Consider the following 132,001-nt stretch of genomic DNA (forward strand, 5'->3'; position numbering starts at 1 on the left):
CCACAGAGCCCAGGTCTTCAGCGCTCCAGAGGGAAGGAGAGTGTGAGACTCCCTGGTGGGTTGGGGCAGAGTCAGGCCTGGCCAGGTGCCCATCTTGAGAAAAGCCAAGATGGGGGATGAGCTGGAGTGGCAGGGCCTGGAGGATGAGAAGGTGACAGGGATGCATTGGGGCTACGAGGAAACCAAGATTTTCCTGGGAATTCGCAGTGAGTCCTGGATTCATGAGAAGCTCTGTACGTGCCATTGGAACCACCAGGTGTACCGGATTGTGGCTGAGCGGCTGCAGGAACGGGGCTTCCTGCGGACCCTGGAGCAGTGTCGCTACCGGTTCAAAAACCTTCAGACCAACTACCGCAAAGCCAGGAGCACCCACACTCCAGGCACCTGCCCCTTATACGATGAGATGGATGCCCTGATGAGTCCCTGGACCCTGGCCAACACCTTTGATGCCTTTGAGGTGGCAGGAGGTGTTCTGTGGACTAGAGGGGACTCCAATGAGAACCAGAAGGCAGTGACGGGATGGTAATAAGGTGACAGAGGAGCCCCAAGAGGAGCCCGGGAGCCTCGGCCCCCAGGCTTTGAGGGGGTATCCCAATGGTAAGCTCTCTTCCCCGAAGTGCACTTCAGAACAGTGGGAGAGAGGAAGCCCCGCGGGAAGATTAGGGACCGTGAATCAGGAGACATGCTTATGTCTGTCATTCTGCTATCACTAGTCTGTATCTGAATGGGCTTGTCAGGATTTCTATAGAGGAATACTATTTACAGCCTATCTTTAAGTACTGATAGAAACCAATAGTCCAGGGTGACTCAGGAAGATGATTTTGAGGATTTTGCTCTGCTCGCCAGCAAAGGGATCTCCCTGCCTGCTTTTAGTAACAATATTAGAGAAACAGGAGAGTTACTTAAAGTTTCAGTTGTTTGTTTCCACCTAAAGTGCCCCATAGATGTGAACTCTGCATATATTATATATAACAGTCTGCCACTTTAAAGACTTGTCTTTTCCCGGGTACATTGGTTAAACACCCTGAGCCCCCATTTTCTTATCTGCAAAATGGACACACTGATGGTAACTACCTCCCTGTGTTGTTACATTGTTTGCATTCAGCAAATGTTAGTTCTCATTGTCATCATTGTTATAATTATTGTTAAAATACATAAGCACATTGCCCTGTATGCTGAACTGAAGGGGGAAAATTTCCTAAGTCATTAACTTTTTCTTCTGAAAACTAGACCTTTCTGAGACGTGCTTCCATTCTTATCCCACCTACCACTTCCACATATGAGAACAGAAGGCAAATTACGTAAGAACTCCATGTCCCTTCTTGCTTTTCCTTGGGCAGGACCTCCAGTTCCCCTATCAGATGGGGTCTCAAGTCTGGAGGGAAGTGAAGAACTTTGGAAGGACAGTCTCCAGGATTTCAAGGAAATTCGGAAAACTTCCTGTGCAGGTGGGAAATGAGTGAAAGCTAGTATCTCACCAACAAAGAAGTCAGACCTGGAATTCTGAACATGAATGAGCCAGCACTGGGCAAGGGCGGGAGAGGAACCCAGGCACTTGATCTTCCCGGGTTATTGTTCTGTGGTGCTGAAACCACAGGAGTTGTGAGAAGAGCGGAAAAAGAAAGCCTGGTCTCTTTAGTTACCTTGGAATATGTAGCTATAAACAAAGTATTAGTGTTTATGATTTCTCTCTTAAATTTCTATCTGAATTATAATTTTAATTAACTATCACCTAACCAGGTTAGTAGAAAAAGGGAACATGGATAACCCCAAATTAAAACTACAGTCAACCTTAGATTATTGGAGGGGTGAATTTCTCATGATTAAGATGAGCTCCCTTCCGTGGTGGGGCTCAGTCATTTTGTTGGAATTTCAGGCGATCTGGTAAATAGAACCGCTCTCCTACTCAGGTTCTAGACCGACTGAGAGAGACATGAGTAAGACACTGAGATCAGAATGGCAGCTTTCTAAATGGTGGCGCTCTTGAGGGTGTGGCTTAGCTGTGGGGTCACACAGAGCCCCAGAACTGAGCCACAGGCAGCACTGGACAACCACCACCTCGCCCTGCAGGGACAGAGCCTTCACTGCTGATCTGAGCCACATACACCAGCTGCTTGTTAACCAAGGAAGTCATTCCTCCCACCTGTAAGGAAGGGGATGGAGAATGGCCAGGAGGATTATTCTAAGGCACGTCTCTCTACCCAGAAGGCAGTATCAGGAAGAGAAAGGTGGCTTTTTAGTACCGATTGCCAGTTCGTAGGTGATGGGAGGAGAGGGGGAGCTGAGCTTGGCGACAGAGCCTCTGAGGAGGGGGTACAGCTCTGACTGAAGAGGAAGAAGTGCGCCTGGACCTGCCTCCAGCCTTTCTCCACATGACCTTCCTGCTTAGAAGCTGGGGGAGTGAGTGAGGCCTGGATGTCTGCTGGTCTTGACAATGGTTCAGCCATATTCCAGCTTATTTGTTCCTGGTTAATGGAAAATTGATTAAGGTCTGTCACCACCAATAACTTGTTTTTAAGTGACCAGTAAGGACCTCTTTCACATTGTTTCCATTCTTCTGAATCAGAAAATAGGTAACCTTTGCAGTTTCATTTCATTCTTTCAGATCTTGAAACAAGGACAGAGAATGAGGAGGATTCAAGCCAGGACATTTCAGAGGCAGTAAAACTACCTGGGGTGTTATTAGGAAGATCCAGCATGGATGTTTCCCAATACCTCAACTGGAGGAAAGACTGGGAAAGTGAATATGGGGCAGAGAAGCAGTGGGAAATATCCTTAGAAGATGGACAAGAGTTGCTCTCTCCTCCAGAAAGAGACTTAGGTAAATTCATAGGTCCTCAGGGAACCTATTTGGCGAAAAACCCAATATATGCTGTGAATGTGGAAAACATTTCAGCCTGAGCTCACACTTAGCTGTCCACGGATTAGCCCACACTGGAGAAAAGAAACCCTATAAATGTGGCCAGTGTGGGAAAAGCTTTGGCCAAAGCTCATATCTGGTTTGCCACCAGAGAATCCACACGGTGGGGGAGCGCTACAAATGCCCCAAATGTGGGAGAGGCTTCAGTGATCATTCTGACCTCATCACACACCAGAGAATCCACACAGGAGAAAAGCCCTATAAATGTGGGGAGTGTCGCACAGGCTTCACGCAGAGCACAGGCCTTATTATGCACCAGAGAATCCACACAGGAGAGAAACCCCGTAAGTGTAGTGAGTGTGCAAAGAGTTTCACCAACGGCTCGCACTTGGGGACACACTGCTGAACGAACACTGGCGAAAAGCCCTACCAGTGCCCCGAGTGTGGGAAAACGGTCAGTAAGAGTTCCACTCTCACCAGCCATCAGAGGAGAGAAACCCTATGAGTGTCTGGAATGTGGGAAACGTTTCAGTGACTGCTCAAACGTCATTACCCACCAGCGAATCCACACTGGAGAGAGACCTATAAATGCGGGGAACCTGGGGAGAGCTTCAATCAGAGCTCAGGTCTTATTACTCACCAGAGAATCCACACGGGAGAAAAACCCTATGGATGTGCTGAGTGTGGGAGCCAATTCAACAATAGCTCACGTATTAGTGCACGTCAGAGAGCCCACGCCGGGGAGAGACTCTAGGTGTAGGGGACCTATCTGGAAACACTGCAGAATCTACCCCAAACATGGGTTTGTATGGCCCTTGATTCTATACCACGACACCCACAGAAGGAGAGAGAGCTCAAATCCCAGTCCAACAGACCGTATTTTGTTTCTCTCACTCAGTACCCACTGGGCTTATGAAATACCACTCAAGGCTTTCCTGTCCATGCTGTTAAAATGGAAGCTGATTTCCAGAGGCTTCAGAGACTAGTTCTGAATCTGACTGTATCACCATCTCAGTGTGTCTTCACTGTGATTCTGTGCCTTAATTTTCACAGCATGGTAATGTGAGGGTGAGATCCATATCCTCCTTTCAGGACGGAGGCGGCTCTGCCCTCCCGTGGTGATGGCATTAAAGATGTAGAACCAGCAGTGGCTGAGCAGTTTCCTCCCAGCACTGGGCAGCTAAACAAGGATTTGTTTATGAACTAAATACATTTCTAAAGGTCTTCCCCTGTTCTCCCTCTGGGAGGACTGGAGCCTCGGAACTGTCTGTGTTTCCCTACATCCCCTGTCTTAGATTTACATGGAGTTACTTGAGAGGAAAGCATTCTATTGGGTTATTTGGAGGAGGGAAGAGGAGGAAAGATCAATGCTAAAGGCTGACTTTCTAAACCATACCCTACTCTTCCTCCAACATATTAGGTTGAACCATGGGAGATTGCCATTTTTGGTCTATAAAACTAGCGATTTCATGATTCAACTGAAGTAGAATTTTTGCGTGGTTGAATTACTCCAAACTGTCAGCAGGGCTGCTGCAGAGCTTTAAAGCTCATACCGTATCCTACAAATGTGAGACCGGGTCTAGAAGATCGTGAACCAGGGTAATAAAGTGGGTAAAGTCTTTTCTGTTTGTAAATATGTCCAGAGCAATAACTAGGAACCATGGCGTTGATTAAGAAGACTCCTGGTTGGAGGAGTTACCGCTATATCACCTGCCTCTGACAAGCTCACTAGTTCCTGTCTGTGCTCAGGTGTCCAGGTCCTACGGGGGAGGCCAAGTGCAGGTCAACAGGTTCTGGAGATTTGGGCATCTCTCTGGGAGCAGAGTCCCTGGAGGGCCTCTGACATACACAGCAAATGGTGCTTGGAAATAAATGGAACACAGTTTCTCCCTCTTAAAATAATTTCCTTGTGTGTTTGATTTTAAAGGATTTTCCCACAACTTTCCAGAAACCCATCAATTATAAAACAAAGCACAATCTACACATAGTACAATTTTATCTAAGTAGATTTATAAAGTATGATTATGAAGTAATTAGTCTTTCTTTAAAAAAAAACATAAAAGAACTTATCTAAATAAGTATCTGTCAAAAGTAGTCATTTTGATGCACTGTGGACTTTATATGTTGTTGCCACTGTTAAAGACATCCTTTGGGTTTTCCTTTAAGAACTGTCTTCAAGCCACCTTAGAAAGCCTCGTGTCCGTGTATCTCCAGCACACAGAGATACACGTGGGGAAGGCTTGATAAACACTGAGAAAAGACAGTTTGCTTATTGTCTAGCCTGATCACCTCCCTTATCCACGAGAGGTGACTCTGCCCAGTATCTCCTTTCCAAAAAGGGATTGACATCCCTTCAAAGCATGCTGCCATCGAGGAGACTTTTCAAAGAGCCTATTTTGGAAGATGGATTTTCCAGGTATCCCTGGGAGTTCCCTGGTGGTCCAGTGGTTAGGACTCCACGCTTCCACTGCAGGGGGCACGGGTTCGATCCCTGGTTGGGGAACTAAGATCCTGCAAGCTGTGCAGCATGGCTAAACAAACAACAACAAAGGTATCCCAGAAATCTGAGCTTAGAGTTTTTTGTATAGCCAGGAAATAAATCTGATATGGAATATTTTCAATAATTTCACTCTTTCCAATGAGAAAGTCTTCACTTAGGTGGAAATTCATCATACTAAAACCTAGTGTAGCTCTGCATTATAAAAATACTTTGGAAATAACCAGATTTCCTTTTAGAAAGTTTGCCATCATACTTTGGAATGATCCAGAAGATTCAAATATAATATCCATACAATTTCATCTTACATGTGTTTTTCCCCTTAGCAAAATAAGGGAAAGTTGAGCTGGAGATTGTAGATATTTCATATGTATTTTACCATCCTTAGAGCAATGTGACATGTTAGTTGCTTTAAGTAACGTTTGCTGTTGGTACTCCTACATGGAGTACTTACAACAGTGAGTTAAGTGTGGGTTAGTAGCCGCATGGAGATGTTTCCCAGTGAACCAAATGTAATGTGATGATTTTTACAGTGTCCTAATTTTTTATTTGAAACTGTAGCCATCCATTCTCTTGCTCAAAAGTGTTTTGATTTACCTTTTTGCCTGCCGTTGTGCTCAGCATGAGCTAAGCTCTGGAGGCTTTTATTTTTAACTCAATTCAAACTCATAATTATGGCTTTAAAGTATCTGAACCAGACAAGCAGGGTGGCTTTTGGAAGCTATTTACTTACTTGAAAATACTTTTATGCATCCCCAGTTATAAAAGTTATAACTGGGGATGCATAAAATTCACTTATTATAGAAGTTGCAATAGGTGACACAAATTATGCATTGCCAAATTTTTATCGAAGAAACTCATAGCAAAAATACCTGTCCTTATTCTCATTTACAGATAGCAAGAGACACCGGATTTGGGTCTCAGGGCACTGATCCTGCTTAGCCAAAGCTGGTGCAAAATATTAACCCATCAAGTAAATGAATTCTAAGTGAATCCTGTGAGTGGAATGGTCAAAGGGAGAGACATTTTAATCAAATGTATTATGAGACTCTAAGCCCCAGGGTGGGGACTTGTGTGAGACTGATGTCTCCAAAGAGTATAAATAAGCCACATGGGACTTGCAGACACCACTGTCTGGTGAGCGTGACCCAGGCCTCCCAGCTGACTCAGCCCAGGGCAGGGGGCTCCCACTCGCCTGCTTGGATAACTTTGCACCACCCTCAGAGAACATGACCTTCTCCCTTCACTTCTCTTCAACACAGCTATAATCAGTCCTCCAGTCAAGAATGCAGAGTGAATATTCTAGTAGGAGCCAAGTTTTCTGACATTTCTTGTGTGTCAGGCCTCTAATCACGTTATTGCAGGGGCTCATTTACCCATTTCAGCCACTTCATGAGGTGCTACTATGATTAGGCCCATTTTACAGAGGGGGAAACTGAACACAGAGCTGGGACTTGGGCCCTGAGCTGTCTGACTCCCAACCGTGCAAAGTGTTGGTAGCTACAGCGTATGTGGGGTCGGGCTGTGAAGTCAGTACATAAGGGAATGATTGTGTATGGTCAAAGTTAGTCTGTGGGGCTTCCCTGGTGGCGCAGTGGTTGAGAGTCCGCCTGCCGATGCAGGGGACACGGGTTCGTGCCCCGGTCCGGGAAGATCCCACATGCTGCGGAGCGGCTGGGCCCGTGAGCCATGGCCGCTGAGCCTGTGCGTCCGGAGCCTGTGCTCCGCAACGGGAGAGGCCACAACATTGAGAGGCCCGCGTACCGCCAAAAACAAAAAAAACAAAGTTAGTCTGTGGACTCCCTTCCATAGCCCATTAGGGAAGGGCAGCCTCTCTCAGACCTGTGAGGTGTTTGAATGCTGAAAGCCCGTAGGACAAGGGCGCAGCCAGAGGAGGGCTGGAGCGGGGCCGGGCCTTCTAAAGCACGGAGCCCTGGCATCCACTTTTTAAAAACTGTGGTAAAATAAACATAACGTAAAATTTACCCTTTTAACCATTTTTAAGTTTGCAATTCAGGGGCATTAAGTACATTTGCACTTTTGTGCAACTATCACCATTATCCAACTCCAGAACTTTCTTATCATCCCAACTGAAACTCTGTACCCATTAAACAGGAACTCCCCATGCCCGCCTCCCCCAGCCCCTGGCAACCACCATTCTGTTTTCTGTCTCTATGAACTGGCCTATTTTAGGTTCCCCATGTAAGTGGAATCATATATTTGTCTTTTTGGGTCTGGCTTAGTTCACGGCATCCATTTTGCCCAAGTCTAAGGGTGGCACTGGGCAGAGAAGATCTAAACCACTCGTTGGCTGGCTACACTGAAACGAATCCAGAAAAGCAGGTGAGCTATACAGGCAGGCTGCCACAGGTGTGAGCGCTGTATCACGTGCCCTCACTCTTCCTGCCTGGAGGAGGCCTCCACCCCCTCTTCTAGGCCATGGCCGCGGCCACCCGCCCTCTCACTCCGAACCCTTGAGGGACTCCCAACTCAGCGCCTGGGCACAGCACACAGGGCCAGTGCTGACCAGCTACGGCCCATTTTCTCAGCTGCAGTTCCAACTTCCTGGGGCTATGCCTTTTTCCACTTGTCCTTCCCTTTGCTGTTTCCTCTGCCTGGAACACCCTACCATCTCCTTGGCCTGAAGGAAACATGCAACCCAAATATCACCTTTCCTGATCACACCTGGTCTCTAGCCAAGCGGAGGGGCATACTCAGCCCTCTCTGCTCCTAGAACACACGACCCCTTCCCTCTATGGGTGTTACCCCCAAATCCCCCACCAGTGGAGCTATATTTCTATATCTCTGTATCTCCTATCCCAGCATGGTTCTCGGCGCACAGCAATGCTCAGTAAATGCTAGTTGAGAGAATCAGAACCTATAGCATCACCTCCTTCTCCCACGGCTGTGGGAACACCTGCTTCCCTCCCTAACCTCCAGTGACTCGACTCGTTCACAATAACCAATCACGGAGATCATGTGTGGGAGGGGCGATTCATTTATCCTTCATTCATTCAACCTGTGCTGTGCTCTCTCTGTCTCACTGTCTCAGCCTGCCAGTTTCTTTCTCACCTCTGCTTTTCTCCACAGGTGTCTCAGTCTCTGAGGCATGGCCTCTTCCACAGACCCTTGTTCCTGCTCCCCAGAAACCCAGCCCCACCCACGCGGAGCCGACCCTGGCCCTGACTCCATTCTCCCTGGTGGACTGGAGTTCTGTGTTATGTAGTTCAAATTCTCTGAGAGAAGTTCAGATTGGCTCATCCTAGTGAAAGGATTTGGGTCCCTGGGTCACACGTCCCTCCCTGGGCCAAGCCGCTGTGGCCGGGCGGGGGTGGCTGACTCACACTTTCAGAGGACCTGGAAGAGTGGGAGGCAGTTCCAGAGAAGGTCCTGGGCTGAGGCCCTAAAGACACAGCCTTTAAAAGTATCCCTTGTTCCCCTGGACATGCCTCAACATGCCTCCTCCTCTGGCCTGGTGACACCCTTCTCACCTTGACACATTCTGTTCTGGAACACATCCTTCTGAGCACACATACGCAAGAGCTGCCCCAAATCGAATTACTCACCTTCTCTACGTTGTTATTTGCAGGGTTTCTCGCTGCTCCTCTTTCATCCTCTCTAAATAGCGGCTTGGTCTTTTTTGTATCCTTGAGCTTTTGTGAAGCCAAAACAGTTCCTAAACTTTCTCTGCCGTCCATGCTGCTGAGTCTTCTGTCCCGCTGCCAGAGTGGATCCTGTGCTGATGTCAACGTGAATCGCTTACTTTCTTTCGGTCCCCTAAGGGGTTCTCTAGGGCATCTTCCTAGAATTGCTGAGAGAACCCCAGGAGTTCCTCCCTGTGGAATATGTCCATTCTCAAAGAAGCATTTTGGCAGTTGGAGGTGGGGATTTGTGCTTGTCATAAAAATTGGGGGCACACCTGGTGTGCGGTGACGGGGGCCACATAGATGCAATGCAATTGTTGAGGCAGTCCTGCACGAGGGTCCTGCCGGGTATTCTTGAAGGGCGGTGATCCTCAGCCTGGTCCACAGACTTGCAGCGTAGGCATCACCCGGGACCTTATCTGAAGTGCAAATTCTCCAGCCCCACCCTCAAACTTGAGGTGGCTTTTTAATGTGGTGACTTGGCTGGGCGGAACCACATGCCCCAGAATTCACTCCCCTGTGTGTTTCCGGGTAGAGTGGACCACGAGAGACGTTTCTGAGTGAGATGTGCTGGGTGGAAGGGAAGCCGCAGCCATTCTGGTTTTACGCTCGGGCGTTGGGGCAGGTGCGGCTGTGACTCACCGGTCAGTGTGGATTATCTGCCTGCAGCTGCTCCACCTTCCCGTGACCTTCCTTAAGCTTCTCCCACCCCTAGGCCGGGGGCGTGTTTAGCTCAGTGATGAATCGTGCAGGTGACCTGCATCAAGACTGGAGACAGCGAGAGTTGACAGGTTCCAGCTGGTCCTTGCCATCCCCTTCCTGCCTGCCCTGTGGGCCCCAAGCTCCAGCAGCAGATGGACAGGAAGACAGCAGCCTTACAGAGACTGTGGGCCCAGCTCCCACAGGTACTCTGTGTGTGTGTGTGTGTGTGTGTGTGTGTGTGTGTGTGTGTGTGTGTGTGTGTGAAATAACTCCTATTGGTCTGCTTCTCTCACAACACCCTGGGTAACATTCCTACTGATCAGAAACTCTGGGAACGGAGCCCAGCAGTTTGTGTTTTAACCAGTCCCCTAGGTGATTCTTATGCATATTACAGTTTGAGAACCACTGATGTAGGGGAAAACCTTTTTACAATTATGTGTGCCTAGAACCTAACTTTTTTTCTCTCTTTTTTAAAATTTTATTTTTATACAGCAGGTTCTTATTAGTCATCAATTTTATACACATCAGTGTATACATGTCAATCCCAATTGCCCGATTCGTCACACCACCCCCACCCCCTGCCGCTTTCTCCGCTTGGCGTCCATACGTTTGTTTTCTACATCTATGTCTCAATTTCTGCCCTGCAAACCAGTTCATCTGTACCATTTTTCTGAACCTAACTTTTTACAAATACACAAGGAAAGTTTTGCACAGCTTTAATACACCTGAATTTCCCAGAAACTCAACTACTGCGTAAAACTGGAGAAAACAGTACTTTCTTTTGTTTAGAACTTTCCAGAGTTGTTCACCAATTCAGAAAAATCATGTTCTTGACTCTTGGGTGTTAGTCACAAATGCAGCACACCAGTCTGGCTGTATAATCATGGCTGTCCTGCTCTTGATTTTACTACATACATGCAAGCATCTGATTACCTCATTATGTGAAAGAATGAGCATTTACACTGAAATACAGAATCTTTTGTATTTTATTCCCTTATATTTTATAGTGATTTTGATATTAGGTTTGTAAACAATCAATATTCCCTGTAAACTTTTATTTCAGGATAGTAAAGGGGTGTTTAAAATATTGGTTATATACCATACGACCCAGCAATCCCACTACTGGGCATATACCCCGAGTAAACCATAATTCAAAAAGAGTCATGTACCACAATGTTCATTGCAGCTCTATTTACAATAGCCAGGACATGGAAGCAATCTAAGTGTCCATCGACAGGATGAATGGATAAAGAAGATGTGGCACATATATACAATGGAATATAACTCAGTCATAAAAAGAAACGAAATTGAGTTATTTGTAGTGAGGTGGATGGACCTAGAGTCTGTCATACAGATTGAAGTAAGTCAGAAAGAGAAAAACAAATACCATACGCTAACACATATTTATGGAATCTAAAAAAAAAAGGGTCATGAAGAACCTAGGGGCAGGACAGGATTAAAGACGCAGACGTAGAGAATGGACTTGAGGACACGGGGAGGGAGAAGGGTAATCTGGGACGAAGTGAGAGAGTGGCATGGACATATATACAGTACCAAATGTAAAACCGATAGCTAGTGGGAAGCAGCCACATAGCAGAGCTCGGTGCTTTGTGACCACCTAGAGGGGTGGGATAGGGAGGGTCGGAGGGAGGGAGATGCAAGAGGGAAGAGATATGGGGATATATATATATATAGATATATATATATATATGTATAGCTGATTCATTTTGTGAATAAAACAGAAACACACCATTGTAAAGCAATTATACTCCAATAAAGATGTTTTTTTTTTTTTTTGCGGTACGCGGGCCTCTCACTGTTGTGGCCCCTCTCCCCTTGCGGAGCACAGGCTCCGGACGCGCAGGCTCAGCGGCCATGGCTCACGGGCCCAGCCACTCCGCGGCACGTGGGATCTACCCGGACCGGGGCACAAACCCGCGTCCCCTGCATCGGCAGGCGGACTCTCAACCACTGCGCCACCAGGGAAGCCCTTAAAGATGTTTTTTAAAAAAGTGTTTTCACCAAAATCTTAATATAGTTTGTCTATGGGGAATAAACAATAAAAATGTTCCTGGTTTGTAATCATAAAAAAAAAAAAAAAAACCAGAATGAAGCCGTTTATTTCCAATACATTAAAAGCTATTTGTGTATCCTTTAGTCTTTTTGTAGCTTGTGTCTGTTTTTAATAACCTATGCCTGTTAGGCTATTTTATTTAAAATTATACTATCTTTTGGAATTCCATTAAAATGAGTACATTTCTCCCCATTGCAAAAAAAAATATATTGGTTATAAAAGGACTGTTGTGGAGTGGAGTGTTGAGGCCACTGTCTAGTGTGAAAACCTGTGGTGCTGTGTCTGAGCACAGTTTCTTGGCCAAGTTTTGTTATTAGGATTTTACAGTACCTTCATAAAATGAGTTTTTAGATTTTTTTGTGTGAAATAGTCTCTATAGCATGGGAATTTTCTGTTCTTTAAAAGTTTGAAAAAAAATTATTTACAAAATTGTCCCCCCTCCCCATATTCTTTTTGGTGTTATTCCTTGAGTAGTTTTTTCTTATTGGATAATACAGATTCTCTACTAAAAAAAGAAATTTATAAAAATCAATGTATATTTTCAAGAAAATTAACTGTTTACCTTGAGATTTTCAAATTAATATTGTGCACACTATATTCTCTTATAATTCTTGTTCTCTAGATCTGTTGTGATATCCTTGTTCTATTTTCTTTATTCATTTTATTCCTTTTTCTTGCTGGAGGAGGTTTGGCTGTGGTGCCAGTCATTTGCCTGTTTGTCCTCAGATCCATCCCGGGCCTGTACCCTGCTTGCTGCATTTCCCAGGCTCCCTTGCTGACAAGCTCCTGCCAGGTTTGGTCCATGGCACAGGCAGGATGTTGGACGGTGGAAGGAGAGAAGCCTGGGGACTTCTTTCTCTGTACTTCCTGTAGTCTAGCTGTTTGCAGTCTCAGATCCTGCCCCGGCCCCAGCCACAGCCAGGCAAGATCACTGTGCTCAGTTCCCACTGGGAGGCCCCATTCCTGGGCTCTGGGCAACACACCCACCACCTCCTTTAGGCTAGGCCTCACCTTCCCTTGCATCCTCTTTCAGATTCCACATAATGAAATTCCCTCCACTGAATTATCTGGTGTGGATTCAGTCTTCCTGGCTGGACCATGACTGACTGATGTATCAGTATTTTTCAGAAAAGTAGCTTTTCTTCTTTTAACGTTTTCTTTCTTTTTTTTTTTTTAATTTGGCTGCGTTGGGTCTTCGTTGCTAACCATGGGCTTTCTCTAGTTGTGGTGAGCGGGGGCTACTCTTCGTTGCTGCTTGTGGGCTTCTCTTCGTTGCTGCTTGTGGGCTTCTCATTGCGGTGGCTTCTCTTGTTGCAGAGCACAGGCTCTAGAACGTGGGCTTCAGAAGTTGTGGCTCATGGGCTTAGTTGCTTCATGTGGGATATTCCCGGACTAGGGCATCCCCTGCATCGGCAGGCGGATTCTTAACCACTGCGCCACCAGCGAAGTCCCTAGAAAAGCAGCTTTTAAATTCATGTATCAATTCTACTATTTTCTAAATTATTCATCTCTTTTACTTGGTGAAATAATATAGTTTAGCCAGTGCTATGCTGGTAATCCAACTCTCTTGAAAAAAAAAAAAAATCCCTGATTTGTCATATAGGTTTCCTCTTCTATCTGAAAACAGAGCGTTCCTGTGAAGCTTAAGCCGAAATGGTGCACAGCAAAGAAGAAATTACCTTTTTCTGGAAATGAATCTATAGAATCAGTTCTCATGGGGCGATGGAGGGGAAGAAAAGGATTAGAAGGAAGACTCCAGACGATGGTAAGATCACATCTTGAGTCTGAAATTGTTTAATTACATCTCTCCAAAATGTAATGCTCGGGCTTCCCTGGTGGCGCAGTGGTTGAGAGTCCGCCTGCCGATGCAGGAGACACGGGTTCATGCCCCGGTCCGGGAAGATCCCGCATGCTGCGGAGTGGCTGGGCCCGTGAGCCATGGCCGCTGAGCCTGCGTGTCCGGAGCCTGTGCTCCGCAACGGGAGAGGCCACAACAGTGAGAGGCCCGCATACAGGAAAAAAAAAAAATGTAATGCTCATTCATTACATTTGTTAAATTAATTTAAAAAAAAATCATTTCATTGGAAAAATTATTAGGTTTTTCTTACTTCAAAATAATTCCTAAATGCTATGGGTCAAATTATACCCCCTCCCACCCCCATAACCCGCAATGTAACTGTATTTGGAGATAGAGCTTTTAAGAGGTAATTAAGGTTAAGTGATGTCATAAGGGTGAGGCTCTAATCTGAAAGGACTGGTGTCATAAGAAGAGGAACAGAGACGAGGGCTTTCTCTGCAGGAGCACAGAGAAGAGGTCATGTGAGCACACAGCAAGATGGTGGCCACCTACAAGCCAAGAGAAGAGGCCTCAGGATAAAACCCACCTAGCCAGCACCTTGATATTGGACTTCCTAGCCTCCAGAACTGTGAGAAGTAAATCTCTGTTGTTTAAGACCCCAGTCTGTGGCATTTTGTTATAGGAGCCCAGCTGAAGAATACACCAAGTAGGCCCAACTGAGAGCCAAAAAACCAGAGCCCACAATAGTCAGTTTGTTTGGGGTGATGAAAAGTTTTGGAAATAAATAGTGGTGCTGGTCATGCAACATTGTGAATGTAATTAATGCCACTGAGTTGTACACTTAAAAATGGGGAAAATGGCAAATTGTTAGATATATTTTACCATAATCTTTAAAAACTAATAAAGTAGTATACCAAAACCCATTAAATTGTACATTTTAAATGGTTGAATTGTATGGTATGTGAATTATATCTCAATAAAGCTACTTTTAAAACAAATTAGAGCCCAAACTGACTAGTAATTACATAATTTCAACAAGAAAATTGCTGAAAATCCTTTAACAAATGTGACAGTGAGGAATCACATGCAGGTACACTTTCATATTTGCTACAGGTCACCAAAAAGAAATGTCCTTTGGGCCTACTCCCCTGGGGGGCAGAGGTTGGAAAGCATCACCCTGGTGAAGGCCTTGTTCCAGTGAGAACCGCCCAAGAGGAGGGTGGCCAGTCTCTGCCTGAATGCCAGCTGCAGGTGGTACTGATGAGAATGCCTAGCTCCCCACCCTGGCTGTTACCACCTTTAAAAACAGCTGCCCCCAAAGAACGAAGCTGCTCCTCTGTACCTTCTGAATTGTGTACCATGTAACAGCTGTTCAAGGCAAAAATGTTTTAAAATTTGGCAATTTAGTAGATAAAAATGGCATAACCTTATTTTAATTGCTATTTCCTTAATTGCTACTGGGGTTGACTTTTTTCATGATTGTCTGTCACTATACATTTTCACTTCTGTAGAAAAGTTCACAGAACCTGTTTACGTTCGTTGGCTCTTCAGATTCCATGATGTTGTGAATGCAGACAGGGGTAAAATGCTGCCATTTTACACTTGGGGGAAATGGGGCTCCCAGATCTAAGAGTAGCTACCAAATCTTTATTGTGCCATGAATCCTACCAGTTATTATTATTTATTATTTATTTGGTTGTGCTGGGTCTTAGTTGCAGCAGGTGGGCTCCTTAGTTGTGGCTCATAGGAGCCTTAGTTGCAGCACATGGGCTCCTTAGTTGCGGCAGGCGGGCTCCTTAGTTGTGGCATGCGAACTCTTAGTTGCAGCATGCATGTGGAATCTAGTTCCCTGACCAGGGATCGAACCCGGGCCCCCTGCATTGGGAGCGCGGAGTCTTAACCACTGTGCCACCAGGGAAGTCCCCTTACCAGTTAGTTTTAAATATGTTACTTCTAACTTTCCCAGCAGTCCTGCCAGGTAATTATTACCAGTCTCATTCTACAAATAAAGAAACTGGGACTGAGAGGCTGGTTAACTTGCCCACGGCCACTCAGCTGGTAACAGGGCTCTGTGGTCACTTGAATCTTGAATCAATATCCTTGCTACACAGCAGCTTCCTAGGGCCTGGGCGGAAAGATGCTGGAGTCAGCGGGCAGCATGGAAGTCCACCCAGTCCCATACGTGCAGAGAGGCATCACTTGCTGCGGACAACAAAGTCCTCGGTTTGCAGGGGTGCCAGGTGTGGGTGGTGACCAGTGGAGCAGTGTCCATCCCATTGCCGTCTAGGAAGATGTGACCTTTGTGAGTGAAGAGAGGTTCTACTTGGCGCCCCATTCCACCCCAAGACGTGACGTCATAGACCTGGACCGTCCCATCAAAACCTGAGGAAGAACAAGAAAAGCGAGCATTGACGCTGAATCTCTGAATGCTCTACGGAACCAAAACAGGCTAGAGGATGATGAATCAAATAGCCACAAGATACCTAAATTCCAAGGGAATTCCTTGGCGGTCCAGTGCTTTGGACTCTGCGCTTTCACTGCTGAGGGCACGGGTTCTATCCCTGGTCGGGGAACTAAGATCCCACAAGCTGTGCAGTGCAGCCAAAAAAATAAATAAATAAAATTAAAGGCCAACTGAAGGGCATGTAACATCTGCCGTCAACGTCGGCGGCTGATGACTCCAAGGAGCATATAACGATAAGCGTCTGTTGTCCATCTGTCACGTGCCAGGCCCGAGGCTAATCTTGCATTCTCTCTTTTAACCCTCACAACTGTATGAAGTAGGTACTATTATTTTCCCCAAGAAACGGAGGCTTTAGAGACTTCTCAAACCTCTTCCACTTGCCCCCAACTCTAATCCCTCCACATGTGAGTCCGTCTCAGCAGAGGGCCTTGTCTCCTACTTGATGGGGGAAAGAGAAGCCTTTAGAGAGAACTACCCAAGCCTGGTTCTGCTCTTCTGCTCTTTCTGGATCCTGCCATGACCAATGACCCTCTCCTGCTCTCTCAACTATTCTTTCAACCTCTCCCCGTCAGAGGATCCTTCCATCGGCTTTCAGAGACCTCATTACACACCCTCACTCAACTAGATACTGCCGGGCCAGACCCAGGAGCCTGCTGACCTAGCCAGCTTGCTGTAGTTCTAAAAGCGAGTAGACTGAGCGGCACCGCTGAGACCCTGTCGCCTCTCCCTGGTGCAGCCCGTGGCTGTCCTAGTGTCTTACCATCCGCAGCCTCTCCACCAACCTCAGAACTGAATTCCTGCTGCGACAGGAAAGGCCTGCTACCAACGTGGGGAAGTCTGGTAGCCAGGATGTGGAAGGGCCACCACTAAAGAACCTGGAGAGCTAATATGGAGCTTTTCTGTGAGCAACCTTAACTTCTGGGGCCAGATTTACTGCAGAACTACGGGCTCCTTCCTGAGCACCCAAGAGTCCCCGGAAGAGAGAGATCAAGTGACAGACACAAAATCCTCTCAGCGTACCTGAAATGGCCAAGCAGTTGTCCAGGCCTGGAGCCCAAGTCACTCGCAGCAGCTCTGGGTCAGGGCTAGGCATGGACACTGGGCACTGGACCAAGCTCACTGGCTGGCAGAGATCCCGGGGGTCAAGAAGACAGAGCTGCCCGTCCGAGCCAAGGCTGGCAATGCTGGGCCCAGGGCCCCGGCCCCCAGCTTCTGCACACCACCTCCCTCCAGCGGACCCAGAGCCGGGCCTGAGGTTCTCTGACGGGGTCCACTTCTGGCGGGTGTCGACAAGCCCCAGGCGGCCCGAGGTGCAGCAGAAGGCAAAGGTGTCTGTGTCCAGGACCTGCAGGCTACTCAGCAACTCGTCGTCACTGACACCTGGACGGCAGGGCGAGAAAAGTGGCTGCAGTCAAATGGGTCCAGTGGTTTGGCACCGTTGTATGGTCCAAGCCCCTTCCTCTGGGCAGCTCCCCACCAGCCCCCGGCCGAGCGAACCACATCCCGCCGCCTTCTCATCTCACACGGTCCGCCCGGCTGGTTGGGTGCCGGTCCCGGGACTGCCTTCCCCAGCCCCAGAACAGGGGCCCCCGAGGCCTGGCCCTGCCTCTCGCTCATCTCGTTTCGCCAGCAGCTGGCACACAGGGTTGGATTCGGTTTCCAGCGTGGCTGGGTGGGGCTGGGAGGAGCTGGCAAGGGGCTGCGGTACCTGAGCTGTAGGTGGTCTTCTGTGATTCCAGATCCACCACCTTCAGACTGCTAAGCCTGGCCCCGTGGAGGACTCCGGGCGCCGCCGACGAGAAGATGGCCACCCTGGGCCAGAGACACCCCTCCTCGCACACATCAATGGTGCTGACAGCCTTAATGACATCTGGGGGAAGATGGAAGTGGCTGAAGTCCAGAATGTTAATGCAGGTTTGAAACATTCCATGGTGAAGGCCTGCCAGAAGGTCAGGGGAGACAGGGCCTCACGGCTGGTGAGAGAGGATGTGGAGACATCATCACTGTGCGTTGTGTTTACTTTTTGGAAACTGTCAGAAGCACTGTAGTTTCTCTATAATTTGTCTTTTGAACTGTTTTGCAAATGGGAGATAATGAATCACAGCAGCCATCTCAAAACCTCCCCAGCAGTTCTGGCTTTTTATAGTTTTGCGGAGAACAAATAAAGGAAGAGAAAAGGAAAGAACACGCCGATGATGTTATTTACACCTTAACTGAAAATAACAGGAATGGAGTTCATGAAGTAATATTATTTCTTCAAAAACATGTCCCATGACCTCAAGCAATTGGCCGAATCCTAACAGGTCAAGGTTATAACACAGATGTCTTTGTCTTCAAACATAAACAGGGCAAGAAAGTCCACATCTTTTTTACACTGAACGTTAAAAAGACATACTTGCCCTCAGGTTAAATCAAATTTTAGCTTTGTTCACCTCAGTCTGCATTGACAGCAGACAGGTTCCCATCTCTGCATTCTCCATTTATAACATAGTTCAGAACAAGTAGTTTGCTGTACAAACTACTTAAAGGGAGATGCATATTTTCCATTTTATATTTTCTTGCTCCAATAGGGAGCTCACTGTTTGGTTTCACATTCTCTGAAGAAAACAAAGATCTATGTATTTTTAAATTCTAGAGGATAGGTAAGAGGATGAGGAAGGGATGGATGAGAGAAGGAACACTAACGCGGCTTATCAAGCGAGCACGTGGCAGTCAGCTCCCTGGAGACAGTTCACATACAAGGAGTCACAGAAGGTGCGGCCAGGCTGGACTAGGATGCAGAGGCCCCTTGGGTCCTGCTCCTCAAGCCACAGACTCTCAGTGCACTTTGTCTAGACTTGCTGAACATAACTCCTCTACCCTAGGAGCCGCGGAGGTCGGAGCAGACACAACAGCTGAGCCTCAGGACCGTGTGTCTCCGGGGAGTGCCAGTGAGGCTGCGATTCAAACCAGCCCAGCACAGCTTGCCTCACTCCCCTGGGCCCCACTTAAGCGGCTCCCTTTTCCCTTTCCAAAGACTGAGGAGCCTGGAACAGATTCCCCAGGACCTGCTGCTCTGAGCCAGGGCTGGTTCTCAGGTGTGATTTGTCCCCTGACGGCGGGGAAGGAGGAGGTCAAGGGACAGCCTGCAAAGGCCTATTTCAAAGATGCCGTAGAAAACAAAGGCTTCAGAGCTCCTGACTGGAGAGTTGTGCTCCGTAGTTACAACAGGAAAGCAATGCAGGTTCCTCCTCATCCCCTCTCTTGTCAGTGTTAAAATGCCCCCTTTAGGAAATCCACACCAACTAGCCAAATGAAAAGAAAAACTACTACAAAATCAAAGCAAAAGATGCAGTAAGGCACCTCCAAGAACTGGGCAATAAAAGAAAGAAGGCTGTCTGAAGATTAAACCAACAGAACGGGTCGGAGCTGCAGTGGGCACACTCCTTAAGGAGTCAGAATGGCTCCACACCTGCAGTACTGAGCTAACGTATTACCACGTCTAAAGGAAAAGTGGTGGCCATGAGAGGGGGCTGTTCTGCCACAACGGCAAAGAAAATGCTGGGGCCCGTCCACGGCAGAGAGAACCACTCCAGACAGAAGTTAACTTCAAAGTAGAGGCTGCGGGAGACATTCAGCTGAGGCTGTTAGGTATGTCTCCACCTAAAGACCTTCTCAGTGGACTCCTCAGCCCCAGAGCTGAGAGGAGAGGCCACAGGCCCTCCCTCCAGGGGCCTGGAGAGCCAAGCCTTCACAAGTTCTATACCCTCTGCCTAAGAGAGCTTATGAAAACACCATCTGGAAGCCTCGGAGCTGATTCCTCTTGTTATGGTTATGTTTACCATGCAGGCTTTGACTAGGTTAGGTCTTCTATAGGAAAAGAATAAGGATCTGGAATATTCCACTTTTAGGGACACTTATTTTTTCATTATAAACTAATAAATCTGCGTTCTGGTTTATACAGCAGTCCTGTGAGTCTGGTGAGCGCGTCTGCCCCTAATAACAGATTAGATTTGTTCTGGGTGTGCTGACAGAATCAGGTTTCTGAGATACCAAAGCTGTGGGTCAAACCTGGACCTTGGAAAATTCACCAACATAATGCTACATTCTTAGGTGTCTAGGAAAACAGCTGGCCAGCCTTCCCCAGATTCTGGAATATTCTGCACTAATATCCAGGGGAAGGTAACTATCTGATTTCCTACTCTCATATGAGTGTCAGAGCAAGTCTCTTTGGGCCTAGCTCTCCTGGGCCTGGGGCTACAGGTTCTATATGGCACCTGGTAACCACCCCAGGCACCGTCAGGACAAAAGAGCTCCAAGGCGCCCCCCTCATCTTTAAACCACTGCTGCCCCACGCAGCCTATTTTTAGGGAAAGATAAAAAACAACTATAAGTTACTGACATAAGGATAGACATAGAGATCACTGGAACCGAACGGAGAGTCCAGAAATAAATCCTTATATTCACGATCAACTGATTTTCACCAAAGGCACCAAGGCAGGTCAGTGGAGAAAGGCCAGGCTTTTTGACAAAGGGTACTGGGACCACCAGACATTCATATGCAAAAAGATGAACTTAGACCCCTCATACCTACATACACAAAAGTTAACTCTAAAGAGATCACAGACTTAAATGTCGGAGCTAAAACAATAAAACTTTTGGAAAAAAAAACATTGGGGAAAATCTATGGATTAAGATTTCTTAGATATGACACTGTTTTATTATTAAAACGGACCTCATCAAAATTTAAAACTTTTATGCTTCAAAGGACACTATTAAGAAAATGAAAAGACAGGGAGAAAATATTAGCAAAACATATATCTGATAAATAACATGTATCTAGAATGTACAAAGAACTCTCACAAGTCAATAAAGACAAAACAGCCAATCAAAAAGTGGGCAAAATATTTGATAAAATATAAGCACCAAGAAAGCAAGGAACATCTATGTGAGTGCTTGCTGTTATATCCCCAGAACCTTGCCCAGTGCTTGACACACCGGAAGCACACAATGAGTAACGACTAAATGATGAAATGTTAGCTACTGCTACAAATAACAGTAATAATAGTAATAATATTATTATTATGTGCCCTTTCATAAGTAGATCTTACTTCCAGGAACCAGATCTAAGCAAAATGGTGGCACAGACTATGTTGCCAGTCAGTAAATACCCTATGACCTTTTTTTCAGAGCCCCTACATACTATACTGAGATCAATTATTATTATCTAACTATAGTTACCACCAGGCAGAGTTATAAGCAGACTCTGAAGTCAGACTACATTTAAGTCTTGGTTCTGCAACCATCTTTGTGACTCTGAACAAGGTCAGAGAAAGACTCTGGGAAAGAGTCTGTTCTCAGGCTTATGAGAATTTAATGAGGCCACACATGGAAAGTGATTGGTACAGTGACTGGAATATAACATACACTCATTAATATTACTGCTACATCTTACAGATTGTTAACTAATCCGAACAAGTATCTATTAAAATGTACAGTGAAACTGGCATATCAAAGGGCCTGTGACAGCTGTTATCTCAGCCTGCTAGGGGGGAAAAAAATAACAACAAAACACCCTTAGGAAGATTTGAATAGGCATTTTACCAAAGATACACGAATGGCTAATAAGCATATAAAAAGATGCTCAACATTATTAGTCATTAAGGAATTGCAAATGAAAGCCACATGATATACAATTTCACATCCATTAGGACTGCTTTAATAAAAAAGACAGATAATAACAAATGTTGGTGAGGACATGGAGAAACAGGAACCCGCATACACTGCTGGTGGGAATGTAAATGATAAAGCCATTCTGCAAAAGAGTTTGGGAGTTTCTTACAAAATCAAACAAACAAAAAACAAAAAAAAATTTTTTAAAAAATCAAACATAAGTTTACCACATGATCCAGCAATTTTATTCCTAATGTCTATCCAAGACATATGAAGACATAGGTCCACAGAGACTTGTACATGAATGTTCTTAGCAGCATTTTTCCTAATAACCAAAAATCAGATCCATCAACTGGCGAACAGATAGACAAATATGATACATCCATAAATGGAATACTGTTCAGCCATAAAAAGGAACAAACTGCTGATACACGTTATGACATTGTATGACATGGTGGACCTCAAAAGTACTATGCTCAGTAAACGAAGCCAGATACAAGAGACCACATGTTGTATGATTCCATTGATATGAAATATCCAGAAAAGGCAAATCTATCATAGAGACAGAAAGCAGATTAGTGGTCGCCTGGGGCAGGGTGTGGGCATGAGGGTTAATCGTAATTGGCATGATGGATCTTACTGGGGTCATGAAAATATCCTAAAAGTGATTATAGTTGCACAACTTGTTAAATTTACTAAAAAGAAAAAAATCACTGAACTGTATACTTAAAATGGGTGACTTTCAATAAAATTATGAAAAAATAAACAATCATAACTATAAATAAGTATATACACACACCTGGAAGCTACAGCATAAGACAAGTGACAAGGAAGAAACAACAAAGGAAAGTCCACAGGGTCAGTGACCTCAAAAACCAAATGAGGACCAGAACCACCTTCCTGCAGCAGTGAAGCTTGGGGAGAAGCCAACAGCTGCTATCGGTTTCTGGGAAGCATCCAAGTGAGGCAGAGGACCACACAAGCCAAGGGGCAGTTCCAAGAGCGGCTGCCTTTGTCTCTGAGGCCCGCTCCCATGCTGGTCAGCAATGCTCTAACCCAAGGAGGGATGGCAGGGGCTGGATCAGGGCTGCAGGCTTCGGTGCCTGCCTGACAGGGGAACCGCAAACCTCCTGCTGGAGGGGATACTATGAGGGAACTCCCCCGACTCCCAGAGGAACAGGACTAACGCTTCCTGCGCCTTTCCCAACTTTCCTGTTCCTGTTGGGCAGCAAAGCTACGTCTCTGAGTCGGAGACTGGTCAGCCCAGCCTTGTGCTCACTCACTGTTTTCCCTCCCTGAGAGCAGCATGCCTGCAGTGAGAGAGGTGACCTCCCTGCTGCCTTCGCTCTGCCCCTGCCTGGGGTGGGAGGGGCCCGAAGTTCACCAGGTGCTCTGCCTCTGGCTGGGCTGGTAAACTCAATTCCTGAAGCAAGCTATAGGAAGCTCCACCTGGGGCTTGTGTGTACTGCTGTGGCTGCTAATTCACCTTTGCTGCATTAAAGTAGATACTGCATTTAAAAAAAATTTTTTTGGCCACACCATGTGGCATGTGGGATCTTAGCTCCCTGACCAGGGACTGAACCCGTGCCCCCTGCAGTGGAAGCACAGAGTCTTAACCACTGGACAGCCAGAGAAGTCCCAGTAGATACTGCATTTTAATTCCCACTGGCTCTGAGTCTGTTTCTTAACTGGCTCAGATTAGGGATTGGGGGTGTGAGAATAACAGGCTTTCCTACAAACCCAACCAAACCGAGTCAAAGTCACTTACCGCTGTCCTCCGCAACCTGCCACACCTGCAGGTAACAACCGGGAAGGCCACTGGTCACCAGCAACCTATTCAGGATGGATAAGAAATCTCAGCCCAGACAGTGGGGAGCTCACCCACACAGCCCTCAGCCTCTCCCCCTCCAGCCCACTCAGCTTGGGATTCCTACACTCCCTGTATCAGGAGAGCTTATGCAGGGAGGGGTCATCAAGATCAGTCATCCTCATTTAACAGAGGAGGAGCAGGCTTGTTCCCCTTTAGGGACAGGTCCACAGCTCACAGAGAGTCGTGGGACTGAGCCCTGGCTTCCACGTGGCATGACGTGTGCTAGAGGACCCAGCAGGGAGCCTGAACACAGAAGCCTCACCCAGAGGCTCTGGCCTCTGCCAACTGAGCTATTAGCCCCAACTACCCACCACCAGCTCTCTGAGAAGCTAAGAGCATCCCTTCTACTTTATATCTATTCCCTAGAGCAACGCCAGCAATCTGTGGGTTACCATAGTCAAGAGGTCTTGTGAGGGACCGTAAAGCCACCGAGCACTGGTTTCTTTGTATTCCAGATCAGTGTGTGCACATGCCCTCCCATGTGCCCCTGTGCTGAGGTGGGATGGGGAGGGGTGGTGATAAAGATACAGGATACCCCTAAAGTTCCAGCCACTCCATCCTGAATGGAAGGTCTGGGTCACAGAGCTGACCATACCTGGTGTCTGGCACATACTTCAGATCAAAGACAGACCTGTCTGAAAATCCTCCATGGCATACCTTGAAATCTCTTTCAGGGAATAAGCCCTAAAATACAAAGGGGTGAAAAAAAAATACAAAGGGGTGGCCAGTCAGATAGGGGACCGCTCTCCAAAGGAACGTTTCAGACAAGTTCTAGGTAAGGAGCCATAGCCCAGCCTGGCAGGAAGCCACGGAAGCCGCTCAGGTGGCAGTGATGCTTCTCTGGGCAGGGCCTCAGGGTGCTGTTATTTGCAAATGTTGGTCTCAGCTGCTTACACAGATAGCTTCCTTTCTTTCCTGCACACCCAAAACCTTTCTTCTAACCTTTCACCACGGCACAAGTGTTACATTCCAAGCCTTCTTAGAGGAGTCACAGAGGCTTAACAGAGAAAGGTGGAATGTATCAGCCAACTAACACAGCCCCATTCCTCCCCACACCTCGCACTGTAAGTTAGGTGGGTTCTTCCAGCAATAAAAATACAACTGCCAGGACTTCCCTGGTGGTTCAGTGGTTAAGAATCCGCCTGCCAATGTAGGGGACATGGGTTCGAGCCCTGGTCCGGGAAGATTGCACATGCCGCGGAGCAACTAAGCCTGTGCACCACAACTACTGAGCCTGTGCTCTAGAGCCTGCGAGCCACAACTACTAAGCCTGTGCGCCACAACTACTGAAGCCCGCGTTCTGGAGCCCGTGCTCCGCAACAAGAGAAGCCACCGCAGTAAGAAGCCCACAAGCAGCAATGAAGAGTAGCCCCCGCTCACCACAACTAGAGAAAGCCTGTGCAGCACCAAAGACCCAATGTGGCCAAATAAATAAATAAAATAAACTAATTAATTAAAAAAATACAACTGCCAATTATCCAGTGCTCACTGTGTCAGCCACCCTGTTTAGTGCTTTACTTTATCACGTTGAATTCTTACAACCGCCCTGTGACCTGGGCAGTATAATTATCCCTGTTCTAAAATGACAAAGCCAAGGCACAGGGAGCTTAAGCAACTTTTCTAAGGTCACAGGGGTTACGTTATACATCTGAACCCAAGTCTGTCTAACCGAAGTCCATGCTCTTAGCCACTAGACTCTACTATCTCCACGTGAGCAACCAGAGGCAGGGGAAGAGGAGGTGGCCACAAGAGAACAGAGGGAAAGCCAGGGGTGAGGCGGGAGGTAAATCAGGTCTCTCATCAAGGCTCAATTTTGGTGAGCTCCTGACTCAGCTTGAGGGGTAGGGACGAGGAAGATCAAGAACATTAGGAAGGAAATTTACCCAAGGGCAATAAAGGCAGGACTGATCTAGCCAATGAGCCTGAGTGATTTTATAGTAACATTAGGCAGCTATTAACTCTTCGTGACACATTCTTATCTCTTGGCTTCTGGATCACTGGCCTTTTCTGAGACTCCTCCTACTTCAAAGACTATTCTTTCTCAGTACTCCTTGTGGGTTCATCATCTTCCTCTACTCATTTCTTTTTTTTTTTGCAGTACGCGGGCCTCTCACTGTTGTGGCCTCTCCCGTTGCGGAGCACAGGCTCCGGACGTGCAGGCTCAGTGGCCATGGCTCACGGGCCCAGCCGCTCCGCGGCATGTGGGATCTTCCCGGATCGGGGCACGAACCTGTGTCCCCTGCATTGGCAGGCGGACTCTCAACCACTGCACCACCAGGGAAGCCCCTTTCTACCCATTTCTTAAGTGTTCTCCCTGAGGTTCTGTCTTTAGCCATCTTCTCCTCTTATTCTTTACATACTACACATTCATCCTAGGTGATCTTAACCATTCTAAGGTTTCAACCACCCTTCATACTCTAATTGCTCCCTAAATTTTTTTTTTTTCCGGCCGTGTGGCACAGCTTATGGGATCTTGGTTCCCCAACCAGGGATCGAACCCGGGCCCCCTGCAGTGGAAGTGTGACGTCTTAACCACTGGACCACCAGGGAATTCCCCCCAAAATCTATTCTTGATAAAGTATAATTGACTTCTTGCTCTAGGAGCCCTCTGTAAATCACAGGACTTTCTGTACAACTTACCTCTGTGCACATTTGCCTCCCTTTATTAGACTATAAGGGCAGGCCCAGGGCTTACAGTTTCTCTCTTTCTAGTATCCAGGACAATATTTGGTAGACAACAGGAGCTCCATAAAGATTTAATAAATGAGTAGAAGTAGACACATATACTCAGCATAAATATTTCAAGTTACCTGGTTTTCTTTTACAGAAAGTCTGAGAGGTAATATCAGATGAAGAATCTCATTTTTTTTCAGGCTTTCATAGCCAGCAACCAAGATTCCTGGAAAAAGAAGCAGAATAAGCTGTGACAAAGTGCTAGAAAGATTCTGGACCACAGCTGGGTCCAGACACTCTGCCAAATCTCCCAAAGCAAAGATAAACTCTTCTGCCATTGGTATGCAGCCTTGTACTGAGGGATGGAAGAGATCTAGATCTTCATAAGAGAAATATAATGCTGATGGGGCATGAAATTGCTACAAGTGACCAAGAGGCCCTCAAGCTCCCAGAAGAGGGGTTGGGTCCCTCTGGGCTGAGCTCCTGAGTTCCAGCTTGAGGAGTGGTTCTTCAGGGCCAGGCAGGGCATATCACCTTTGTCACCAATCCATTCAAGGACTCGAGTGGCTCCCGAGAGGTCGAATGCATGGAAATCCTGGTACCTGCATGATAGGGACACAACATCACACGATGCATGGCACTTTACAGCTGTTAAAGAACCTGAGATGTTAGCATGGTTCGGCAGTTGGGGGCCCAGGCTCTGGAATCAGGCAGAACTGGGATCAAGCCTTGTTACACATTTCATCCCCTGTGTGACTGGGGGCAGGCCAGTCACAGTTTCCCTGAGTCTCGCCCTCATCTGTAAAATGGAACTCCTAGAGTACTCAGACTTCCCAAGGTTGACGTGAGGAATCGAGATAATCTTTAAGGTTTAACCCAGAGCCTGGCGCAAAATAAATAGTCACTTATGTTATTATTATCCTCCACAAGCACTGCCCCTACTAGTACTTCACACAATTTGCGCACACAGGAAGGTGCCATTTTCCAGCTGCGGGTGCCGAGGCCCAAGCGGAGTCCTCCGTACAGGTCCCGCCCCACATGCCGCGGGTTCCCTGCGTGCTCCATGCCGCGCCCGTCCAACCCCCAAGCCAGCTCCAGACCCGAATTCCACGTCCCAAGCCCACACGATTTACAAGCGCAAGGATTCCACCAGCCAGTCCTCAGCGGGCTCCATGGCAACTGTCGCTTCCGGTACCGCACTTCCGCCTCTGAACCTTCCTGGGCAAGCGCGGCCCTCTCGCGAGGAGTGGGGCGCGGCCTGGTCTGACCCGGGGGCGGGGCCTTAGAGGTGCTCTAGCGCCGCCGCGGACCTGCGGTACCCTTAACTAGCTATGTCCGGGATTCTCCGGATAAACTCTCCTGGAAATAAGACGCAAATTCAGGGATTCCCAGGATGTCAGTTCCGGGCGGGGCCTGAGGGACCAAATACACGCTCGTTTTATGACCGGGTATTTGCAGATCAGAGGAAAAGGCCAGATAAAATACAGGACGCCCGGTTAAATTCCAATTTTAGGTAAACAACGAATAATTTTTTTCGTTTAAGTATGGCCATGCAATATTTAGGATATCTTATACGATAAGATAGGGGCATCCTGCCATTCCTAAGTGCTAGGCATCCACAGAGGTAGGCAGGGGCAGGCCCCCCAGTGCCTTTCTCCCTGAAGGGCCTGGGAGGGGTCAGGGTAGTGGTTTTCTCAGAATAACAGCCTCAACCTCACAGAGTGGTCATGACAGTCAAAGGAGATCATAGAAGTAAAGTCCAAGTACCATGCCTGGCCCTGGGCCGGACAGTGTTTTTACTCCCCCACCTCCAGCTCTGCCCAAGACCTCACTTCTGAAGTCCCACCCCCCAGGGCGAAGTACTGCTTCCTCTGAGATTCTCTAGTTGGTCTTCATGTTCCAGGCCTTCGAGACCACTGGCCCCGGTGGGGACATTGTCTGCCTTCAGACTCAGCCAGCCCGAGCACCTGGCCCTTACATCTGAGGTCTCCAGAGGCTGGTGGTTCTTTTTTTTTTTTTGGCCACACTGCGCGACATGTGGGATCTTAGTTCCCCATGGGGCTGGGGATGAACCTTTTGTAGGGAATGCCCCTCCCTTCTTTCAAGATGTACATATTACATGCTAGGCATGGTGGGGGACACAAAGTTAAGGCAGCCACTGGTGCTGCCAGGAAGCTCACAGACTGGCAACAGCTCCTGTTTGCTAAGTGCTTTCTATGCATTAGGCATCATGCTCAGCATGTGACACAAATGGTCTCATGTAAGAGGAGAGGGGCACTACTGTTCCCATTTTATGGATGAGGAAGATGAGGCTTGGAGAGGTTAAATGACATTTCTAAGGTCACACAGCTACTAAGTAGCTAGCTTATGAGCCCAGCATGCTGTCACCAGATCCCCCATTCTACCACATTACACTGCCTTCTTCACATAGCAACGAAGTACCAGGGAAGGTGGTGTGGGATGGGGACAGCGCCAGGGACAGAGAATGGAGGAGTTTCCCCTCTGCCAGGCTGGAGATGAAAGCTGGCTTGGCTTCAGCTCTGGGGCCTTGAACCCCATAGGTCAGTGGTTTACAACCCAGGGTGATTTTGGCTCCCTCCCCTGTCCCCTCCCCAGAGGACCTCTGGCAATGTCTGGAGGCATTTTTGGTTGTCCTAACAGTATCTATCCATACTCTAGTGGATAGAGACGAGGGACACAGCTAAGCGTCCTACAATGCACAGGACAACTCCCACAACAGAGAACTGTCCAGCCCAGAATATCAAGTGCTGGCGTTGAGAAACCCTGCCACTGGTCACTGAGGCAGACAAGAGACTGGGAAGAGCACTGGTCAAGGTGAACAAGGTCTAGACTCTGTCTTAGCTGCTGACTAACTCTTTTCATCCCTTCTCTGAGCCTCAGGGTCCCAACAGGCACATACAGGGCACAGGAAAGGTGGACAGCTGGGGTGGGGCAAGTCTGTGTAGACTGGGGTGGAGGTAAGGGAAGGTCCTGCTGGATAATCCCAGGCTGTGACTTTAGACTGGGCAATGGGTGAGGGGAACGTCTTCCCCTACTTTTTGTTCCATGGGGTTTGCTGGGAAGGTCAGCTTTCTTTCTTCAGAATCCTCTCCGTTTGAGCTCTAGATCACAGGGAGAACCTAGAATCGCTGACTTTCTTGGGTGGGCCTATCACACCCTGGCTGGGCACTCACACCGTAAGCCCAATGCTGGATCCAGGGGCAGCCCTGGCTGAGCCTCTCCCGGGCCTGGCTCACCTGGGTGTGAGGTGCTGGGCCGCTGAGGCTCATGCCTAGAGCTTTCTTTTGCAGGAGGATCCTGAGCAGATCATGACTCAGCTGCAGTCTCTGGTCCCTCATGGAGATGTGGGGAGCTGTCCCCAATAGGGATGGGCTGGGGGGCTCCAGACTCTTCTTGCCCATGAAGTGACCTAAAAAGGAGGTGCTGAGGCACAAGGAAGTCAGGGAGCAAGGATCCTATCCCAGTGGGAAAGCTCCCCATCTCTCCCACTTTTCAGTTCTCATGGCAGGAAGATACACAACCTTCCTCCTCCTTGTCACCAGGAGCTACAAAGACCGCGGGTGGTGGCAAAGCCTGTACCTCAGCTTTTCCTGAGCAGGTAGATGGGGTGGAGGGGATGGCACAGCTGGAAGGAGGGTGGGATGCCCCAGGGCCAGGAAGAAACTCTGCCAGTTGTGCTGTCTGCTTAGAAGAGGGACGGAACGGCAGAGAAGGAAGTGGAGAAGAAGAGGTGTCTGGAAGGTGGAGGTGCAGAGAGAAGACACACCAGAGGTTAGAAGATTCAGTAGAGTCTTGTCTAAGAGAAGGGGCACGGGCTGGCAGGTAGATTTAGGATCCAGCCCCAGCTCTGCTTTAAACTGTATGGGTGAGTGATTTAACCGTCATTGGGTCTGGGTCTCAAGTTCCCCATCTGTTAGATGAGTTCCAGGGTCCCCTCTAGCCTGGACACTAGTGTCCATGGCTGAGGAGAGGCCAGAGAAGGAAAATGGGGTCAGAGCAGGGTGGGGGGCGCTTGCCCGTACCGCGAAGACTTACCGGTGGCCCAGAGATTGCCCCGCGGGTGCACTCGGATCTTGCTGGCCCGGCTGCGGGGCTCCGGGAGATCCCAGCTAAACGGGGCGACGCCGGCAGCGAGCAGAGCGAAGAGCAGAAGGCCCCCGAGCAGCCGAGCGCCCCGCGCCCGCAGGGTCATGGCTGGGTGCCGGCCGCGCCTCAGTTCAGGTGCACTTAGCCACGGCTCAGGTCCCTGACGCGCGCCTTCCCTCCTTTTAAACCCGCGCCCCTGGGGGCGGAGCCTGTCCCGAAGAGCCCGCCCCGGCGCGCTCGCTGCCGCTCCCGCCCCGCCCTCCTCCGACCCTCCTGTCCTCGCCAGCCCTTGGGCGGGGGTCTCGGTTAGGGGTCCCCTCCACAGCCCGCACGGCCGCACCCCTAACCCCACGTGGGCACCGCTTCCTCAGGGCGTTCGGGCCCAAGCCCACCACCTTCAAGCTGGGGACCTGGGCAAAGCCGGCTCCCCTGGCCCTCCCTCACCGCTCCCAAGGGCTTTCGGCCAACGAGCGGTTCCTTCACCTCTGTGCCTCTTTCTAAGGGTAGAAAAGGGGGCGAGGACGCCTCCTGTGTAACACAGGCGTTACAGTGCCCAGCATAGTGCCAGGCACCAGAGGAGCTCCATAAAATGCCAGTTGGCCCTTCCCTCCTGGGGAATCTGACCGGGTTCACCCAGCTCTCTGCCTTCTCACAGCCGGCACTCACCAGGTGCTGTGGTAATCACAGCAGGTGCTCAGGGTAGGAGTGCAGAACGATGGATGGCCGAGCCCTCCCCTCCCCCACCCTCCCCCCACAGATGGGCGCCCAGCTTGGGAGAGACTGGCTTACCAGTTGGCCAGGAGGCAGATCTTTGGGTCAGGGGAGTGAAAAGAGGACTGGACCAAGAGTCCGTATACAAGCTGTGTGACCTCACTGACCCTCACCTTCTTCGATTGTAAAATGGCAATAACCACATTGCCCTATTTTTAATAGTTTTACATTTTTTAGCCCCATTATTTTGTGGCAGGAAGCAACAGTCCTATAGGACTCCCTCTCAAAGTCAGCACTCTCCTCCTTCAAAGGACCTGGCCAGACTTGTCTTGGAAATTCTGGGTCAGTGGCAGCACTTAATGAATAGAAGACACTGTGCTCCAGAATAATACATTTACTTTTGCTTAAATGTTTACTAAACACCAATGTTCAGAGCACTATGCCAGGCACAGGAGGGCAGGGACACAAAAGATAGTGCCCTGCTCCCACAGGAGTTTACCATCTCATTAGAGAGACAGAGTACAAGAGGAGTGAATGATGGAGGAGCAGGGTACTGACCAACCCCTGGGCCCTGGACTCTTCTCAGAAACACTGCACAGTGTGGCTGTGACCGAACCTACTCCCCAGTCTGGCTCAAAAACGGTACTTGCTATTATTACTCTTGCCATATGTAGCTCAGCAAGGCCTGCTAGCTCTGTGGATCACCATCTTAAAAGGGGAAGCGTGTATGAGAAGCTGGTTGTCATGCTGAGCTCCCAGAAAGCACGACACACAGGACAAGGACATTCCATTTCCGGCTTTTTTCCCAATCTCCTTCTCATCTTCCACCCTGGCATTTACACCTCTCTGTACTCTTGTCACTGCTTAGCCATGGTGTACAGATATAGCTCTTATCACCTTCCCATAATAATCATTCCCTTTTCAATCCCCTCCCTCTCCTCTGCATCAATCACAGCACCCATCCTATCTTCTCTGGTCCTCGGTCATAGAAATTAGGAGGTGGTACTGAGTGCTGCCTCACTTAAATGCTTGAAGGAATCTTATTTGGTAGGTTTATCTCTCCTCATTTTATAGCTGGAAGCTGGCTCAGAGGTTGAGTCACTTGCCCAGACGTCACACTGGAATCAGACTTCGGGTCCGTTCAGATCACTCTGTCAGGCCCCCAGAGTCATCAGGGACAGATGCTGCTTTCCCTAAACCACACCCACTCCCGTTTTACTTTTCCATTTAAATATCAAGTTGGTTTAGATTTCTCAAGGGTGAGAGGGAGCAGGCACTGAGAGTTTCATCTCTCCTGCAGGTGACCCTGGGACCTTGGTTCTGCTCTGACAGGTTCATTTATACTTAAGCAAGCCTCCCCTGACATAGCCTGCACTCGCAGCTCCAACCACAGCTGTGAAAATGACCCCAGATGCCCCTAGGATCATTTTATCTGTCAGCTTAGCACAGGAAAAAAGGGGCCTCCGAGGACCCTGGGGAAAGAAGCAGGGCAGCAGCTCCACAGCCAACTATCAAACACTGTCCCAGGAATGTGAAGCATCAGGCACTGCAGAGAGGCGGGCTTGCCCAAGACAGCACTTCCAAGTCAGATCCCTCATGGAGTGCTAGGCTGAGTTTAGAATGAGGATCTCAACTGCAGACTGCCTGTTCCCCAAGTCCTCTCTCCCACCGGGAAGAACGACAGTGAATCACATGCACGTGCATGGAGAAGCTCTTCAGAGCTCACTCTTTTTAATAAATTTATTTATTTATTTATTTATTGGCTGCATTAGGTCTTCATTGCTGTGCAATGGCTTTCTCTAGTTGCGGTGAGTGGGGGCTACTCTTCGTTGCAGTGCACGGGCTTCTCATTGCCGTGGCTTCTCTTTGTTGCGAAGCACAGGCTCTAGGCACGCAGGCTCAGTAGTTGTAGCTCGCGGGCTTAGTTGCTCTGCGGTATGTGGGATCTTCCCGGACCAGGGCTTGAACCTGTGTCCCCTGCATTGGCAGGCAGATTCTCAACCACTGCGCCACCAGGGAAGTCCCCAGAGCTCACTCTTGACCCTCTGAGGTTTCTACAACATTCAAGGACATTCACAGACGATGTAGAGAAGATTCAAAGGACAACCCAAAAGATGATTAAGGGGTGAAAGGTACACGGCAAATCTTATAACCAACACCAACAAAACATTTAAACTGTACCATGTTTTTAACTAAAAATTGCTCGAAATAAAGGACATATATATTATTGTTTGCTATATTTCATTAAATTGGAATCAATTACAAATAATGTCTTTTCACAGCTGAATCTTTTTTGTTATTGTTTTCCAAAAGCACTTCCATGCATGCTCCTTTGATCACTAACACTATTTTGATGCAGTAAAGACTAGTATTATGCCCATTTAATGGATGAGTTAACTCAAGTAAAAGCAAGTTAGCTGCAGACAAACTAAACAAATGGAGAAAACCAGAGTGTAGACATCAAACACATGAAAGGTACAGAGGACAAAAGAGAAAACAAAAAGCAGAAATTTAAATTAGACATAAATGAGCCTAGAGAAAAAGGATGACAAACCTATTAGAGCTGCTCAGAATAGGATGGTGTAAAATCACTCTTCTGGCAAACCTCTGAGCACAGATCCCATCTGTATGGGTTGCAGAGAGAAAGAGAAATATCGTGGGGTATCTCAGGTCCTGCTCTTTAGTTTCAGAAAGGGGAAGGGGCTGTAGAATCAGGAGAAGAGTGTAATCTTTAAGAGAGGAAGAAAAGAATCAGGGATATTTGATGCAATTTCGCAAAGTCAGAGGGAACACATAGGAACTAGCTAGAATATCAGAACATTGACCATTGATAAGGAACTATTTCAGAAACTTAAATTGCCAAAATACAAAAAAAACTTTTAAGGCAATATTCAAAAGAAAAGAGAAGATACATCTAATGAGAAAGTGATGACGATGCCAACAGTGGCTAAGCTAAGCAGCTGCTGCTCAGCTAAATGGCATAGACGCTCAGGGAAGTTATGAAAACCTAACGAAGTGAGGAGCCCCAGGCCCAGCATTCATAAGATTATTTGGGTTTAACAGTCAGGTACTTCAGGGAGGCATTTCAGTAACTGAAAGAAATAATCTTTAAACTCTAAAGACGTTTAAATGCTTGGAAATCTGCCTGAGAATCTCCCTATTTCTAGGAGATTTACTAATCTGAGCAAATCGATGAAAGAACAACCTAGGGCTTCTAAAGAAGAATACCCAAGGGCCTTGCAATTGTGGGGTTTATTCCAAATAAAAGAGTCTCATTAGATTTTATAAAGGTAGAAGAACTGGGTATGACACCCAGCATTGTGAGGTGATAAAAGCAAGACTTCTGGCTCTGCCATCCATGGACCAGAAGATCCTGGGCAAATCTCTTAACTTCTAGTTTCTCTCTTTTGTAAAATGGAGTTATTCTGAGGACTAAAGGAGAAAAAATAAAAATCTGTTATAAATTCAAAAGCATTTAGCAGAGCACTGGAAACTTCTAAGTACTCAGTATTATTAGTTGAATCCTAGGAAAAGCAAAGCCTGCTTTAACTCTGAAGCCCATTACAGGGAAAAAAGATTCCTTGGATAGCAGCTAAGACCATGGTGTTGACACAACAGTCAACAAAATGCCTTGGCAAAATGCCTATTACATTGTGACTCATTTGATAAACTAAAATGCTGGCATATCCACCTCAACTATTGACCAATTCCAAGAAACGTGTTCTATACAGCATTCTCTCTTTTCTTGCTTAAATAAGTTGTCAGGCTGACAACTCTGATCAAAGCTTCGTGCTAGCTGATTTACTTCCTTGCCTGATCTAAGTCCTGAGTACAAATTATTTTAACTAGACTCCTTGAATTAAAGCTGGGATCCAGCTTAGCAATCTAAATAAACCGGCCAATTAAAGTAAGGGTTCTACAGAAATGATTCTTGATGGAGAGTAGGTGGCATTCCAGAAACTCCTAAGATTAGCAGAACAAGGATCTATAATTTGAAAGTCATATTGAATATAACTGTATATGAGAGATGAGGAACTAACGTTTTTATAAAGCAAACTTAAGAAAAAGCAAGATAAAATATTCTTGGCTGCTAAGGATAAGAGGTTGGATATAACAGACCTGAGAGGAGGTTTACCAGAATGGAGAAGAGGTATGAAATTTTGTTTCTTATAAAAGACCATGAGTTTTTAAAGATTAAGGAACACTGTTCTACAGGAAAACTAACTGAAGGTTCCTGGCTGATTAGATGGGTAGCTGATCTTTTGTGAGGTGGCTTTCTGCAGAAGTAGCCAAACTACACCTATACTAAAGGAACATTCTCTGAAACAGCTCTATGAAAATCATTAGGCTAATTAATATAGAGATTATTGCATAACATTACACAGTGTCCTTGCAGTGAGGTCCCAGAAGAGAAATTTCTTGATCTTCGGGTATCATTACAAGTTTTTAAAAATTTCCATTTTATATCCATTCCATGAAGCATAGACATTAGCCCCTAGGAGTTGAGAGCTGATGCTATGGATCTCCTCCAGCAGACAAAAGAATCTTTTGATGTGTCTTGCAGGTACTAATCTAACCTTTGATTTTATCCTTTTCTCCTCCCATGCTTATTTCAACACCAGATTCTTCAGTTGTTTTATGTTTTATCACATAGTACTGGATGTATCTTTATGAGCCACTCCAAATCCTTTTTGGAACAAAGCAGCGTATAAATAAATCTAAAATGTATAAAAGCACTGTGATAGGGACTAAGGGATATACAAGGATGAATTAGAGGCTGGCCCCGTCTTAATGCCTTCAAGGAGCTAGTTGCGGAGCAGGACACAAATAAGACAAACCACTCTGAGGGCGATGAACAAAGTACTGAGTAGGCAGCACCGAGAAGGAGGCACTATATGCTTGAGATCTTGTTTGAGAATTAAAAAAAACCCTCTTTGAGCTGCCTGTGAATCTCTAACGTTGCACTTAAGATCCTATGTGGAAAGATTTGTATACATGTTGCCCCTATTAAGGCACTGAGTTCCTGGCAGAGGAGGGACCCTGCCTTACTCATCTTTGTATCCCCAGGGCCTGACCCAAAATCTGGCAGAGAGATGCTCAATAAATGTCTCCTGAATGAGAAAGCTTTTAGCGAGTAGAGAAGTGAGCAGGCACTCCAGGCAGGGAGACCTATGGTAAGCAAAGACTGGATGTCTGTATAGTGAGACCAATATCAAGGGTATGAGAACCTGGGGTCTGCTGGGAGCTGAGGTTGGAAAATTCCTGAGGGCCTAGAATGCTACATAACTTGGAAGGCAATGTCCTCACTATTTTTTGATAACCCCTGCATATTCTAGTTCCTAACACCTCGTGGTTACACAGAATTCTTTCTACATCCAGACTCACCAAAATTACCTGTGAAGAGTCATATTTGTTTATTTCTGAAACTTCTCTGGTATTACTTACGGTTATAGTAAGGGAAAATAGTGACAAAGATATACCTGGACAGAAAACAGCTTGAGTAGGCCATCCCGACTAAGGAGCATCTTGAGGAAGGAGGACAATCCAGTTAGTCAGCTAGAATTTCTGAAGCACAACAGAGTGATAAATGTCATAACAAAGGTACCCTCAGAACCTGGGGTAGCTCCCACACCTGAGGGAGTTATTAGGACTTGGTAACACCCTTATGCAAATGACTAAGAAATGCACTCAGGGATAACAGCCTTTATTCCAAGCCTAGGCTCTTTGAGAAGCCTGTCACTCCCTAAGAAAAGTGACAAATGCTAATATTTTTCCCACTGAGAAAGAGAACACGAGAAGAGATCAAGGACACACACACAAAAGAAGAAAACAGGGTTAACATCAAAAATTCTAGAAAGGCAACATGCTGTTTTAGATGGAACCATAGGGAGATAAAGTTTTTAGGTTTAAATGTGGCCAAGACCAAGATAAGGTACTTACTAAATAACAGGCAAATAAAAATCACTTTAATGATTCATACGCTCTGCTCCAGAATAACAGCACAACAATAATGCTACCCTTAGTTACTGCCTCTGGTTCCAATGCATGATTATACCGAACATTTAGTATATGCTGCTAGATGCTACTGGGAAAGCAGAGTACAGTGTCTATAAAACGGGGCTCCTGCACTGGAGGAACTTACAATCTGATGAGGAAACTTGAGTCCAGAGGCACAAACTTAACACAAATAGCGTAAGTCTGCAAATGCTGAGTGACAGAGAAAGAACAATTACTTTGTGAAGAAAGTGAGACTCAGACAAGCAGAAATGAGAGTGTAATATAATATAAGGGAAAACATAGTGGTATAGCAAAGGCTGCTTCATGTTAGCTGAATTCAAAGTTTGAACTTCAAACGTAGGTAATATGTAGGGTAAATACAAAATTTATGGTCCAAAAAGAGATACTTTTTAAAGGTGAAAGGAGTAGTAAAATGAACTAACAGGTGGAAATGATCTAAAATAGGTACAGACTGCCATGTTACAGGAAAACTGGGACATAAAGACACACAAGCAACAGGGAGCCCCTGAGTATGTTTCTGGATTCGGGGGATGGCAATGAGAATGGAATGACAGGGGTAGATGTTGGCTTTTAAGTGACTAAATATGGTAAGAAAATGAAAAAAATCTAGGTGAATACTCCTTCAAAGGAAAGTGGAAATTTGGAGGGGAAGCTTGCAGGAACTGCTAAGAGCTTAAGTTTAAAGACAGGACAATCAACTGGAAGTGTCCAGTGGGAACAGAGAGAATATAACTGAGGACAGGCACTTGGAGATAAGCTGTAGAGACTAATGAGAGTGGATGACTAACAGCCAACAGAGAATCCCATTATTATGTTCTCATTTGAAGTTTTATCAATTCTCATCCTCTTCCATTCCCTTCACTCACAATGGTTAAACCCTCCTAACTTCCCACTTGCCCTGTGAAATCTCAAAGAGCTTATAATTCCATTAAAACACCAAATTAAACATCTCTGGCATTTCCTACATTTCCAAAGAGCTCTGAAATACATTATATTTACTGGGACTTCCCTGGCGGGCCAGTGGTTAAGACTCCGCACTTCCACTTCAGGGGCACAGGTTCAATCCCTGGTTGGGAACTAAGATCCCACAAGCCGCTTGGCATGGCCAAAAAAAAAAAACCCCACAAAAACCACATTATAGGGCTTCCCTGGTGGCGCAGTGGTTGAGAGTTTGCCTGCCGATACAGGGGACATGGGTTCGTGCCCCGGTCTGGGAAGATCCCACATGCCGCGGAGCAGCTAGGCCCATGAGCCATGGCCACTGAGCCTGCGTGTCCGGAGCCTGTGCTCCGCAACGGGAGAGGCCACAACAGTGAGAGGCCCGCATACCGCAAAAAAAAACCAAAAAAAAACCAAAAAAAAACCCCAAAAAAACACACAACACGTTATATTTACTAATAAAATCTCCCAGTTTTAAGTCTTATGTTTTAGCACTAGACAGTATAAAAACTGGGAACACAGTACCTGTCTCCATAAATAATCTTTTTATTTTTGGCTAGTAGAGTGATTGAAATATTTTTAAATGATCTGGTTATTTTTCAGAGAATTTAGCTGTTGCTTCAAACTAGAGCATCCAGCAAAGGAGGAAAAACAGTAATTTTACAAAACTGGGTGTGAAAATATGCAAGTGAGGAAAATATTAACATTTCTCTCCCAACAAGTGTAACAGGAGGAGAAATCTGGACAGCGGAAGATAGAAGCACAAGGATGTTTACCCTCTGGCAAGCTAGGATCACAAAGAACTTTGGAATCCCAACCTTTGCCAAGAGAACACACACTGCTTCTCTTCCAGAGAAGTCTCTGAAAGGCTGGTACAAAACCAGCCAGGGCACCATTTAGGCTGAACAATTAACCCCGTCATCTGCAGGTTACGAGGAGGGAATAATGGAGGAAGCAGCAATTTTCGGCCACACACGGAGGTGGGAGAGGGGCGGGGCGGGGGGGGGGCACATTTCAGCACTCTCCTTGGCTCATGAGAAAACATAAGCACGATACAGGCTTCAAAGACAGGTTCAAGAAGCACCTGTCAGCAATAATTTGCCAAGTTTCATACTCTGCTGATATCATTAAGAGCCCATATCCAAAGTTTGAAGGCTAAAGCCTGGATAATGGATTTAGGATGGCCCATCTCTACAGGGGAGGGTTTCAAAAGATTAACTGTCCCTATTCTCATTCCATTAGCATTAAAGTATGGGCTGATTTCCACCTCAGTTGAACAAATAATAGAAACCATTCATTTAGCCCAACATTTTGCTTACTTTGAGATTTCACACTAATACAAAAAGAGAACAGAGAGGATTAAGAGTATTTTGTGCTTTAAACACACTGAGTTACCCCATGCTCCCTATTTCCCTGTCTCAATATTAAAAGAAAAAAACACAGGTGGGCTTTGCCTTTACTACTTTAAACCTTCCCTTCTTAAAGTCTGCATTAGAGAAAAGCAAAGTCAGTCACCTACAAGAACAGGTTCAGGCAAATTAGAGTCTTAAGAAAACAAGTAGCACACTTGCCCTCCAGCACCTTCCTCATGCCTCCCCAGATGCTAATACTCACTACCATCTTGTAGAAAGAGTTGAGAACGTCCCAAGAGTAGAAAAGGTTATGAGTCTACAGCAAAGTGATATTTTCTGAACCTCTCGGCAACCAGCTGGGTTTATACACATCTGAGACCCCCTAATGAAGAATCAATTTTATGACTAAGATTTCTTACGAATATCAACGGCTACTTTTGCTTCACAAAAACAAAAACAAAACAAACAAAAACCAGTTGTCAGTATTAGGACAACCTTCTTGGCTGAAGAATTGTTCACATCAAAGCCTGTATCTCCCCAAGGGCGCTAAGAACCAGCACAGGAAAGCAAATATCAAAAGCTTTCCCAACAAACACAAGTCAGGGATAAGGGGTTTCGATATGCAAAGTCTTTTATTTAAAATTTTGAAAAGTTAAGACGACGACCACCTCAGTATATGCCATTCCCATTATAAGGAGGAATGACAGTTTCAAACTCGTGCAGAGCTGCATTTTCATTTACAGAACTCTGTAGGCACTTTAGAAGTGAAGCTTGGCTTCAAAATACAAACACTGGGGGCTTTGGCTCAACCTTTTAATATAAAAAATTCACTGATGTACAAAAATGCGAAAGTATGACAATGACAATTTATGAAATTCTGTGATTAAAAGTCCCCTCGAGTGCACGCTGTGGTGCACATGCACCCGCCCACACGTACTCTAGTGTGGAAACATAAACTAATGCAAACCAGTGCTACCAAGAAGCGCCAACATGTGTTCTCCATTCCACCAACCACAGATTGATATCTACTCCAAACATTCAGGAACAAAAAGTACAGAGTCTTCCAGGAACAGCAAGGCAGACTTCTTACTCACGATGGACCAGCACAAATAAACCCAGCAAAAATAGTACTGCATACTAGAAAACAAACACAGAACCACAAGTCAGAGAAGCTTTTAAAAGTTCACAAATCCTCAGAGTTAATTAACAAACTGGCCTTTGTGACTATGATAAATCACTAAACTATCCAACTGGTCTTCCATCTTTTAACTGTAATCCATTTAACGGTTTCCAAAATTAATGAAACATATAGTACAGGATCTTACCTTAAATTTAGGATAGTCATTCATGAGGATCGTCACAATCCCAATGTAAGGAACGAATCTAAACAAACAAACAAAAACTGATCATCACAGAACTTTCTAAGTAGCTGTTATCATTTACTGAACATTCTCAATATCTTCCATAGAATACTAATTTTCAGCTCACAAAATCCATTTGTATATACTTTCCTATTAGACACTTTCAACAGCCCATGTGATAGGGAAGTTAGGGGTATAGCCATTTTATAGATGAGGAAACAGTTGCTCATGCACAAGGTACATGGTGGAACCAGTACCAGATCTGAGGTCTCTGACCTCTAGTTGGTGACTCTAATGCCACCTGCTGATTCAGTGTTAGGGGTTGGGTTTGTTGTTATAACCTGTGGAGAGTTGCCAATCTAGTTGGGGAGACAAGGCAAACACAGCCAGAACATTACAAGGTACTTCATGTTAAGTGTCCAAAAAGTGAGTGTACAGCTCTATTATAGTACTTAAGATTTCACCACCCTCTCATTTTTTAACCACGTGTAATCTGGCTTTGGCTCTCTTAATTCTGAAACTTCTTCTAGAACAGTTTAAATCATTGTATGCAGAAGACCAGTCTCAGCTCCTACCTTCCTCTTCATCTCTGCAGCACTTGACTTTGATGACCAGAAACCTGCCCTTGAAATCTTTCTCCTTGGTTTCTGTAACATACCAGCCTCTTTCTCTACCTACCTCTTGGCTGCTACACCTTTGCTTTTTCACTAGCTCTTGCTTTCCTCTTGTCCCTAAAGTTTGTCCCCTCAAACTAGGTAAAACCACTTGTTAAATAATCTCATATCACCTCATATATTTCCTTTGTAGTCTTCATCATGAGTTTAATTACAGAATTAGTTGCCTAACTAGCTGGATAGTGTCTGTCTCCCCTACTAGACTCTAAGCTCTATAAAGGCAGAAACAGTGCCAATCTCTTTTCCACTGTATCTTCAAGGCCAAACTTGACACTTGGCACATAGCAGGCATCCAGTAAATACTGCCTGATTGAATGCTGGAATATCCAGGCCCCTTCTTTTCTCTTTCCCTTGGGGATCTCACTTCCTCCCAGGACTTCAATTCTCCCCGCAAAACAAAAGACTCTTCAACATCATAATTCAGGGTAGAGAGATTTGTGGGAGGAAATAGCAGTTAGAAATATACAACTTTCTTCTTTCTCTTCCTCTTCTACTGTTGGATTCCAGAGTGGACTGGGTGATACCATCCTAGAGCCTGTCCCAGAGAAGGGAAGTTGACCTTTGCATACTTTAAAATATCCCAGATACTTTTATTCAGGGCACCCACAACCTTAGCACACACCGAAGGTACACAAACAGAAATTACCTCCTATATAACACCTCTAACCATCAGAGGCTTTGGCAATCTTGAAAAACAGAAGCTTTGTCTTTGGTGCATTTTACTTCCTTTTAAGAGCTCTCTTACTTCCCGTCTCCTGTCCTCACCCCATCCTGCCCCTCTCCCTGTGGCAGCACTACCCAGACTCATCTCTCTCTCCCCATCCCCAAACTCCCATTCGCGTAAGTTGATGTTTCTTAAAACCTACACCTCCATTGTGAGAATTACTTGGACAGCTCATTAAAAATGCAGATTGCGGGGCTTCCCTGGTGGCACAGAGGTTGAGAGTCCGCCTGCCGATGCAGAGGACACGGGTTCGTGCCCCAGTCCGGGAAGATCCCACATGCCACGGAGCGGCTAGGCCTGTGAGCCATGGCCGCTGAGCCTGCATGTCTGGAGCCTGTGCTCCGCAACGGGAGAGGCCACAACAGTGAGAGGCCCACGTACCGCAAAAAAAAAAAAAAAAAAATGCAGATTGCGGACTTGCCCGGTGGCATAGTGGTTAAGAATCCGCCTGCCAATGCAGGGGACACAGGTTTGAGCCCTGGTCCAGGAAGATCCCACATGCCGCAGAGCAACTAAGCCTGTGCACTACAACTACTGAACCTGCGCTCTAGTGACCGCGAGACACAACTACTGAAGCCCACACTCCTAGAGCCCGTGCTCCATAACAAGAGAAGCCACCACAAAGAGAAGCCCGTGCACTGCAACGAAGAGTAGCCCCCACTTGCTGCAACTAGAGAAAGCCTGAATGCAGCAATGAAGACCTAACGCAGCCAAAAATAAATAAATAAATAATTTAAAAAAAAAGTGCAGATTGCTCTATCTTCCCAGATTTATTGAGTCAGAGCATCTCTGGAAGGTCGGGCCCAAATGACGCTTCTGCACATTAAAGTACAAGAAGCACAGTTCTAGCAAGCAAGATATATGGAACAAGCATGTGGTGACAAATCATATCCCCTTTTAGGGCCCATGCTTTATTTTCAACCCCTGAGACCTCTAAGAGCTGGAAAGTAACAGTCACTACAGAATGGCCTAGCTAAGCTCTAGGAGGGTAGATAAAGGTTTTCTATATTTTTAATACACATATTTTTTCTTTTTAATGCAACAACTCTATTTCTTTTGTCTCACTTATAACATCTTCATAAAAGCAACAGTTTCCAGTCTTTCAGAAGGAAAATTGTCTAAATTTAAGAACATAAAGGCAAAATCCCTTACAGTAAAATGCAGATTAAAAGCTATAAAAGCATCTGTGACTTCTATTAAAACAACAGCAGGGGCTTCCCTGGTGGCACAGTGGTTAAGAATCTGCCTGCCAATGCAGGGGGACACGGGTTCGAGCCCTGGTCTGGGAAGATCCCACATGCCGTGGAGCAACTAAGCCCGTTCACCACAACTACTGAGCCTGTGCTCTAGAGCCCACAAGCCACAACTACTGAGCCTGTGTGCCACAACTACTGAAGCCCGCACACCTGGAGCCCACGCTCCGCAACGAGAAGCCACTGCAGTGAGAAGACTGCGCACCGCAACAAAGAGTAGCCCCCACTCACCGCAACTAGAGAAGGCCCATGCATAGCAATGAAGACCCAACGCAGCCAAAAATAAGAAAATAAAATAAAAATCTAAAAAAAAAATTTTGTTTTAAATAAATAAAACATCATCAGACTGCTAATTCTGGCCTGATGATCAATCAGCAGCCATGCTCATGGGTAGAGACTTTCACTGTTACCTCCATACAATATCTATGCTCAAAGAACCACAATGATCACATAGTCTGCTTATGGGTTATCCATGGAAACATTTTCCCCCTCTATGGTGGTTTTTCCTTGCCCACCATAAGTGTGAAATAGAAGCAACTTGATCTTTAGGAGTAATAGAAGCAAAACATAAGGTTGCCAGAATACGACAGGCAGTCCAAAGTCAAACAAAAGATTTAATTACCTATACTACTGTTTTCCTCCATGGACACAGACAGTCAAGAGTCGCTAATCAAGTGCATGATGCTGCTATCATCAGTCATCTTAAATTCAAATCAGCTGCACTTTTTTCCTACTGAGTTCAGATAAACTCTGCTAAAGCAGAGTTGATAATAAGCAGAGGTTTAAAATAAGTAAAACAAATGCCATCCACAAAGCCAACCTCAACACCAGCCTGTGGCAAGTTAACATCTAGAAGGTACAGTAGGGGTAAATACGTGTCCCTGGGAGTTCTTGGGATCAAAGGTGCTGCCAGGAAAGGAGCCTCAGAAGGAAGAACTATCTGCTGATGCTCTGGGTGAAAATAATCTGTCAGATGTCAAAAGGGATCTACATCTGGGAAGTTTGGATCCCAGTAGCTGCCTTAAAAAGGACCATTGTTTCTATCCCGGAACGGTCTGTTTCAAGCTAAGTAAAAAGTACATTTTAAAAGACTCCTCCAGGATTTCCCTGGTGGTCCAGTGGCTAAGACTCCATGCTCCCAATGCAGAGGGCCTGGGTTCAATCCCTGGTCAGGGAACTGGATGCCACATGCATGCCGCAACTAAGAGTTCGAATGCCACAACTGAAGATCCCGCACGTGGCAACAAAGGTCCTGTGTGCCACAACTAAGACCAGATGCAGACCAAAAAAAAAATTAAATAAATAAATAAAAGCCTCCTCCATAAAACTGATTTCAGTCAACAGAGAGCTCAATTACTCTGCTCCTTCCTTTATTTTTATTCTTCTTTTCACTGTCAATATTTCTCTATTCCCTGATCTTCTGCCAGGCTTTCGTCCTCTTTTCCTGTTCCTCGTCTTTGACTAACAGGTTCTCTTGTGTTTTTCAACTACCTGAATTTAGAAAGAATCATCCCTATTCTTACTTGGTTCAGTATTAGTTTCACTTTCTAAAAGTGTTTTATTACATGCTATAACATGAATGAACCTTGAAAACATTACGCTAGGTGAAAGAAGTCGGACATATTGTAAGACCACATATTGTAAGATTCTGTTTATATAAAATGTCCAGAACAGGCAATCCATAGAGACAGGAAGTAGATTAGTGGTTGCTAGGGGCTGCAGGGAGAAGGGGATGCGGAGTGACTGCAAATCACTACCAAGTTCTCTTTTTGGGGTGAGGAAATGTTCTGGAATTAAACAGTGGTGATGGTTTTACAACTTTGTGAATATAATAAAACTCACTGTACTGTACACTTTAAAAGGGTAAATTTTATATCCTAATATATGTGAATTATATTTCAATAAAAAATTGTTTAAATTTGTTTTTATTTAGGGCTTTAGGCTTCAGTGTAAAATTTTTTAGTGTGCAGCTGTTTGAAAAAAAATTCCAAGGTTTGGGTACAGTCTGACTCTGAAATATAGTTTAGCATTTTATAAACACAATTTTCACAAAAGGAGGTGATGTGCCTCATTATGTGTCAAGGTAAGTGGTGACATAATCAACTGAAAGTGAATTTGTAACAGTTAAGATTCTGTGCTCCTGCTGTTCATGTCCCAGATGTTTATACTTCATGCAAAGTTATTTAATTAAGAGAGTACCAGACTATAACATTTTTTAAATTAATAGCCAGAAAAAGGCCTATAACTTTCAATGCTGGGATTTTAGAAATAACACTGTACATAGTTTGGGACTTTAAAAAAATTCTTTAGAAAAGACAAGTTACTTGAGTAAAAGAAAGCCTGGTTCCTCCACCCTTCCATAGGATGATGCATTTTTTACCCAAACAGGCGGCCAGAATGAGCAGAAAGAGCTGCACTAAACACCTAAGAATAAAGATCCAGATAAAGGGACCCTCTGGGAGGAGTACAAATAAAACTGTACAACAAAAGTTGTCCAAAGCCTTAAAATATGCTTATGTTTCACCAGGTACATTCCAAGTATAAGAATTTACTGTGAAGAAATGATTGGGCAGAGGCACTGAGATATATGTAACAGAGATGCTCATCCTAACACTGCTCACAATCAAAGGCATCTGACAATAGGAGATTCTGGCTAAATAAAAATATGGTCTTTGCACACAGTAGAGTAGCATACAGATTTGAAAATGATGGTATGGAAATAAATCTTTTGATTTATAGATACTAGTAACATTGGAGGATAAAAAAGAGGTTATAAGCAGTGTGACCATTCTCTCCCCGTACACAAAATGTGTTTATGTATACACACTTATACATTAAGATCTGCATCTTTACACAGATCGGCTAAAAGAACACAAACCAAAAAATTAAATATTTATGGAGGAACTGAAAGGAAAGAAGTGACTCTGCTTTTTTTTTTTTTTTTTGTGACTCTGCTTTTTGATGACTGTTATTTCCTTATGTTTCTACAAGAATCTGTACACTTGCAATTAAAGGAAAAGCAAAAAGACTCTAAGAGGCTGATATTAGCAGCACCTTGGGAACTGAGGGAAATGGGGACTATCACTTCTCAGAAGCACTGATAATCTAATTTGAATTATAAAAGTATGTTTAGCTCCATCATAGGAAATCAAGTTCCCTTGAACTGGAGGTGTGCACAAAAAACCAGGTCTGCTGAAGACAAAACACATTGGTGCTTTTTCTGATCCGATCTCTCTGGCCCCAAACTGAACATCTCTTCTGCTGTAACCGAGACAGCTTTTACTTAATAACTTGAATTTATTTCTTTATGGGAACACAGTTCCTCAGTTCCACTGTTCACTAGTGGAATCACTGAATCCACAGTGTCTGTTCTAGGTTAGAAGGAGCAGGTGTTCTGACAGTGGATAAGAGTGCCATGTAGCATCTAAAGAGTGAGAACAAGCAGCTACCCATCTCAGAAGTGTTATATCAGTAATTTTGCTATGATGGTAAAAAGGGTGGGCTCTGGAGTCAGCCAGCCACTTACTATCATCAGTGTGACCTTAGATAAACAACCTAACATGTCTGTGTTTCCTCATCTGTAGAATGGAAATATTAGGGTTGTTCTGAGGTTAAAATGAGGTAATACTTGTAAAGAAAGCACTTAGAATGAGTCTCTGGCACAGAGTAAGCCCTAATAAATGTGAGTTATTGTTAATAGTATTAATAACATGAAGGTAGTAATAATCCCATACTTCCTCATACCAGTAACTTACAATTCCTGTCCTTCACTGATCTGTTCTCCTGATAAAATCTGAAATAAACAGGCTTAATATAACTTTTAAATTTCATTTGACCTCAATAATTTCAAAACTAGAAATAAAACAATATGGAATAAATCAACATGATGAAATTAATCTAGATGAACACTTTAAGTTGTTGACTCAGTAAACACTTAAGAAATGTAAGTTTCAAGAAGCAGGATTAATACCGCCTGGATCCCTAGAGCCTAGCACAGTATTAGACGTCAGAGTACATGGAAGGTGCCCAGTAACATTTCTGAAATGAATTAAACAGACAAATGAATTTTTAAAATTGTCATTCTAATTCATCCTCATCACTAATATTCTGTTCTTTTATAGCACCCCATATCCTCCCTTCTGGAGCAGTAAACCTGAAGTTTCAGATGCAATTTAAGAAGCATACTTTTTCAAAGGACACAAGGTGATTTGGCCGAACGAGGACCAAGCCATTATATTCAACTGTGTATGATCAGACAATATGATCGAGAGAGCCAATGTTTCAGTAAATCTCCCCTCTATACTTACCCCCTCGCTCTCCCCACGACATCTTTTTTCTCTAGCCAATGTTGTCCTTGTTTATAGAGGCCTCGGTCATCAACCGCATTATTATCTCCTTTGGTCAAAAACTTGATATGTCCATTTTGCCTTAAAAGAGTAAGGGAAACCCAAGTCACCAAATACCTTCATGCCATTTGAAAGTACAAAATTTGTTCATGTTAACTGAAAATTCCTGTGGAACTGTGGCATTTTATCATCATTCCCAATATCAAAATAATTATTTATTTAGCTAAAAGGATGTTCATAGCTATATTGTTTACAATAAGAAAAAACTGGAAGCAAACAAAGTCTAACAGGAGTTGAAATCTATGCAAGCATTAAGGCTGGTGATACAGAAGAAAATTTAATGACATCAGAAGATCATACACATTTTATTAAGTGAAAAAATATTACAAAATAGCATGTACAGTATAATATCATTTTCATATTAAAATAAACACAAACCACCAATATTTTGGAAATACAAAGCGCAAAGGAACACATTAAACTACTTCATTTGGATATAATCTTCCAAATGAAGACCGTGGGAAACTACAGAATGACCCAATTTCTTCAACCAATAAATTGCAAGGGACAAAGAAAGTTAGAGAAGGAATTTACAGATTTAAATAAAAGACATTATAAAGCCATATCAACCAACTGCAACTGAGGACCTTCTTTGAATCTGGATTCAAACAAATTGTTAAAAAGTTAAGACACAATTGGAAATTTGAACAAAGATTGGAAACTTAATGATACAAAGGAATGATTGTTCATGTTTTTAGGTGTAAGAATGTTAATTACAGTTATACTCTTTAAAAGCTCACTGGTTATGTTTTATAGCTATTTATTGAAATATTTACATATATACCACATGATATCTAGGATTTGATTCAAAATAATACAGGCAGGAGAAGGGGAAGAGGTGGTAATGTAGGCAGAATTGGCTATAGATTAATAATTATTGGAACTAGGTGACTGGTATATGGAAGTTCATTATACTGTTTTGTCTACTTCTGTGCATGTTAGAAATTCTCCATATGAAAAAAAAAAGTAAAAAAGAAAAATATTAAACAAGGTCTAAAATGATAGACCAAGGTGTAAACAGCAGCTATCTATGGCTTTTTTTTAGCTGGCTTTTAGCTTCTCGTTTTTTTTCTCCAACAAACATGCACTACTTTTACAAGCCAGGGTCTATAGAAACATCATCCTACTCGATCAGATAATTATTAATTTAATTCTACTAAAGAACCATGAGGCTTCTAGTAATCTTAAAATTTAACTGAAAGCAAAGTGCATTTTACAGTTGATAAAGACTATCTTAAAAAATTAACTCAAGGGTTTCCCTGGTGGCGCAGTGGTTGAGAGTCCGCCTGCTGATGCAGGGGACATGGGTTCGTGCCCTGGTCCGGGAAGATCCCACATGCCATGGAGTGGCTGGGCCCGTGAGCCATGGCCGCTGAGCTTGCGCGTCCGGAGCCTGTGCTCCGCAATGGGAGATGCCACAACAGTGAGAGGCCCGCGTACCACCAAAAAAAAAAAAAAAAAAAAAATTAACTCAAGTGAGTTTGGGTTAACAGCTACACTAGAAAGAAGAAAAATAGCTTTAACTCCTACTGACTAATATCCACTTAGATTCTAAGCCAGAAACTGGCTCACTAGACACTAAATCATCTGCAGATAAAACTAAATTGGGAGGTGCTGCAACAACAAAAACAGTTAAGTGCAAACAGTCTCATTAAAAATGAGATTCCAATTAGAAAAAATGCAAATATATACAGAGAAAAATAATCTGTAGCTGACAACTCAGTAAGTGAAAGAATGTCTGAAAAATCCTGGAGGGTAAAAGAGGACAGGTGCCAAGGGGGGGCTAGCTGCAGAGTGAAAGTCAGGAGCAGCAGGAAGAAGAGTCCATTGAACCAGGAAATAACACCAAGAAAAGAGGCAGAAAAGTAAAGTATGAGGAAAGAAAAGCTGGGAAATGAGAAGCTCCCCAGGAAAGGAAAGGGATGCTACGAGAGATCTGAGCTATTCCCAAAGACTAATTTGTCAACAAAACAAACAAACAAACACAACCTCCCCCCGCCGCCCCGGGATGTAATCAGGACCCACTATGGCTATTTGAAAAAGCACAGGTTTCCTTCATCTACTTAATAGTGCAAGAGGGCTTCCCTGGTGGCGCAGCAGTTGAGAATCTGCCTGCCAATGCAGGGGACACGGGTTCCAGCTGTGGTCTGGGAAGATCCCACATGTCGCGGAGCAACTAGGCCCGAGAGCCACAACTACTAAGCCTGCGCGTCTGGAGCCTATGCTCCGCAACAAGAGAAGCCGCGATAGTGAGAGGCCCGTGCACCACAATGAAGAGTGGCCCCCGCTTGCCCCAACTAGAGAAAGCCCTCGCACAGAAATGAAGACCCAACACAGCCAAAAATAATTAATCAATCAATCAATTAATTAATTAATTAAAAAAAATTTTTTAAAAATAGTGCCAGAAACATTCTCTGGTGGCAACCAGCTCCTATTAAGCCTACTATGAAGACCTATTCTAGCACTTCACAACCCACGAGCACCGAATCCTGATTGATAACACATTTATTTGGGACTTTTCCCTCGCTAGCATAGGGACCAAATATTTAGTATTATCTATCTCCAAGGAGCTCAAAGCACTTAACATTCAACCATTACAATACTGTGATGTGAGGAGGGAGGAAATAGATAAGATAAAGTAAGACCCCAAGAGCCAAATGGGTGCAAAATAATATATCTATCTGCACAGAAAAAGCAAAGCAAAGGACTAAGTCACCCCAATGGAGAATTCTCCTTCTAAATACTTGATCACATGCCAGTATTCAATATCATCAAATTATAATACTACCTATAGGCTGAACTTACTAAATACATATTAGAGTAGGCTATACAATAAGATAAAGTAAGAGTTTATATGTGGGAAAAATGTAAGTATTACGAATTGCTGACTAACAGGCTAATACGAGGAGCTATCCATGAAAATTAAGTCAACTGATAAACATTTAATAGCTATCTCACCTTTTAAATTAAAAAACAAACTTCCCTATCTCTGCTTTCCTAACTCGTCCATTTTGGAAGAAAATGGAAAGCAAAAAATAGGCAAGGGGAGAGAAGGATTCAAAGAAGATGTTTTTTGCTGTTTGCCACAGTACATATAACCTTTCTGCATGCATATCTCATAGCCCTCCTTTTTTTACTTAATTAAAAATACAGTATTAACTATAATCAGTGCAAGAGGTGTTTAAGTCTTTTTTTTTTTAAAATAACAATGCCAGGGGGTAGGGATAAATTGGGAATTTGGGATTAACAGATACACACTACTACGTATAAAATAGATAAACAACAAGGACTTACAGTATAGCACAGGGAACTATATTTAATATCTTGTAACACGTTTAGTTTAAAAAAACAAATAAAATAATTTTTAAATGATTAAGGGATAACACAATCTCCAAACAAAAACAAAAACTCCAATGCCAACCACTTTCTCACAATTTCCTATTGTCCCCAAATATCGGAAATTACTTAATGTTTCTGTTAAGGGAATTTTTCCTGAGCTCAGTAGTGCGCTAGAGAGAAGCCCTTGATAACGTGCACTTTTCCATTGCCTAGTCAGATAGTTCAGGACACAAAATTAGTATCACGTGGATAACAGGCAGGACTAGATGAACTACACTGGGCACAAAGAACAGATTCAAATTCATGGACCTAGTACCATTGTATTAAGTAGTACTTGGCAAGGTCATCTTTTAGTTCAGGAATTCTTTGCATATGTGGTAATACCAGGTATATTCTACCATATGCTCAAGAGATAATCATGTTACAAAATAGTACTGAGGACACAGATGACTCCAAGTTTCTGGGAAACAACTAAGGCAAACATCTCATTGTTTAGGTTATGTGCTGCTTGGAGGGCAGATATTTTACAGTTGGAGAAGATGGGAAAAAGTCAAGTATGGATTTTTCCAGATGGTTGCAGAAATAAGTTCTGATGTCGTATCAGAGCTTTTCCCAGGTAGCTGAAGTCGTGCCCACAAACCTTGCCTGCCACGGTCACGGTGATGGAGAGCCAGTCAACGCAATGCCGTGCAGCTGACAGGGTCCTGGTGCTCCGGCCTGGTGTCAGGCCTGAGCCTCTGAGGTGGGAGAACCAAGTTCAGGACATTGGACCACCAGAGACCTCCCAGCCCCACGTAATATCAATCAGCAAGAGCTCTCCCAGAGACCTCCATCTCAACGCTAAGACCCAGCTCCACCCAACGGCCAGCAAACTCCAGTGCTGGATGCCCCATGCCAAACAACTAGCAGGACAGGAACACAGCCCCACCCATTAGCAGAGAGGCTGCCTAAAATCATACTAAGTTCACAGACACCCCAAAACACACCACTGGATGCGGCCCTGTCCACCAGAAAGACAAGATCCAGCCCCACCCACCAAAACACAGGCACCAGTCCCCTCCACCAGGAAGCCTACACAAGCCACTGAACCAACCTTACCCACTGGGGGCAGACACCAAAAACAACGGGAACTATGAACCTACAGCCTGCGAAAAGGAGACCCCAGACACAGTAAGTTAAACAAAATGAGAAGACAGAGAAATATGCAGCAGACAAAGGAGCAAGGTAAAAACCCACCAGAACAAACAAATGAAGAGGAAATAGGCAGTCTACCTGATAAAAAAACTCAGAGAAATGATAGTAAAGATGATCCAAAATCTTGGAAATAGAATGGAGAAAATATAAGAAACATTTAACAAGGATCTAGAAGAACTAAAGAGCAAACAAACAATGATGAACAACACAATAAATGAAATTAAAAAATTCTCTAGAAGGAATCAATAGCAGAGTAACTGAGGCAGAAGAACAGACAAGTGACCTGGAAGATAAAATAGTGGAAATAACTACCACAGAGCAGAATAAAGAAAAAAGAATGAAAAGAACTGAGGACAGTCTCAGACACCTCTGGGACAACATTAGTTGCACCAACATTCGAATTACAGGGGGTCCCAGAAGAAGAAGAGAAAAAAAAGGGTCTGAGAAAATATTTGAAGAGATTATAGTTGAAAACTTCCCTAACATGGGAGAGGAAACAGTCAATCAAGTCCAGGAAGTGCAGAGAGGCCCATAAATAAAACTCTTACAGGAAAACATAGGCAGAACACGCTATGACATAAATCACAGCAAGATCTTTTTTGACTCACCTCCTAGAGTAAGGGAAATAAAAACAAAAATAAATAAATGGGACCTAATGAAACTTAAAAGCTTTTGCACAGCAAAGGAAACCATAAACAAGACAAAAAGACAACCCTCAGAATGGGAGAAAATATTTGCAAACGAAGCAAATGACAAAGAAGTAATCTCCAAAATATACAAGACGCTCATGCAGCTCAATACCAAAAAAACAAACAGCCCAATCCAAAAATGGGCAGAAGACCTAAATAGACATTTCTCCAAAGAAGATATAGACTGCCGACAAACACATGAAAGGATGTTCAACATCACTAATCATTAGAGAAATGCAAATCAAAACTACAATGAGGTATCACCTCACACCGGTCAGAATGGCCATCATCAAAAAATCTACAAACAATAAATGCTGGAGAGGGTGTGGAGAAAAGGGAACTCTCTTGCACTGTTGGTGGGAATGTATATTGATGCAGCCACTATGGAGAATAGTACGGAGGTTCCTTAAAAAACTAAAAATAGAACTACCATATGACCCAGCAATCCCACTACTGGGCATATACCCTGAGAAAACCGTAATTCAAAAAGAGTCATGTACTGCAATGTTCACTGCAGCTCTATTTACAATAGCCAGGACATGGAAGCAACCTAAGTGTCCATCGACAGATTAATGGATAAAGAAGATGTGGCACATATATACAACAGAATATTACTCAGCCATAAAAAGAAACAAAATTGAGTTATTTGTAGTGAGGTGGATGGACCTAGAGTCTGTCATACAGAGTGAAGTAAGTCAGAAAGAAAAACAAATACCGTACGCTAACACATATATATGGAACCAAAAAATAAAATGGTTCTGATGCAGCTAGGGGCAGGACAGGAATAAAGATGCAGACATAGAGAATGGACTTGAGGACACGGGGACGGGGAAGGGTAAGCTGGGATGAAGTGAGAGAATAGAATTGACATATATACACTACCAAATGTAAAATAGATAGCTAGGGGGAAGCAGCTGCATAGCACAGGGAGATCAGCTCAGTGCTTTGTGATCACCTATAGGGATGGGATAGGAGGGTGGGAGGGAGGTGCAAGAGGGAGGGGATATGGGGATATATGTATACATATAGGTGATTCACTTTGTTATACAGCAAAAACTAACACAACATTGTAAAGCAATTATACTCCAATAAAGATGTTAAAAAAAAAATGTAGTTATTGAGCAGATCCCAGTGTTGCACGGGGAGGAAAACGTATGTTTATAAGACAAAAAGAAAATGACCCCCAACTTAACATTTTGTCTCTGGATGCTAGGATTACAGGCAATTTTGTATTTTCCAATTTCACACAGCATCATGTGTATGAATAATAATGTAATAAGAATGTTCATAAGATGGAGATTCAATATATGAAAAAAAAGTTTTATGTTATATTTACAAATTTACATAAGAAGCAGATGGAACTTTTAATCTGAGGGCCCAGGGTTCAAGTCCCTGTCCAGGTTCCAAAAAAAAAAAAAAAAATTAAATAAATAAGTAAAATTTATTAGAAAAAAGAGTAGGGCTTCCCTGGTGGCACAGTGGTTGAGAATTTGCCTGCCGATGCAGGGGACACAGGTTTGAGCCCTGGTCTGGGAAGATCCCACATGCCACAGAGCAACTAGGCCCATGAGCCACAACTACTGAGCCTGCACGTCTGGAGCTTGTGCTCCACAACAAGAGAGACCATGATAGTGAGAGGCCCGCACACCGCTATGAAGAGTGGCCCCCGCTCGCTGCAACTAGAGAAAGCCCTCACACAGAAACGAAGATCCAACACAGCCAAAAATAAATAAATAAACAAATTTATATTTAAAAAAAGTAGATGGAGAAGGAGGAATGAGACAAGAGAGAGGTTAGCTGAACAATTCCTACCTCTATTCTTTTTTTTTTTTCTACCTCTATTCTAAAAGCTCAGGATTTCATTTCTTAAAACAAGGTTCAGATGACAGAAACGTGTTAACAGTGCAAAAACCAGCTTGAAAACGTTCAGGACACATTTACTACAAAAATTTAATCCAGGGCTTCCCTGGTGGCACAGTGGTTGAGAGTCTGCCTGCCAATGCAGGGGACACGGGTTCGTGTCCCGGTCCGGGAAGATCCCACATGCCGCGGAGCGGCTGGGCCTATGAGCCACGGCCGCTGAGCCTGCGTGTCTGGAGCCTGTGCTCCGCAATGGGAGAGGCCACAACAGTGAGACGCCCGCATACCGCAAAAAAAAAAAAAAAAAAAAAAAAAAAACCTAATCCATTTTGGTTGTCATTTGGTCCCATATTTAAGAACAATGTTAATACTATTAAGTCAAATGATTATTACAATCAGGTATTTTAGTCTTTCCCCCACCCCAAAAAAGGAAATTTGAAACTTCAGAAGATTAATAGGATCTGTTATTTAAACAGGCCTGCTAATTGAAGGCATCTCAAATGTTTAAAGTAAATGACCAATATCGTCAGATTACAAACACCATACAGTTTAAAATGTTCACAATTCTGTTAAATTTAAGGAATCTGTAATTGATATATCTGTCAGTGAGCCTGTCCTGAAACAAGATAACTGTTTTAAAATAAAAAACTTGGGACTTCCCTGGTGGCACAGTGGTTAAGAATCCACCTGCCATTGCAGGGGACACGGGTTTGAGCCCTGGTCTGGGAAGATCCCACATGCCACAGAGCAACTAAGCCCGTTCACCACAACTACTGAGCCTGCGCTCTAGAGCCCGCGAGCCACAACTACTGAGCTCACCTGCCACAACTACTGAAGCCTGTGCGCCTAGAGCTGGTGTTCCACAACAAGAGAAGCCACCGCAATGAGAAGCACGTGCACCGCAACGAAGAGTAGCTCCCACTCGCTGCAACTAGAGAAAGCCCGTGTGCAGCAACGAAGACCCAACGCAGCCAAAAATAAATAAATAAATAAATAAATACCTATTCTAAAATAAATAAATAAATAACTCAATGTCAAAGGATCACACATAAAAATGGACAACTTCTGCTCTACCCAAAGCAGGGCGTGATTTTTTTCTGATAAATTCAGGGGAAAGTTGGTTTTGATTTGTTCACAACAGGTAGTGCTGAGAACAAACAACACAAATATACTTTGAGAATGTGGAAAACACTAACTGTACTGAATAAACCTTCACAATAAATAAAAGTAAAATTAAAGAAAACTAAGTTATTCCTTCCTAGTCACTAATAGAATGCAATATAAAAATTATAATCTTCCAATATACTTAAGTATGGAAAAAAGAGAGCAGTGAGGTCTTTATTTATTTTATTGATTTATTGATTTATTTTTTTTGCAGTACGCGGGCCTCTCACTGCTGTGGCCTCTCCCGTTGCGGAGCACAGGCTCCAGACATGCAGGCTCAGCGGCCATGGCTCACGGGCCCAGCCGCTCCACAGCACGTGGGATCTTCCTGGGCCGGGGCACGAACCCACGTCCCCTGCATCGGCAAGCGGACTCTCAACCACTGCACCACCAGGGAAGCCCAAGATCTTTATTTTATCAGTGAAGAAAGAACTCTTCTAAGCTAGAATGTTTACAGGGATTTTTCAAAAAAACAGTTGTCAATTCCCTCTTCTAGAAGTGGAGAATGTAAACTACTTGAGAGGGTGGTAAACATGAGGTAGTATCTATTTAGGGCTTCCTCATACTCAAGAACCTACATCACTCCCACTGTTTTACTTCCCTCTGTATGTCCTCCAGGACACTCCCTTTTCCTTCATTTCTTTCTTTCCTTCCTTCTGAAAGTTTTCCTTAACTAGAAATATTATAGACTTGGAATGAGGGGGTGAGGAATATGTAGCTGCACAGGGAAGCATAGGCTTAGAGCCCAGAGATCTTTTTTTTTTTCTTCTGCATACTTTATTATTATTTTTTATTGAGGTATAGTCGATTTACAATATTATATTAGTTTTCAGGTGTACAACAGAGGGATCCAAAATTTTTACAGATTATACTCCATTTGAAGTTATCTTAAAATATTGAACCCAGAGATCTTATAGTTCATCTTCCTGAACCTCTTTCTACTACAGACAGGGAAACTGAGACCCAGAGAGGTGACATTTTTTGCTCATTGTTATGTCCCTCCTCCACACCAGGGGATTCTCAAGGTTTTACATATACACTTTTCAATTCTAAAACGCAAGAGTCTATATTTACAAGAATAACTTAGATTTCAGAAATTTTCTTTGGAATTTGAAAAAGTTGACAAACTTATTCTTATTTAAAATATCTGTGAGATTGCCTTAAAGGTTTGTTTTTGAAAGGCTAGGGCTACCTTGTCCATTATATCAGAAGATTCTATTTGGGATCAACCTTTATGTCATGTTTTTTCTGGGGCTATATACAAACAGGGTTACTGATCTGGTTGGGAAGTGGAAGGGAACCAAGAAAACCCTCCAGAAAAGCCTTCAGGGAAAAATGAATTACTAAATAAGTATTTAGTCTTCCAAATGTTCACCAAACCTTCAGACATTCATAAAAATGGACTGGAAGAAGGACCTAGGAGTTCCCCACTCTTTCTTAATCTTTAGGCTATCAAAATTAAATGCTGCAAACACTAAAACATAAAAATGTTTTAAAATAGAGAAGATATAGTTTGCACATACTTTTCATGAATCTTCAAGACTCGGTGAACTATAGGAATCTCTCTTCCTTCTATCCTAAAAACAACAATTTCTCCCACTCGTATGGGATCTTCAACTCGATTTGTTAGAAAGAGAAGATCTCCTCTATGAAATGCAGGTTCCATGCTGCCACTGGGAGGGAAAGAAGAATATAATAGCAAAAGAAAGCCTGAGATTAAATTTACTTTCAAAGTTAGATATGCAACAAACAATTAGAAGTATCACCTTTGGAATATACTTAATATCTTAACAAATATATCAACGTAAAATGTGTATTGTCCTCCAAATATGGTTTCCTCAGACTAGTTATACTACAGGTTTCCTTTAGTTAATAGCCTTCATAACTAGTTCCATTTCAACCATTACTATTCAAAGGAGCTTAAATTTTGAAAAGGGCAATGTTACTAATTCTTTAACCTTTTAAAATTTCAAGTGACAAACAATATAAAAGAGTGAACTTTATAATCACTGTCCTTATTCTCACTTCATCTGAAAATGCTAAAGATATTCAGATGAGAACTGGATCATCTTTTCCTGACATTTATAAAGATACAGACCAAGATGACCTTATGGTTTCAACCCAACAAGAAGGAAAAACAGCTCAAGTCAAAGAACAGTCAGCGACAGAGATAATGCTTGTGCTATCAATTTATTTATTTAAAAAAGAGAAACAAGAAACAAAATCAAGGACAAGAGCAGAGATTTTTGCCTAAGAATTTCAGAAACAAGCAAAGAATTCAATTCCATGGTAATTACTGATGACAAACTTCTAGAGTGTCTTCTTACCTTTCACCTGTTCTACCTTATACCAAGTTCTTCAAAGGTCCTAAGATATTTGCACTAACTAATGAAACTTTTCTTTCTATAAAGAAGTAGCCCATCAGTATTGTTTTCAGAAACTCAAGCTCCAGTTTTCATTAACAATAAATTTAGTAAGAAAAAATAGAAGACAAGGAATAAAATTCAATACAGCAAAAATGACAAAGTCCAAACACTTCTGTTTAAAGACTCTGGTCCCTCTACATACATAAGGGAATATGGCAGTGGTTCCCAAACTTTGGTGCACACAAGAATCACCTGGGAAACTTAAAAATCCCCACGCTCAGGTCATATCTCAAACCACTTAAATCAGAATGTCTGTGGATGAGAGAAGCAGGCCTCAGTATTCTGTAAAGATCCCAAGTGATTCTAATATGAGCAAAATTCGGGAACCACTAGAAATATGAATTTTCAGTACATGTTTATTCTTAAAAGTTTTGTTTAGGTTCCTCTTGGGGCAACGAGTTCCCTTTCTCAGAAGGTGTTCAGACAAAAGATAGAACATGTGTTTGGTGAAAATATTACAGAAGGTATTCTAGACATGAAATTTTCAAGTTTTTATTTTGGCTCTTTTTTAAAATCAGTGACATCCTTTGTTCAAATAAAACCTTGCTTGAAAATGATATAAATGAAACAGATAAAAGCTGAGTTGTTCTGGGTGAATGACTCATCTTTATCGAGCACTTATTATATGCAGAGTGCCAATTTTAAGAGGTTTTTTTTTTTAAAGCTATCTTCAGAACAACTCTATGATGTAGGTACTATTATTATCCCAACTTTATAGATAAGGAGACTGAGGCTTAGAATGGCCTAGAGTTGTAAATTAAAAAAATGATAAAGGTAAGATTTGAACCAAGGAGGTTCACTCTCACTGTGCTAAACTGCTTCTGAGATACTCTAGAATTTTAGCAGGGAGTATCATTATCATATTTGCATTTAAGAAACATCACTTCAGAAACTACAGAGTACATAGAAGACATTCAAATATTTATTGAATTGATGAGTAAACTGGAAAAGATGAGAAGGTAAATTGGGAGACCAGTTGTCCAGGCTATTACTTACAAGTGAATACTTGGTAATTATTAAAAGTGTTATTAAAAACATGGACACTGGAGAATGATAAGGGGAAAAGATTGAGAAAAGGATACACATACAGAATTACCTCAATTATGTAAGAAATAATATACATGAAAAAAGAGACTAAAATGTTAATAGTGATTATATCCCAGAACTATGGGTGACTTAGTTTCATCTAGATTTTTTTTGTGATTTCAACATTTCATATAATGAAAGTATATTAATTTTTTTCTGATTATAAAAGCATTTTTTTTAAAGGTTGTTACAACAGCCCAGGCAGGAAATGAGGGCTTGAAATAGAATAACAGCAGGGAGGACAGCTAAAAAAGGGTAGAACAGAGAGAGGGATAATAACAAATTCGATGGCCAACTGGCTATGACAGAAGAGGGGATCAAGAATGACTCCTAGGTTTTTAACACTGGCAACTGAGCAGATGGCCGTGATAGTCACAGAAGTAGGAGGAAGAAGAACAGGTTTTTGGGAAAAAGAGATGAATTTTACTTTTATTAGGTGGAGTTTCAAATGCCTGGTCAACATCCAGATAGAGATGTTAGTGTAGGATGAAAACAAGAGTGTAGTTTCAGGGAATAAAGTTGGATTAGAAAAAAAAAAAAAGATTTAAAAATTCAGATACAGGGCTTCCCTGGTGGCACAGTGGTTGAGAGTCTGCCTGCCGATGCAGGGGACACGGGTTCATGCCCTGGTCCGGGAAGATGCCACATGCCGTGGAGCAGCTAGGCCCGTGAGCCATGGCCGCTGAGCCTGCGCGTCCGGAGCCTGTGCTCCGCAACGGGAGAGGCCACAACAGTGAGATGCCCAGGTACCGCAAAAAAAAAAAAAAAAAAAATTCAGATACAGATGGCAATTGAAAACAGATAAAAGCATGTGGTAAGAGGATCATTAAAGAAATAACCAGGGGAAACTTTAAAAAAATTAAATAAATTATTGATAAACATCTTACTGTTATCTGATTAAACTATACTTTTAAATTTAATACATCAATCATGATCAATTTTATAAGAAGTTATATATAAATAATTTATATATATATTAAACTGGGGAATTCCCTGGTGGTCCACCAATTAGGACTCCGCACTTCAACTGCAGGGGGCCCGGGTTCGATCCCTGGTGGGGGAACTAAGATCCCGCAAGCTGTGCGGCTTGGCCATAAATAAATAAAAATAAAAATAAATTAAACTGACTTCAGCTTCACAAAGGGGGAAAAAAATCAGTTTTCAATGTTCCCTGAAACTTCAGTTAATAAAATATAATAAAGTATTTTTGTCTTTATCCCCAGTGGTTTCACAAAAGTCCTAAAAGTGGATTCTCAGTCGGCCTGAGTCCTCTGAGGCACATTTGGTTCCAGGTAAAAACTATATTCCTTGAAGTTTTATGAAATCACATAAATAACACCCAATCACATAAATTACCTTTCTCTAATGACTACTCCCTCCAGTCTTGATCAGATTCTCTTCTAATATGACCTGGTCTCTTTTCATTTTTTTCTTTATTCCACACCAGCAATCAGAAAAGTTTAGTATAAAAATAACCTAGCTACCAAATAACTTATCCAAACACTCCTTTTAAGCCCCAACTGATATTTTCAGGACCACCAAAATGTTCCACAGGTGCTTAGTGTAATCTCCTCTTCACTCCATCATTCCCAGTTTAAAGGTCATTAGATTGTACTTAAACATCTCCACTGAACAGAACTCACTCTGAAATAATTCCAGAAGAATCTCCAAAAGAAGCCTCCCTGGGCCTTCTCTCTACAGCTTTTCCCTACAGTGCCAGTTAGTGTGGTTTCTCCTTCTGTTAGTGTTTGAACACTTCACAAATTGAAGCTCTCCACTGAGTTCAAGACTGGGAACTTAGGGCCACATAATTTTAAAACTGGAAAAGTCTTCTGACATCATCTAGGTCTAGCCTTCATTTTATAGATGAGGAAACTATGGTTCAGTCTATAAATGACTTGCCCAAGTCTGTAGTTTGACAATGAAAAAGCTAGAGACCCAAGTCTCTATACCCCTAGAATAGTACATTAAATGTTTTCCCAGGTAATAAACTCCAGACATGTCATTGGATCTCTAAAATCACAGTTGCATTTGATTACTAATAAATTCAGACCAAGGGTATGGGTATGAGTAAGGGAGGAGTAAGATACTGGACACCCAGTGCTTCCAACCACTTGTTGCTGGAAGTATATCCTAGTATGACAATAAAAGCGTCAAGTTCATCTTGTTAAGAATAATGTACTATTATCTAGACTTTAGGTAATGTTAATGATTCAATTTATTTTATAGTTATACTCCATTATCTCCAGAAAAGACTTGAGACAGCTTACATAATTAAGCCCCAAATAAGACAGAACTACAATGATTCAATTAAATCACCAAGTGGTAATTCTCCAAAAATGAATTGCTAAATTAGGTTTTTAAATCCCTAAGAGTACAAGTACAAGGATAGGGAAGGAAGACAGTGGAGGAAAAAAAGTCAGTACTATTTGTCACTTTAAGAGATGGCATTGGGGCTTCCCTGGTGGCGCAGTGGTTGAGAGTCCGCCTGCCAATGCAGGGGACACGGGTTCGTGCCCCGGTCCGGGAAGATCCCACATGCCGCGGAGTGGCTGGGCCCGTGAGCCATGGCCGCTGAGCGTTCGCGTCCAGAGCCTGTGCTCCGCAACGGGAGAGGCCAAAACAGTGAGAGGCCCGTGTACCACAAAAAAAAAAAAAAAAAAAAAGAGATGGCATTAATATACTCAGAATTCCTGAAGTCTATTTAGAAGTGATATTTAAAGGTCAGCAGGAAACATGGAAATAATTAGTGATGCTTCTATACTGACACTGAAAACATGCTGTAGAAAAATTCTTAATTTGTAAAGATGATATATAATCTTGTAAATCTTGTAAATTAAATTTCCTGATATTCCAAAGTAAAGAATGTAAGAAGACAGAAGGATTTCAGGAAAATAAAGTATACTGAAATACTTTCTTAACGGATGTGCCAAAAATAAAGCTCACATAAACATTTCATAGAAAAGTCATGAGCCCTTTGGGATCTGAATGGAAAGTGCCTAACAAGGTTTAGAATTTCTCACAAGTGAGAAAAACTAACAAATTTTCTTCCAGGCCCTCTTCTGGGAAAGAGTAGTGTCTAAAGGTATGATATATCAGTTATTAAACATTTCAATTTTTCTCCCAAGTAATGTCATGCAATTCCATGCCTTGAAAAGAAAAACTGTTACCTGAGCACCACTACAATTGGACTTTCACTTCCAGTTATGACCATTAACCCCTTCCAGATCATTAGTGCCGAGGAGACAATCATTCCAAAATTTAGGACTTGATAATAGAGCTGTAAGAACAAGAGAAGATATCAGATCCATAATTATCCTCGCCTAGGAAAGCACTGAGTAGTATCAATTTTAAAGTTTTAAGTAGTACTATTAGGGCACCTGAAGTTCTAAGAAACTCTTTAAAATACTGTAATAATTACACCATCAGCATCCCAGAACATCCCCACCCACTCACCCAAAGAACCCTGCTGTTTTGTTTGTTAAAACAAATTACATTTATATAACTTTTTTCCAGAACTTTTCACATAAATTATTTTACTTGGGCTTCACGACCATTCAGCTTAAATTCAATCACATACATGACACATACCAGCCAACAGCAACATACCTCTGCTTCTAAACTCTAATACTTACTTTTCTACAATATTTATCTCTTGATAATTATGGGCTATTCAATGACATTTAACTTGACCCCTCATCTTACAGCTGAGGAAACTTAGTCTCAGAAAGGAAATGACTTATCAAAGTCATACAGCTTGTCAGTCACATAGTTAGGACTTGAAGGCCACAGTTAGGACTTGAAGGCCAGCCTTATGTCCTACAAAATTTACACTGCTCAACAAATTGTAAAATTCTATGACTTAAATAAGCAAAGGTATTTCAAGTGAGGGAAACATATGAGCTAATTGTGTTGGACTAATGCTGGATAATGAATAAAAGTAAAGAGGATGACTGGACACCATGGCAGATAGTTCAGGAGAGGAAAAGATGGTGCTGGAGAGCAGTGACAGAAATCTGAAAAAGCATATTAAGCTCAGATTATGAAGACTCCTGAATGTACGAACGAAAATGTGAACTTATAAAGACAGTCATAAAATACTTTAAAGTGAAAAAACAGAAGTTTCAAAAATATGTCCAGTGTTAAGTTCACTTTCGTTGTTTTAAAAAATATATGTGCTGGGACTTCCCTGGCAGTGCAGTGATTAAGACTCCATGCTTCCACTGCAGGAGGCGCAGGTCACGGGTTCGATCCCTGGTAGGGGACTAAGATCCTGCATGCCGTGTGGTGCGGCAAAAAAAAGAAATTATTTACATATATATATATATATATATATACATGCACACACACATATATATATGAGCATATGGGCATTCTACAAGACAACTGTTACAGTCTTCAAAAATTCAATGTCACGAAAATAAAGGTGGGGTACTGGACTAAAGAGACGTAATAACCAAATGTAACGCATAAACTCTGGTTAGATCTTGGTTCAAAAGAACAAAATGCATATAAGAAAAAACCCTAACTATAAAAGACATTTTGGGGTCAATTGGGGAAACTCAAATTATGACTTAAATGATACTAGGAAATTAGTGTTAATTTTCTTACATATGATAATGGTATTGTGGTATGTAGGACACTGTCACTCGTAAGAGATGCATGCTTAGCAATAATTAGCTAGTAGTAGTAGTTAAGGGTGAACTGTCCTATCTGCAATTTGTTTCAAAGGATTCAGAAAAAATTATATATATATACATATATATATATATACACACACACATACACATAAGTACATACAAAGCAAATATGGAAAAATGTTAAAAACTGTTAAACCTGTGATAGCTTACAGGTGTTTGCTGTACTATTCTTTCAAGCTTTCTTTTTTTTTAGCTTTATTGAGGTATAACTGACAAAATTGTTAAGATATTCAATATTTATAGTACAATGTGATGATTTGATATACCTTGTGAAAGAATTCCCCCAAGTTAATTAACACATTCATCACCTCACGTATTTATCTTTTTTTTTCCTTGGGGGTGGGGGTGATACCTTTCAATTTTTCTTATTTTTTAAAGCATAGACAAAACTGGAAGAAAATAAACTGGTTACACCTGGGGTTACAATACCAGGCAATTTTGTTTCATTTGTTTATCCACATTTTCTTTTCTCCTTTTTAAATTAATTTTTATTTTTATCAAAAGATTACATAGAGTCAAGAGATATATTTTTTTTAAAAAACCCTGCATATCCTGGCCATGGCAGGCCACCCCCAGCAATCATTTTCATCTCTTTTAGCTATTTTACCCTCATGCTTCTAAAAATTAATTGCTTCTCTTTTCATAAATTTGGAACATCATCTATAAACTATTTATTATGATGAGGATTTTAGCTCTCATACCACTTTCTACTTTTTCCCCTGCAATTAACCTGTTTTTCCTGCATACTCTAAAAAAAGGTTTCAGGTTGCATATTATAATAAACGTATAGTTAATCTCTGGATGCACACACAAGAAACCGGGGACAATGGCTGCCTTTGGAAAGAGGAACTGGAACTCAAGGTGGAAGGAAAATTCTTTCCAATATACATGCGCACGTTTTTTAAGTTCTTACTAAATGCAAGTATCACCTATTCAAAAATAAGTTGTTTAGGTTTTTTCTCTTAAGTCCATGTTAATGGCCAGAACATACTTCCAACGAAGTATGACATATTCTATCAACATAACATCATGCACAAAGAAGAAAGAAAATACGGACATTTTCTTACGGACACTTAGAAATACCTGCTGTTCTTTGAGTAATATAATAATATGACTATACAGGTGTGATTTGAAACCTAGTTTGACACTCCCATTTATGGTGAGAAAACTGAGGCACAGAGAAGCTAAGTGATGCACTCATGGCTGCACAGCTCTTGGCAGGCAGAGTAGCAACTAAAACTTAGGTCTCCTAAATTCCATCTCAAGACGGTAGCTTTTTTGTTTTTTTAATAGATCTTTATTGGAGTATAATTGCTTCACAATACTGTTAGTTTCTGTTGCACAACAAAGCAAATCAGCCATATGCATACACATGTCTCCACATCCCCTCCCTCTCATCCTCCCTATCCCACCCCTCTAGCTAACTGCAAAGCAGGAAGCCGATTTCCCTCTGCTATGCTGCTGCTTCCCACCAGATAACTACTTTACATTCTGTAGTGTATATATGTCGATGCTACTCTCACTTCGCGTCAGCTTCGCCCTCTCACCCCATGTCCTCCAGTCCATTTTCTATGTCTACCTCTTTATTCCTGCCCTGCAACTAGGTTCATCGGTACCTTTTTTTTTTTTTAGATTCCATATATATTTGTTAGCATATGGGATCTCTTTTCTCTTTCTGACTTACTTCACTCTGTATGACAGACTCTAGGTCCATCCACCTAACTACAAATGACTCAATAACTTTTTATGGCTGAGTAATATTCCACTGCATATATGTACAACATCTTTATCCAGTCATCTGTCAATGGACATTTATATTGCTTCCATGTCCTGGCTATTGTTAACACTGCCTCAATGAACACTGTGGTACATATCTTCTTCTGAATTATGGTTTTCTCAGGATATATTCCCAGTAGTGGGATTGCTGGGTCATATGGTAGTTCTACTTTTAGTTTTTTAAGGAAACTCCATACTGTTTTTCATAGTGGTTGTATCAATTTACATCCCTACCAACAGTGCAAGAGGGTTCCCTTTTCACCACACCCTTTCCATCATTTATTGTTTCTAGATTTTTTGATAATGGCCATTCTGGCCGGTGTGAGGTGATACCTCATTGTAGTTTTGATTTGCATTTCTCTAATAATTAGTGATGTTGAGCATCTTTTCATATGCCTCTTGGTCATCTGTATGTCTTTCTTGGTGAACCGTCTATTGAGGTCTTCCGCCCATTCTTTAACTGGATTGTTTTTTTGATATTGTGTTCCATGAGCTGTTTGTGTATTTCTGAGATTAATCCTTTGTCCGTTGTTTCATTTGCAAGTATTTTCTCTCATTCTGAGGGTTCTCTTTTTTGTCTTGTGTATGGTTTCCTTTGCTGTGCAAAAGCTTATAAGTTTAATTAAGTCCCATTTGTTTGTTTTTATTTCCGTTACTCTAGGAGGTGGGTCAAAAAAGATCTTGCTGTGGTTTGTGTCAAAGAGTGTTTTTCCTATGTTTTCCTCTAAGAGTTTTATAGTGCCTGGTCTTACATTTAAGTCCTTAATCCATTTGGAGTTTATTTTTGTGTACGGTGTTAGGGAGTGTTCTCATTTCATTCTTTTACGTGCAGCTGTCCAGATTTCCCAGCACCACTTATTGAAGAGGCTATCTTTTCTCCACAGTATGTTTTTGCCTCTTTTGTCGTAAATTAGGTGCCCATATGTGCACAGGTTTATCTGGGCATTCTATCTTGTACCACTGATCTATATTTGTTTTTGTGCCAGTACCATACTGCCTTGATTACTGTAGCTTTGTGGTATAGTTTGAAGTTGGGCAGCCTGATTCCTCCCCCTGCAATTTCCTTTCTCAAGAATGCTTTGGCTTCTCAGGGTCTTTTGTGTTTCCATACGAATTGTAAAATATTTTGTTCTAATTCTGTGAAGAATGCCATTGGTAGTTTGATAGGGATTGCACTGAATCTGTAGATTGCCTTGGATAGTATAGTCATTTTCACAATATTGATTCTTCCAATCCAAGAACATGGTCTATTTCTCCATCTGTTTATGTCATCTTTGATTTCTTTCATCAGTGTCTTATAGTTTTCTGAGTATAAGTCTTTCGCCTCCTTAGGCAGGTTTATTCTCCAGGTATTTTATTCTTTTTCTTGCAATGGTAAATGGGAATGTGTCCTTAATTTCTCTCATTTTTCATTGTTGGTGTATAAGAATGCCAGAGATTTCTGTGCATTAATTTTGTATCCTGCAACCTTACCAAATTCACTGATTAACTCTAGGAGTTTTCTGGTGGCATCTTTAGGATTTTCTACGTATAGTATCATGTCATCGGCAAACAGAGGCAGTTTTACTTATTTTCCAGTTTGTATTCCTTTTATTTCTTTTTCTTCTCTGATTGCCGTGGCTAAGACTTACAAAACTGTTGAATAAGAGTGGTGAGAGTGGACATCCTTGAATTGTTCCAGATCTTAGTGGAAATGCTTTCAGTTTTTCACCATTGAGTATGATGCTTGCTGTGGGTTTGTCATATATGGCTTTTATTATGTTGAGGTAGGTTCCCTCTTTGCCCACTTTCTGGAGAGTTTTTATCATAAATGGGTGTTGAATTTTGTCAAAAGCTTTTTCTGCATCTATTGAGATGATCATATGGTTTTTATCCTTCAGTTCGTTAATGTGGTGTATCACATTGATTGATTTGCATATATTGAAGAATCCTTGCATCCCTGGGATAAATCCCACTTGATCATGGTGTATGACCCTTTTAATGTGCTGTTAGGTTCTGTTTGCTAGTATTTTGTTCAGGATTTTTGCATCTATGTTCACCAGGGATATTGGTCTATAATTTTCTTTTTTTGTGATATCTTTTTCTGGTTTTGGTATCAGGGTGATGGTGGCTTCGTAGAATGAATTTGGGAGTGTCTCTCCCTCTGCAATTTTTTGAAAGAGTTTGAGAAGTATCAGTGTTAGGTCTTTTCTAAATATTTGATAGAATTCGCCTGTGAAGCCATCTGATCCTGGCCTTTTGTCTGTTGGAAGATTTTTAATTATGGTTTCAATTTCATTACTTGTGATAGGTCTGTTTATATTTTCTAATTCTTCCTGGTTCAGTCTTGGAAAGTTGTACCTTTCCAAAAATTTGTCCGTTTCTTCGTGGTTGTCCATTTTATTGGCATATAGTTGTTTGTAGTAGCCTCTTATAAGTCTTTGTATTTCTGTAATGTCAGCTGTGATTTCTCCTTTTTCATTTCTAATTTTATTGATTTGTGTCCTCTCCCTTTTTTTCTAGACGAGTCTAAGGGTTTATCAATTTTGTTTATCTCCTCAAAGAACCAGCTTTTAGTTTTATTGGTTTTTGCTATTGTTATCTTCATTTCTATTTCATTTATTTCTGCTCTGATCTTTATGATTTCTTTCCTTCTACTGACTTTGGGTTTTCTCTGTTCTTCTTTCCCCAGTTATTTTAAGGGTAGGGTTTACTTGAGATTTTTCTTATTTCTTGAGGTGAGGTTGTATTGCTATAAACTTCCCTCTTAGAACTCCTTTTGCTGGGTCCCACAGGTTTTGGGTCATTGTGTTTTCGTTGTCATTTGTTTCTATGTATTTTTTAATTTCTTCTTTGATTTCTTCAGCGATCTCTTGGCTATTTAGTAGCACACTGTTTAGCCTCCATGTATTTGTGTTTTTTACAGTTTTTTTCCTGTAATTGATTTCCAATCTCATAGTGTTGTGGTCAGAAAAGATGCTTGATATTATTTCAATTTTCTTAAATTTACTGAGGCTTGATTTGTGACCCAAGATGTGATCTATCCTGGAGAATGTTCCATGTGCACTTGAAAAGAAAGTGTATTCTGCCACTTTTGGGTGGAATGTCCTATAAATATCAATTAGATCTGGTCTATTGTGTCATTTAAAGCTTGTGTTTCCTTATTCATTTTCTGTTTGGATGATCTGTCCATTGGTGTAACTGGGGTGCTAAAATCCACTACTATTATTGTGTTACTGTCTATTTCTCCTTTCACAGTTGTTAGCATTTGCCTGATGTATTGAGGTGCTCCTATGTTGGCTGCATAAACATTTATGCTTGTTATATCTTCTTCTTAGATTGATCCTTTGATTATTACGTAGTATCCCTCCTTATCTCTTGTAACTGTCTTTAATTTAAAGTCTATTTTATCTGATATGAGTATTGGTACTCCAGCTTTCTTTTGATTTCCATTTGCATGGAATATCTTTTTCCATCCCTTCACTTTCAGTCTGTATGTGTCCCTAGGTCTGAAGTGGGTATCTTGCAGACAGCATATATATGGGCCTTGTTTTCGTATCCATTCAGCTAGTCTGTGTCTTTTGGTTGGGGCATTTAATCCATTTGCATTCAAGGTTATTGTCAATATGAATGTTCCTATTTCCATTTTCTTAATTGTTTTCGGTTTGTTTTTGTGGGTCCTCTTCTTCTCTTGTGTTTCCCGCTTAGAGAAGTTTCTTCAGCATTTGTTGCAAAGCTGATTTGCTGGTGCTGAATTCTCTTAGCTTCTGCTTGTCTGAAAAGCTTTTGACTCTTCCATCGAATCTGAATGACATCCTTGCTGGGTAGAGTAATCTTGGTTGTAGGTTTTTCTATTTCATCAGTTTAAGTATATCCTGCCACTCCCTTCTTTTTTTTAAAAAAAACTTTTATTTATATACTTATTTTTGAAATTTATTTAAGTTCTTTCTTTATACAGAAGGTTATTATTAGTTATCCATTTTACACATATTAGTGTATATGTGTCAATCCCGATCTCCCAATTCATCACACCACCACCACCCCCTGCCACTTTCCCCCCTTGATGTCACCCCCTGCCACTTTCCCCCCTTGGTGTCCATACGTTTTTTCTCTACATCTGTGTCTCAATCTCTGCCCTGAAAACCAGTTCATCTGTACCATTTCTCTAGGTTCCACATATATGCATTAATATACGATATTTGTTTTTCTCTTTCTGACTTACTTCACTCTGTATGACAGTCTCTAGATTCATCCACATCTTTACAAATGACCCAAATCCTTTCCTTTTTATGGCTGAGTAAAATTCCATTGTATATATGTACCGGCTCTTCTCTTTTTTTTTTTTTTTTTTGTGGTTCACGGGCCTCTCACTGTTGTGGCCTCTCCCGTTGCGGAACACAGGCTCCAGACGCACAGGCTCAGCAGCCATGGCTCACAGGCCCAGCCGCTCTGCGGCATGTGGGATCTTCCCGGACCGGGGCACGAACCCGTGTCCCCTGCATTGACAGGCGGACTCTCAACCACTGCACCACCAGGGAAGACCTGTACAGCATCTTCTTTATCCATTCGTCTGCCAATGGGTATTTAGGTTGCTTCCACTTCCTGGCTACTGTAAATAGTGCTGCAGTGAACACTGCGGTGCATGTGTCTTTTTCAATTATGGTTTCCTCTGGGTATATGCCCAGTAGTGTAATTGCTGAGCCAAATGGTAATTCTATTTTTAGTTTTCTAAGGAACCTCCACACTGTTCTCCATAGTGGCTGTATCAATATACATTCCCACCAACAGTGCAAGAGGGTTCCCTTTTCTCCACACCCTCTCCAGCATTTGTTGTTTGTAGATTTTCTGATGATGCCCATTCTAACTGGTGTGAGGTGATACCTCATTGTAGTTTTGATGTGCATTTCTCTAATAATTAGTGATGTTGAGCAGCTTTTCATGTGCTTCTTGGCCATCTGTATGTCTTCTTTGGAGAAATGTCTATTTAGGTCTTCTGCCCATTTCTGGATTTTTTTTTTCTTTTAATATTGAGCTGCATGAGCTGTTTATATATTTTGGAGATTAATTCTTTCTCCGTTGATTTGTTTGCAAATGTTTTCTCCCATTCTGAGGGTTGTTTTTTCGTCTTGTTTGTAGTTTCCTTTGCTGTGCAAAAGCTTGTAAGTTTCATTAGGTCCAATTTGTTTACTTTTCTTTTTATTTCCATTACTCTAGGAGGTGAATCAAAAAAGACCTTGCTGTGATGTACGTCAAAGAGTGTGTTCCTATGTTTTCCTCTAAGAGTTTTATAGTGTCTGGTCTTACACTTAGGTCTCTAACCCACTTTAAGTTTATTTTGTGTATGGTATTAGGGAGTGTTCTAATTTCTTTTACATGTAGCTGTCCAGTTTTCCCAGCACCACTTATTGAAGAGACTGTCTTTTCTCCATTGTATATCCTTGCCTCCTTTGTCATAGATTAGTTGACGACAGGTGGCTGGGTTTATCCCTGGGCTTTCTATCCTGTTCCATTAATCTATATTCCTGTTTTTGTGCCAGTACCATATTGTCTTGATTACTGTAGCTTTGTAGTATAGTCTGAAGTCAGGGAGTCTGATTCCTCCAGCTCCTTTTTTTCCCCCCTCAAGACTGCTTTGGCTATTCGAGGTCTTTTGTGTCTCCAGCCAAATTTTAAGATTTTTTGTTCTCATTCTGTAAAAAGTGCCATTGGTAATTTGATAGGGACTCCACTGAATTGGTGGATTGCTTTGGGTAGTATAGTCATTTTCACAATATTGAGTCTTCCAATCCAAGAACATGGCATATCTCTCCTTTTGTTTGTATCATCTTTAATTTCTTTCATAATTGTCTTATAGTTTGCTGCATACAGGTGTTTTGTCTCCCTAGGTAGGTTTATTCCTAGGTATTTTATTCTTTCTGTTGCAGTGGTAAATGGCAGTGTTTCCTTAATTTCTCTTTCAGATTTTTCATCATTAGTGTATAGGAATGCAGGAGATTTCTATGCATTAATTTTGTATCCTGCAACTTTCCCAAATTCATTGATTAGCTCTAGTAGTTTTCTAGTGCCATCTTTAGGATTCTCTATGTATAGTATCATGTCACCTGTAAACAGTGACAGCTTTACTTCTTCTTTTCCAATCTGTATTCCTTTTATTTCTTTTTCTTCTGTGATTGCCATGGCTAGGACTTCCAAAAGTATGTTGAATAATAGTGGTGAGAGTGGACATCCTTGTTTTGTTCCTGATCTTAGAGGAAATGCTTTCAGGTTTTCACCACTGAGGATGACATTTGCTGTGGGTTTGTCGTATATGGCCTTTATTAGGTTGAGGTAGGTTCCCTCTATGCTCACTTTCTGGAGAGTTTTGTTCATAAATGGGTGTTGAATTTTGTGAAAAGCTTTTTCTGCATCTATCGAGATGATCATATGGTTTTTATTCTTCAATTTGTTAATATGGTGTATCACATTGATTGATCTGCGTATATTGAAGAATCCTTGCATCCCCGGGATAAATCCCATTTGATCATGGTGTATGATCCTTTTAATGTGTTGTTGGATTCTGTTTGTTGGTATTGTGTTGAGGATTTTTGCATCTATATTCATCAGTGATATTGGTCTGTAATTTTCTTTTTCTGTAGTATCTTTGGTTTTGGTATCAGGGTGATGGTGGCCTCACAGAATGAGTTTGGGAGTGTTCCTTCCTCTGCAATTTTTTGGAAGAGTATGAGAAGGATGGGTGTTAGCTCTTCTCTAATGTTTGACAGAATTCACCTGTGAAGCCATCTGGTCCTGGACTTCTATTTGCTGGAAGATTTTAAATCACAATTTCAATTTCATTACTTGTGATTGGTCTGTTCATATTTTCTATTTCTTCCTGGTTCAGTCTTGGAAGGTTAAACCTTTCTAAGAATTTGTCCATTTCTTCCAGATTGTCCATTTTTTTGGCATAGAGTTGCTTGTAGTAGTCTTTTAGGATGCTTTGTATTGCCCTGGTGTCTCTTGTAATGTCTCCTTTTTCATTTCTAATTTTATTGATTTGAGTCCTCTCCCACTTTTTCTTGATGAGTTTGGCTAATGGTTTGTCAATTTTGTTTATCTTCTCCAAGAATCAGCTTTTAGTTTTATTGATCTTTGCTACTGTTTTCTTTTTTCTATTTCATTTATTTCTGATCTGATCTTTATGATTTCTTTCCTTCTACTAACTTTGGGTTTTGTTTGTTCTTCTTTCTCTAGTTCCTTTAGGTATAAGATTAGATTGTTTATTTGAGATGTCTGTTGTTTCTTGAGGTAGGATTGTATTGCTATAAACTTTCCTCTTAGAACTGCTTTCGCTGCATCCCATAGGCTTTGCATCGTCGTGTTTTCGTTATCATTTGTCTCTAAGTATTTTTTGATTTCCTCTTTGATTTCTTCAGTGATCTCTTGGTTATTTAGTAATGTATTGTTTAGCCTCCATGTGTTTGTGTTTTTTACGTCTTTTTTCCTGTAATTGATTTCTAATCTCATATCGTTGTGGCCAGAAAAAATGCTTGACATAATTTCAATTTTCTTAAATTTACTGAGGCTTGATTTGTGACCCAAGATGTGATCTATCCTGGAGAATGTTCCATGTGCACTTGAGAAGAAAGTGTATGTAATCAGGTGTTTTGGGATGGAATGTCCTATAAATATCAAATTAAATCTATCTGGTCTACTGTGTCATTTAAAGGTTTTGTTTCCTTACTAATTTTCTGTTTGGATGATCTGTCCATTGGTGTAAGTGAGGTGTTAAAGTCCCCCACTATTATTGTGTTACTGTCGATTTCCTCTTTTATAGCTGTTAGCAGTTGCCTTCGGTATTGAGGTGCTCCTATGTTGGGTGCATATATATTTATAACTGTTACATCTTCTTCTTGGATTGATCCCTTGATCGTTATGTAGTGTCCTTCCTCGTCTCTTGTAACATTCTTTAAAGTCTATTTTATCTGATATGAATATTGCTACTCCAGCTTTCTTTTGATTTCCATTTGCATGGAATATCTTTTTCCATCCCCTCACTTTCAGTCTGTATGTGTCCCTAGGTCTGAATTGGGTCTCTTGTAGACGGTATTTATGTGGGTCTTGTTTTTGGATCTACTCAGCGAGCCTGTGTCTTTTGGTTGGAGCATTTAATCCATTCACGTTTGAGGTAAATTTCAATATGTATGTTCCTATTACCATTTTCTTGATTGTTTTGGGTCTGTTTTTGTAGGTCCTTTTCTTCTCTTGTGTTTCCCACTTAGAGAAGTTCCTTTAGCATTTGTTGTAGAGCTGGTTTGGTGGTGCTGAATTCTCTTAGCTTTTGCTTGTCTGTAAAGGTTTTGATTTCTCCATAGAATCTGAATGAGATCCTTGCTGGGTAGAGTAATCTTGGTTGTAGCTTTTTCCCTTTCATCACTTTAAATATGTCATGCCACTCCCTTCTGGCTTGTAGAGTTTCTGCTGAGAAATCAGCTAGCTGTTAACCTTATGGGAGATCCCTTGTATGTTATTTGTCATTTTTCCCTTACTGCTTTCAATAATTTTTCTTTGTCTTTAATTTTTGCCAGTTTGATTATTATGTGTCTCGGCATGTTTCTCCTTGGGTTTATCCTGTATGGGACTCTCTGCGCTTCCTGGACTTGGGTGGCTATTTCCTTTCCTATGATAGGGAAGTTTTCTACTATAATCTCTTCAAATATTTTCACAGGTCCTTTCTCTCTCTCTTCTCCTTCTGGGACCCCTATAACGCGAATGTTGTTGCATTTAATGTTGTCCCAGAAGTCTCTTAGGCTGTCTTCATTTCTTTTCATTATTTTTTCTTCATTCTGTTCTGCACCAGTGAATTCCACCATTCTGTCCTCCAGGTCACTTATCTGTTCTTCTGCCTCAGTTATTCTGCTATTGATTCCTTCTAATGTATTTTTCATTTGTTATTGTATTTTCATCTGTTTATTTGTTCTTTAATTCTTCTAGGTCTTCGTTAAACATTTCTTGCATCTTCTCGATCTTTGCCTCCATTCTTTTTCCAAGGTCCTGGATTATCTTCAGTATCGTTATCTGGAATTCTTTTTCTGGACGGTTGCCTATCTCCACTTCATTTAGTTGTTTATTTGGGATTTTATCTTGTTCCTTCATCTGATACATATCCCTCTACCTTTTCATCTTGTCTATCTTTTTGTGAATGTGGTTTTTGTTCCACAGGCTGCAGGAATGTAGTTTTTGCTTCTGCTGTCTGCTCTCTCCTGCCACTCCCTTCTGGCCTGCAGAGTTTCTGCTGAAAAATCAGCTGTTAACCTTATGGGGTTTCCCTTATACGTTATTTGTTGCTTTTCCCTTGCTGCTTTTAATATTTTTTCTTTGAATTTAATTTTTGTTAGTTTGATTAATATGTGTCTTGATGTGTTTTTCCTAGGGTTTATACTCTATGGGATTCTCTGTGCTTCCTGGACTTGGGTGACTATTTCCCTTCCCATGTTAGGGAAGTTTTCAAGGATAATCTCTTCAAATATTTTCTCAGACCCTTTCTTTTTTCTCTTCTTCTTCTGGGACCCCTATAATTAGAATGTTGGTGCATTTAGTGTTGTCCCAGAGGTCTCTGAGATTGTCTTCAATTATTTTCATTCTTTCTTCTTTATTCTGCTCCTCTGCAGTTATTTCCACCGCTTTGTCTTCCAGCTCACTTATTCGTTCTTCTGCCTCAGTTATTCTGTTATTGATTCCTTCTAGTGTATTCTTCATTTCAGTTACTGTGTTGTTCATCTCTGTTTGTCCTTTAGTTTGTCTAGATCTTTGTTAAACATTTCTTGTATTTTCTCAGTCCATGCCTCCATTCTATTTCCAAGATTCTGGATCATCTTTACTATCATTACTCTGAATTTTTTTCCAGGTGGACTGCCTATTTCGTCTTCATTTATTTGGTCTTGTAGGTTTTTACCTTGCTCTTTCATCTGTGACATATTTTTTTCCGTCTTTTTTTTTTTCTTTTATGAGTGGGATTGTGTTCTTGTCTTACTGGTTGTTTGGCCTGAGGCTTCCAACACTGGGGTTTGTAGGCTATTGGGTAGAGCTGAGTCTTGGTGCTGAGATGAGGAACTCCATGAGATCTCACTCTGATGAATATTCCCTGGAGTCTGAGGTTCTCTTGTTAGTCCAGTGGTTCAGACTCAGGAGTCCCACTGCAGGAGCTTCAGCCGGACCCTGGGCTCGTGAACCAAGATCCCCCGAGCCGCCTGAGGCGTAGAAAGAAAAACCAAAAAACATACAAAAAACCAAAAAACAATAACAAAGTAAAAAATAAAATTAGACTAGGAAACTAATAGATAAGTTAGGAAGAATATAAAAATAAATAAAAGTATAGATGAATCAACAACCAGAAGGTACATCAATACCACAGTAGTAAAAAAGAGAAGGGGAAAAAGAAAAAGGCAGGGGAAGGCCTTGGCTGTGGAGGGCAGGGCCTAAGCAGGGGTGAGGTTTGGGCGGTGGGTGGGGCCAATGCTCAGGACCCACAGGACTGGAAAAGGCCCTGGGGGCTGTGAGGGGTGGGGCTCAGGCTCAAGGGAGAGAAGGGGCCCAGGTGTGCCCCCACCTCTAGTCTCAGAGGGCAGGGGACCTCACCTGGGAGCCCAGCAGGCTTCCTGGTCTTGAGTGGGTAGGGCAATTGCCCTCCGCTCCTCTCTTGCTCCTCCTGGAGGGCCCCTCCCACTTGCCTCTCCTGATCTCCCAGGTCTCCTTCCTATGCTCTCAAGGACCCACATGGCCTGGAGGGGGCTTTGGAGAGCAGGGGACCCGCCTGGGAGCTTAGCAGGCTCCCTGTGCCTGAGTGAGCGGGGCAACCGCCCTCCACTCCTTGCCTGCTCTTTCCGGGGGCCCCTTCCGCCTGCCACTTCTGATCTCTCCGGCCTCAGGGGTGCTGATCCTGTCTGGCCTCCACTTCTCCTCCCCCCTCAGTCCACCTACATCCTACCGGTTCGCTTTGGGGTTCCTTCCGTCTCCTTGGGCGTCTGAGTCCCCCACCAGCAGCTGGCAGGCACCCTAGTTGTAGGGAGATGCTAACTCCACGTCTTCCCACACCGCCATCTTGACTCCACCTCAAGACGGTAGCTTTTTAAAAGACAAAAAATGGTCTTTTTATTCCAAAGACAGATTTGAGGAAGTAGAGTGGGAGAGGCTAAAAGCAGGAAAACTAGCTTCTAAGAAGTGATTATGGTCAACCTGTGGATCAGCAGTCAGGAATTCAGCTAAAGGCTCTATTTTCCAAACTTCCCATGCTAAAAAAGCCACCTATAGTACTCCTTAGGACAATAGAGTATGGGCCCCGATCCAGAATCACTGAAGGAAGGGCTGTGGGATTCCATAAAAACTACAAACTATAGTTTCATGATTCCTTATTTAACACCCTTGGGCGTCAGAAATGCTTCGTAATTCAGAATTGGCCAGATTTTGAAAAGGTAACATACCATATAGCACATAACACCCCAAGCAGGCAATATCCCATAATCAACCATATTAATATTTCTCCAGCAAAACATAAAAAATTCACACTGAAATAAATAAAACTAAAAATAGCTACATGTCAGCCAGTTCAAATCTGTTTTGTCGAGGAAAATCTTTCCATTTTCAGAAGGGCACAGATGTAGCATTGTCAGAACAGGTGTGCAATATCTAATAAAATAACTGTTCTTTTTTTTTTTTTTTTTGGCCATGCTATGCAGTGTATGGGATCTTAGTTCCCCAAGCAGGGATGGGACCCGTGCCCCCTGCATTGGGAGTGTAGAGTCTTAACGACTGGGCTGCCAGGGAAGTCCCTAAAATAACTGTTCTTTAAAAGAAAAATGAAAGACTTAAAAATCGTGATTTTCTCTGTCCCTGCCAGGAGGTCACTATAATTACCCTTCTCTTTTTCTTCAGACATGTAATACTACGTTTTGCTATAGAATCATTGTTGTGAAATGCATCTAATCATCAAGATTATCCTCATCATTCTTATTAGAGAAAGAGGTTAAAAGTCCCTCAATACATGTAACTGGCAAATGTTCCTTAAAAGGTGCCTGTTTGAATACTGCTAAGTCAGTATGTGAGCCAAAACCTAGACAGAAGCACACTATTTGCTAAAACAAATATTCTACCTGAGCAAGTTTGAAAATGTCCTATTTTTCTCTTTCTTTTCTCCCCTTTTTTGTGACAAAAATCTTTACTGAAAAGACAAACATATTGCCTCCCTAGCCCCTGCTTTCTTTACCACTATATCTGAATGCTAATGAATATACAGAATCAATGTACAGAAAGAAGTGCTTTTTTGGGTATTGGCAGAAATAAGGTGGCAGCTACCTAACCTTCTCATACCATTTGGCCACATCAAGCTAACTATTAATAAGACATTATGACATATGTAGAATAATAACCACAGAATTGAATAGCCCCATTATTTTTTCTAAGAAGTGACTGGAACATTATATCCCTCAGTGTTCAAGGTGTAACTAGAAAAGAATGTTATTAAAACCAGTCAAAGCTCTATGTAATACCTTTCGGTAGCTATGGTATAGGGAGATTTGTGTGTGCTATTTTTCTTTTGCACTTTTAGGAAGTAGTGTGTGGAGACTTCCCCCAAAAGTTCCGTGACTAGAATAATCCACATGACAACTTAAAATAAACAGTAAGTAAATAAATAAGAATTTAAGAAAAACCTACAACAGAAAATTCAGCAAAATAAAGCTGATAGTAAGTTTAAATATTATAATTTAACAAGCCATAATCTGGAAATTATATACTGTGCATTTATCCTTTAGTTATCAAATATACCATTATATTTCCTGTTCTTGTAAGAGGTACTTGAAGTTCAACATATAGGATATTTACATAGAAGTCAGACTTCTAGCCATCTCAAGCAAAGACAGCAGTGACCATGGAAGCAAAAATGTGTCTCAGAGCTACAAAATAGCCATTGGCCTAAGTCTTAAATTCCACTGACCATGCGACCTCAAACTAAGAGACTCATTAATTCATAACCACAATTCCACTGGTTTCTAACTCATAGAAGAAGCAGCAGTAGAAGCTAGGGCATTAGAGGCAGATACACGGACAGCAGGTACAAGTGAAACTGATGGTGTTGGAAAAACTGAAGTGTATTCAGAATAGACACTGTTATTATGGTCCAATAAAGTCACTGATAGTCCCAGTGAGGATCTTAAAAGATTAACAACAATAACAAAAGTTCCTGAATAGTCTAAACAGGCATAATACCAATAAGATAATTTTCATTTTAAAAAATCCATTAAATCTTTTAAAAATCTGACAAATGAAAACACAACACATGTACAGCAGTTTCATGCGTAACAGCCTCAAATTGGGAAAGAAAAAAAAAAGACAAAAACCCAAATGTCCATCAACAGGTGAATAAACAAATTACAACATTTCCAAGTAATGGAAAACTACTCAGGAATAGAAAACATGAACTACTGAAACACACAACATAGATGAATCTCGAATATATACTATTCAGGCCAAACTGGAGGAACAGGGACCAAATTTACCTCTGAAATAACTAAAACACTGGACAAAGTATATGAAACAAAGGTTTTCAGACACTGGACAGGTGACTGTGTCCAGGTAGCATAGGACTATGAAAGGAGAAACAAGGTGAGCCCTACAATTGCCCCAATTTACAGAATGGATAGTTTCCAGGCCACAGGGCAAAACAGAAATGTAGCCAGAGCCTAGAAGTCTCCTCGACTTGAGAATAAAGAACTGGGAGTTTGGGGAAGTGAAGGCAACTTAAGATTGTAGGGCAGTACAGAAATGAGAACTACACAAAGATCTACAGATGGTCTCTCCTCAAGTCTTGATGATCAGCACATGCATTTCAGGGAAGTACCAAGGACGGAAAAAGAACCAACTAAAAGGAGCAGATAGGACAATTCTAAAAGTTAATATGGGGCAGGGATAATTCGTTTCCACCAGCCAGAGTGGAAATGTTCATAACACATGGGCTTTGGATAGCATACTCAAAAGTTATTGTTCAGTTGTGGTGCAAAATTAACCTTAGACTGAAGGCTGCTCTGGACTTGCCTAACAAAGCCTTTAGGGCTTCCCTGGTGGCACAGTGGTTGGGAGTCCACCTGCCGATGCAGGGGACATGGGTACGTGCCCGTGTCCGGGAGGATCCCACATGCTGTGGAGCGGCTGGGCCCGTGAGCCATGGCCGCTGAGCCTGCGCATCTGGAGCCTGTGGTCTGCAACGGGAGAGGCCACGGCAGTGAGAGGCCCGCGTACCGCAAAAAAAAAAAAAAAAAAAAAAAAGCCTTGAAACAGGAATTCCCTGGCAGTCCAGTGGTTAGGACTCAGCGCTTTCACTGTCGTGGCCCAGGTTTAATCCCTGGTCAGGGAACTAAGATCCCACAAATTGTGTGGTGTGGCAAAAAAATAAATAAATAAAAGGTAGGGGGAAAGACTGAGCACATTAAATAGAGACTTAGATGATAGAAAATATATTCAAGATGCAGCCCAAACCTCTGAAGATGAAAAAGAATATGTCTGAAATGAAAACCACACAGCATACCACCCTGAAAGCACCCAATCTTGTCTGAAAACCACACAGAATGGAATAACAGCAGATTAGACATCACAGAAGAAAAGTTTAGTGAAACTGAAGTCATAGCAATAAAAAACTATTTCAGGATGCAACTAGAGATTATCATACTAAATGGAGTCAGAAAGAGAAAGACAAATACCATATGATATCACTTATATGTGCAATCTAAAATATGGCACAAATGAACCTATGTACAAAACAGAAACAGACTCATAGACATAGAGAACAGACTTGTGGTTGCCAAGGCGGGGAGGGGGAGGGAGAGGGATGGATTGGGAGTTTAGGGTTGGTAGATGCAAACTATTACATTAAGAATGGATAAACAACAAGTTTATGTATAGCATAATGGATACTACAGGGAACTATATCCAATATCCTGCGATAAACCATAATGGAAAAGAATACGAGAAATAGACAAATCCATAGTTATAGTCAGAAATGTCAACACCCCCTCTCAATAACTGATACAGCAGGAAGACAAAAAAATCAATAAGCATAGAGAGGATTTGAACAACACTACCAACCAATTTGACCTGATATTTACAGAACATTCTGCCTGACAACAGCAGATACACGTTCCTTTTAAGGACACACAGAACATTCACCAAGATAGACCATACTGAAGACCACAAAACAAATCTCAATAAATAGAAAGGGATTTGAATTATGCAAAGAGTATTCTCCAATCACAATGGAATGAAAATAGAAATCAGTAACAGAAAGATACCTGAAAAATTCCCCCAAATGTTTAGAAATCAAATAACACTTCTAAATCACCCACGGTAAAAGAAGAAATCAAAAGAGAATAAAAATACAACATTTCAAAATTTGTGGGATGCACCTAAAGTAGTATGTAAAGGGAATTTTATAGTAGTAAAGGCCTATGTTAAGAAAAACAGAAATGTCTCAAATTATATGTTGTGTTTTTGTTTATACTCAGTTCAAAATATTTTGCAATTTCCCTTGTGATTCTCCTTTGACCCATGGGTTATTTAGAAATGCACTCTTTAATTTCCAAATATTTGTGGATTTCCCAAATTAAGCTTCCACCTTAAAACACTAGGAAAGCCAAATGAAATCCAAAGTAACTCACAAAAAAGAAATACTAAAAATATGAGTAGAAATAAGTGAAACTGAAGACAGGAAAACAGTAAAGAAAAGCAAACCAAAAGTTGGTTCTTTGAGGAGATCCATTAGCCAGACTAATGAGGAAAAAAAGAAAGATATGAATTACTGATATCAGGAAGGAATGAGTGAGGTGACATCACTAGACTAATACTTATTAATTTGTATTAATATACAAATGTCAAGAGGATAATTAAGTATTGTGAATACCTTTATACCAATATATTAATTCTTGAAATACACGCTACCAAAGCTCACTGAAGAAGAAACAGATAGACCTGAACAGACCTATTAAAGAAACTGAATTTATGATTTAAAAACTTTCCCACAAAGAAAAACTCCAGGCTCAGACAGTATTCACTAATGAATTCTACCGAGCATTTAAAGAAAAAAATCATAATTCTATGCCAACTCTTCCAGAAAACTGAAGAAGAGGGAATACTTCCCAACTCACTTTATGAAGGCCAACATTACTGATACCCAAATCAGATAAAGATGTTACAAGAAAACCACAGAATGGTATCACGGATATAGACATAAAAAGTATCTGTAACATTTTAGTAAATGTTTAGACCAAACAATATATACCTTATGACCAAGTAGGATCTATCTCAGGATAGAAAGTTAGAGACTTCAACATCCTCTTCTTAATAGTTGATAGCATAAGACAGAAAATCAGCAAGGATATAAAAAACTTGAATACCTCAACCAACTAAACATCTATAGAACAGTCCACCCCACACAGGAGAATACACATTCTTTTCAAACAAACATGAAACATTCTCCAGAGACCAGGCTCTAGGCAAATTTTAAAAGGGGACTCAATTTTAAAACACTGTAATCATACAAACTATTCTCTTCAACTACAATATAATTAAATTAGAAATCAGCGCTGGAGAGAAATTTGAAAAACCCACAAATACATACTTAGAAACATTTTTCCCCAAATAACCCATGGTTCAAAGAGGAACCACAGGGAAATTACAAAATATTTTAAACTGAGTGTAAACAAACACAACATGTCAAAATTTCTGTAATGTAGCTAAAGTACTGCTTGGAGACAAATCTATAGCTTTAAATACATATATTTGAAAAGAAAGACCTTAACCCAATAACCCAAGATTCCACTTTAAGAAACTAGAAAATATAGCAAACTAAACACAAAGTAACCAAGGAAGGAAATAAAGTTTAGAACAGAAATCAGTGATACAGAAAACAAATAATGAGAAAAAAATTAATAAAAGCCGAATTCACAGAGACAGAAAGTACAACGGTAGTTTCTATGCGCTGGGGGAAGGGGAGAATGGGGAGTTTTTAAATGAGTACAGAGTTCTAATTTTGCAAGATAAAAAGAGTCCTAGAGACGGGATGTTCAACAATGTGAATGTACTTAACATTACTGAACTCTACACTTAAAAAATGGTTAAGATACAACAAGGACCTACTGTATAGCACTGGGAACTATATTCAATATCTCATAATAACCTATAATGGAAAAGAATCTGAAAAAGAATAGATACATATATATCTGTGTATAACTGAATCACTTTGCTGTATACCTGCAACTAACACAATATTGTGATCAACGACATTTCCATTAAAAATAAATAAATAATAAAGTTTAAAAAATGGTTAGGATAGAAAATTTTTTTACGTATATTTTACCACAATTAAAAAAAATCATGTGAAATGAAAGCAATCAGGGACTTCCCTGGTGGCACAGTGGTTAAGAATCCTCCTGCCAATGCAGGGGACACGGGTTCGATCACCAGTCTGGGAAGATCCCACATGCTGCAAAGCAATGAAGCCCATGCCCCACAGCTACTGAACCTACACCCTAGAGCCTGCAAGCCACAACTACTGAGCCCACGCACCACAACTACTGAAGCCTGTGCACTCTAGGGCCTGAGTGCCATAACTACTGAGGCCATGTGCTGCAAATACTGAAGCCTGTGCACCTAGAGCCTGTGCTCTGCAACAGAAGCCACTGCAATGAGAAGCCCCACACACCTCAACGAAGAGTAGTCCCTGCTCGCCGCAACTAGAGAAAGCCCGCGTGCAGCAATGAAGACCCAACACAGCCAAAAATAAAAAGCAAGCAAGCAACCAGCTACAAATGACTACATTTTATAGGATTCCATTTATATAAAATGATTTAATAAAAGCTAATTGTTGATAAAAATAAAATAAAAAAATAAAATGTCTAGTAAAGGCAAATCATAGAGATACAAAGCAGATTAGTGGTTGTCTGGGGCTGTGAGTGGAAACAGGCATTGACTGTAAAAATGCACGAAGGATCTTTCAGGGATGATGGAAATGTTCTAAAACTGGATTGTGGTGATAGGTGCACAACCCTATAAATTTGCTAAAAACCATGAATTATACACTTAAAATGGGTGAATTTTATACTTTATATGCCAATAAAGCTGTTCTTTTAAAGCACATATTCACAAAAGTAATAGAAGAAAATAAAGTAGGAAAGGCCTTGAAGTAAAGGTTTTTTAAACTGACCTGAAATCCAGAAGCCATGAAGAAAAGATGGGTAAATTTGGCTACCCAAAACAAAATAAAAGAGCAAATAACCAAAAAAATCTGACAACTATGCATGACAAATTATACTATAAGCTAAATCAAAAGACAAACTGGGGCTTCCCTGGTGGCGCAGTGGTTGAGAGTCCGCCTGCCGATGCAGGGGACACGGGTTCGTACCCCGGTCTGGGAAGATCCCACATGCCGCGGAGCAGCTGGGCCCGTGAGCCATGGCCGCTGGGCCTGCGCATCCGGAGCCTGTGCTCCACAACGGGAGAGGCCACAACAGTGAGAGGCCCGCGTACCACAAAAAAAAAAAAAAAAAAGACAAACTGGGAGAAAATATTTACAATATATATGACAAAAGACTAATCTTCCTATAAACAGCTCCTAGAAATCAGTAACAACAATCCAAAAGGAAAATAGGCAAAGGATTATGAACTGCTAGTTCACAGAAAATGAAATAAAAACAACTCCAAAATCATATGAAAATATGTTCAACCAAACTGATAATGAGGGAAATACAAAGTAAGACTGTCCTGAGATACCACTTTTCATTTATTAGAATGGCAAAAATCTAAGTCTGAAAACACACAATGCTGGCGAGACTATAGGAAAACGTCACTCTCACTTTTTTGTGGGGGTGGGGGAGAACAATATAAATATATTACCTATTTAAACTATTCATTAAAAACCAGGAAGAGGGGGACCTCCCTGGTGGCGCAGTGATTAAGAATCCGCCTGCCAATGCAGGGGACATGGGTTCAAGCCCTGGTCCAGGAAGATCCCACAAGCCGTGGAGCAACTAAGCCCATGCACCACAACTACTGAGCCTACGTGCCACAACTACCGAAGCCCACGCACCTAGAGCCCGTGCTGAAGCCACTGCAATGAGAAGCTTGCGTACTGCAACAAAGAGTAGCCCCAGCTCGCCACAACTAGAGAAAGTCTGCATGCAGCAATGAAGACCCAATACAGCCATTAATCAATCAATTAATTAATTAATTTTAAAAAAACGGAAGAGGGAGTCCATGAACTTATTTTAACTACCTTGTCTTTGAGTCACTTGGCACTTGATTAACTTTCTTCTAACTCCCTCATCCCTTGGTTTCTATGTCACCGACCTCAGACCCTGACCTCTTCTCTGACATCCCATTAAATACAAGTGTTCTAGCAGTCCAACCTTTGCCCTTTTCTCTTTCCATTCTGCACAATCTTGTCTATTCATGGTTTCAATTACAATATATATGCTGATGACACCCAAATCTCTTCTCCATACCAGACCAATTATATCCAATTGGTATGTATATCCAATTACTTACTGAAAATCACCTAGATGTTAAACAGACACCTTAAATTCAACACATGCAGAGCTGAACTCAATCCTTTTCCTCAAATCTCTTCCTCCTTCCACATTCTCTTGGTGATTAGTATCACCATCCACCCAAGTCCTCTAAATTTTATCTCCCCAACATTTCTCACATCCATCCCATTGGCTTTATTTCTATGACTATTGCCTCACTTCATGTCTCATCTCCTCTTACACAGACTACTGAAACAATCTGAGAGTCCTACCTCTAGACTTGTATCCTTCTAATTCATCCACCTATATATAATTATTGTTCACAAAGTGAAAATAAAATTATTGAGATGTCTGCTCAGAAACTTCTCTCAGGGCTTCCCTGGTGGCGCAGTGGTTGAGAGTCCGCCTGCCAATGCAGGGGACACGGGTTCGTGCCCTGGTCTGGGAAGATCCCACATGCCGTGGAGCGGCTAGGCCCGTGAGCCATGGCCGCTGAGCCTGTGCGTCTGGAGCCTGTGCTCTGCAGCGCGAGAGGCCACAACAGTGAGAGGCCTGCGTACCGCAAAAAAAAAAAAAAAAAAAAAAAAAACTTCTCTCACTACCTATAGGATAAATTCTGAACCTCCGAGTATACAGGGCCTTCCATGATCTGGCTCTTGCTGTCCTCTCCACTCCTATTTCTTGCTACGAGTGATATTCTAGGCTCAAACCATAATTTAGCTTGTAATGCAGAATATCATAGTCCTTAACAATGCTACCACATGTAGCAATAACTGCATAACCAATCAAAACTAAAAGTTACATATTCTTAATAAGTCTAGATGATTAAAATAAGTTAGGTTCCCTGTCTTAGTAAGACAATCATCAGCTTCTAGCAGTTCCAACTTAAGAGACTCATTCCGCGTTTTTGACAGTTTCCTATCCCTGAGGACTCCTGCAGCAAGAGAAATAAGACCACCAGAAGCAGTATGCTTTTGGTAGCAGAGCCTACTTGAGGGCTCAATTAGCCCTAGAGCTTTCTATCATAAAGGTCCATGGGGACCTTGATTGGTCCAACATTCACAGAGTAAACATGTTCACTATATTGATGATATCATAGTGACTGGACTGGGTGGTTGAACCTCATGACCTAGACACCTTGGTAAAACACAAATGTGGCCAGAGCGTGAGAAATAAATCCCACAGAAATTCCTATCCCCATGAAAATTCTTGGGGTTCAGTGGTCCCAGTCATGTTAAGATATCCGTTCCAAGACGAAGAACAAGTTGCTGCATCTGGTTCCTGTTACTACCAAGAAACTTAAAGCCTAGTGGACCTCTTCGGATTTTGGAGGCAACATATACCTCATTTGGGTGTGCTACTCCAATCTATTGACCTAGTAAACCAATTTTGATCCAGTTTTGAGGAGGGCTGTGCAACAGGTCCAAGCTCCCATCAAGCTGTTCTATCACTTGGACCATAACACCCAGCAGATCTCATGGTAACTGAAATATCTGTGACAGATGGAGAGCCTCTGGCAGTCCTCTATGGGTGAACAACAGCACAGGTCTTTGAATTTGGGGGCAAAGCTATGCTATCCTTTGGAGAACTATTCTCCTCCTCTGTAACAGCTTCTAGCTAGCTGCTGAATTCTAGAAGAGACTAAACACTAGACCATGGATCACCAAGTTACCATATAACCTGAACTCCTCAGCATGAACTGGATGCTGCCAGATCCACCAAGCCATAAAGTTGGGCATTCACAGCAGTACTCCATCATCCATTGTAAGTAGTATATACAAGATTGGGCTCAAGCAGGTCCTGAAGACACAAGTTAAGTTGTATGAGCAAGTGACTCAGATACTCATGGCTCCTACTCATGCTACATCGCTTCTTCTCTCTCAGCTTACACCTCTCGCCCCATGGGGAGTTCCCAACTACCAGCTGACTAAAGAAGACTTTAGGCCTGGTGTTTAGATGATGGTTCTACATGAACCATCTAGCACCAACTGAAAGTAGACAGCTGTGCCATGACATCCCCATTCAGGGTTCACCATAAAGGATTATGATGAAGGGAAATCCTCCCATAGGCAGAACTTCAAGTGATACAATAATTGTTTGCTTTTCCTGGAAGGAGAGATGACCACAGGTGTGGATTTACACTGATTCAAGAGTGACCAGCAATTTGGCTGGATGGCCAGGGACTTGGAAGATATATCACTGGAAAGTTAGAGACAAGAGGTTTGTGGAAAAGGTATGTGGATGGAGCTTTCCAAGTAGGTAAACAGAATGTGAAGATATCTGTGTCCCACCAAAGAATTACCTCAGCAGAAGAGTATCTTAATAATCAGGTGGATAAAATTACCTGTTTTGTGGATGTCAGCGGCCTCTTTCCCTAGCCATCCATGTCTTACCCAATGGACTCATGATCAAAGTGGTTGTAGCAGCCAAGATGAAGGTTAGCAATGTGAACTTTCACTCACCAAGACCAGTTTGGTTCTAGCCAATGATGAGTGCCTAGACTGCCAACTGCAAAGACCAACAATGCCACCATTCCTGATACTGGATCACTTCCATCATGGAAGGGGCAGCAATTTCTTCTATCTAGAATAGACTCTGTATATGGATCTGTCTTCCTTGTCCTCAGTATTTCTGTCAAAACCACCATTCATGAACTTACAGAATGCCTTATTCTGCATCATGGTATTCCATACAACACTGATTCTGACCAGGGAACTTACAGGTAATTAAAGCACAACAGTGGGCACATGGTCATGAATTTCACTGGTCTTACTGTGTCCTCCATCATCTTAAGTGACTGGCCTGAAAGAACAGTGGAACAGTAGGCATTATCAATTTACTGTCTCTCAGCACCAAATCCATCCTTCTTTGTGTTACTAGGCTGAGCCTATAAACAAGGGCACCTTTTCCAGTTGGCTCAATGATGTTAGGTTTTATTAATAAAGGGACTGCAGGGCCACAGCAAGGTGATAGAGTGGGAGGGGCTTCTCTTCCCATGGAGTGTTTTTATTTCACCCAGTAGCTAGTGGATCTGTGTACTGGAGGTCTCCTATTACTCACTTCAGAGACCATCACAGACTGACTCCTGCCCACACACACTCTGGCAAATTTCTCAACCTCCCAGCGGGCCACTTCTAAGGACCAGCTCCAGCTCACTGTTCTGACAAATGTCACTGCAAGTCCCTGTGACAGCCACACCCTCTCCAAAGAGGTCTACATCTCAGGTTAAGAAGGGGTGAAGGGGGTTGGAGGGAGGTATTTTGCTAGTTCTTTGTTCACTCCCTTATCCTAGAAGGTAATAACTGCTTTCTGCATACGCTATTTCTGAACACCTTAAGAGTCCTCTTTTACACATTTTAGTGGTTGAGCATCTTTGCCAGTTAACAATTCTTTGTATTTAATTTTTCCCTGTTCAATTACTGGTGTTGTTTCTATCTTCTGAGTGATACAAATGGCCTTTTGAAGACAGCTACAGTACCAGCCAGACAGCAGCAACACTTTGTTGGGCTGGGATAATGTCTAATGTCCTCCAGTATGTGGTATATGCTCTTAATCAGCAACCAATTTCTTCTGTAAGTAGGATTCACTAGTCCAGAATTAAAGGGTGGGAATGGAAGTGACTCCTCCCACTACTACTCCTAATAATCTGCTAGTGAAATTTCTGCTTCCCAGCCTCATAGTTTTGGCTGCTGGTTTAGAAGTTTTCATTCCTGGGAATTCCCTGGTGGTCCAGTGGTTAGGACTTGGCGCTTTCACTGCCATGGCCCGGATTCAATCCCTGTTCGGGGAACTAAGATCCCACAAGCTGCCCAGTGCAGCCAAAAAAAAGTTTTCACTCCTAAAGGAGATTTCCTTCCACCAGGAGACACAGTGGTTCCATTAAACTGGAAGTTGAGTCTGCCCCCTTGCCACTTTGGGATACTCATGCCAGTGAACCAAAATGCAGGGAATGGGGTGGTTATTTACTGGCAAAGGGGATTGACCCTGACCATCAGAGAAAAACAGAGGTTTGTTACTACATAATGAGGGAAGTGAATATATAGGAATATAAAGAATCCTCTGAGGCCTTTCTTAGTACTTCCATGTCTTACAATAAAAGTTAGTGAAAACTATAACAATCCAGTTCAGGCAGGACTCCTCATGACATGACCCTTTAATAATCATGGTTTGGGTAAGGCAAGAAACTATGACCAACTTAGGATCCTGCTGAGAGCAAAAGGAATGTGGAATGGTTAAGAAGAAAGATGACAGCTACAACCACGTAGCCAATTACAGAAACAAAGGAAAGCTGCATATTAGACAGAAGTATAATCTTGCTTTTATGTTTATTTGAGAAGTGAAATATGATTAAAAGAGGTGTGTATAAATGCTGAGCTGACAAAGGGTAGACTATAATAGTTTTGAAAACTACAGTAGTTTTGCCAAATTGGCTTAGCTAGAACTAGGCTTCCCCAAACCCCCCTCCATGTATGGCTCTGAATTAGATTTAGCAAAGAGAAAGCTGCCCAAGACCTAGAAGGTGAAAGAGTAGCAGCTGCTATTATGCTGAAGGTCACTGTGGTTAGACATGGTGAGAGACAGACATTAAAGGCCTGGCAGAATCCAGTTTGTCCTCGCATTCCCCTGCTCCACATCCAGAAATGAGCTGTAGAGGCAACAGCCTTCCACAGACTTCATCTGCTCTCCTTTGGTGTGATTCCACTCCATCAGCCAGATGTGGAATCTAGCCCCAGATTCCATGGCAAGCTTCCGTCTACCCACAACAGTGCTACAGAAGAACTGGTGACATTCTGTTTCTGCATCTCTGTTTTAGACTCCTGACTCATCCAGCTTCTCCTACAATTGTATAAAATCTTATTCCTATAATAAATCCCTTAATTCTAAAATATTCATAGTGGTTCTGCTTCCCAGACTAAACCCTGACCGATAAGCCAAATTTTTCAGACAAAGCATTCTATTCCCATGAACATATTCTGTGTTTGGATACTCTACCTCACCTCCTTCCTTGAAGTCAGAAAAGACAACTCTTTTTTTTTCTTTTTGTCTATACTGCATGGCATGCAGGGTCTTAGTTCCCCAACCAGGGTTCCATCCTGTGCCCCCAGCAGTGGAAACACAAAGTCTTAAACCACTGGACTGCCAGGGAAGCCTCAAAAGACAACTCTTTTGAAGAAGAGTTATGGTCATAATTTCTGCTTAAGTGGAATTTGTCTTTATTGTTGGAGGCTTGTGCCATCTGGCATGAGAATAAATAATCATGCTTGTCTGTATGTCCATGGAGAGAATACTATGGGGGAAAAAAAAACCGAAAAAATATGAAGTATCTAAGAACCATAACAAGTAATTGCCTTATCCTTACTATGGCACTATATTCTAGATTTGCTCAAAGGATGCAAGATGAAAAGATGCAGGATGAAGAATGATTTTTGGATGCTCAAGAAGAATATATTCGAGGACAGTAAGTGCAGTTTTTAACATAATTTTACTTGTGATTTCCTTGTGTATATAACAGAGACTGATGTTTCTACATTGAAACTTGGCAATTTATTACTGAATTTTTATACCCTGCCAGTGATAAAGAGTTTCCTGATCCTAAACAAGACCAGATTAGTTTTCAATAATCAAAAAAGTAATGGATCTGTCCTCTGTGCTGTATATACCTCCTATTCGCAGCACACTTACTCATATTAGGTCCAAGCCTAGGAAGAATCTAGTCTTCTATGTGCTTCACCAGAGGGCCAATTCATTAAAAAAAAGTTACCAAAGATATCCGGAATTCAATCAGGTATCACTACAATAGCCATTAAGAGTTAAGTGAGCAGGACTTCCCTGGTGGCTCAGTGGTTAAGAATCCGCCTGCCAATGCAGGGGACACAGGTTCGAGCCCTGGTCTGGGAAGATCCCACATGCTGCAGAGCAACTGAGCCCGTGCGCCACAACTACTGAGTCTGCACTCTAGAGCCACAACTACTGAAGCCTGCATACCTAGAACTTATGCTCTGCAACAAGAGAAGCCACTGTAGTGAGAAGCCTGCGCACCACAACAAAGAGAAGCCCCGGCTCGCCACAACTAGAGAAAGCCTGCGTGCAGCAACAAAGACCCAATGCAGCCATAAAAAAATAAATAAATAAATTTATTAAAAAAAAAAAAAAAGAGTTAAGTGAGGGACTTCCCTTGTGGCCCAGGGGGTAAGACTCCGCACACCCAATGCAGGGGGCCAGGGTTCAATGCCTGGTTGGGGAAGTAGATCCCACATGCATGCCACAGCTAAGAGTCCGCATGCCACAACAAAGACCCTGTGTGCCAAAATGAAGACCCAGCACAGCCAAAATAAAAAATAATAAGTGAAAAAAAAAAAAAAAAAGAGTTAAGGGATCCTAAGAGACTGAAAAACATAAAAAGAGGGACTTCCCTGGCGGTCCAGTGGTTAAGACTCAGCGCTTCTACTGCAGGGGGCAGGGGTTTGATCTCTGGTCAGGGAACTAAGATCCCATGTGCTGTGAGGCACAGCCAAAATATTTAAAAATAAATAAATAAATAAAAAGAAAGGATCGGGCCAAGTCCTAGGGTCTTCGGATTTATGTAGGAAAACATACAGATAATTAAAATCCAAAGAAATGCAAAATTCAATCAAGTAATGCAAAAGGCCTAAGGAGGAGCTAATAAAGCAAATTCTGTTAAAGTCAGATTAGTCCCATCAGGGCTCAAACATGGATCTAGTCACATGCTGGCCAATATCCTCTGATCATTAAGAATTCTCAGCAAGCAGAGAATTACACATGAAAATAATATAAAAATTACTTGGCATGACATACTTATTTAGTGAGTAAGCATCTTTTCACTCCAGGAAAATTCATAATTAAGAACAGAAATGCTTAAAGGAAATTATGTATAGTATTAATACTTTTATGTTAAGGGTACTGTGCATATTTGGTATCTTAAGTTTTTGTAAGTTTTGTAAGTTTTTCTTAAGTTTTGTAAAATTTAAGAGAATTTGGAATATAAAAGTAATAGGTCAGGTTTGTAATTCCAATTTAAAATGTACAATCGATTGTAGATTTATTATTTTAATCAGAAAGCTTACTATTTATACCTTATATTCAAATGTTGAAACATTTAGGAGAACCTAAGCTCCAGAGTTATAAAAATTATATAAGTATGCAGTGGTGTTTGTTGAATAATCGATGTTCTTAAAAAGGAAATTCTTTAAATTTATAAGTTAAATTTAACGTTTTTAAGATGTCTGTGTATAAATTAGCCCAAATGTTCAAAGGCCCTTAAAAGTGATTGTTAAAATTTGCTAGACCTGGGAATTCCCTGGCGGTCCAATCTGGCAGTCCAGTGGTTAGGACTTGGCGCTTTCACTGCCGAGAGCCCGGGTCCAATCCCTGGTTAGGGAACTAAGATCCCACCAACTGCTAGATTTTAAATAGGATAAGATTTGAAAACTGATTCTGAAAGGTTTAAGAACTTTGTTTTAAAATTTTAGGTTTTACAAATTGAATATTATGTTTTTAAATATAAGAATTCTAAACAGGCTTTTCTGCACACAAAGGTTACCTCAATGGGCATCAAGAAACTAACCTACAACCAGAGGTGTGCTGGAGCCAACCTGCTAAATTTTCAGGAATCTTGCAAGCTGGTTGTTAAACACAGTGTTATTAAAAATTAGTACAATTAAATTACTTAAAAAACAAAGTCAATAAATACTCTAAATCAGTTTCTAACTATTTTACTACATTTTACTATTATCTGTGTTCTTGAGATTATTTTTTAAATTTTACCTGTAAGGTGGAAATTACAGTTGCATGCTACCACATTTCTTCCTAATTCCACATTCAGTGATGTCATGTTAGCAGCTTGAAATCAACCATGTTGGAAGTATTTACCACAGAAACAGGCAAACTACAAATCAGGGTTTCATGGATTAAGAAAAGCCTCAGGAACACTGTGCTCTGACACTACAGTAAAAGAGCCACACTGCAAAGGGGAGAAGACAAATAGAATAGTACATAACAGCTAAAAGGCCTTTAGAGATCACCTAATAGTCTAGGGCGGTCCACAAAGACTCAGAAATAGTAAAAGGGGAGTTCTGAAGACAGTTAAGTACACAAAGTTTGAATAGAACAATGTTCATATACACAGTGAAATGAAACAGGCAGGAAGAGTAAACTGGTACAAGACTGAAACAGTGAGAAACGGCAGACTGTAAAATGACTGGGACTTACTTCAAATGCCATTCTAAGGGGTTTGGACTTAACCTACAAGGCAATGGGATCTACTGAAGGTTGGAGGGCAGGAGAGAAGACATTAATCTGGCAACAGTGTATTGGATGCCATGAAAGTAGTGAAACACTTTAATTTTGAAAACTGTGAAGGAGACAAAAATAAAAATTACATACCGTAAACAAAAGTCTTGAGTAAGGTCTTAAAAATCAATTAAAACTTACAGCTCAAAAGAATACATACTCTGTGATTCCATTTCTATCAAATGCAAACCAGGGACTTCCCTAGTGGTCCAGTGGCTAAGACTCCACGCTCCCAATGCAGAGGGCTCGGGTTCGGTTCCTAGTCGGGGAACTAGATCCCACATGCCACAACTAAAGATCCCTCATGCCGCAACTAAAGATCCCACATGCCGCAATGAAGATCCCATGTGCAGCAACTAAGACCCAGTGCAGCTAGCTAAATAAATAAATAAATAAAATATTTAAAAAAAAAAAAAAGCAAACCCATCTATACTGACAAAAAAGCAAATCAGTGGTTGCCAAGTGCTAAAGAAATGAACTACAAAGGGATCTTGTGGGTGACAGAAATGTTCTGTATCTTGATTGTAATGGGTGTATATAATTGTTTGTTTGTTTTTGGCCACGCCACACAGCTTGTGGGATCTCAGTTCCCTGACCAGGGATCAAACCCAGACCCCACCCAGTAGAAGTGCGGAATCCTAACCACTGGATCACCAGGGAATTCCCCTGGATGGAGTTTACTGTACTAAAGTATTCCTCTATGAACCTGATAGGAAAAAAAAATTACAACTCAAATTAATCAGACATTTGATGAAATATCTAGTTTCCCTCTTCTCATCTAATTAGCTCTTGGTAACTACAGTCAGTATCAATTTTTTCCCCCAGATATTATGTGCAGGTAAAACCTCATTTCTAACTTTCCCTCATCCCATCCCCATGCTATCCAATCCTTCACATCCCCTCCTAACAATCTCTGGGAGGTTGCTCATTTTCTCCACTTGTATAATGGGAATAACATTATCTACCTCACAGGTATATAAAGCATTTCACACACAGCAAGAGCTCAAAATAGTTATTGTTTTGCCTTAGTCATTATCTACATATTTATGCTCCTTGAAGGCAGAATCTGTCTTATCTATCTTCGCATTTCTCTCATTGTACCTAGCACAGGGTACAATAAACAGTAGGCCCAAAAGAAGAGTTTCTTCAAAGCAATGTCTCTGCACCTAGAAATTCAGATATGGATGAAAAAAAACACTATACAAGTGAGAATCTGAAACGCTTTGTGCAATTTGGGGAAAAAAATGATCAATTATGACTGAAGGAATTAGCAAACATGTCTAAGAAGAGGTCTGAAGGGGAGTAAGGGGAAGTTGTATATCTTCTTCCCTAAATGGTAAATATAAATAGTGCATAATAGAAGTCCAAGAGAAAAACCTTTAATAGTGACATCAGGACAATTCTTAACAGCAAAACACTGTAAAAATGTCCGAGGCAAGCAAAAGTGGGCTCCACAGACACACTTGGTGTAGAAGACAAAAAGGAGCAACTTTTTCCAATGACTAAATAATTACAACAGTATTCCCAGTACCATTTGGAATATGATCTGTAAGTTCAAGACGGAGTAAGATTTAAGGACAAAATCAGGAGATGGAAGTTTCAGGATCCCGGTACCACTAATACTGGGAGGTATACCCGAGGATCCTGAGGTATATCTTAATGCTAAGCGGACTCAAGGACAAGGAGAGTAAACGTTTCAACTCTGAACTCGGAGGTGTGGTTCAAGGAAGTCAGGACAGCCCGCTGAGACCCAGCTGTACTAGAAGGGTTGTAACGGGCTCAAAGTAGCCGAACGGCTTTTGTGGGGCCTTACAACCGCCTTCCCGAGCATCCCAGAGTAGCGGTGAACTGCTAAACCTAGCTACTGGAATCCATCGGAAGTCGCTGCGACTGGAGAAATCACGAGTTTGCCGCCTTACTAAGCCTAAAACAATAAGCAACCCCAACTCCCACTTACGAAGAGCCCTACGGTTTCCACTTGCTTCCCTGCCTCACAGAGGGCAATGGAACGTGAAGACCAGGCTTCCCGCTCCGCCCCTAGAAGGCCCCGTATCAGCCAGCGGCTAAAAATATGGGGCGGATAAAGCTACCTCTGGACACAGACCCCACAAAGAGATGGAATAATCCAGGCGTCAGACCCGCTCCGGCCCTCACACTGGGGCCCAGAGGTCCGCGGGGCACCGCAGTGGCAGTGTCGAAGGGACAGAGGGAACAGTGGGCGGCCAACCTCACCTGCCGCTTGTTCATCCGCCGCACATCGTCCAAAAAATCTAGAGACAGCATGGCGGGGCCGGCGAGGGGACACGGGCAGAAGAGACTGCGAGATGTGACCGGCAGGAGGAACGGCTGGCGAACGGTCCAAGCTCTCACTGGACAGAACCTCAGGGTGCCCGCACTTCCGCTTCCGGGGCGGAACCGGGGCGGAACCGGCGCGGCTCCGCCCCTTCGCCGGGGCGAGCAGACAAAGAGACTCGCGACCGTCCTAATCCAGCCTCCTCGCCTGACCTCTCTGTAGGGGGGCTCTCGTACCCCTAACCTCGTCTGCTGAGAAGAGAATGAAGCCCACTTCCCGCTCTCAGCCCCGTGGCCCCACACGGAGGCCGCCACTAGGGGTTAGATAGGAGGCCGCCCTGCAACTTCCAGAAGGCGGGCCCTGGTGCACGCCTAGCCAATAGGAAAACGTGTTTCTGGAGTCTGAGGGCAGAAAAGGCCCCTGAGCGGCCGGCGCGGGGCCCCTGAGCGGCCCCGGTCGTGGGTCTGGGTGTGGCCCTGGATGTTCCGACAGACCTTGCTTCGTCTGCTGCGGCCCGTCTCCTGCGCTACGGGAAACTGACGGCTGAGGTGTTTAAATAAGTGCTGGTGGGTAAGGGCGGAGGATGTGACTTTCAAAGCACTGCCTGACACTTTTCAGGAGTTTAAGAAACTCGTGGCTGGAGAGAAAACAACCCGGTAGGATTAGAAAACTACCAAACCATACAACCGTGTGATGAGACCACCAGTAGTGTGGCTTGTGAGGTAGTCCCTTCCTCCCCGAAATTGACCTTGCTAAAAGGATCTGATTCTCTACTAGACGAAAACCTCCTGGTTTTGTTACCTCGGGCACCATAATGTGACCCTGTTATCGCTGACTTCTGTCTCTATACAGCTCTTCCTTGACTTACCTCCCAATAAACCCATGGTAAATTGAAAATACCATAAGTCAAAAATGCATTCAATACGCCTAATCTACTGAACATCGTAGTTTGGCCTAGCCTGCCTTAAGCAAGCAGAGCACGCACTAGCCTACGGTTGGGCAAAATCATCTGACGCAAACCGTTTTTTGTTTTTATTTTTTTGCCGCACTGCTGAGCATGTGGAACTTCCCGGACCAAGGGCCGAACCCGTGCCCCCTGCAGTGGAAGTGCGGAGTCTTAACCACTGGACCACCGGGGAAGTCCTACACAAGTGTATTTTATAATAAAGTGTTGAATATCTCATGTAATTTATTGACTACTGTACTGAAAGTGAAAGACAATGGTGGTGTGGCTACAAAAGGTTGTAAGTATACTGGTTGTTTGCCATCTGTGCTCATGTGGCTGACTGGGAGCTGTGGCTTGCTGCTGCTGCCCACCATCAGAAGAGAGTATCATACTGGGAAAAGAAGTACAGTTTCTAGTGAATGCTTATCACTTTCACCATGGTTAAAGTAATACAAAAATTGTAACACACCTAACACACACCTAGGACAAGAAAACCAGAACTGGTCTCTGGCTATTATTTCTATCTTTTTCAAAATATTGATTATCTCACACCAGGGGAAGCTGAGTGAGGAAATATCACTGGAACTCTTTGTACTATCCTTGCAATTCTTTTTTTTGCGGTACGTGGGCCTCTCACTCTTGTGGCCTCTCCTGTTGCAGAGCACAGGCTCCGGACGCGCAGGCTCAGCGGCCATGGCTCTCAGGCCCAGCCGCTCCGCGGCATGTGGGATCTTCCCGGACTGAGGCACGAACCCATGTCCCCTGCATCGGTAGGTGGACTGTCAACCACTGCGCCACCAGGGAAGCCCTATCCTTGCAATCCTTTAAATTGAAAATTATTTCACAATAAAAAGGTAAGTATATTTGAGGATGGTTATAATAAAAAAGTCAGTTTTTATTATGAGTTTGGGGGAGGATGGAACACTGGCGGTGGGTATGTAAAATGGTGCAGCCACTTTAGAAAATAGAGCAGTTCCTCAAAAGGTTAAACATATTAACTATATTACTGTAGTTACTATCTTGACCATATTAACCAGCAATTCCACTCCAAGGTATATATCTAAGAGGACGAAAAACATATGTCCACACAAAAACTTGCACATGAATGTTCATGAGAGCATAATTCATAATAACCAAAAAGCGCAAATAACCCAAATATTCATCAACTGATGAAGGGATGAACAAAATATGGTATATCCATACAATGGAATATTATTTAGCAACAAAAAGAAATACTACAACACAGATGAACCTTTAAAACATTAGGTTCTTAAAGCATTTCTTCTTAATGAGAGAAGCTAGTCACAAAAGACCATGAATTATGTGATGCCATTTATGTAAGATGTCCAGAATAGGCAAATCCATAAAGACAGAAAGCAGTGGTTGCCTAGGGCTGGGAGCGTTGGGAGAAATGGGAAGTGATATTAATGGGTACGGGGTTTCTTTTTCCGTGGGGTGTTGAAAATGTTCTAAAATTGATTGTGGTGATAACTGTACAACCCTATGAATATACAAAAAAACACTGAATTGGCACTTTAAATTGGTGAGCTGTATGGGATGTGAATTATATCACAATAAAGCTGTAACAAAAAAAGAAAAAGAAAAAAGAACCATTGATTTCTTGTTTGTTGTTAAATTCCCAGTGGCAAATGTACAACCTGACAAGTATTGGGCACCCAACAAATATTTGCTGAATTTAAAATACTTGTGTGTGTTGGGGGGGTGAGGTATCCCTAACTGTTGCCCATAGGTAACCCACACTTACTGAGTTGAAATATGAATTCCTGATTTCTCCAAATTAGGAAGGCCTGTGGAGAAAAATACACATAAACTCTGTGAGGGCAGGGACCTTTTCCACCCTTCTACCCCCAGCTTTCTTAACAGTACCTGACTCTTTTCTCCATATGTTTTAAATTATACAAATAATACATGAGACATTCTCACCATAAAAGATTAAAACATGACAGGCAACCTAGCCACTCCACTGCTGGGTATATACCCAAAAGAATTGACAGCAGGGTCTTAAAGAGGTTTTTGTACACCCATGTTCATAGTAGCATTATTCACAATACCCAAAATGTGGAAGCAACCCAAGTGTCCCTCAATGGATGAATGAACAAACAAATGTGGTATAAACATCCTATGGAATATTATTCAGCCTTAAAAAGGAATGAAGTCCTGACATATGCTACCACATGAATGAACCTTGACGATGTTATGCTAATTGAAATAAGCCAGATACAAAGGGACAAATATTGTCTGATTCCACTTATATGAGGTACCCAGGGTAGTCAGATTCATGGAGACAGAAAGAAGAACAGTGGTTAAGGGGTTAGGGAGATGAGATGGGGAGTTACTATTTAAGGGATACAGAGTTTCATTTTTTCAAGATAGAAAAGTTCTGGAGATTGGTTGCACAGCAATGTGAATGCACTTAACACTGCTAAACTCTACACTTAAAAACAGGTGAGACGGGCTTCCCTGGTAGCACAGTGGTTAAGAATCCACTTGCCAGTGCATGGGACACGGGTTCGAGCCCTGGTCCGGGAAGATCCCACAGGCCACGGAGCAACTAAGCCCGTGCGCCACAACTACTGAACCTAAGTTTTAGAGCGGGTGAGCCACAACTACTGAGCCTGCGTGCCACAACTACTAAAGCCCGCACGCCTAGAGCCCATGCCCTACAACGAGAAGCCACCACAATGAGAAGCCCATGCACCGCAACGAAGAGTAGCCCCCACTCGCCGCAACTAAAGAAAGCCCGTGCAGCAATGAGGACCCAACGCAGCCAATAAATAAATGTTCCTTAAAAAAAAAAAAAAGATAAGCATATATAGAGTATAATGTGATGGTTCCCTTTGCTCTCCTAGCCTCTCCCCTCTCTAGACTGATCACCACTACACACTTTCCTTCTAGTGCTTTTTTCCTATGTACTTAAAATTTACGCTCACTTTTTAACATAAATGGGATCACACTGTACATTTCCTTTTAGTTTTTGCTCTCCTTTCTCTTTTTCCCTTCAATGAGTCCTCTAGTCATGTGACTGCAATTTTCTCCCAATCTACCAGCACTTTTCCAACATGAAGTCCCTGAACCAGTGATCTATCAAGTTATCTACAGGATATTTTAGTGGGATGAGAAGCTTTTATTCACATCTACTTCATAAACTTTAAATGTCAGATTAATCATGATTTTCTCAAATCATGTAACATCTCAATAGTCGTTTCACTCTTAAAGTTTAGGTTGCTCTATAGTTTGTCTCAGCTAATAATGTTCAGTTGATATGATGCAGTTAATCTAAACTAATGTATTTTTTCATAATATGTGTTATTGTTTATGTGTTAAATTTTAAATTTCATTGTGTTACATTTTATTTTCAATTCACAAAAGTGGATCATTAATTCAAATCAGTTAGTTGAAAGTTAAATCAGGACGCTGAATACTTTCAAACTCAGAAAAAAGTTGTAACTGAAACACTGCCCAGGAATACAGTGCAAATACATATATTGGGTGAATCTGACTGTGCAGGGGCTGGGTAATCCACAAGTGTAATGAATTATGATGAACAGTTGAAAAAGAAAAGTGCTAATTATGGGACTTCCCTGGTGGTGCAGTGGTTAAGAATCCACCTGCCAATGCAGGGTATGCAGGTTTGATCCCTGGTCCGGAAAGATCCCACAAGCGCAGAGCAATTAAACCTGTGCGCCGCAACTGCTGAGCCTGCACTCTAGAGCCACTGAGCCACAACTACTGAGCCCTCGTGCCACAACTACTGAAGCCCGTGCACCTAGAACTGGTGCTGCACAACAAGAGAAGCCACCACAATGAGAAGCCCATGCACCGAAATGAAGTATAGCCCCCATTTGCCGCAACTAAAGAAAGCCTGTGTGCAGCAACGAAGACCCAACGCAGCCAAAAAAAAAACCATTCTGTAATGACCTATACGGGAAAAGAATCTAAAAAAGAGTAGAGGGACTTCCTTGGTGGTCTAGTGGGTAAGACTCCATGCTCCCAGTGGAGGGGGCCCAGGTTCGATCCCTGGTAGGGGAACTAGATCCTGCATGCATGCCACAACTAAGAGTTTGCATGCTGCAACCAAGATCCTGCATGCCACAACTAAGACTCAATGCAGCGTAAATAAATAAATAAATATTTTAAAATGTATACATTACAATTTTAAAATAAATAATAATAAATTAATAAATATTAATTTAAAATAAATATTAATAATATAAATTAATAAATAAATAATAAATAAGAGTAGATATATGTATAACTGATTCACCTTGCTGTACACCTGAAACTAACACAGCATTGTAAATCAACTATACGTCAACAAAATTTTTTTTAAATAAATAAACTGGTAGTCTACTTGCCCTTGGTTCCTAGTACACTACATATGTTTCATTATATAGATTATGAAACTTGGTCAAATAGTGTCATAAAGTCAATGAAGTTTTAGTGCCATTTTTTAAAAAGCACAGTGGCCAATCTGATAATCAAAAATATTTTTTTTTCTAGAGGAAGAAAAACCCACAAAATAATGCTTCCTAATGTAACTTTGATAAGATTTCTTCCCAAAGATAAGAGAAGGGATCAAAAATATAAAGCTATTGGGCTTCCCTGGTGGCGCAGTGGTTGAGAGTCCACCTGCCGATGCAGGGGACGCGGGTTCGTGTCCCGGTCCGGGAAGATCCCACATGCCGCGGAGCGGCTGGGCCCGTGAGCCATGGCCGCTGAGCCTGCGTGTCCGAAGCCTGTGCTCCTCAACGGGAGAGGCCACAACAGTGAGAGGCCCGCATACCACCAAAAAAAAAAAAATATATATATATATATATACATATATATATATATGTATATATATATATATATGGCTATCCTTTAAAGTTACACTTTTTGTAGCCAAAACAGTGACAGGTCACATTCCGGCCAAAAAGATTTTAAAGTCAGTCATAGTGTTAATGATTAATAGCTCAGTAAGAAAGCTAAATAAGATTTTGGAGAAATCCCTTTATCAAAAGATACTGTTGAAAAAAAAGATACTGTTGGACATTGCATAATATCAGTGGCATATGGAGTAGACAAACACATGGTCTGGAGTTGTCTAGGGCTGCTGGAGAAGTCGTCCAACCATGCTAGGTCCTGGAAACCTATCACACCACTTTCCCCTCATTTTCATTGATCTGATGATTAGTTATCTATTTCTGTATAAGAAATTATATGTACAAGAAACATTATCTCACAGTTTTTGTGCGTCAGAAATTTGGAGCTCCCTGGTGGTTAAGGTTCAAGGTCTCTCATAAAGTTATAGTCAAGCTGCGCAGAGGGGCTGCAGTCTCATCTGAAGGCTTAACTGAGGGAGGATCTGCTTCCAAGCTCACTCATGTAGTTGGTAGGTCTTGGTTATTCCTGGGCTGTTGGACTGAAGCCTCAGTTCCTACTTGGCTGTTGCTCATAGGTCTCCCTCAGTTTTATGTGGACCTCTCTTTTGGCAGCTTATAACATGGCAGCTAACTTCTATCAGAGTGAATGATCCAAGAGAGAAAAGAACAGGATCAAGCCTAGGGTAACCAACTCATCCTGATTTTCCCATAACTGTCTGGGTTTTTGCACTGAAATTTCTGCATCCCAGAAAATCCCTCAGTTCAAGGTAAATCAGGATGGTTGGTTACCCTATCAAGACAAAAGTTGCAGTCTTTCTTTATAGCCTAATTTCTGAAATGACATATCATCATTTCTTTCATAGTCTATTCATGAGAAATGAGTCTGGTACAGACTCAGAAGGAGGAGATTAAGTTCCACCTTTTGAAGGGAGGAGTATCAAAGAATTTGTAGGCATATTTCTAAAACCACCACATTTGGAGTCCAGTTTCATGGGAAAAGAAAGTATTAAAGAGAGACTCAACTTACTACCTTACTTCCTATCCAACTTATCCACTTCCATAAACATTCCTTCTTCCTCATTTCTTCCTCTTATCAGTGAAAGAGGAAGGCCTCTTTCTAAAGCTAATCCCTTGTCTAAAGCTAATCCTTCCACCTGCTCAAAGCTTCTCTCTTCCACCTCCTCAGGACCTTTTCCCCTTAATCATCCTTTCTCTCCCTTAATTTCTTTCCCTCAGTATGCTCTTCTCCCAGCATGTTTGATCACATTCAAATTTTCTTTCAAAATGTTTATGCTGAGTGCTTTATTGAGGTACAATTTACATACAATAAAATGCATAAATAATATGCATATAGCTTGATTAATTTCAACAAATATACATATCTATTTAACCATCATTTACATCTTTCTTCAATTCACTGAAAGCTCATTCTTGGCCCCATCCTGCAGCTAAAAGTCATAAAATAACTGATTGAAACCTCGAGGTCCATTAGGTCCCCTTTTCCAACTTGCCTCCTATCTCTCTGGCTTGTCATTCTCAGCCTCCACCATGGACTCTTTCGCTCACTCCTTTTTTTTTGGCTGTACCATGCAGCGTGCGGGATCTTAGTTCCCTGACCAGGGATTGAATCCGTGCCCCCTGCATTGGGAGCATGGAGTCTTAACCACTGGACCGCCAGGGAAGTCCCATAGCTCGCTCCTTAAATGGTGAAATCCCGCACCATCTTCTCACCCAAACACTGCCTCTGAGTGATCTTATCTGTCCTCATGACTTCAACTATCTTCTCTATGCATTCAACTCTCCAATATCTACAGCTCTGATCTCCTCCTGGAGGTCAGGCCATTATATCAACTGCCTCTAGACAGCTCCACTTGGATGTCCAGCAGACACCTCAAATTCACTATGTCCAAATGTCTCCATCCTCACTATTCTCCATAAAACAGCTATTCTCCATAAAAATCTTTCAGTAGATCCTCCTGACTTGAGGGATAAGGTTCTTCCTTTTATGTTCCAAATCTCCACAGAGGCACCACCCAATCACAGAAACAAGAAATCGGATAGTGGGACTTCCCTGGTGGTCCAGTGGCCAAGACCCCGCACTCCCAATGCAGGGGGCCCGTGTTCGATCCCTGGTCAGGGAACTAGACCTCACATGCCTCACCTAAGAGTTTGCATGCCGCAGCTAAAGATCCCACATGCCACAACTAAAAGATCCCGCATGCCAATGAAGATCCCTCACCCGGTAACGAAGATCCTGGGTGCCGCAAGTAAGACGTGGCGCAGCCAAATAAATAAATATTTTTTAAAAAATAAAAAAGATCACAGTTTTCGTTTAAAAAAAAAGAAATTGGATTGTGATTCTTGATTCTTCCCTCTCCCTCAACTCCCAAATCCAATTAGTTACCAACTCTTATTATTCTACTTTCTTAATATCTCTCTTATCCGACAACTTTCTCTATTCCCACCGTCACTAGTTTGGTTCATGCTACTGTCACTTATCCTGATTATTGCATTGAACTCCTAATCGGTCTTCCAGCTGCAGTCTTGCTCCATGTATTGCCTCACTCCAGTCTACTCTCTATACTGCAGCCAGAGTGATTTATCCAAACCATTAATTTGATGATGTTACCTCCTTACATAAAATCTTGCAGTCGATCCTCCTGACTTGTGGGATAAGGTCAAATTCCTTAGCATGCTCCAAAAGGCACTTTGTGATCTGGCCCCTGCCTACCTCTCTGACTGGTCTCATTCCTCTCGCATTTAAGAGCGTGTAGTTCCCTGAACGCTGCATACTCTCACTTTTGTGTAAGTTGCTTCCTCTGCCTGAAAAGACCTCCATCTCACCCCAGTGCTTTTTATTCTTCCTTGTCTTTCAAATTCAACTCATGCATCACCTTCTCTGGGAAGCCTTCACTGCACTTCTCCTACCTGCATACTTACCATCATTTGTGTATTGTGTAACGTGTATCTGTTGCTCTCACCAGACTCTGAGTTTCCTGGGGGCAAGAGCCTTATTACTTATCTTTTACTCCCGAAAACTTACGTGAAACGAACACATAAAAAAAGTTGTCAAATGAATGAATGAAGGTCTTAAAGCCGAGGAGGCCCAGACATTCCAGAGACAGATGGATCAAGAATAATTCTTCTTTTTTTTAACTGTTAATTTTATACTGGAGTATAGTTGATTAACAATGTTGTGATAGTTTCAGGTGTACAGCAAAGTGATTCAGTCATACATATACATGTATCTATTCTTTTTCAAATTCTTTTCCCATTTAGGTTGCTACATAATATTGAGCAGAGTTCCCTGTGCTATATACTAAGTCCTTGTTGGTTATCCATTTTAAATATAACTGTGTGTACATGTCAATCCCAAACTTCCAGTCTATCCTTCCGCCCACCCCCAGACACAAGAATGATTCTGAGGATAGGATTATCCTCACTCAGATCCACAGGGAGAGTGGCCCACAGTGTGTGCTCTAGGCTGAAAATGGATTTATCAATGTAAAAAGCAGAAGATATAGCCCTAGTTCTTGAAGAGCTTTCAGTATCATTTGCAGCAGAAAAAAAAAAAAGGTATCTTTATGAAAGAAAACTAGTTAAGGTATAACTGCTAGTCTATACACGCTGTTGAAACTTAGAGAAGAAAAGAATCTTTCAGGCATGCCTTAGTCAAAGGAGATTCCTGAGGGAAGCTGGGCCACAACTGGGCCATCTTTGCACTGTAATAGAGGAAGCATAAGCACAGATTAGAAATGGGGTTAGGTATGGGGAGATGGCTAACAACCAGGCTTCGCTCCTTGGAGCTTACAGTTTTGAAGAAAAGATAGGCTGAGTAAGAAATTATTGGGCTGCAAAGAATTCGTTAGGAAGGAATAGGACCTGGAGAGATTCATATAAACTGGGTGGATCTGGAAAGGCTTAAGGAGGTTTCCCTGCAGTGCTGGGGTGGAAACAGGATCTCTTATGAAAATAATTCAGATATTTAGGACAGGTGATCCCACACTAGATAAAGATGTAAAGACTAAGGAATTAACTTTTCCGAATGTGGGACTCTAACATGCTATTTTCTCTGCTCACTGGACTGCCAGTCTTTCCAAACACATGAGTCTTTTGGACCCCATCAATCACAATGGCATGCCTAGTATTTTCCTCTATATCAATATATAGGCCTGCCTGAAGGAAGCATCTTACAGCATGTGTCAGGCCCAGTTGACTTTGAATTACAGATCAACCACTCACTAGCTGTGTGATCTTGAGCCAGTCAGTTAATTATTTTTATCCTCAGTTTTTTGATGTGTAAAATGTGAATAAAAATCATTTTCATCATTTGAAGGTTAAACAAGATAGTACATGTTAGTAAAGCTGTTAGCACAATGAATGACAAATGGTAAGTGGACAATGAATGATAATAATTATTAAAAATAGGAAGTGGGTTCAAACTGATGTCCAAATCTTCAGGCCTGTCATTATATAACTGAGCCCCAGTTAGTCACTTCTGTACAAATCAAGGGTGTCTACAGCAGAAGCAAAGTTGACTCTATTTTTGAAAACCCTATTCAAAAAAACTATGATCTCACCAGTTTCTCCTTGACCTTCCCAATGAAGGAAGTGGTGGGTGGAAGGAGAAGGACTCTTTATGACCCTGACAGGAAAGGAAGTGGCCCAGGCATATCAGGGGAGGCCAATGCACACACCACACTGGAAGCCTAGCTCTTCCCCGGTGCCACCTCCCAAAAGGATCTATCTGGGTTTGCTGGGAGGACCCATCCACACAGCCTCCCCAAGGTCAGGTCAGGGGCTCAAGAGATGAGATTTTCTGCCCACCAACCCAGTGACTATGGTCATCAGAGACCATGGTTTTAAAAGATGCTGTAGTTTGGGACTTCCCTGGTGGCGCAGTGGTTAAGAATCTGCCTGCCAATGCAGGGGACATGGGTTCGAGCCCTGGTCTGGGAAGATCCCACAGGCCACGGAGCAACTAAGCCCGTGTGCCACAGCTACTGAGCCTGCGTGCCACAACTACTGAAGCTTGTGTGCCTAGAGCCTGTGCTCCGCAACAAGAGAAGCCACTACAATGAGAAGCCTGCACACTGCAATGAAGAGTAGCCCCCGCTCACTGTAACTAGAGAAAGACCACGCGTAGCAACAAAGACCCAATGCAGGCATAAATAAATAAATAAAAGATGCAGTAGCTCTGTATAACATGGGGCGTCAGGAAGAAATATCATTCCCCGAAATCAAAGGTGCCTTCTGTGCAGAGAGATTACTAGAATCACTCAAGTTTCCCTGGAAGATTTTTGGAGCGCTCTCTTTAAAAAGTCCTGGACAGCTGCAAGGGCAGCTGGGAGAAAGAAGCGCCGGCTTTCCGGGTTGGTATGTGTGTACAAGGGGCCGGGGGGTGGAGGGCACCAGTTTCCTGTTTGCCCATTCTACTTTGGCTAAAAAGAGAAAGGGGCCTTGCTGTTTGTTTTTTAGTTCTTAGAGAGGAAGGAGCCGTGTTGTGAATGTGGAGGTCCTGTGGGTGAAGGGCCAAGAGTGGGGGCAACTGTAGCCTCTCCCCCTAATGGGGCTTATACCTCCTCTGTCAATGATGAGCTTTTTTTGAGCTTTTGCATCTTACAGCTAATGACAGGGGTTGGCTCTTCTTGATAGCTTAGGGATCCTGTGGGAATCTGTTGAGGCAATAATGAATCACCACTCGAAATGTGGTTTGTGTAAATTTGGATTTGAATATAATGTTCTCTTAATGTAACTACATTCAAAGATATGATCACTAGCAATCATTTATATACATGCACTGAAATAGTAAAAAACATTAACCTAAAGGCTATTCTGAGCCTGCCTTCAAGGTGCTCGTGCTGAAACTCTGCATGGTTTAGTCACTGCCTCTCTCATCAGTCTGATCTCTGATTCTTTGTCAATGCTTCACCGCCACACAATCCAGGCATATGCAAACACCTGCAGCCCCAGGATGTGACAGAGGGGTTAATGAAGAGTTCTGGACCAAACTGCTTTACCCTCTACAAACTGTGTGACTCTAGACAAGTTATTTTACTTCTTTGTACCTCAATTTCTTTATCTGTAAGCAGGGATTGTGGTATCTAAAGTTTTTATGAAGATAAAGTGAGCTAAGAATGTAAACCACTAGAACGGTACCTGATACTTAGTAAATAATGGCTATTAAGTGTCATCTGCTGTGTGAAGCCTGCTCAGACCTCCCCTGGGCAGGATTAACACTGCTTCATTAGTTCCACTCCTGAATTTTATACGTACTTTTATTTGTCCTTTGGTACATGGAACTTCAATCATGTTCAATTTTCTGAATCAGAAATACAGTATCAAGGCCTGACATAATCTGAAAAGAGAATAATCACTGTAGGAGAAATTCTTGCTTTTATAAAGAAGAGCTAGTTAACCCACTTGAGTCTGTAACTAGTAAAGTTGAACTGAACTGGTGAAGGAATACTTTTGGGGTGGAGTACTTCCTGTGCTGGGCCTGCCTATTCCAGATTTGTCAACATCCTGCCTTCCGGCTCCCACTGTTAAATAGGCTGACCAGAGAAAAATGCATGATACCAGCCTTACCTCTCACCCTGGGGGCCCCAATCGCACCAAGCTTTTCTCAGTTACACAAAAAGCTTCTGGGCCTTCCCTACCTCTGCTCTTTCTGCCTCGAGCATTTTTTAGCCCTCCCTTCTCCCTTTTAGCCACTCTTTAGGCAATCTTCATTCCCTCCTCCACTCCAAAGGCCTTCTCTTATCTCTCCAAGATGGGTTAAATTATTCTCCTAAGTAGCCACTCAGCCCCTCCCTCATATCTCCCCTATCACAACACTTACTACATTTTATTTTACTTATTTGCCTGGATTTTCTGCTAAATTGTAGGTTTCACAAGCCAGGGAATATGCCTGTAAAACTAGCCCTAGGTGCACTGACCCATGGTTGCTGTTTAGTAACTGTTGTTAAGAGGAAAAAAATAAACGAACAAGTGAACAGAAGGAATGAACATTTGGTAGCAGGCACCTGCATCACATTCCCTGCCTTTTTAGCTTCCCAAGCGATTCTGTGCACCGTGGATCTAAAAACAAACAAACAAATAAAAAAAGCCATTTCTCGGGGATAGAAAGAAAATCGACTGGGAGTGCTGTACCTGAAACATTTAAAATTTCAAACTGGAGACTCTTAGAATCTGAGAGTTTTCATCCACTTCCTCATAATTCAGTCCTACCCAATTCAACATGTTTTGAAAGAAAGAAAGAAAAAAAGAAAGAGGAGAAAAATATTTAGACAAAATAATTCAATTTTCTTTAAGCTTGGGCTGCTTGATACATGATTCACTGAGCACTTGAAATGGGGCCAGTCTGAACTGAGATGCGTGCTGCAAGTATAAAATATATCCTAGATCTGGAAGATGTAGGATGAAAAAAGAAATGTAAACTATTGGCAATATTGGTTAGAAGTTGTAATGATAATACTTTTGATATATTGAGTTAAATAAAATACATTAAATTTAATTTCACCTATTTCTTTTCACTCTTTTTAATATGGCTATTAGATCATTTAAAATTGCATTTGTGGGCATGTAGAGGTTAATTTGCAAGCTGGGTCAGATGGCTACCTCTTTTCTGCTCAGATCTGCTTTTCCAGTTCTTTCCTGGTCTACTAAATGCCCATGAACCCTAGCATTTTCTCCCCTGCCTTTGTTGTGACCTCTGGGGCTGGGACTTTGGTGTGGCAACAGGGTCTGCCCCCTGTGTCCTGACCTTAGGTCCTAGTTGCCCAGTTTGCTCACCAAAGCTCTGTTTCTATCCCTGGCCAGAGCCTGTGACCCGACCATAACACTACACAGTTCTCTTTGGACTATGGTTTGGTTTTGGTTTACTCTGTGTTCATTGCACATGAGAGTTTAGCAAAAAGAAATGAGATCTGTTCTTTAGGCAGATATTTTGAAGTCACCTCTCAGAAAACATTCATAGATGAGAATATACCACAAAAGGTCTCAGGTTGATAATCGTAATAAACAATTTGTCAATATGTGCAAACTGTTTTCACCTCCATTCCCTTGAACTAGGAGATTGATGCTCCAATGAAGCAACCATTTGGGTAGAGGGTTGGGTGAATCAATTGACCACGCAATTGTCCTGAGTCTTCAGCTGTAACTTTTTAGACCATGCCAACAAATCCTCTTACTACAGAAAGGTCACCTCAGTTCTCTGGCTTGAATTTTCTCCTACGTAAAGCAAGGCTTTCTGAATAATGCCAACTTCAACAGTCCATACATTTACATATGTGAGTGGGAAGGAGAGTAATTCTAAATAAACACAAATCATTAGTACACACATCTCTCCCAACTCTTTCTTCCTTCCCTCAGTCCCTCCTCCTGAGTAGTGCCAGCTTTTCTGCTTATCTGTGGTATACGAGTAGACAAGCATTGGTGCTTTAGAGCCATAAGACCTGGGTTCACATCCTGACTCTGCCCCATACTAGCAGTGTGATTTGGGGCAAGTGACTTCACTTTCTAAGCCTCAGTTTCTTCCTCTATAAATTGGTGATAACGTCGTCTTATGGAAAACATCTGGCTCAGAGGAGCTGTTTATTACCATGTTATGCTTGTATCACACCCCTGCTGACTTTGGGGAGCCCTAGTACAATTGCTGCCTTTGCCTTATTAAAAAATAATAATAATTAGGGAATTCCCCCGTGGTCCAGTGGCTAGGACTCCATGCTTCCACTGCAGGGGGCTCGGGTTCAGTCCCTGGTTGGGGAAATAAGATTACTGCAAGCTGGGCGGTGTGGCAAATAAATAAATAAATATATACATAAATAAAATAATTATGTATACAAAGCTTTCCCGACCTTTAGAAAGAAAAATACACCTCACTGACTTAGTCACTTTCTTTGGTTAATGTCTTACTTTGCCCTTTCATTTCACAGTCAGTATTCTTGGAGTGCATGTGCTTTACTGCCCTGCCATTTTTTCTCTCCTTTCTTCTCTGCCATGACTTCATCTGCTTTGACACTACAGTGACCCTCCAGACCCTACTTCAGTAATGACCAGTCAGCTGGCAAATCCAGCGGTCCCCTATCCGTCCCCATTCTCCCCAACTTCACCACCATGACATTTGGCACTCACCACCCCTTCTTTAGATGCTTCCCTCCTCTTGGAGTTCCCAGGACCACCGGAAGTTACCCAACCAGGCAGATCAGTACCCTTACAAATTTACCAGCTCCTGGCGGTCTAGTCTGCTTCCTCTGGTTTCTGACCATCCCATTTTTAAATGGTATGGCAAAATTTTTTCTTCTCTCTCCTCAGACCTCCCACCAGCCGCCGCTCCTCGCCCCTCCCCCACTGGTGACATTCCTTCTCGCTTGCCTGTGGTTACTTCTGAGCCGGCACCTGCAGCCAGGCAACGCTCAGCGCCACTCCTCCAGCTCGCCAGCGGAAGTGGCTTCCTAGCTAAAGCCGGGCCTTTCACCTTTGCCAGAAAGCCCTCCCCTCCCGACATCTGGGTACCCTTAGCGGGAAGGAACAGATCATCAGTGATGTGTCTTTAGCCTCTCCCACTCTACTACATCCTCCCTGTGAGCAGTTAGGATATCTTTTCATCTTAAAAACAACACAAACAAACAAAAAAACCTTCCTTGGCCTCACTTCCCCTTCTAGTCTTCTCTCTCCTCTATTTTAACAAAAGTTCTTGAAATCAAGCCCATGCCCTCTGCTTCCTCCTCTTGCTCTCCACTCTGGTTTCTGCCTTACAACTCTGCTGAGGGCTCCCTGCATGTTGTGAATTCTAAGTGCTTTATACAGATGTAAGATCCCCTTAATCACGAGGGTGGTGATAGTACTGTCTCTGTAAAACACCTGTGGGGTGTAGATGACTTCAGTAAATTAGCCAAGGTCCCAAACCTCTGGCAGGGGTTTGCAATCAGACCGTTGGGCTCAGAATCTATGCTCTTGGCCACCATGCCATACCATACCCCACGCCTCAAACTGTTCTCAGCACTCAGCCCAGTGCCTTGCATGTAGCAGGTGATGGATAAACATGTCTGAATGAATGAACACATCCTGGCCCCATAGTTCAGGTTCTTATTCTCTCACTCTTAGACTAACAAACCCAAGAGCAAAGGGTTCTTAAAAAGTGCATGGGCTCGGGTTTATGCCTATTTTTCTGACAGAAACATAGTTCTCATGTTTTTCATGGGTGCCTATGTCCCCCCAGAAGTTAATAACTTCTTGATTCATTCATTTTTCTGTCTTCAGTTTCATTTTCCCCAACCTCCTCCGCTTTACATCCTGTACATTGCCATTAGATGACTGGACTGTCAATGTTTTGTTCTAATTCTGTTACTGGTAAAAACATAAGAACAAATAACCTCCCTCCACCTGAAAAGTCTTGAATGCCTCCCTGGATGACTGCCTCCAAGATAAAAATCAAACACTTTGGCCTAACGGCCAAGACTTTTGGTAATCAAACCCTAACACATTTTACCAGTGCTATCTCCCACTTTTACTTGAATCCTCTGTTCCAAACTGAAGTCTTCTTGTAACTTCAAAATTTCTGTTCTAACCCAACTTTCAGCAATTCATTCAGCAATAATGTATTGCGTTCCAGGTCTAAACCAGGCACTGTGCCTGGGCCTGAAGATACAAAGATGAATACAACACAGTCCTTACCCTTGGGAAATTCCAGTCTAATCTGGGAGAGAGATGTGACAACAAAATCCTCAAAATATGGGATGGCAAACAATTCATGGGAATTATTCCTACTTGGAGGCAGGCTGGAGCTGACAGCAGGAAGACTTTCTAAGTTAAACATGTCTGTACTCTTTACATGTTTCTTTTACAACAAGCATGCATTAATTTTGTAACCAGGAAAAAGGTAATATTCAGTGAAGATTATGGTTAATTTGATCTTGAGCTTCTGAGTTTCAAAGGAGAATAACCATAACTGTAAAAGAATTCGTAAAATTAATGAGGAAAAGATAGTCAAGCAATGGAAAAATGGGCAAAAGCTTTGAAGAGACATTTCCCCAAAGACGAAACATTTGTGGTCAATAAATATATGAATACATGTTCAACCTCATTAATCATCAAGAAGTACAAATTGAGACCACAATGAGATTCTATTCGATATCTATTTGAGAGGTGAAAATTAAGAAATCTGACAAAACCAAGTGTTGAAGAGGATTTGGATCAATAAGATCTTGTATACAATGTTGTTGAAACCGTAAATTGGTAAAAACCACTTTGGTTAGCAGTTTGGAATTATCTTGTAAAGCTGAAAGTTCACTTAGTCTTTGACCCAACAAGTCTACTCCTGTATAAATATGCAAGAGAAATTCTTGCACTTGTGCACCAGTGGGTTTTATACGAATATTCGTAGTAGCACTTTTGCAATAGCAAAAACCTGCAACAATCCAAATGCTCATTATCAGGAAACTGGTTGTATTAGTTTGAAGTCCTCAAAAGCAGAGACTGGGATGAGGACTTGGGTGCAAGTTGTTCATTTGAGAAGTGACCTCAGGCAGCATGGGTGAATAAGAGGGTGAGATTGAGGCAAAGTAGCAGGAAACACCAACATAAGGAGTGTGATTCCATGGAGACCTCTGAGAAATATACAAAATGCCTCCCAGGGACTTCCCTGGTGGTCCAGTGGCTAAGACTCTGTGCTCCTAATGCAGGGGGCCTGGGTTCGATCCCTGGTCAGGGAACTAAATCCCACATGCTGCAACTAAGAGTTCACATGCCGCAACTAAGAATTCACATGCCACAACTAAAGGTCCTGTGTGCCGCAACTGAAGATACTGTGTGTCACAACTAAAAGCCCTCATGCAACAACTAAGAGCCCACATGCTGCAACTAAGATCCCACACACAGCAACAAAGATCCCGCGTGCTGCAACTAAGACCCAGCACAGTCAAATAAATAAATAAATAAATATTTTTAAAAATCCTGTGTAAGAAAAAAAATGCCTCCCAGAATTGTCCATCTGAAGAAAGGGACCTTGGGGCATTTATCCCTTGGCTCACACCCCCCATTGGTTGAGGGTTAATGCTCTTTACTTTCAGTCTGTGTTTGGGAGAGGGCTGAGAAGGCTCTTGTGGCTTTTGAGAAGGCCTTAAAGCAGAAATTGGAGAGGCCTACGGCCTAGCACTTGCGGTGGGCATTGTCAGTATATGGGAGGCCCCACAAAACTGGCTACCACATATTTGGCTAAAACCAGTTGTGGGCCAAAGGGAAGAATACAGGGCACCAAGAGCCTTTGCTGCCAGCAACAAAGTAATATTAGCATATTTACATGTTGAAATAGTCGACAGCAGCAACCATAAATAAACTCAGCTCCAGGCAACAAACCTGAGATGGATCTTAGCAATAAAACATGAAAGGTGAAAAAGAAGTCCCAGGACACACCACTATGTATAAAATATCAATACATAAAGAACAAGGATTTACTGTATAGCACAGGGAACTATATTCAATATCTTGTAATAACCTATAATGGAAAAGAATCTGAAGCTATACACCTGAAACTAACACAATATTGTAAATCAACTGTAGTTAAATTTAAAAAAAAAGTTCCCAGGTTATTATGTAGGGAATGATACTACTTTAATAAACAAAACAACTAAAATTAATAATATATGTTTTGGAAATATGTATGCATGTTCACACACACACAAATATATACTTATGTATGTATGTAAATACATAGACATATACAAATTTTTTAAAAATTTATTTATCTTTGGCTGCGTTGGATCTTTGTTGCTGCACATGGGCTTTCTCTAGTTGCAGGGGCTACTCCTTGTTGCCGTGTGCAGGCTTCTCATTGTGGTGGCTTCTCTTGTTGCAGAGCACGGGCTTTAGGCACCTGGGCTTCAGCAGTTGCGGCAAGTGGGCTCAGAAGTTGTGGCTCATGGGCTCTAGAGCGCAGGCTCTGTAGTTGTGGCGCATGGGCTTTGTTGCTCCGCAGCATGTGGGATCTTCCCTGACCAGGGATTGATCCCCATGTCCCCTGTACTGGCAGGTGGATTCTTAACCACAGCGCCACCAGGGAAGTCCCTCCACTCTTTTTTAGATTCTATTCCCATGTAGGTCATTATATAGTTCCCTGTGCTATACAGTAGGTTCTTATTAGTTATATATTTTATATATAGTGTTGTATATATGTCAATCCCAATCTCCCATTTTATCCCTCCTGCCTCCCCCCCTTTACCCCTTGGTAACCATAAGTTTGTTTTCTACATCTATGACTCTATTTCTCTTTTGTAAATAGGTTCATTTGTACCATTTTTTTAGAATCCACACACAAGCAATATCATATGATATTTGTCTTTCTCTGTCTGACTTACGTCACTCAGTATGACAATCTCTAGGTCCATCCACGTCGCTGCAAATGGCATTATTTCATTCTTTTTAATGACTGAGTAATATTCCATTGTTTATATGTACCACATCTTCCTTATCCATTCCTCTGTTGATGGACATTTAGGTTGCTTCCATGTCCTGGCTATTATAAATAGCACTGCAATGAATATTAGGGTACATGTATATTTTCGAATTATGGTTTTCTCCAGATATATGCCCAGGAGTGGGATTGCTGGATCATACGGTAGCTCTATTTTTAGTTTTTTAAGGAACCTACATACTGTTCTCCATAGAGGCTGTACCAATTTACATTCCCACCAACAGTGTAGGAGGGTTCCCTAAAGAAGCAAGACTTTTTAACTTTAAATTTTTATAAAGCTAGGACAATTTTTAAAAATAATTTTTTTGGAATTCCCTGGTGGTCCAGTGGTTAAGACTCCACAGCTATCACTGCTGAGGGCATGGCTCTGATCCCTGGTTGGGGAACTAAGGTCCTGCAAGCCGCATGGTACAGAAAAAATATATATATATTATTTTTAATAAAATGGTTTTTGTTTTTTTAATTTTTTTTAATTTAATTTTTTTTTATTTTTGGCTGCGTTGGGTCTTCGTTGCTGTGTGCGGGCTTCCTCTGGTTGTGGCAAGTGGAGGCTACTCTTCGTTGCGGTGCACAGGCTTCTCATTGCGGTGGCTTCTCTTGTTGCAGAGCATGGGCTCTAGGTGCGTGGGCTTCAGTAGTTGTGGCACGCGGGCTCAGTAGTTGTGGCTCGCAGGCTCAGTAGTTGTGGGCTTAGTTGCTCTGCGGCACGTGGGATCTTCCTGGACCAGGGCTCGAACCCTTGTCCCCTGCAATGGCAGGCGGATTCTTAACCACTGTGCCACCAGGGAAGCCCTAAAATGTTTATTTTTTACATAAAAATCTTTTTAAGAGCAAGAAAATGATAAACACAAGATTAAGCAATGGGGTGGTGATCATTCTGTAATGTATAAAAATATCAAATCACTGTGTTGAACACCAAGAACTAACGTAGTGCTGTAGGTCAGTTATACTTCAAAAACCCCCCAAAGAAACAAGCAAACAAACTCTAAGAAAAAGAGGTCAGATTTATGGTTACCAGAGGCAAGGGTATGGGGAGGGGATGGGGAGGGGAAGGGGAATTGGATGAAGGTGGTCAAAAGGTACAAACTTCCAGTTATAAGTACTAGGGATGTAATGTACAACATGAGTAATATAATGAACACTGCTGTATGTTATATATGAAAGTTGTTAAGAGAGTAATCCAAAGAATTTTCATCACAAGGAAAACAATTTTTTTCTTTTTCTTTTATTATGTATCTATAAGAGATGATAGATGTTCACTAGTCTTATTGTGGTAATCACTTCATAATGTATGAAATTCAAATCATTATGCTGTACGTCTAAACTTACACAGTGCTCTATATCAGTTATATCTCAATAAAACTGAAAGAAAAAAAGATTAAGCACTGGATGGGGGAATATATGTAAGTTGTCAATTCTAGTTTTTAGGTTGAATAAGTAACAAAAGATGGTCACACATGAACAAAAGAATATAGGGTCCCTGACCCATGGAACATATTTAACCCCATCATGTACACCTGAGCTCCAAGAACTAGAATTATATGGTATGATAAGTACATTTAGAGGTACCTATACAGTAAGATATACTCATAACACAAAGGTGGGAACTGGAAGATACTCCCTCACACCAGGGAAGGTCAGGGAAGCTTGACCAAAAAGGTGGCAGTTAATGGGCTTAAAAGAATAAGAAGATTGCCAACCTTGGGAGGAGGTGGGAAGGTTCCAAACGGAAAGAGCAGTATGGACAATGGTACAGAAATGAGAGACAGTGCAGCATTCAATAGACTACAGACAATTACAGTTGATAGAAGAGGAGAATGAAAGAGGTACATGCAAGTGATGGATCCAGAAGATAAGGTCCATGATAAGGAGGTTAGGCCTTATTCCACATGGTAAGCAAATAAAAGCATTGGAGGGTACTTTTTACTGATTATTTAAACAATCTTTTTAAAAATAAATTTATTTATTTATTTTTGGCTGCATTGGGTCTTTGTTGCTGTGTGCTGGCTTTCTCTAGTTGCAGCGAGCAGGGGCTACTTTTTGTTGCAGTGCATGGGCTTCTCACTGTGGTGGCTTCTCTTGTTGCAGAGCACAGGCTTTAGGCGCATGGGCTTCAGTAGTTGTGGTACGCAGCCTCAGTAGTTGTGGCTAGCGGGATCTAGAGTGCAGGCTCAGTATAAACAATTTTTTTTTTTTTTTTTTTTTGGCGGTACGCAGGCGTCTCACTGTTGTGGCTTCTCCCGTTGCGGAGCACAGGCTCCGGACGCGCAGGCTCAGCGGCCATGGCTCACAGGCCTAGCCGCTCTGCGGCATGTGGGATCTTCCCAGACTGGGGCACGAACCCATGTCCCCTGTATCGGCAGGCAGACTCTCAACCACTGTGCCACCAGGGAAGCCCTAATTTTTTAACATTAACATTATTTATTTTAATTTAATTTATTTTATTTTTTGTCGAGTCTTAGTTGCAGAGTGCAGGCTTCTCTCTCTAGTTGTGGAGCCCAGGCTTCTCTCTAGTTGTGGCACACAGGCTCCAGAATGCGTGGGCTCTACAGTTGAGGTGCGTGGGCTTGGGCTTAGTTGCCCCGCAGCATGTGGGATCTTAGTTCCCCGACCAGGGATCGAACCTGTGTCCCCTGCCTTGGAAGGCGATTCTTAACCACTGGACCACTAGGGAAGTTCCTGGAGGGTACTTTTTAAAGCAGGGTACTGACAAGATTTGTTTCAGAAAGATCCTCATAGCAGAGTGGAGGACTGGTTGGAGTGTGCTGCAGGCAGGAAGATCAGTTAGGATAGTCTGATATTAGGCCGGGTGAGAGATATCAAAGTCCTGATTTACTCAGGAGCTCTGCTGTGTGAATGCATGTATGGGCTTTTTTTAAGAGGTAGAACGGGCAGAATTTTATTTCCATTCTCTCCTGTGCTTTTCTTTATAGCACCTATCACCCTTGACTTATATTTACTTATCTGTTGTCTCTTCCCCCTACCAGGATGTAAACTCCAGGAGAGTGAGGATGTTAAGTTAATTTTGTTCCTTCCTCAATCCCCAGGGCCTAACAGTTCCTGGCACATAATAGGTACTGAACAATTACTTGTTGAAGGCATGAAGTTAAGCTGGGAAGGAGACATACAGGGTAATAGCCAATAGGGGAAGAATTTCTAATGCTACACTCTGATTTAGCTCTGTATCTCCTATTAATCTCTTCCAGAGTTCAGACTCTAGCTCAGTATTTGACCAAACAATAAATCATTCCCGCGTCTGGCTCTCATCCTTGTCTCAGCCTGAGTTAAATCTTTCCTGCCCCCTCTACCCATCCTACCTGTTCTCTAACTTCCTCCACTTTTTATCCCTACAAACCCTGATTTTCCAGGTCCCCTTAAGGTCCTCGGCCATATGTGCTGGGTTTTTTTGTGTTTTTTTTTTTGGTACGTGGGCCTCTCACTGTTGTGGCCTCTCCCGTTGCGGAGCACAGGCTCCAGACGCGCAGGCTCAGCGGCCATGGCTCACGGGCCCAGCCGCTCCGCGGCATGTGGGATCTTCCCCGACCGGGGCACGAACCCACGTCCCCTGCATCGGCAGGCGGACTCTCAACCACTGCGCCACCAGGGAAACCCTCGGCCATATGTTTAGATGGTTCTCACATTGCTATATGATCACATACCTGCTAGATAATCTGCTTCCAGATCCACTCCTCTCCATCCTTCTCTAGAGGCTGACCTTGAAGGGCAGTGTCATCTGGGGTCACTTGCCCTTAGGCTTCCTCTTGGGTTCAGCCAGTGGGAGGTACCACAGGAAGAGAGAGAGAGAGAGAGAGAGAGAGAGAGAGAGAGAGAGAGAGAGAGAAAGCGCTGTATTCCTCAAAGTTCCTACTGGCCCTCCCTCTCCTTCAGCTGTTGCTCTGAGCACTGGTTCCATCTCTTTGCCCCTTCAGGCCTATGGTTGATAATGGCTTCTCAGCATTAGCCCTGGGGTATTTCATTATCCCTTGTTGGTTTCCCTCAACCCTGCCAGCATCTTTATACACTGTCCCTTCATTAACTTTCTTCAGTTACACACATTGAGTATCTGTTTTCTGCTGATCTTGGCTGACACAAAAGTAAAAATGGAGAATTTTATCTTTTTAAAAGAAATTGATATGATTCACAAAGTTCACCCTTTTATTTTTTTATATTTTTTTGGCCACACGGGGATCCGACCAGGGATTGAACTCAGGCCCTGGCAGTGAAAGCACAGAGTCCTAACCACCGGACCACCAGGGAATTCCCAAAAGTTCACCCTTTAAAAGTATATAATTCAGTGGTTCTCAGTATAGTTGAGCAAATTATATCTTTTTTCATTTAATATGTAATCAAATGTTTTCTGTTACATACTCAGTGGTAAGTTATACAATGTTGCATGCCGTAAGTTACTTATTCATATGTTTCAAACTTTCACTATCACAAATAAGGTTGTAGTAAATATTAGGCATGTGGCCATTCTCTTTTGGATAGAACTTTCTTTCTTTCTTTCTCTCTCTCTCTCTTTCTTTTTTCCTTTTTTTTTTTTTGCAGTACGTGGGCCTCTCACTGTTGTGGCCTCTCCCATTGCGGAGCACAGGCTCTGGACGCGCAGGCTCAGCGGCCATGGCTCACGGGCCCAGCCGCTCCACGGCATGTGGGATCTTCCCGGAGCGGGGCACGAACCTGCGTTCCCTGCATCGGCAGGCAGACTCTCAACCACTGCGCCACCAGGGAAGCCCTCTTTCTTTCTTTCTTTCTCTCTTTTTTTCTCTCTTCTTCTTCTTCTTTTTTTTTTTTGTGTGAAAACTTTTATATTTAGAATTAGCCAGCTGGACTCAGTTTAGGTGATCCCAATTTTGTTGGCAACATCCAAAGCATCATAGTCAGGAACCAGGCGAACATATGCCTTCTTTTTTCCATCAGACCTGGTCAAGTTGTCCACCTTGGCCACGTCAATGTCATAGAGCTTCTTCATAGCCTGTTTAATTTGATGCTTATTGGCCTTGCCATCCACAAGGACCACAAGTGTGCTGTCTTCTGTCTTCTTCATGGCTGACTTGGCGGTGAGGGGGAACTTGATGATGGCATAGCGGTCAAGCTTGTTTATCCTGGGGTGCTCTTTGCAGGATATTTGGGCTGCCTCCTGAGCCTCAGTGCTTTGGGCTGTGGCAAGGTGGGTGACAGGCGAATGTTTTTTTTTATTTTTCTGGCCGTGGACACATTTCAACTCTGCTTTCTTGGTCTTCAAAGCCTTTGCTTTGGCTTCGGCTTTGGGAGGGGCAGGGGCTTCCTTCTTTGCCTTTGGTGTCATCTTTGTGAAAAGGAGGGAGGACTTTTTCTTAAGGAAAAGTTTCTAGGAGTGGTACTGATGAGTCAAAAGAGAGTCACATCTCTATTAAGGCTCTTTGCAAGTACTGTCAAATTGCTTTTTAAGAGAATTATACCAATTCCCATTGCCACAGCTTTCTCTGAATGGACCAATTGCATCATCTCATTAGCACTGGAAAGTACATAAGGTGTGTATATATATATATATATATATATATATATATATATACACATATATACTGTTAATGTAGTAGGTGGTATTGTGGTATTACCATGGGGATTTCTGTGATAGCCATGCCAATCCTAAGATATTTAAAGCCATTTTTTAGCTAAGTGGGAATGGAGGGACAGTGATTTTGAAGGGATGGAGTAGAGAGAAGGTAAAGGGATTTGCTCCTTAACATTCCTCCTTCTCCATCCTGCCTCTTCATCCCATTTACATACCAGTTTCCTTTTCAGTGAGCTGTGCTTCTTCAGGGCCTAGAATAGTGCCTGGCACTATCCTGAATATCAGTAAACATTTATAAAGTGGATACATAATGGAAGAAGAATGTTAAGATATATGCACCCAGAGTTGGTTATACTAGTATATGAGCATTAACCGGTTTTGTTTTAATGAACTCTCTGGAATCAACACTTTCCATTCCCTCCAAATAAACATATTGACTAATGCCCAAGCCTGCTAAATGCTTTGGATTAGTGAGTCCATCTCTGGAATATCTACATACTTCTTCCTACCAGTTTTGTTAGATGCCTAATAAGAATCTGTTGTGTTTGATCCCAAAATTGCTTATGACAGCTGTTTGCCAGAGTATAATTAATTTAATTAAAATTACATAAACTGATGACACATAAGCATGAAAAAGAAAGAGTTGTTTCTATGAAATGTCAGTTGAATGTTTTGGAAATATTAGATAGAGACCAGTTGAAAATTACTGTCAAACCAGACGTGAGTGAGAGAATTAAGAAGGAATTTTTTTTTTTTAAGAGGGAGTCTCTAGTTATATTGCTTTGCAAGAAGCTCTAAGTCCTCAGTCAACTTTATTTTTTTAATTTTTAATTTTTGGCCATGCTGTGGGGCATGTGGGATCTTAGTTCCTGGACCAGGGATCAAACCTGTGGCCCCTGCAGTGGCAGCGTGGAGTCTCAACCGTTGGACCGCCAGGGAAGTCCCCCTCAGTCAACTTTAAAAAAACGAATTGGAAAGCATAGAAAATATATCATGGATATGAATTATGTAAGAAATACAACTCAAGAATTCTAATCGCCACTGTTGCTCACATAAAAGGTCTGACCTCACATCAAAAGATTCGCAAGTGGGTATTCCTTATAGGTTTGAAATGAAAATGAAATATTAAGGTTTGTATTTGTCACTTTTTATAATTCACTGCTTTAATATACTTTTCCAATTAACTGACCAACTACTGGGCTAGGTCCAATTTGTTTGGGCAGGGATAAATCCTTATTCCCCATTCTTTTTTTTTTTTTCTCCCCCCATAGGAAGTCAGGTAGGAGAACTTGTCCTGGTTCTTCCAGGTGACCTACCTAATTGGTGAATTTGGATCTGCTTGCCCTTATAGAGAGGGCAGTCTTCTCTTAATCATACATGGTTAAAGTTGTTAGACCTCTGCAAGTTGTAGGTTGGAGTTTTGGGGGAGAATATTTTAATTCAAAGAATAGTAAAAAAACTATTGTTCATCAACCAGAACATTCTTCAGCTCAGCTTTATTGGTAATAAAGTTGATATTTTCAGCTTTTCACTGGTTCCAAACTTCTAAGTAAGGGATAAAATTTACTGTCCCTGTAGTACTCCAACAGCGTTGGATCAGATGGCTTCTATGTGTTGCCACAATCCAGACATATTATTTCCCTTTTATTTCAGTCTATGATTCTGTTCATTCAAATAAATAGTTGTCTCTGGTAGTCTGCAGGCAGTAGTCTAATCTTTTTTGAAGTTCAGTCTGTATCTCAAGCTAGACAAAGGAGAAAACATTTATGCCTCCTGAGAAATATTGAAATCAGGAAATATTTACTGAGAAGGGAAGAGAAACTCAAACATGGCTCCTGCCAATCCTTCTATTCTCTCCCCCACCGCAACCTGAGAGAGTCTTGCCTGTCCTGAGGCTTTCTGGGACATGTAAACATGGCAAACTTAAGGTCACTGCCTGTATGGATATTTAAATGAGAACTGTAAACATAAGGAATAATAGTCTAGCCTTTTTTTAATGTCCTTTAAGGCATTTTGGAGCCCTATAATGGGTCATAAGATCAATGACCAGTATTTAAAAAGAAATAAAAATAATAAAGTTGAAAATATCAGAATGCATTGCATACAATGGTAATATTTCATGAAATGTTTTGTTTCAGAGGTGTGTGTGTCTGTGTGCACATGTGTATATATTCTGCGTTGAGATGTGGAATATATTTCTTATGGAGGTTCAGAGTCAGAAAGAGCGCAAAGAATATTATTCAGCCATAGAAAAGAAGGAAATCATGCCATTTTTGAAAACATGGATGGATCTTGAGGACATTATGCTAAGTGAAATAAATCAGAGAAAGACAAATACTGTGTGATTTCACTTATATATGGAATCTAAGAAAAAGCTGACCTCATAGAGAGTTGTAAAAAAACAAAAAAGTTTTTGCAAGCATTGGTTTAAAATGCACATTTCTTCTTCCTTTCATTTTCACTCTTTGCTAATTTGTTCTCTGAAACTTCTGCCTTGTGAATAAAAATTGTAGTAATGAATAACCAGAGAAGCAAGGGCCAGTTCTCACTCTGTGAAAAGGGAATGCAAAAACTGTTGCCCCTACCGCTTCACTCTGAGTCAATCAGATGCCCAGATATCATTAGGGTAGAAGGGTTAAGATCTAGAATCTCATTAAGGAAGAGGATACAGGCACATTTATTTTAAAATTTATCACCTGCACAGTTCAAGCTCCAGGGTTCTCCCAGCTGTCAAATTACAAAGGGTTCAACTTGGCATTCAGGACTATTGCCCTACTTGTCCAGACTGATTCACCTCAATTTCTTCCACATGAATCTGTGCTCCAACCAAACTGATCTCTTGGTGTTTGCTGAACTTCTCATTCTGTATCATTGTACTGTTCCTTCTGCATAGGGCAGCCTCCTCAACTAGCTCATCTCTGCTTGTCAAAGTCCCATCCATCCTTCAAATATCCATTTCCAATTTCCTTTCCTGATTCCTAATATCTTTCTTCTGAATTCCATAAATATCTTTAAAAAATACCTTTCATAAAAATACACTTTAAAATATCATTTTTCCTGATTTCAAGGTAAATATTAATGTACTACTGTAAAAATAAGAAAATAAGAAGTCACAGAAGAAAATAAAAATACCATTTAAAAATCTATGTGTGATATTATTTTATATTACGTAGCTCAAAAGTACTATTGCCTCCATTTTACCGAAGAGGAAAGGGATGATCAGAGAGATGAGGTGACCGGTCCAGGGCAGCACAGAGAGTTGGTAACAGAGGCTGGACTTGAAGCCAAGTCTCCTGATTCCCTCTGTGATGCTCTTTGATGGACACCATGCAGCCTCTGGGCACGGGAGGGGACTTTGGAAATAGCTAGGTCTGGGACTTCCCTGGTGGCACAGTGGTTAAGAATCCACCTGCCAAAGCACGGGACACGGATTCAAGCCCTGGTCTGGGAAGATCCCACATGCCGCGGAGCAACTAAGCCCGTGTGCCACAACTACTGAGCCTGTGCTCTAGAGCCTGTGAACCACAACTACTGAGCCCGCGTGCCACAACTGCTGAAGCCCGCGCGCTCTAGGGCCTGTGCTCCGCAACAAAGAGAAGCCACTGCAAAGAGAAGCCCGCGCACCACAACAAAGAGTAGCCCCTGCTCGCCACAACTAGAGAAAGCCTGCGCGCAGCAACAAAGACCCAACGCAGCCAAAAATAAATAAATTAATTAAAAAAAAAAAAAAAAAAAAAAGAATAGCTAGGTCTGCTGTCCAGAGCCCTGCTTTATACCTGGTGATCCAGAACACTACTAAAAAAGTATATGCGTTTAAAAAAAATTAAATTGCATTTATTTGTTCTTTATTGGTAAAGCACATAGTATAAAATTCAAAGGGCACAAAAGGGCATACAGTGATAAAAGGTATCCCTCATGCTCCTGTCCCCCAGCCATCTAGTTTCCCTACGCAATCTCATTTGTGTCCATCAGATACGTGCTATGCTTGGATAAGCAAATATATATGTGTGTAAATATTAATTATATATATAATTTTTATAAAAAATGGAATTATATTCTACCCTGCTCTCCACCTTGCATTTTAAAAAATTTGAAGGGAAGGGGCAATATTGGGGTAGGGGAGTAATAGGTATGAACTATTAGGTATAAAATAAGTGACAAGGATATATTGTACAGTATGGGGAATATAGCCAATATTTTATAATAATTATAAATGGAGTATAACCTTTTAAAATTGTGAATCACTATATTGTACACTTGTATAATATTGTACAGCAACTATATTTCAATTAAAAATAAGCAGATTCTGGGATTAAAGATATTCAATATGGTGTTATCCAATAAACCCAATGCAAATAAATGTAAAAAAAAAATCTTTGTGTGATACACATTTATGTATATTTATATATTACAAGCTGGTATCATATCTTTTAAAAAAATATTTATTTATTATTTATTTAGTTAGTTTTGGCTGCGGCACGTGGACTCCTAGTTGTGGCATGCATGTGGGATCTAGTTCCCTGACCAGGGATTGAACCCGTGCCCCCTGCATTGGGAACACAGAGTCTTACCCACTGGACCACCAGGGAAGTCTCGGTATCCCATCATCTTACGATGTGCTTTTTTTTTTTTTTTTTTTTTGCGGTACGCAGGCGTCTCACTGCTGTGGCCTCTCCCGTTGCGGAGCACAGGCTCCGGATGCGCAGGCTCAGCAGCCATGGCTCACGGGCCCAGCCGCTCCGCGGCATGTGGGATCCTCCCGGACCAGGGCACGAACCCGTGTCCCCTGCATCGGCAGGCGGACTCTCAACCACTGCGCCACCAGGGAAGCCCTATGATGTGCTTTTTAATTACAAGTATACACCATGTCATTTATCTTTTTCTTCAACATGATTTTTTAAATTTTATATCAGAGTATAGTTGATTTTACAATGTTGTGTTCAACATGATTTTTAATGGTTACAAATGAACTATAATTTAACAATTATATAACACTGGGCATTTTGCTTGTTTTCACAAGCATGGTACCCTATTTGGGGGGAATATACATGGAGTAGTATCCAGGGAATAGTGACAAATTTCCTAAAAGAGCACAATGGAGTATAATTTTGGAAATAAGAAATTGGGGCCAGTGATAATTTGAAGAAATGTTAAGTTCTCCCGTGAATCTTTGGAAATGTTGGCAGGTATGCTGCGTTTCCCACTCTAAGTGGAGTAGGGGTTTGAGCCAATTGCACTTAAATTGTAAAGGGCAGTGACTCCCCCAGCAGAATTATGGTTGACTTTGGGGGTCATCCAGGCAGCTGACCCATGGAAACATGCAGGGCTGAGTATGCATGCCTCCCCACCTCAAAATATTTCTATCTTTGTGTATCCTTTAAATCTAGCAGGAAGAGGTGTGCCTCTTCTCTGATTTCTTCCTCCCCCTTCTCCAGCCCTATTTCCTTTTTCTTTTCTGAGATCACGCATCATTAATTATCCTATCCCTTATCTTTTATTCTCCCCTCTCAGCTCCTTTGAGAGCTCGTCCTCAAATAGGAAAAAATAAAAATAGGGCCTCCCTGGTGGCGCAGTGGTTGAGAGTCCGCCTGCCAATTCAGGGGACATGGGTTCGTGCCCCGGTCCGGGAGGATCCCACATGCCGCGAAGCGGCTGGGCCTGTGAGCCATGGCTGCTGAGCCTGCGCATCCATCCGAAGCCTGTGCTCCGCAACGGAAGAGGCCACAGCAATGAGAGGCCCGCGTACTGCAAAAAAAATAAAAAAAAAATAAAAATCACCTCTCTCTTTTACTCTTACTACCCCTGGAGCTATAGGCTTACTCTTTTCCCCCTCTTCCTGCCAAACTTCTGGAATCATCACCCTTTACTGCCTTCATTGCTTCACTACCACACACCCCCTACCCAAGTGGTCAACTCAGCTTAGAGCCTGGCCCACAGCAGGCCCTGGCTGAAAATCAGTTGCACCCCTCGAGCAAATTGGCGTCTCTTTCCCCGTTCTTCAGAGGGCATTTCTCCGTGGTTAGCAGTGGGTGCTCACTGCCAGACACCAGGGCCTCATCTCCGTGCTCTCACACCCTCAACCTAGTTGCCACCTTAACGCCACCAGTTTCCAGGTACTCTAGGTTCTTGGAAGGTCCTGCCCTGGCCATCTGCCCGTCTCTCCAAGTTCTCACGTCGCACAGTCATAGCTTCCCCTGTAACTCAGAGATGTTGCAGTCTACCCCTGGGAGGCACCCGTTGCCAGGCCTCCAACTCTGTTCGCCGCGGGTCTCACGGTCACCCCAGAGACAACATGTCAGAGCGCCCCGCACCTCCAGGCCTGCTTGCAAGTCCCCTAGATCCAGCGATGACCGAACATTTAGGGCGCACCTACTAAGTGCCAGGCCCACGCCACCTCTGCTACCTTTCACTTAACAGCCTAGTAGGCCCCACTAGGTGCCAGATCTGAGGGAAGAGGACGCCGTGCCGGCTCCAGAGGCGCTCGCTGTCCGCTGGGGCGAGACAGCCGCGTAGGCAGATCGTGGCCCTCTAGTGGGGGACCTCGGCCCTGACCGAAGGCCCCTGCCCTGGAGGCCGGTCAGAGAACGAGAGGCCCAGGTCGCAGGGAGCGGCCGCCGGGCCGGAATCGCGCCGGGCGCTCGGCGGGGCAGACGGGTCAGGCGAGGGCGGGGGCAAGGTCTGGGTCTGCGAGGTCTAGGGTCCAGCTCTGCCCGGCACCGCCCCCGCCCCGCCCAGCCCGTCGCTGTCGCCACCGCCGGGTCGGTGCCGCGCAGCCCGCCTGGGGCGGGAGGCGGTAGACGGTAGGCGAGAGGCGAGAAGCCGGGCCCAGGCCGGGGCAGCCCCTCAGCCGCACCGCCCTGGGCGGGTGCCCAGGTCCGAGCCGCCTTCCGCCTGCCCCCCTCCCAACCCCCGCCCGCGGCCCCAGCCAGGTCCCGCCGCCAGGCCGGCTCCCGCCCCCGCTCCGCCCCCGGAGCCGCAGCCCCGCCCGCCACCGCCGTCGCCATGTTGTGGCTCCCGCAGCCGGCGCTGGGGACGCGCGCGGCCGAGCCCGGGGCCTGCAGCCGCCGCCGCCGCCAGGTAAGCGCCCCCCGCGGGCCGGGCCGGGCGGGGCTTGTGGGCCGGGGCCGCCGCCGAGGCCGCTCCAGCCCGAGCTGGGGGCTGAGCGGAGCCAGGGCCGAGGCCGATCCCGCGCCCGCACCGCGGCCCGGCCCTGCAGCCAGGCGGACCCTGCTCGCCGCCTGAGGCGGCAGCCACTTCCCCTGACCGCCGCCTGGCGGGCCCCGGCCGCCACCCCACCCCGCCCCCGGCGGACGGGCAGCCTGCCCCTTCCGCCACCCCGACCCGCCGCTACCCCGCCGGGCGGGCACGCTGCTGTCCTCCCGGCGCGGGACGGGCGGCCGCCCTCGGCGTCGGCCCGCGGCCCCCCGCCCAGGCACGGATAACGGTGCCACTTTCCCCCGCTGGGGCGCCCTGTCAGCTGGACTGTCCCGGTCGCCCGAAGAGCTGGTGTCGTCACGGGACAGACACTTGGGGGATCGACCTTTTTTGGCGCCCCTCAGTCCTTCCCCCCACCTCCGCCCAAGTTCTGACCCTGGGGGAGGTTTTTTCGGGAGCAGACGGGTATTCCTGCTCCAGAGTTGGGGGCCCAGGGGGTGACCAGGCCTGTTGATCAGGGTGGAGATTGTCTTTCTACAGGGGCTCTTCCTGCCAACCCGGAGGGGAAAGGCTCAATGTGACCCGAGGGAGGACGGGGAGCGTCTGCTGGACAGATGGCCTCCTGGCCTTGGATCAGCGCATGTGAGGGGGAGGGGTCCGTACGACCTTAGGTATGTCTGCTTCTGAGAACCCCAGGATTATTCGAGCTGCTCAGGGATTTTTAACTTTTTTTTTCTTTTTTGAGTAGGCCAGAGGTGGCATTAAAAATCCTAGATTGGAATAAATCCACGGGCCCACCCAGGGCAGCATGTCTGGCACCCAGGACTAGCCTAGAATAGGACTGGCAGTCAGAGAATGGGACTTGGGGTAAGATGGTATTTGGCTTAGGGTTGGCCCACTTGCCTTCAGCTCTGTGTTCTGAAGGGCCTGTACAGTGCCTCTGTTGGTGTGTACAGTGTGGCTGAGGATACAGGATGTGGACAGATAGATGCCTGGCAGGTGCTTGGTGGGATTTCACGGGTCTGTTTCCTCAAACTCACAGGTACATTATACAGTGAAAGAGAAGAGGAAGCAAGGTGCTAACACATATTTTGACCATTTTCCAATTTTTCCACTGGTCATGGCTTTGATTCATTTAGTAAAATTTTACTGAGCACTTATTATGTGCTAGGCACTGGACTAGGTGTTGGGAGTACAGTGGGAAACCAGAAAGACGTGCTTTAGCTTGAGCTCATAGACCAGTGAGAAGGCCCGATAATAAATAATCTTGAAATTTCATTCAACAACAGATATTTGTCAACCAATATGTGCCAGCCATTGTTAGATGTTGTGAAGAAAGCAAGCAAAAATAACTGCCCTTGTGGAGCTTTCATTCTAAGGGGCCAGACAATAAAATATATAATAAAAATATAGTCTGTTAATAAGTGCTAATGAGAAAAAGAAGATAGGGAAGGAGGATATGAGTTATTGGGTAGGGACTGAATTTATATTTGAGTGGTCTGGAAAGGCCTCCTGAGAAGGTGTCTTTTGAATAAAACTTTGAAGGAAGTGGTAAACTAATCATTTCAGACTGTGATGAATACAAGGAAAGAAAGGTGAAGAGAGTGGTAAGAGATATGGGCCTTGATTTGGGTTGGGGGCTCAGGGAAGGCTTCCCTTGAGGAAGTGACATTTAGGCTGAGACCTGAAGGAGGGTGAAGAGTTAACCATGTGTGGAGCAGCAGAGAGCTTGGCAAGTTGGAGGAAGTGAAAGAGACCTGTATGGCTGGAGGGGGAAAAGGAGAGGGGAGATAAGTTTATAGCGAGGTGTGTCAGATCACTGGGGGCCTTGGGGACTGAATGCCTTCCCTCCTTAGTTTGGATTGTATCCCCGGTGTAATTAGGAACCTTTGAAAGGTTTTAAGTGAGTGACATTATGATATTTACATTTTGAAAGGACTCTGGTATGGACAGAGATAAACAGGTAAGGCAAGGCTTTCTGTGTTGAGTGGCCACACTACTTGATCTGCTTCGAAAAGCCTCACGCAGTCTGGGGGAGGATCCTTTTCCTCAGAGAGACTATTTTGCCCAGCTTTTATGAAGGGAAAGGAAAATAAATGAACATTTATGGAATGCCTGTTAGGTGGGAGAATCCATTTTAGAGACTTCTGCAAACATTATCATATTTAACTTAATCCTCCCTGCACTCTAAGAGAAAGGGGTTGTCCTGCCCCCTTTACATATACAAGCTCGGAGGAGTTAGATGACTTTTCCAAAGCCATATTTGTAACATAATCTGTATTAAAACCTAGATCTTCCTGATTCCAGAGTGCACTGGCTCTGGAGCCAGACTACTAAGTTTGTGTCTTGCTTTTGCCACTTACTAACTGAATGATTTTGAGTTAGTTAAACCCTCCCGTGCCTCAGTTTCCTGTTTGGAAAAGCCTCAAGCTTTTCTCAGCTTAAATGCAGAAAAATTTATCTACCTCCTAGGGTTGTTGTGCTGATCAAATTAACTTAGTACAAATGTTAGCTGCTGTTATTACTTAAAATTTTAAAACACCCATGCTGCCTCCGTGCCCTGTTGTCATTTTGGATGAGATTAAGTATATAGACAATTTAATTCTTGAATATTGTGAGACTCTTTTCCTCTAAATAACTTAATGCCAATGTTCCATGTGATCAGTCCTTCAAGGTTGATCTCTTATTTCAGTCTTGACACTGTGCTAGGGCTTATGGATACAATGTGAGTTCCTTGCCTCAAGAAGCTCAGGGTATCCAGGGGAGGTCAGATAATTAAAAGAATGAGCTACAATGTATTTAACAAATTCTCTAAAGCCTTTGTAGTTAGAGAACTACAGTTGGGGGCAGTAAGAACTAAATGCCTGGGGAAGTAGGGAAGGCTTTAGGGCAAGGTGACTTCTGAACTGGGCTTTAGAGGAAGAACAGAAGTTTTGCAGGCAAGCAAGACTGGGCAAAGGGCAGTCTATGAAGAGAGAGTCATGTGTGAAAGCATGGAGCCATGAGAGACTTAGCTTGTCCAGGGATGAGGCTGGGAAGCTGATTTGGGCTTGTGAAAGGCAGGCCAAGTTTGGATTTAATTCTGTAAGTCACAGGGACATATCAGAGACTGTTGGGTGCATCAAATACATATCACGTGATGGGTGTTGCTGTTAGAGAGTGGAGACAGATGTCATCCTGGGAGGTGACTTTAGTTTGGTGGGATCTCTGTGCTTCAGGATCTTGTTCTCAGTTTCATAAACCTGAAATTCAGTTTGTAGGGCACGCAGAGCTGATTGGATCCAGGGAGGCTGATTAACCAAACTTGGAAGAGACTGATGCATAAACTCAGGGTATTAACTAGCCTTGAGAAATGAAACTGCAGAATGACAGATGTTTCTCTCCTCTGGCCATGGCCCTCCCTACCCCCACTCCCTGACTTCTGGCCAGGGCTGGGACAGACTAACAAACTCTTGCTCCTCAATTCCCGTTTGTTTTTCTCAGGCTCCATGAAAACTAACCCTTTTTGTTATCATAATCTTTCCTCAAGCTCTATACAGTATAGTTAACAATGATTATTTAATTGATAGAATGAATGATTCTGTACTGTTTGGGTGGGATCCTGTGTTTGTGAGACTTAAGGAAAAGGAGGAATAACTTTTTTAGAGATAAAGTATTGGAAAAGGGGGTTACTGGAGAAGGTGTGCAGATACCAAGTGGTGTGGGTAATTTTGTGGCCAAGGGGTGATTGTGGACAGATGCACTGGAAATTGTTCGGAGAGTAGAGGTCTGTGAACTCTTGGAAGAGGTGGGGCAGGGGTGGTTTCTTTTGGTTGCACTTGAAGGAGAGATTGATTTAGGATTTTCATCTTCC

General features: G+C 42.7%; 4 protein-coding genes, 1 non-coding gene and 1 pseudogene across 8 annotated transcripts; 2 read left to right on the plus strand and 4 right to left on the minus strand.

Annotated features, from left to right (window-relative positions):
* Nucleotides 1-109: 109 nt before the first annotated feature.
* LOC136118530 (zinc finger protein 239-like) lies at nt 110-3,614 on the plus strand. Its single transcript, XM_065871770.1, is given in 3 exon segments — nt 110-522; nt 2,897-3,314; nt 3,468-3,614. Coding segments are annotated over 3 exon segments (978 nt in total).
* A 12,107-nt stretch (nt 3,615-15,721) lies between these two features.
* On the minus strand, nt 15,722-27,408 carry WDR73 (WD repeat domain 73). The gene is made up of 8 exons (XM_065872267.1): nt 27,368-27,408; nt 26,769-26,836; nt 26,372-26,460; nt 24,157-24,245; nt 23,460-23,524; nt 17,748-17,909; nt 17,060-17,419; nt 15,722-15,957 (listed from the first exon to the last, which is right to left on the minus strand). The coding sequence occupies exons 1-8, from the start codon at nt 27,406-27,408 to the stop codon at nt 15,722-15,724; spliced, it is 1,110 nt and encodes a 369-aa protein (XP_065728339.1).
* Nucleotides 27,409-27,563: 155 nt separating this feature from the next.
* NMB (neuromedin B) lies at nt 27,564-30,447 on the minus strand. The gene is made up of 3 exons (XM_065871771.1): nt 30,291-30,447; nt 29,492-29,664; nt 27,564-27,647 (listed from the first exon to the last, which is right to left on the minus strand). Exons 1-3 carry the CDS (start codon nt 30,445-30,447, stop codon nt 27,564-27,566), a joined length of 414 nt encoding a protein of 137 aa, XP_065727843.1.
* Nucleotides 30,448-39,974: 9,527 nt separating this feature from the next.
* Nucleotides 39,975-96,492, minus strand: SEC11A (SEC11 homolog A, signal peptidase complex subunit). Of its 4 annotated transcripts, XM_065870951.1 has the most exons (6): nt 96,079-96,492; nt 62,708-62,817; nt 57,549-57,698; nt 47,681-47,800; nt 40,687-40,744; nt 39,975-40,498 (listed from the first exon to the last, which is right to left on the minus strand). In XM_065870951.1, exons 1-6 carry the CDS (start codon nt 96,127-96,129, stop codon nt 40,448-40,450), a joined length of 540 nt encoding a protein of 179 aa, XP_065727023.1. In that variant the 5' UTR covers nt 96,130-96,492; the 3' UTR covers nt 39,975-40,447. The 4 variants fall into 4 exon arrangements, with proteins under 4 accessions (XP_065727023.1, XP_065727024.1, XP_065727026.1 ...); XM_065870952.1 differs by lacking the exons at nt 40,687-40,744; nt 96,079-96,492 and having other exon boundaries at nt 40,387-40,498; nt 62,708-62,790; XM_065870954.1 differs by lacking the exons at nt 57,549-57,698; nt 96,079-96,492 and having other exon boundaries at nt 40,448-40,498; nt 62,708-62,811.
* Nucleotides 96,493-113,609: 17,117 nt separating this feature from the next.
* TRNAR-CCU (transfer RNA arginine (anticodon CCU)) lies at nt 113,610-113,682 on the plus strand. The gene has a single exon. It is a non-coding gene; the product is annotated as a tRNA-Arg (tRNA).
* A 6,594-nt stretch (nt 113,683-120,276) lies between these two features.
* LOC136118532 (large ribosomal subunit protein uL23 pseudogene) lies at nt 120,277-120,747 on the minus strand (annotated as a pseudogene).
* Nucleotides 120,748-132,001: the final 11,254 nt, after the last annotated feature.

Source organism: Phocoena phocoena, chromosome 2, assembly GCF_963924675.1.
Source record: "Phocoena phocoena chromosome 2, mPhoPho1.1, whole genome shotgun sequence".
Taxonomy (NCBI): Eukaryota; Metazoa; Chordata; class Mammalia; order Artiodactyla; family Phocoenidae; genus Phocoena; species Phocoena phocoena.

Bases quoted from the DNA above. Each gene is read 5' to 3' on its own strand.
- WDR73 (XM_065872267.1), bottom strand. From the start codon at position 27,408: ATGGAGCCCGCTGAGGACTGGCTGGTGGAATCCTTGCGCTT. The intron at 26,461-26,768 runs GTGATATGCCCT...TTCTTTTTCCAG, and splicing joins TGAATGGATTGGTGACAAAG to GAATCTTGGTTGCTGGCTAT. The intron at 23,525-24,156 runs GTATGGTCAGCT...CATCCTGAATAG, and splicing joins AAGTATGTGCCAGACACCAG to GTTGCTGGTGACCAGTGGCC.
- SEC11A (XM_065870951.1), bottom strand. From the start codon at position 96,129: ATGCTGTCTCTAGATTTTTTGGACGATGTGCGGCGGATGAACAAGCGG. The intron at 62,818-96,078 runs GTGAGGTTGGCC...TTGTTCTTACAG, and splicing joins GGCGGATGAACAAGCGGCAG to CTCTATTATCAAGTCCTAAA. The intron at 40,745-47,680 runs GTAAGTATAGAG...TTGTTTGTTTAG, and splicing joins GTCGTGGGGAGAGCGAGGGG to ATTCGTTCCTTACATTGGGA.
- NMB (XM_065871771.1), bottom strand. From the start codon at position 30,447: ATGACCCTGCGGGCGCGGGGCGCTCGGCTGCTCGGGGGCCTTCTGCTC. The intron at 29,665-30,290 runs GTAAGTCTTCGC...CCTCCTTTTTAG, and splicing joins GGGCAATCTCTGGGCCACCG to GTCACTTCATGGGCAAGAAG. The intron at 27,648-29,491 runs GTGAGCCAGGCC...TTGGTCCCTCAG, and splicing joins GCCCAGCACCTCACACCCAG to GCCCCGCCCGGAACTGACAT.